At 42.9% G+C, this 127,868-nt stretch overlaps 2 protein-coding genes, 1 long non-coding RNA gene and 1 other non-coding gene across 4 annotated transcripts; 2 read left to right on the forward strand and 2 right to left on the reverse strand.

The window, feature by feature from the left end:
- The first annotated feature begins 3,855 nt into the window (after positions 1-3,855).
- Positions 3,856-11,670, forward strand: LOC137164142 (phospholipase B1, membrane-associated-like). Its single transcript, XM_067564753.1, has 5 exons — positions 3,856-3,861; positions 5,395-5,463; positions 6,551-6,631; positions 9,082-9,148; positions 11,594-11,670. Exons 1-5 carry the CDS (start codon positions 3,856-3,858, stop codon positions 11,668-11,670), a joined length of 300 nt encoding a protein of 99 aa, XP_067420854.1.
- Positions 11,671-17,736: 6,066 nt separating this feature from the next.
- Positions 17,737-83,318, forward strand: PLB1 (phospholipase B1). The gene is made up of 37 exons (XM_067564798.1): positions 17,737-17,751; positions 19,045-19,125; positions 20,682-20,747; positions 21,391-21,491; positions 23,529-23,610; positions 24,436-24,540; positions 25,004-25,099; positions 25,598-25,669; positions 26,467-26,589; positions 30,926-30,986; positions 31,741-31,799; positions 33,145-33,212; positions 34,867-34,910; positions 38,019-38,127; positions 43,530-43,581; positions 43,723-43,803; positions 44,726-44,791; positions 45,151-45,251; positions 46,544-46,625; positions 47,364-47,468; positions 50,072-50,167; positions 51,187-51,258; positions 55,710-55,787; positions 58,679-58,739; positions 60,067-60,125; positions 61,662-61,729; positions 62,363-62,406; positions 63,503-63,602; positions 64,728-64,779; positions 66,804-66,884; positions 68,428-68,493; positions 70,933-71,027; positions 75,241-75,322; positions 76,518-76,622; positions 77,866-77,961; positions 80,530-80,604; positions 81,123-83,318. Exons 1-37 carry the CDS (start codon positions 17,737-17,739, stop codon positions 81,342-81,344), a joined length of 3,021 nt encoding a protein of 1,006 aa, XP_067420899.1. The 3' UTR covers positions 81,345-83,318.
- Positions 67,316-67,386, reverse strand: TRNAG-GCC (transfer RNA glycine (anticodon GCC)). Its single transcript has one exon. It is a non-coding gene; the product is annotated as a tRNA-Gly (tRNA).
- Positions 83,319-84,216: 898 nt separating the features above from the next.
- Positions 84,217-93,254, reverse strand: LOC137164171 (uncharacterized). Its single transcript, XR_010922961.1, has 4 exons — positions 93,134-93,254; positions 92,672-92,757; positions 89,048-89,098; positions 84,217-84,626 (listed from the first exon to the last, which is right to left on the reverse strand). It is a non-coding gene; the product is annotated as an uncharacterized lncRNA (long non-coding RNA).
- Between the last annotated feature and the right edge of the window lie 34,614 nt (positions 93,255-127,868).

Below are 127,868 nucleotides of genomic sequence, written 5' to 3' on the forward strand. Positions count from 1 at the left end.
TCGCTGAGTCTCCATGTAAATTCATATCTCTTCCGAATACATATCCTTTATTTGGCTCCATTGGCTACACCTCTTAACATTCCCCTCGTATATACTTTATTCTTGTCACTTTAATTCTGGAGACATTTTGGGAAAATCATGTGGGTGGCAGATGCTAAGCAAAATGAAGTTGTACTTTTTCAGGATTTGCAGTAGGCTTCTTATATTTTTGGAGAAGCCATTGGAGTCAAGGAACTGACCTGAGGGAAAAGCACTTAATTCAGTTTTGCTTTGGCTTTTATTTTGCGTGCTTCCCTATCTGTACTTCTCCATGCCTCTCCTCTTTCAACATTGAAATCTCTTAGTAAAGCTGGAGGTTCTCAGAAAGGCATCTCTCGCGGTAGACTTTCTTATCTGCAGTCCCTTTGATGGTTGCCTACAATTTCATAAGACTAGATAACATGTAAGATACTTTGGAGTTTAAAAGGCATGGAAGATTTCTTTATCTGACCAGCATCTCTGACCAGGGGAAACTCTTACTTTCATCAGAATAACATCCAGTGATATCTGCTAATTGTAAAAAAAAAACAAAAAACCAAGCCCACTGCAGCAAGAGCTGATATTAAATATAGATCAGGGCCAGTGTGGCAGTAAATACTCAGCAGAGTAGGAAGAAGCCCCTTTTTGTCTCCAAAATACTTTGCTCCTTCCACTTGATGTGTGAATTCCAGGTGGTTGCTGAATGTCAGGACTTCTTTGTATTTGCTTTTATAGCTTTGAAGCCTGAAACCCCTTTCCTTGTCAGATGACAACTCACCCAATGACCAATGGAAAACCTTAAAGATACCAGTAGCAATCAACAAGCAGCATTAAACATCTGTCTGATTGGATGGAAGATGCATTGGCAGGCACTGAAGGCTAGTTTTAGAGCTACCTAGATGCTTTATAAAACGTTTAATTGCTGGCTGGGAGCAAGGTTGCCACAAACTTTATATATTGCAGAAAGCGATTTGTTAAAAATCAGCAGGTGGTTGGGAAAAGCAGTGAGTAGTTATGTGTATCTGTAGTCCACCATCACATCACCACACTGATATTCACCACGGATAGTTTGATTAATTTGGATAAATGCTTGCAACATTATCTCTGGAAATATATCCAAGAGCTCAGTGTCTTTCATCTGTATTAAAGACAAGAAGCTTTTGCTCTTGTCTTCAGCTACCATTCATGTTAACAAAATAGACCATGAAAAGTACAGCCCTACATGATAGGGAAAAACAAAAGTCAGTAAGACAAGAACCCTAACCAAATAGCGACCACAGGGGGATTTGTACTAGGCATCATCTTCTATATACTCATTAAATGTTTTAGATTTGTTTGGGGAACACAGGAGTTGCCAAACTGGATCAGACTAGGATCAGATCATTTAGTGCAGTATCCTGTATTTGACAGTGACCAGTAACAGAAAGTTCAGGGGAAGGTGAAGAATTCTGTAGTAGACCAAATTGAATAATTTACCCTTGGGATAAATATCTTCCTATCACCCATTAGTTGGGGGTTGGCTTATGTCCTAAGTGTGAAGGCTTATAGCCTTTCTAATATTTTAAAAAATCTTGTTTAATTCTTCTCATTATCCATACAAATGTTTAGTTCTTTCTTGAAATCTATTAATAGTCTTGGCCACAAGACTGTTTTACACAGGCTGCGCTTGTGTAAAAATAATATTTCTTTTTATCAGTTTATTTAAATGGCCACTTGCTTTTGCTTATGAGATAGTGAAATGGGAGCTCCCAAATTACGTTCTCTCTACCACTCATGATTTTGTATATTTCAGTCATGTCCTTCCTATTCCTCTCCTCTCTAAACTACACAGTCCTAATCTTTCTGAATGCTTCTTCAACAGAAATCTCTAAGCATTTACATCATTTATCTTTGAACCTTTTGTCTTATTTCCTTTTATATGGAATGAGCAAAACTGCACATTTCAGGCAAGAATGTAACAATGTGTTATATAACGGCATTATAATATTTTCAATGTCTTCTATCCCATTCCTTGTGTGCCCTTGCTTTTCTGACCACGGTTGCACACTGAGCAAAGATTTTCATTGAGTGAGCTACAATGGTGCCCAACTTTATTTATTGAGTGTTTACAGTTAATTTAGAACCCGACAAGGAGTAAGAGTAGTCCAATTATTCTTTCCAATATTTGTCTTGCATTTGTCAATATTCAGTTTCACAAGCTGCCGTAATGATGCATTAATAGCTGTCCCATCTTGTGGGAAGAGAAGCAAGGGATGGTAAAAGAACAATCCTGGATCCAGACTTGAGGTGCATCACCTAGTGCTTTTGTAACACGCTGTGGCTGCACATATAAAAAATGGGAATAAAAATCAGTGCCATCAAAAGCACAAGCCCCCTGTTATTTGAGGTAAAGGAGAAAATCCATTAGCTGTGATAATAGCTAGGTTTTAATTTTGTGGGCTTTGTTCTCCAGAAGGATGGTGCATGTGTACTAAGGCATTGTGTTCCATTTCCGTGACTTTTTTACAAAGTAGGGAGTGATTAAAAATAACAAACAAGCCAAAATGAAAGAATCATGGTGGTGCCATTACTACATCAGAGTTAAGATTGCCTTCAGTTTTGTATTTAAAGTGGAGTGTTCAAGCTCTTTTTTCTTTTTTACATGGAAAAACTCAGTGTATCTGCCCAAATTTTCAGCACATAATCTCTAATCTCTAATTTTCTGAGGAGTTTCAAGAAAATCAGTTAATTAGTCTGAGTTCTAATCAATTAAAAACTGGCCCCTCAACGAGGTTCACATTTTGAGTCTTGTGATTTTCTGGGCTTGTGATGGGGTGAGGGGTTAGAAGAGGGAGAGGTATCAGGCCTTTTCTGCATTGACACACTTGCCCAACAGAAAAGTGTCACTTTGGAAAAAGGGACGGTGAGCTAACACCTCGGAGCAGTGCCTAGAAAAGCCACTCTGGTTCTGCTACTGGTGGAATAAACAAACTTAGTTCTGCAGGGGCTAAAAGAGGAGAGAGGAGGTAGTAGCCAATCAGGACCTACTAGATGAAATAAGGAGGCTGGCTTGCTTCTTCTGAGGCTGAGTCCTGGGTAGAGCTGGGATAAGAGAAGAGCTCCCTGGTCCTAACCCAAAGCACCCAGGCCTGCGTCAGGGCCAACTGAAGCTGCAATTAAAGTGGGCAATAAACTGGTGGTGATGGTGGTTGTTTTTGAGTTTGAAAACCCAAGGGACCATTTGAGTTGAATTTCAATTAATTGATATATGACTAGCAAGGGATGCATGACAAGGGAGGCCTTGCACTTGATGAACTGTGATGCGGCCCCTTAAAAACTATTAACTGTAGAAAGCCAAAAACTTGTACAGCTTCCAGCTCCGCCCTCCCTAAATATGAATGTGTGATATTTTCAGAATTCTGCAGAATAGACAGGTGAAGGTGGATCCTGGGGATGTATGGCTGTTAATGGTAGTGGGGAGTTTGGGGGAGGAGGCTGGCATCCCAGTGGGGCAGAGTTAAGCTGGTGGTGTTAGCTCTAGGGGGGAGGTATGCATCTCCTGGTGGAGGAGTAAAGGATTAGTCATGTGAGATGCCTTAGCTTTTCATTTCCTTGCTTTTGTGGTTTTATGTTATGTATAGAGGCACCTTAAGTCACACACAACACAGTGCTTTTGTGTACTAGTATATGTTAGAGATGGGCCTGAAGTAAAACTTTAGCACCTAACACACCTGCACTACTGGTGCAGCTGTTACCAGATTTGCCTGCCACCTTGGGGTACGCTCATTTATTAGGGTTACTTTCCTGGAAGGAGGTGTGTGGTTCTATTAATGTACTGCTGGTGTTACCTGTGTTTATATGGCTGTAAGTCCCCACCCAATAGAGCTATCCTGCAGGACCTAAGGTTTTCAGGGCTGGGTTCCTCCAGCCCCAGATTCAAATAAACCCCCCCCCCCCCAGATACACACACACATTCCAGATTAACCGAGTGCCTCTGAGTGGACCGGGCTATCAGCATTCTCAGATGACCCCTTATATGTCCCTGAACTCAGCAGGCTGGGTGACACAGCACTTTCAACAGCCACTCTTATATGCCCCTTTGCACTGCACCAGAATAGAGCACACTTCTGAGCAGGCTGGGTCCAAACAGCACTTTTCAGCTGCCCTCCTTATTTGCCCCTGGACTCCGCAGGCAAGGCAGAGCAGCATTTCTCAGCTGCCTCCCCCCTCACTCTACAATTGTCCTAGTAGTAATGAGCAAACCCCATAGGATTTTTGGGCACTCCGGGGATCTTTGGCTTAGGTAAAAGAAGCGTTGCTGCAGAGCAAGATAGGGAAGCCAAGAACACAAAGCAATAAATGAAGTTTGGAGAGAGAAACTGGCAACCAGCTTGATTATAAGTTATTTTATTGCCAGGTATATAAAACTTATGATACTAATAGTAATAACCTTGCAAGGAGAGAAAAGCAATCAAACACTTACAATACTATACAATTTCAGTTGGGTATTGGAGAAAGCTAACCCAGGTTTGATTACAAAAGTAGAAAGTTATACCTGGACTAAAAGAGAGAGAGAGAGAGTGTTGGGGGAAGATGGGTGGGGTCTCACCACTCCGTGCAGCTCAAAGGTTCCCAGGAGACAGGCTGTTCAGCTTAGGGTTCGGAGCGCTTGAGACAGGCAGAGCCCCCAACACGATCAGTCAGGAAAAGGGGAAGTCCCAGTGGAGCTGATGCAGAATTTGAATCCAGGCATCAGAACCAGAGGTTTGAACTTGGGTAAGGGTTTTTGTAGGGAAAAAACAATGGTTCAAGGGAGAACACTAGGTTTGTTTATGGGTAGACATTGACTCAAGGGAATATACCAGAGTGGTTTTCTTTATGCTGGACAATAGGAGCTGATCATTCCTGGCTATGGGCAGTGTTCCTTCGAGGGAGCTCACAATGCAATCAGGCAGATTCAGTGTTTTGGATACCAATAACTAGAATGGTCTAATAACTGTGGAGCTGGGTGTGTCCAGGTGTGGGTTCATTAACATCAGGAGTAGAGATCTCCCATCATGCCGTGTGTCCCTGTTTCGCCAATCCCAGAGTTCAGTGCGGTTCCTGCTTTGGAACTTGGTTCTCCATTCAGTATGCTAATTCTTGCTCCATCTTCGATGTAGATGAGGCTAGGGGAGTTGCCTTAATCCTATCACCCTTGTTTGGTAGGGTTTAGGTGTGTCTCCCACTGCCTTTTCATTGCTTTTGGTTTCTGGTTCAAGCAGAGGCTAGGAAGGGGGTGGGATTCAGGTGAGCCAGAGAGAGTCGAGGTTTTGCGCCCTGGTTCCCCAAGAACACAGAACTGACAGGTAACACAGCTCCTCGAGTATAAGACACTTGTGTTCTGTCCTCTTCTAGATGGAACCTGTGGGACAAAAGGAGCACTATCATTACACAGAGATGCTTAAGGCCCGGTCCCCGTCACAGGTAAGAGGGCTTTCTTTTCAATGTCAGATTTTAACTGCTGCTTACAGAATTTCCAAGTCATCTAATTGCTTGTGTAGACATGTCTTTTTTCAAAGACTGCTGCCCATTCCCAAATATGCAGGGATGCTCACTTCCTGAGAGAGTCTACTCACAAATATTTAGATACAAGTGGCCTCTGAGCCTCTTTGACTATTTTGTCTTCTTAAAATGCGGAACCACTGAGAATGTTTGCCTGAAAACTGGACTTCTTGGCAGTGTGTAGTTAAACCACCTTGCCACATTGGATCTTTCATACTGGTTCAGATGCTGGGTGCATCTAATCTGAAATATTCTTTAAAGGGAGAGAATTGTCTGTTTTTGGATCAATTTCGGCAGTAAAACCGAGTCCTAGACAGAGTGAAGAACTTGGACCAGCGGCGACGTGAATCAATCTTTTGTCTGTTCTGAAAGCGTCATCTCTACTACTTGAATCCTAATAGCTGTCAGTAGCAGTGGTGATAGCTTTACCCTCTGCTCAGGCCTCCAACCACTACAGAGCAAGATCATACCACATCATTCACTCTTTACCTGATTTTCCATCTCAGGGAGTCATGACTCCTTTTTGAATTTTCTAAACTCATTCCATGCATTTATGGGAGTCTAAGAAGTGTAAGAGGAGTGGAGACTGGATGGTTCTGGGGCTTGGTAATTGGCTATTGGGCCTTTTGCATCCATGCTGCCAATTTCAATGCAGCCTCAGCTGATAGTGACTAAAAGTTCTTCCTGAAAGGTTTTCAATGGATACTGATTGAAAGTGTCATAGAGGCTGAACTATCCTGTATCTCTTGACGTAGACTATGAGGTTAAGGATGAGTCAGAAGGTAGCATCAGGCAACTTTCCCTACCACTGTCTGAGCCATGCCGGTGTGGTAGACAAATAGGAATTCAGTCTCCAGGCCCATCAACCTGGCATGTTTTACTAGCACTATGTTCCCTAAATAATGGTAGTTCATAATGACTTTCTCCTTTTGAAAAATCTGTTTAGCTGTCTTTAGCAGAAGCTGATTGTCTTTCTGTTACTGCCATTAACTATATCTTATTTCCACAGGCGTATCCATATTTGTTCACATACAGAAATAGTAACTATTCATCCTCCCCTGGGACATCACAGCCTAAAGCCCTGTCTCAGGTACAGAAAACCTTGCCATAGCGTATAAATTAATACATGTCTACACTGGATGGGTGGGAGTTGGCATAAGAGTGTTGTTGTCTCCTGAACATTATTACATGGGAACAATTGTGAATCCAAAGCCTGAGACTCTTTGCTTTTATGCTGTGAATGGTTGAGGACTAAAAAAGTTATATTGGTGCCATATCCTCATCTAGTTGGATTTTGTGTAGCACAGGGCCAAAGGTTAATTGTCTTTAGTCAGTCTGAGTGAGGCCTTGTCTTTGCTGCTAAAAAGAGTGTGTTTTTTATCTCAGGGTAACTAATTTGAGTGAGCTATCTTGAGGTAAAAAGACAGTGAAGGCAAGGCAATTTAGTTTTACTGCAAAGTAAAGCAGACAAAGTCAACCCCAGGCTAACCTGAGTGAGTTTACATTGTGATCAAACTGAGTTGCCTTGTCTTACCTTATTTTACCTCAGGATAGCTCACTCGTATTAGTTATCCTGAAGTTAAAAACCCTTTCTGGCCATGAGGACACGGCCTAAGTGCAGGGATATTGGGTAGCATTACTACAGTGCTGAGCATTGCAAAGGTGATATTATCAGTGTCCTGAGCAAGAGTTCAGTGTGCATCATGGACCAGCATCCCTGGTGGCACCCATGGTATGTGGGCGCTGGTACTGTATGCTTTGGGTCTGATTCTCATCTCATTGACTTTAGTGTAACTCCATGAATTTCATTAGTTACTCCTGACTTACACCGGCATAAGGGGCAACAGTATCGAGCCAGTCACTTTTCAGGGATGGCTACGGTGTGAGGAGATGAGAAGGAACAGTATGGCATGACGAAAACGAGATCTAGAATAGAAGGATAGGGCAAGTCATAAGGCCAAAGCTCTCCCACTCAAACCAGATAACTCCCCACTTGATCACTGTATAGGAGAGCTATAGGGCACATCCATGCTGGATTCTTATCCCAAGGGATACTTACACTTGGATGCCAAGGGTCAATCTGGATGTAACAGGGTGTTCTGCATATATTAAAAAATGAGGATAAAAATCAGTGGGGATTAAATTTAGGACTGTCACCATCAAAAGCACAAGCCTCGGCTACCATGTGAGATAAAAGAGCAACTCCATTGGCTATGATTAAGTAGCAGGCTTTTAATTTTTTGGGTGGTGCACACCTACTAAGGCATTATATAACACTTCTGTGTCTCTGTGTCATTAAGTAGGATTACAGTGAAAGAGTGAATACAAATAACAAACAAGACAAAATGAAAAAATCATGGTTGTACTACTGCACCATCAAAGTTAAGGTTGCATTCAATTTTGCACTTACAGGGGGAGTTCTAGCTCTCTCTCTGTCTCTCTTTTTTTGTATGAAAAATGTAGCAACAGCATAGCTTGGAAATATTTCTGTCAATGGCCTGAATTCTCTCCTAGATGGAGGCCCAGCCTTGCTAGAAGAGGCTGTCACAGGGCCAGTTCAGGGCCCTGTGCTTGAATGGGTACCTCTGTCCTTCCAGGGAGTTTAGTTAAGAAGGAACAGGACCCAGGAAAGGGTTAATGAAATTGAGATGGTCTTATCTAGCAAGGCTTTAAAACACCTGGGAAAGGTGTCTGGTGCTAATTGGGATTGCTTTGGTACACCTGGGAAAAGGGAGTTTTCTGTGAGGACAGGCCTATAAAGAAGGAAGCCCTCCGAGTAACGGGAGACTTGCTGTGAGGGAGCGAGGTGAGAAGCAGAGGCTTGGGTGGTGGATGGCTGGTACTCCTGATTAAGTAGGGTGGCAGATTGGGAAGCCTGAGAGCAACCTTGGGCTGAGTCTGAAAGACATAGTAAGGGACTGAATGACTTGCTTTGAGGATCCTGTGATAGGGCCCTGTAAGGGATTATGGCTGGAACAGGACTCTGGTGGGGAATTAAAGAGGGAAATACTTGAGTTAGTATTGATTGAGTAGCTTACATTGTGGGGACTGCAAGGGACAACCTGAGGACTCTGCGTCAAGAAAGGAGGGCCTGACAATAGTGTGAGTGTGGGTGTTGATTATCTATGTTGGGTGAAGGTTTCTGATACCCTGAGAGAGGAATTGGTGGTACATGATCTGGCTGGAGGGCCAAGCCTTCATAAGAGAATGGGGACCCCTGGACATCCAGAGGAAGCAATTGAGAGGTGGAAACTTGGCTTAGTCATGCCCAAGAGTTAGGGGGTGATCTAACCAGTGGATCATCCCCTGTCAGAAGCAAATCAGTTTTGAAGAGAGCCCAGTATATAACTTGCTGAAAGCATAAGCCACCAGGTATGCCCATTTATGTGCAATAATTAAATTGTGTGGAATTCAGTTTCACACTAGGAAATTCAGGAAGATCTCAGTTTGTTTTTATATATATAAATCTGTAGGGACACCAAACATTTATCACCATCAGTCCATAAAAGGTCTCATGTAATATACTGTGTGTACTTTCAGGAAAGGAGCTATGGGACAAACCTTCCCTGTTTAGACCGAAATCCCTCCAATACAGTTCCTGTTTCAGGTAAAGATTTTTTTAATCTTTATTGGAGAACTGTTTCAATTGATCTTAAGGGGACACTGTCAACTAGTTTTACGCACAAAATTTAACTTTTTTTTTTTAAGTATTAAATTATTTCATTAATTTAAAAAAGACTTCAATAATAAAAGCAGCAGCTTTAAGTGGCTATTTAAAACTTCCCCTGTGATGTTTCTGAAGTCCATGTACACAGAATTGACCTTAAGTATAGGTGAACTACAAAGTGAAATTGGCAAAAGGCAGAAAGTGAAGCTAACTAGTCTAGATTTTCTGTCCAAGTAGCATTATATGAAATAATAGTAAATCTGTACATGTTTATAGCCACTTTCAGTTAATGATCTCAAAGTTCTCTATGAACTGCAATAATTTAAGTCTCCTGATGCGCCACTGAGTCAGTGAACTCTGGTGATCCCTATTGGACACATGGGGAAACTGAGGCACAGATAGCAGACATGTCACACAGGATGTTGAAGTGAAGAAGCATCTACATCTCCAACCATCCAATCTGGTGTCTTGCCCACAAATGCTGCCACCTTCTCCAAAAACTAAAAAAACAAACAGTATAAATGATGAAAAAAATTGATATTTAACATTATTTCAGTTTAAACTGCCTAAGATCAAGGAAACATGTTTGAAACATTTTTTTTTAATGTTGGACATATCCCTTTACTTACAAGTGGTTTTCTCAGAGGTAGATGTGAAATACTGACAGAGAAGCTTCTGTAACCACAGGTTTCTCTGATGTTCACCTTTAATGTGTTCTCGAGAGTCCTGCAGACACAGGACAGAAACGGATCATTGCAGACTCCTAGTAAGGTTCCTACTCTGCCACAGTGGGAGTTCTTTAGGGACGCGTCTGTTTCTGGGTTGTTCTTGTTACATATAAGATGTCTTCTGTTCACGGGCTAAATCTCATGGGGTTTTCTTCATGACAGCCAAAGATATTTTGCTTTTCATATGCAGATAAATCTTCAGATAAGATTGAAAGACTCTTCAGTTGAGTTCTGGTTAAATTCTCTGATTGGCTTAATATCAACCAGCTTTTATCTAATTTGGATGTATTCTTTCCAACCAAGTTACAGTTAACTAATCACTCTAAAACTGAATTGTCCATTCTGTAAAATAGCTTGGAGTCATCTGCCTGGATATAATTGCAGATGGCAGTGTTATCTAACAGTTAGTTCTGCTGACCAAGGGGGAAGGGGCAAAGAAGCGGGGGTTTAATTTCCCCTATGTTCAGAAACAAACAGTGCATTCAGGAGCTTATGATGTTATACTGCAATTCAGAATTTACTGCTGTGATCAGTTTTGTTCCTTTGGAAATTAAAATTTTGTGTGTTCTTTTTTCTGTATAATATTTTATAGTCGAGAGCTTTTCTACATAAAGGTTCATTACCAAAGAACCTAATTCAAAAGAGGCCAGTTATAGACCAAGAATATAGACACATTCTTAAGAAGTAAAGAAATAAATCAGATGAAGGGAAAACAAACATTGTGCAAATAGAACCTATTTAACACAGCAAGGTCAAAATATTTTTCTTCAGATTTATTTGTCTCAAATCACAAATTGAAATATAGGTAGGCGTGGCAAAATTAGATTTTTATTTTATTATTTTAGACAGATATTAACAGATAACTGTTGACATCACATATCAAAATGTACAAAGTAAATATACTTAACTCAAACTCTAAATTCTCAAGCTCCTTTTTTTACTTTGTCTATCTGTAAATTTCAATCATTATTGATGAAAATATTTTCTTTTGTAAATTTGTATGTGTACAGTGAAATTGATGTTCACCAACATTTACCAATAAAAATCTAATCCTTCCAAGCCTAAATGTAGGCCAGATTTTCAAAAGTGCTCAGCACCTACCATGCTGAACGCTTGAAAATCTTCCCACTTATTATTTTGATGCCTAAACAGAAGAATAGCTTGCTTGAAAACCTGGCTCATAACGATCAGTTAAATGATAACCAGACAACAGGGGAAAATATGGGATAGCCTTGCAAATCCAGTCTGTGTTTCTCTTTCCCAGATGGATTTTGGTTTCCTTTTAAAAGCTCTAGCAATACCAAGCACCATTGCTGTCACTGGAGCTGTGCCTGTCATCAGCCCATTTCTTGTGGCTTAATAAAAATCTTACTTTGGAGAGATGTGGAGGGAAATCCCCTGGTTTTCTCATGTAATTGGTTTGCAGCAATGGGATCAAGACTCAGCCTGAAGACTGCCCTCCTAACTGCTGGGTGTTCTTATAAAAGGACAAGTACTGGCATGGATCATTCCAACTACCTGGGGTCATGATTACCTGGCTTAACATGAATATTGAACTGGAGTCTCTAGAATGCTTTATACTTATCCAAAAGAAAAGTTCTTCCAGTACACAGCGTGATTTGACACATCCCTTCTCCTCTCAATCTTTTTTTTTTAGTTCATAATTTGAGGCCAGCAGACATTAAGGTGATTGGTGCACTGGGAGACTCACTCACAGTAAGTGCAGATCACTGAATAACCATCGCTGAACTGAATATGAGGACAGATGTGAATTATAATGAAAGAGAGCAGTACAAATACTGTTATGCTTTGTTTGGCTAATTGTGTTCTCCATGCTATGTTGTATCATGGTCCCAACTATGACTATTAATCACCTTACAAGTATAATCTTTCTATGTGCAGAACTTCCATTTAAGTCAACAGGCACGCTGCACACAGAGGACTAGTGGATTAGGCTCCACACCAGATAAAAACTGCCAGGGTGAATTTGCTATAATTGCATATGTTTTACAGATCGGAGCTAAAATCCCTATCTATTTGTCTTGCTAACAATAAGCAGCATAAACAAAATGTGCCAGTTCTCCAGGTGATATAAATTGGCAGAGTGCCACTGGAGTCTATGAAGCTCCTCCCATTTGCACCATCTCAGTGTCTGACTCAATAACTGAAGAGCCAAATTAACATAGATCAGATGTTGGGTATACTGCACCTCCATGGAACAATAAGCAGGCTTCTTGTTCAGGCAGATCGTGACTGTCACAGTTCAAGACAACTGTATTTCTCCATCCATGGTCCAGTAAGGGCATCCTAGGCTCCCAGCTTGTCAGCTGTCTCCTCTCTTGGGTGGAGACCCGTGAATCTCTACCTCTTGACTGGTGTTTTGCCGGGCTGCACAGTTCCCTGCATAGATTGTGAGTTCCCCAGCAAGCAGACTATGTAAGCAGGCCACTTTGCTTTCTCCTCAGAGGCTATAAACAGTGTAATTGTTCACAGTTAGAAGGTACTACACTGCCCTTTCTAAGCAAGCAGAGTTATTCTTAAGGTGAAAGAATTACAGATAAAACATACTAAAAACAATACAAGGACCTGCACGTATGCTAATAGACTTTCTGAGATCACCTACCAGAGCCTTTATTGAGCTGGGAGTGATGAGTCTTTCAAAACCCACCAAGCACTTGCTCTGTGGTTACAAGTTCATAACAGCTGTCAGGTGAACTTGTTCTGAGCTATGCATAAGTTAGCCTTTTCCTTATATAGCTGGGGTCTTTAATATTCAGAGATCACGAGTAGGTAATCAGTAGCCAGTGGTTCTCTCCTTAGGATATAGCATCAAAAACTTGGGTCTAGAGGTGGGAATTTGCATTTACCTCCCTCAGGTGTTTCCTAGGAAACCCATTCAACTTTGTTTGCCCCAAGAGTTCCTTCTTGTCAGGCGTATTGTTTAAAATTGATGCTTGTAACAATTCCAATGATTTACACTGGCCATGTCTCCATCCTAGAGAAATTACATACAATCTCACAATAATCCATAATCTTTGCCTTTCTAATACAATGGACTACAAACCTTTTTAAACTTAATTAAATAAGATCTCCCAAAGATACTGCAGGAAATTGCCATATCTGTGACAATGACCTTTGCTTTGCACCATAAACACTTATCACATTGCCGCAGTTAGTCTTATGCCAGCTGTGACTCCCTCATCAGTGAGCACCATTTCACTGTTATATCACAGTTTAATGCTTTCCATGTCTGTGCTGTATTAATTACTATATGAAACCCTTTTTCTGTTGATGAGTAACATGACAAAGGATTCATACAGTACCACTGTATTTATTTAAGGTAATAGGAATAAACTTCAAACTCTTTTGAAAAATATCAAAATTTTTCAACAAAAAGGGACAAATTGTCCCTGAAAAAGGTCCCATTCACTTTTTCTCTCTTTCTTTCTTCCCCCGTCTCTTCTTTTGATACCAGGCGGGTAATGGGGCAGGGTCGAAACCAAACGATGTTCTCGATGTTCTGACTCAATACCGAGGTCTTTCCTGGAGGTGAGTGCCCTAAAATTCTATCCAACCTAAATGTTGGTTTTTGTCATTGGGAAAACTGTCCTGGTCTCTGAACTCTGGGCCCCAGGGCTGCTGAGAGACACTTCTTGTCCAGCATAAGAATCTTTCTAGGCTGGCTACTATTAAAAACACTTGAGAGAGTCTGTTATAACAGGCTGACAATATCTTTGATCTTGCTAGGAAATAGTTAAGTGGGTTTTCCTGACTCAGGTCAGATAAGTCACCTGCCTCTGAATATAAAGGAAGTGCTCTCCTGAGAGGATATAAGGTGTGGGCTGAGCATTCCCAATCAGCATCCCAGCCTGGAGAGAAGCCTTGAGCTAAACTTTGTTCATATCCATTTCTTTGTTAATAAAGCCAAAGCCAATGAAGAGAGTGAGTTTGGCTTCACTCTTTGTGTGGACTTTGATTTAGAGCAGGCTGGCTCCTGTTCACATCTGTATTCATGATAGGGAGTAAATTTTAATTGATTTGAACAAACTTCAGCCCTCATTCCAAAGCTCCAGTCTTACATCTGCACACCTCCCAGTTGAAATCAAGGGGAGTTCTATCTGCAAATGGACTGCAGAACTGGGTCCTCATTACCTCTCTCACTCCACACAAGGTCAATATTACTCCTGGCTCTTTCTCCACACTAGTTACATTATTCAATGCAGCCATTAGTTACAATCAGAACAGGCCTAGACTTTTACATCTGGCACTGATATTTACTACCCAGTTCAATAGTGCCATATTGAGAATAACAGTGTTCTCTCTTTTTTTTTGTAACTATGAAACCCTTTGTGATTTAACTTCTAATCTCAGCATGTTTTTTCCATCATTTCTCACTCATGTGCATTTGTAATTAGAAATGCCAACTATGCAATGTATTAAAATACCTTCATTCAAAATTAAAGGAACACTGTAAAAGTAATGTAGGCCCAACAATTAAAGCTTTGTTTTTTAAAGAGGAATTCCAAAAGGAAATCTTTACAAAAGTCTAATAAGAACAAATGGATATTCATGGTTTTTTCAGTACAAACACTTTTTAATAATGTAACATTCCATCTTCATTATGAGAAGCAGAATTACTGGAGCATTACTAGTGTTAGGTGAAAGTTTAAGCGTATGTAAACAGAAAGTGAAACTGGTCAATCTACTTTCTTTCTTCAAACTGAGTGAAATGCAAAAATATATATAATGATCACCCTTAAATCTTTTCAATTGTACCTATTTCCTAACATTACTAATATACAGGGCACAATGTGAATATTATAGTCATGATAATTATGCTCAAGGGGATAATTGTATAGATTTTAAAGGGGAACACTATAGCAAAAATGGTTGAAACTACATTAAATCTTTAAAATTCTCTCATTTCTTTCACTTCAAATATTTTGACATTGTCTCTTTAAATTTTACCTTTGATTTTCTTGTGGCAAAAGTGCAATGCGAGGTATGCACAGAGTCTGTCTTGAATGAATTTTATAAACAACAATAAGGAAGAGCATCCTATAGTTTGTGGTGTGTGTGTGTGTGTGTGTGCGTGCGTGCGTGCGTGCGTGCGTGCATGTACACACACAACACTGTTAGAGGAAGCTCTATTACTTATTCCAATACCTTACAAAGTAAATGCTATTGACTACAATTTTTGAAATATTTCTGTTTGATTATTTCCTTATAACAGTATTGGAGGAAATGAAAACATAAGCACAGTCACGACATTAGCAAGTAAGTGCCTATTTCCCTAAACTTGGCATATTTTTGAGCTGTTTAATAATTTAAAGAACAGACATGAAGAAATGTTTGCAATTTGCAGCATGGCACACTCAGTCTCTTTGCATTCAGTATTCAATGCTGAATAAACTTTGCTTAACAGCCATTACAGTAATTTGCTGTGCATGACTTAACAGTGTGTTTTGTAATTTCCTAGGATTTTGGATGGTTCAATATTATTCTTGGTATATTATTCTGTCTGAGGTACTTTTGGAATGGATGAATCAAATGTCTCAGTCCTTAGACTACAGAAACTATTTATTTATTTTCTGTAATGTGTAAAGGAGAAAATATATTTTATATTTTATATTTTAAATGGAGCCATGCTACAAGATTTGGATTTTGTATGCCTCAGTGTTCAGGAGTAACTGGGTCTGCACGGTTTTCAGCCCACTATAAAAGATAAAATCCATTTATAAAATTCAGATCCAGATGAGCACTTTGGTTTTTAACAACCCCAAAGATCTGGGAAGTTTGGACAGAGGAATTTGATCCAAGCTCATTTTTAATTTTACTGTGAATATGTAAGAGTTTGATTAATGTCACACAGTCTCATGTTACTCAGCAAACGGATCAAAATGACATTGCTGGCCATACTGCCCATGTTGTGGCACCAGTTGAACTAGACATCTGAATTCATTAAGATAAGTAATCTGGAAGCAAAATGACAATTTTATAGTAAAAGTTGTATACCCATGGTATATTAGTGGTTACCTTCACATTATTCACTGGGATCTGATGAAGTCCTTCTGCGGCAAATTCTGCTTTTAGAATCCAGCTCATTACCCATTGAATTAAGTTGTATTTCATGGATCTCTCTTCTTTTCCAGATATTCTTCGTGAGTTTAATCCTTTCCTTCAAGGGTACTCCATTGGCACTGGGAAACAGGACTCATCTAATGCCTTTCTGAACCAAGCCGTGGCAGGAGATCGCAGTGAGTAAGTGAAGACAAATAAATATTGTTTTTTAATGGGGAGTAGATTTTTTTAAAGTTCCAGTTAGAGACATGCCAAACCTGGAACGTTCATACAAGTATATGAACTCCCCAAATGTCAGTAAGTTTTGACATAAAATGGAATTTATTCACCCCTAATTTTTTATTTTTCAAACTTGGCCAATAAAGATGTGTCCTCCTCCTTACTTCATCTCTAGCCTGACAGCTAAGAAATTGGCAAGAGCCAATCAATGTGGCTTTCCTAACCGTAGTAAAGGAAATCTTAACATTAACAATATCATATTTCGTCCTTCTCTAGCACTTCCATCCAAGGAGCTCAAAGTGCTTTACAAACACTGACTAATGAAGCCTCGCAGCCCTGTTGTGAAATAAATATAATTGTCCTCGCTTGACAGAGGAAAGGGGAGGAGGGGGGATGAAATCATGGCCCCACTGAAGTCTGAGATCATGGCAAAGCTCCCACTATGGGGCCAAAATTTTATCCAGGGATGCTAAGGGACCAAGAGGGTAGTCAGCTGCCTGAGGTCAGGCCGTGGCAGAATCTGGAATAGAATCCAGTTAGGCTACATTCAGTCTTCTCTGAAATGTATGTCAACCCTTTCTCTTCTGACTGTGTTTCAGCGTGTGCTGTACAGTTGGTGCCATATAATTTATTAGAATGGTAATCTAACAGGGATAGATAACTCCCAGTAAGTGAGAAATCTCTATGGCTGCTATCGCTCTGAGATTACCCCGCTCAGGCAAATCCTTCCAGTTGTCTGTAGGTGGAAACAAAATAAAATTGAAGTATGAAGTGGGGATTTTTTGAAAGGTGTAACCAAGAAACAAAAGCACTGCTTCTGAATGGGATCTACTGGGAGGCCCATTTTTTAATTCCCTTAAAACTGTACTGCAGTGACCCTTCACCCCCATTGGAAAGGGCTGAATTTCTCTCTCTCTGTCACAGCTCATTGTCACTCTACCAGCACTGGTCATAAGCAGTGATGGTGCAAGGCAATCTCTCAGTGAAGCGCCAGCCACTGATAGTCCAGGGAGGGTAGAACTGAGCTCTAGTTCTAAACTCATACACCCTGCTATTTGAGGTCCTTTGGCTTGTGTAACCTTCTGACTGACCAGGAACCATCTTCTTCAAACTAAAACCTCCAAATCCACTGAATTACAATAGGTCAACCCCACCCTAAAATAGCAAATAGATTCTAATGTATTTCCCCCTTCAATCCGTGATGCTGCACCATGAAGCTTTCATACAGCACCCACAGTGCCAGATGCCTGATGGATGCTAAATGTTTCTTCACTGTTTCTCCAGCTCCAGATGTGGCATATTTCTGCAACTGTATATTTAGTTCAATAAAAGCTGAAACTGGAGCCTTCAGCTCAGTACCAGGTTATTTGAATGGGTTGTCACCGACTCTGCTCATTCACCTGCTTTTCTCATTGCCCTGTTCACCATGAAGTGTTCATCAATCTTTCTTTTTTAATATTTAGGAATGTCCCTTCACAGGCTAGGAGACTGGTGGATCTGATGAAGAATGATACTGTGAGTTTTGGCTGGCATGAATGTCTTTAAGTAGGTTGCAACTGCCTTGGGCCATTTGTCTCAAACAGCATAGCAGATCAGCAGTAGATGTCAGGCAGAAATCTATAGGTAGGGAAGTGATAAAGTGGACAGCATGCAACATTGCTCAGTGCAGAGTGTGCTTCAGCATATCATCAGCTAGGGTTTTTTTGTCTTACTTACATAAAAAGGTGTTTTTTACAGTAAGATAACTAATGCATGCTAGTTACTTTGCTGTAAAATCCTAGTGGAGACAAGTTCCCTATAGTTTTTACCATTAAGTAGCTAGGCAAGGTCTATATGATAAACCTGCTGGTGGTTGACTTTGTATATCTTAATTCACAATACAACTACAGCGCCTTGTCTTCACTGGAATTTTACTGCAGGATAGCTAACATGTTAGTTATCCTGGGGTTAAAAACCCCCACTTTTTTGCAGTGAAAATATAGTCTGACTTCCCACAGCACTTACCTCCAGCCATCACCTTTCTTGGAGCATACTCCTGTTGTTCTCTCCCTCCAGACTGGGGCCTTAAACTGCAGGCCTTTTCAATTCACTGTGATCACCTCAGCAGACCTGACCTGCAGTTGTGTCCCCTGAGAGAATGACAGGATTATCCAGTGACCAGCCAGTTTTCAAAGTTGATTTTACTCAGAACAAAAGCGTTTCAGAGAAAGCATATCTTAAAAACAACAGATAACTTACACACAGGCCTAGCTAACCAAGTGGTCACCCATCTTCCAGACGGAGACCCTAGAGATCTAAAAATACTGACAAATACTTTTGCAGGGCCTGTTTCTGTTGGTCACAGTCTTAAGCCTGTCAGTTCTTGACTGTGTCTGATTCGCCCCAGGTCAGGGCTGTCATTTGTGTTTTGAAACAGGTCACACCAGTGCTGTGTCTTGTCTTCAGGGGGGTAGATATAACTGGCTTTTCACCTGTATTGTTTCTATTGTGGATTTGTAGTAGTTACCCTCCGCTGTTTTTAACAATCACTAAGCCCATAAAGATACATAACACTTTTATAAAATTGAAACAGTAGTCTTTGAATATTCCATGATTCCATCCCATCACATCACATCAGTTACACTAGTGCTCCAAGCCCCTCAGCCATGACCAAAACTCCATTGTTCTAGATGCTGTACAGATACATAGAAGAACATAGTTCATGCCCGAAAGATAAACTTAATTCCTCTTAGCTTGTTGCAGGGCAATTTTTTCCTCTTATCTTATCTTTTATTTTATTTTATTCCCCTCCTCCCCTGGCGAATGCAGAGAATAAATTTCCAGGAAGACTGGAAGCTCATAACACTCTTTATAGGAGGAAATGACCTATGCAGATTCTGCGAAGATCCAGTAAGTCACTAGTGTTCTTATATATGTCTGTAATGTGAACTTGAAATGGCATTGTTGTTTGGTACATTTTGGGAGTGGAATAGTGGAGCGTGGCTGGGTAGACTTAATGGACCAAAACTAGCTAGGCCGCACATGGGCAGCTATCAGCATTTCTCTGAGATCTGGTCGTCATTCAACCTAAGATTGAGATAAAGTAAAGTAATACTGTTTAGAACTGCTATTGATTATTTGATTGTAGCTCCTTTATTTTGCTACAAACGAAGATAACTTTCTGTTGATTCAGTTAGTTCTTTTCATATGTAGATAAGATAATAAACTGTCAAGGATTTTCTCCATTTCATCTTACCAGTATGCTGAATCTATTTTCCCATCTTATGCTGCCAGCATCCAACATGATGTGTCTACCACCAGATACAAGGACATGGGAGTTGTTCTATCCACAGTTCATACCAACCTCCTGATTAATGCCCAACCTCCTATATCCACAGTGGTGGGACCTTGCTGTTTTCCCAATATACACTAAGAGCACAATGTACTTTCCATTCTAGCTGACTGATTTCAGATAAAGAAAAATAACAAAGAGACTGCAAAGAAAGAAAGCAAACACAATGGTTCACCTACATTCTGCATCTGAACTGAAACACAAGATGGCAGTGGTCTGAGCAAGAGGGTGGGAGCCTCCTCTTACATTCAAAGATCAGTGTGTTGTCTCCTTTATGTTACAAACCAGAATGTGGTGTGGTAAGCAGAGAAGCAGGAAATACATAAAGGAAAAGAGTGTGGTGTCTGGGTTTATAGAGTGGACTAAGGGAGTGTAAATAGGTACAATGGGATGGAATTGAGCCAAGGAGAATTAAGGATGAATATCCTGGGGTGGGGAAACACTTTTAACAATAAGGTCTATTAGACTATTCCATAGTTTCATAAGAGAAGGAGTAAAAGCCCAATTACTTGATATAATTAACAGAACTATTCAAATGTATTGTAAGGGAAAATGTTGTCCTGAGAGAGGGAAATGGACATGGTGACCTAACAGACTTTATCCCACACTAATTTCTCTGTTTGTCTGGTACACTATTCTGCATGGGATGTAGCTGTGCAACTGAGCTTTCATGGGACGCAAGGACTAAATGGGAGGCAAGTTGCTAATAGCCCACGCACCTGACTTAGAAAATACTTTGATATTTTACATTATATGAGAAGAATGTTTCTTCAGACTGGTCTCCATTGATGACAGTCTGAGTGATGGGACAACTGTGCTTCTGATACTAGCCGATGGTGAGAGTGGAGGAAGTTGTGACATCTCAGTATTAAGCCCAGTGGAATTAGCTCAGTGAATGGCCTCTGATGGTTGCCAGATCCTTCTTTCCTTTGATGACACACAAGGATGGAGCTGGTGAACCAGAGATGCTCCAGAGCTACGTGTGGTGTCAACATACCCTGAACCAAGAGTGAACAGTCCAATCACTGTCGTCTGAGACTCCATTAGTAGCTACTGTAGCTGCCTGAGGAAACCATGATGCCCAGAATTAAAATCATCCATTTTGTTTCAACAGATACGTTTTTCTCCTGAGAACTTCACCAGCAATATAAAAACAGCTTTGGACATACTTCACAGAGAGGTAAAAAGCCATCTTTACTACTAACCAGAGGGGGGATTAGTTTCATACAGTAATCTCTGATCTGTTGGAAGAATTTAAGGAAGTAGTTTACAGAAAGAAGGATGATTAGATGGCCTGGAATTCCAGCTGATGTGTTGGAGTCAGGTAGTGTAAATATATGGACAAATATATGGTATTTAATGAAAAGCATGTGACTATACCTAGCAGTAGCATATCTGCCTGCTCATTATACAGCATAGCCCCTATTAATTAATTTATTATTATTATTATTATTATTATTATTAAGGGACATATTTTGATAGCCTTTTTCTTGTTGAAGCCAATGGGACTTCTCCTGGAGTACGGAGCTCTTCAGCAAGAGTGAGGGTATCAGACTCTTGCCCTAATAGACAGGCAGTTTTGGAATCTTGAGCCTCAGTGGCTGCACTGCTGTATTTAAGGTAGAGCAAACCCACTGTAGGATTTCCTGTTGAGATTATGCACTCAGCCACCACACTGAGAACTTCTGCTGTAGATAATGAAGGTTGTTTGGATCAGCAGATTAATGTGCATGTTATATTATCAACAGGATAATCTGACCAGTCCCGTGCCTGCTTGGCTGTTCTCTGTTAGCTTGCTTTGACTTAATCTGTTCTCTTGGCAGGTTCCTCGGACATTTGTGAATCTGGTGACAGTACTTCATATAGTAACCCTGCGGGAGTTGTACCAGAACAAGAATGCTAGCTGCCCTAGGATAATCATGAGGTTTGAAAGGCTTATGTTCCAGCTCTCCCCCCTTGTTCTGGAAAACCTGTAAGGCCTCCAGTGGAAACCTTCCCCTTAAAGAAAAAGGGTTGCAATATTTGAGATAGCTAAGTGTGATTTTTCTCTGTGTATAAAATATATACACAGCATAGATTATAATTTCAAATTTCAAAGCAGTGTTTAACAATACCTGTCTGTCTCTTGAAAAAGGCAGCAAATTTCCAAAATTATTAAAATGAGTGTGTAAAACTGATTAGATTAATCCAGTTTTCCTTGAATTCTAGAATTTACCTTTCATAAGCTTTAAAAGTTTCCTGCTTTCACATATGTTCCAACAGCGAGCAACATCCTTTGAGCCCTAACCTACGTCAGCTGTCTCACCAACTGGGGGTTGTTAGCTGGATTGTTAATTAGTCTTTCAATTAGATTTGTGGGGTGTTTAGTCTGTTGCTTCCAGCCATGAGGAGAGTAGGAAATCTCCCTCTACCCATACACATATATTGAGCAATCAGGAGATATGGGAAGAGAAAGAAGATTCTTTCTCTGTAATGTAGTTAGTAGCCATTTCCATTAGGGGCCAGGTCAGGGCCTAGGGAGGTCCTGTGTAGGGATAGTAGGCAGCAGCAGCAGCACAAGCTGTGACAGTCTGGGAGCTAAAGAACTAGGGAGAACCATAGAGTCTGTCTGTGCTCAGCTCTCTCGGTAAAAATCCCGATTACATTCATTACGGCTGAGCCCATGAGGGACATCACTCTGACAGCAGCAAAGGATAGGGTAATGGGGAAGATCGGAAGGGCCCTGTAGATTGGCGTTTCACAGAAGGAACGTTATGATGCAACCTTTTGCTGTGATTTAGTGGCTCTCTGATGCCTGCCAAAGCAGCTCTTAAAGACTGAGTGCTGTCGGTTTAGAATATCTTCTATATTTTGCTGCAGGTTCCCTTTAACAAAGTATAAGCTTATCACAAGATCCTAATCACCAGACAAGGGTAGGGTGTGAGCCTGTGTTACAAGAGCTGAGTTTCTCTGATCCCTTAGAAATATATGTGTAATCTTCCCATGCTTCCCAAATGTCCTGCTGTTATAGATTTGTGTCTCTATGGCAGCAAGGGGATTTATAGGTCTGGCAGTGAGTCAGGTGCACAGAGATTTAAACAGGCACTGTATAGCAGGCTCATGAATGGCATGTTACTGACATACATTCCAAAATTCATTACAACTTTGTTCTACCTCTTTCATACAAAGTGTATCCCGGAATGTCCTGTTAGAGGTAATTCATTTATCTCTGCCTTGGCTGCTCTCCATTAAGACATATAGGCAGAAGAAGGGCTTGGGGAAGGTTCTAGGTAGATGCTCTAGTGAAGCATTATTATTTTATTATAATTATAAACGGAGAGAGAGAGAGAGAGAAGATGAAGGGATTATATCATTTTCCTTTTACTACTAAATTTCCTTTTCCAGTGTTAGAGTAAGCTGCTCTTTCTGAGGTTCTTCACCATGGTGACATGATGATAGAGGGAGAAGAGATGTTTTCTGCTGCGATTTGTAATGAAATGGGGGAATAGAAGTGTTTCCAGGTGATAGGAACTGCAGAAGGAGAAAATTCTCTCCTCAGCAGGGGTGAGATTGTAAGGAGTGACTGACAGGGCCAGCACTAGATGAGAGGAGATAGAAAAGGTAAGAGGGAAACAAGCCTATGGAAATTCTGCTCTTAATTATATCTGTGTGATTGCCTCTGAAGTGAATGGGGCTGCACAGATGTAGAGAATAGAATTTGGCCTGCAGTGGCATATCTGGCACACGAACAGTTCCCTCACTTTACACTAATTAATCTATCCCTAATAAATGTGCTTAGACTTCAGAGTGTCCATGTTTATTGGGAAGACATGGATATTGAAATCAATATTATCATAGAGGAGCCTTTCAGAAAAATCCACCTTTGGAGGAGTCTGTTATCCTCTGGGCTCTTGTACGTGTTTTCAGGGGAAAAGCCCAGTACATTGCAACACAAAAATAAAATGTCACTTTCTTCCTGCAGGGAGCTGTGTCCTTGCGTATTGAACTATGCTGATAATTCCACTGAAACTGAGATGCTAAAGTCCTTTAATAGAAGGTATCAGGTAAGGCAGAGGGAAGTATTAAGAGATTTAGCAAAGAATTGCTTAATAATCCTTCTGTTCTTCTTTTCTAGGCGTAGTCTCCCTTTGTTCTTCTGGGAATAATAAACAAATGGATCTAACAATGATACTGCTTGAAGTGGCTGACTAAGGGACCAGTCAAAGTCTAATATTTAATAGAGTGGAGGACAAACTGTGCTCACATTAGTCATATGTAGATTCATAGAAGTCATTCTGAATTGGGCTGGAGGGGCCAAGAGAGGATCAGGCAAGGAATAGGGGGATATATGCTGCTCAAGATCTTTAAAGTCTGATTCAGTAAGGCACTAAAACAGCATGACTCTTTCAGACCTATCAGAAAGTCAATTGAAGCAGCAGTTCTGGGTACCTCTCTTGCTGGGAAATAGAATTAAACTGAGGATCCCTGATAGTTCAGGAAAGAACACCTGTGCTGGAGGTCAGCTGAACTGAAAGTATTTCAGTGGTTCAAGAAAAACCTGTGGTACCTCTCATGATGGGAAATCCAATTAAACTAAAGTGAGGGCTCTCCCGAGATCATTCAGCTGGCTTTTAAGCAGTAGGTTCATCTGCAGCCTCTCTGATGCCTTTCCGATATGGAAAATGAAATGAGTAGTTTTCTAATCTGGGTTTTTGCAAGCCAAAGTATGAAGAAGCTCATGCACTCATTGCCTTGTACAGGATGGGAGTCACTCTTGGTTTTAGGTTGTGTGTATAAGGATGAAGAGACTTCTGCAGGAGGGTCGACGTGGGGGCCAATGAGCAGAATGCAAGAAAAGGAGCAGCGAGTGATTATTCTTCCTTCTTTAGGAGGAAACCCACAGATTAGTTGAAAGTGGAAGGTATGACACAAAGGAAGATTTCACAGTGGTCGTGCAGCCATTTATGGAGAAAGTAACCATTCCAAAGACTGAGGTAAAAAACAATGAGCCAGATTCAGACCTGGTGCAACTCCTTTGAATCATTAGAATTGCACTCCCTATACCAACTCTAAATTTGGCCCTCAGTGCTCTGCTTTGCTAGTTTGTTCAGTTCAAGTGAACTGAGATTCAAAGCAGCAGGAAAATATTTTTGGAGGGGATAGAGATTGTGGGTTATACTGCTGAGTGTCCCTGTAACCTTGGCACCTCAATTAAAGCAATTTGCCATGGCAACGTTTGTGAATCATATTTGTAAAAGTGCTACAGAACTCTTAAGTTCTCAGCTTGATCTGGCCCAGGATGGCATCTGTCTTGTTCTCAGGGGCCCTCATGTCTACTTTCAAGTTCTGGGGTAACTAGGAGTTTTTGTTGGAAGATGAATGTGATAATGCATCATATGCTGGCATTTTTGGTCAGATGCTTACCCCTCTTGTAACAGTATCTGTCTCTTTCCCCAGGAGGGGTTGCCTGACAGCTCATATTTTGCCCCAGACTGTTTCCACTTTCACCAGAAGACTCATTCCCAGGGTGCTCGTGCCTTGTGGAACAACATGGTAAGGCTGCAGAAGATCTCAATCTCTGCCTCTGTCTTCTCCATCCTGGCCTTTGGCAGCAAAGCACAATAACCCACCATGTAGCTGCTGAGCCGCCCTCCCTCTGGTGAGAGCAGAATTATGTTTACTACAGCTGGGCACTGTTCCTTTGGTCTTGTAAAGTCACCTGGACACAAACTGGCTCTGCAAAGAATATATCCTGTGGTATGTTCTGCTAAAGGCTAAGCACATATGACTCTGCACCAAGAGATTATCAGTGTGGGATATTACATCATGTATGCCACATACCTAATATGAAAAGTAACGTTAAAATATGTTTTAAAGACAACAAAATCCTTGGGCAGTGAGTTTTGCAGGTTGAGATGCTATTTCAACATAGGCACAGAACATCGCAATTTTTTGTTGTGGTTCTACTTGTTTTCATAGGCTGATAATATGCTCTTCCATAGTGGTTCTCATTTTATTTCTTCTCTCCCATGTTTTCTTTCCGGCATGCAGTTGGAACCCCTTGGGGAGAAGACAGATGCACATTTTCTTGAAATGGTGATAACTATCAAATGTCCGAGTCAGGTATGTTGAAAAAAATTCATGCATGTATGACATGCTGCATTGCTCATTTGTGAAGCACTCTGAGCTTTGTGTGAGGGATCTGTGTAGTGCATGCCAGAGCGGCAGCTCCACCAGCGTGGAGAGGATTTCTGGATGCTTTCTGTCCTCTCTCTCCCTCTCCTTTCCTTCTTTTGGGTAGTTAGCACCTGTAGAGACGTATATGCTTTCCAATGAGATAGGATTGCCAAATGGAGGAAAACTCCCTGCACCCAGGCCCGCAAGGGCTGGCGCAAAGACAGCAGCATTGTGTTAGTGAATGAGAGTTGGAATTCAAACCCGAGTAAACAGACCAGTCTAACTTCATCCAAGCTAAGTGTTTATTTTTCACACTTCAAACAGCATCAAGGGGGAAAGTAAAGTGGAGGGTCAGAACCTCAGTTGGTGTCAATCAGCATAGTCCCACTGTCAGTAGAGCCACCCTGACACCAGCTGAGGATCTAGCCCAGAATATTTAACACCCTTTGATATAATAATCAGATGTTATTAGTCAAACCAGTCAGGGCACTGAGAGTGTCCAAGAGTGAGAGAGTGTTTAGTTAACATAGCATTACCCATATATTTCAGATGTTTCCTTATTTCTATGTCTCATAAACATATCTGCAAAACTAGTGGCAAGGTCCTTTTCAATTGCTGAGAATAAGAATATGCAGTAATTTTAATGGTCTTCTACAGACATCTTTGAATTGGTGGCTAGGGAACAGAAATCTCCATATATTCTTTTGCAGCTTTATGTTGACTCAGATTTCCTTATTTCATAGGCTCAGTCATTCCTCAGGACATACAGGAACAGCAATTATACATATCCCAACCAAACTACCCCAAACATAACAACACCGCCACCATCATCTGCCACAGCGACCCCAGCAAAGGAACCAGATCAGGTAGAGTCTGCACAAGATATGAAATTGATTACTGGAGGAGTTTCAGATGTAAGGGTACAGTACAGAAAGGATGCGCAAAATGCCTGCATAACCAACTACAGTTGCACATCTTCAAATCCCACATTAATCAGCCAGGGCTGCTTTTCCAGTCTGAATAAAACTAAAGGCTTGTCTACATTTGAAATGTATTGTTGCTTAACTTGAGTTATCTCACACTGAAGTGTCTTGCATCCACACACACAATATTTTGTTATGAATCAGCTGCCATTTTTAACACATGTTAATGAACCCACTTTAGAAGTAGGTTTACTGAGACACAGAATGAGTTTACCCACAACAAAATAGGCGTAGATACCTCTCCATCCCGAAACAGCTGTTGCACGTCTACCATGTCTATTACTGGTATCCCGCACGGCTTTGCCAGCTACCTGTCTTGGTCTGTCTAGTCATCTGTGTGCCCTCTACTGTTCAGGGATCATCCTGAATGTCCCTTTTTAATCCTGGCATTCAGCTAGGGGCCAGCCTTGGCAATTCCAGCTTATGTGGAGTTCACATACCTGTGTCATACTGCTGATTATTCATCAGTCAGGCTTCATGCTTCACCATGGACCCATGCTAAGATCCTGGACTTCATTGGAGAAGTGTGATCAGGCTTATCTGAAAGGCAGTCACTCAGCATAGGTCTACAAGCAGGAATCAAGACAAATGCAAAAGAGGGTCGTTCTCCAGTACCGTAGTCAGTAAGTCAGATGAGCTGTGGCTGGTCTATAGGAATGCTACGTGCAACAAGACCCCAGGGAGAACTAGCATGGTCTGCTGGATCTATAAGGAGCTGGACCACATGTTTTCTGAGCTACCACCACTCAACTCTGCATTCTGTGGACTCCCTGACTGATCCATGGACCCCAAGACAGACAGTGATGGATATCCAGGACGTCTCCCCGCACGAATCACAGCCAGAGGATCAACCTGAACCATAAACTGGGGAGGGGACCATTTCCAGTAAGTATTGAATGATGTATTAAAATACAACTGTACAGAGGGGGAGTTAGATAACTTAGCTCTGGATACTGTAAGGGCACTGCCAGGTTGATCTACCTTCTCTCTGCCTCCTGGGTTTTTAATCCCCTCCCATTTGCCACTTGAAATGGCAGCCCTACCAGAGACGATACAAACTCTCCATGCCTTTTTACCGACAAATATGCAAATACACACATCACTTAATCTTGCTGTCTCCCGCTGCACCCCACCAACCACAGTGCTTATTGGCATCTTCCACCTGCTGCTCACCCCCAACGGTTAATCCACGCACTGCCTCCAGGACACTCTCTGGAGGGAAGGCATTTTTATTGTAGCAGCACATACAGAGAAAATCAAAAGTTATATTTTTGGCTCACAGTGTCACTGATGCCTTCAGCCTTGAGCCCACGTGAGGTAGGAGGTAAATAGCCTAAATCACACTACAGACATTTTCCAAAAGGTAAGAAAGTGCCTTACATTCTGAAGTTCACCACTCCACTCACCCCCAGGTCAGGGTAGAATTCTGTGAATTCTGCAGGGTATTGTATGCTCAACTGTAGCTCTTAAAAACAAGACATTTAAAAATAGAGCACTCTTTGGCTTGGCCTGGAGATTGCACAGCAATGCAGCTCTCTCGGAACTGTCCATATAATTTGTGGCTTCCTTCCACTCCTGCACCAACCTGGCAAACAGCACCCTGGCATATCTTTCTTCTTTACCCATTGTCTTTTTGAACAGAATCCTTCTCTGCCTTTTGGGGACATGCTCTGGGTAGGATCCTCCCCAGTAAGGATAGCCTGCAGACATGCACATGCAATTACTGGCCTACCTCTGTTGCATCCTGTTTTAGCTAACCACCTCGCACAACCCACCTCGCATTTATTAACCCTTTCCCAACGTTTCCACACATATACACCACCATCTTCTACCACCATATGCCCGGATGTCCTGCACAAACCTGGAAGATTGTGAAAACTTCTTACCACTTCCAAGCTCAGCCAACACTGGGAAGAGCCTATCGGAATAAAATTCCAAAAGCAAGGAAAAAGCAACATTTTATCACTCTTAGAATGGAGACTACAATTTGGACAGTTACTTGTTCTTTTTCTCTTTCCTTATAGCACTAGCCTGAGGAAGGGGGATAAGAAAGGTCAGGCAAATGGCTAGCACATCAGACACATCTGCTGTGGATGAAGAAGAGGCAATCAAACCTCCTGGAGCACATGGCCTAGAAACCATCTAATTTTGCACAGCTTTATGAATGTTCACTAAAGTTCAACTTGCTGTATTCATTGCTATTGATTAAATAGAATTGAAAATGTCTTTACATTCATAGTTGGAGTCTTGAATCATTCACTGAAATGTCCAGCATCACTGTCATAAAATCCACAGGCATAATAACATCAAAACAAGTACTATCTTACAAGCCACACACAGAATGAACTAAAAACACCCATAAACTGCTGTACACACAAGTATAATTAAATCCTTCTACCAGTACACATACAGAAGACATGCACAGTAATCCTGATAAATGCCTTATACAAAAGCATGTACATTCTTTACAAATGGTCCCTAAACTCAAAGTAGGCGCACAATGTGTCCCCCGCTCTGTGCCCGTGAATAGCTGCGTCATTTTGTGGAGGTCTCTTATCTGACCAAAATGTTTTCTAAGTCAGCCCACCTCCCGCTCCCATCCAAGTGCAAGGCTCTCTTCCTTGCTCTCAAAGGTTGTGCAAAACCCAGCAAGGAGCTATTGTACCAGACGGAGGTTTCCCATCAGCCTCAATATCAGGATCCTCCATCTACCTTTCAATCTTCCAAATGCACATTCCGCTGTCATTCTGCAGCTGCCCCGGATATGGTTAAACAATTCCTTTCACCTAACTAAGTATCTAGTAAAAGATATCGCAAGCCAGGGAAGCAGTGGGTAAGCTGGATCTCCCTGAATGAGGAGAAAAATGGCAACACTAGGAGATCATGGGAGCAGAAGCTCCATTTCTCACTGCAGAAAACAGGCTAGAGTTTCTAAAGGTCCTGGCATCATTGACCTTTCCAGACCACTCTACGCTTATATTGGTGAACCTTCCATGGTGACCAACCAGGTTTGTAGCACCATGGAGAAATATCTTTTTCTGTTGGTGAACTCTGAGGCCTGATGTGGGGGAGTGGGGCAAAAAAATAGGCACATGGGTGCCAACTGTGCAAACCCATTAATAACCTTCTCTGCATTGCCCAGTCTTGTGACACAGAGGAGCAAATCCTTCTTGATAGCAGCTTACACCTCCATTACAAAAGCACCAACAGTTGATTTACCTACATCAAACTGGTTAGAGACTGACTGGTATCCTGAAGTTCTGATGGGCATCCCACGACTATCCTGCCCCACCAGTCAAAGCTAATTGGCCAAGCCCTGAAGTGGTACTCCACTAGTTGAAGCTACTCCAGGAAAAAAAGAAGAATTGTCTGCTTGATTTCAGCTGTCACTGCTTCCAGTGCCCTGGTTCTGAAGTCATTGCACAGCTTTGGATATGCTTACAGCAATCTGCTTATGATTACCGCCATATGGATCACAGTGCTCACCAATGTTTCTCTACGCTGTCTGGCAGTGCTCTGAAAATGGAAAATGCTGGCTCTCAAAAACCAGTTGAATGATGGGATGAAACAAGAAGGAATTATGGTTTATGTAGTTTGACCTCAAGCCCCAGGATTCCATTGCCTTCCAGTAGGTATTGCACAAACCACAGCACAAAAGAATGTGAGAATGTGTACAGCACAGCAACAGAGCAATGCACCATGGGATATCTAACCACAACGCTGAGCCCTTATTTTGAAACACTGCTGTACTGTGCAGCTGCAATATTACCAGGCAAAACTACCTTAACTGTAGCTTAAAAAGTGGTATGTATGCACTGCTCAGACTATAGCAGGGGTTCTCAAACTGGGGTCCTGAGGTTATTATGGGGGGGTTCATGAGCTGTCAGCCCTCACACATGCCAGTAAGGGTGGCATGGCATGGGGGAGGTCATCACTTTTTTGGTGGGGGTCGTCAGCCTGAAATATTTGCAAAGGGGGTCCCAGCAAAAAGAGTTTGAGAACCCCTGGACTATAGTTATTGCCAGCCACTTAATAGATACACAAAACCACAACGACTTTCAAGTTTAGACATGCCCTGAATGTGACCAATTTAATTCAGTAACCAACGTCTGGCTGTTTAATTACAGACTAATAGGGATATGAATTATTATGTTGGTTGATACTATGTTTTGTGGTCTAACACTATGCAATTCCTTTTGTCTATTTTCTTTTCCCTTAGAATTATGGGAGCCAGCTGTTGTGTGAGGACAGGGCTCCATCCAGCTCTTCTCCAGTTTCAGGTAACCTGGCCTGCTTGGGGTAGGAGACTGTTTCTTTCAATAGTGTTTCAGGATTGTTTTATTTAATTATGCTTAAATAATTATTGGACTGTGAAAAATTACGTCCATTATGTTCTATAGCTTGTTAAGAGGCCTGATGCCAAGCCATCCTTGTAGGCACTAGTCAGACTAAGTGGTTGCAATTAACTTATATACAGCTGATAATTCCTGAACAGTCCAAAACTTAAGTGCCGACACATCCTATAAATGGTGCAGTCTAGTGCTTTGGGCAGTGGATTTGGAGTCTGGATTCCATAGCTTGTGGTCCGGTATATGGTAGTATTCAACTTGTTAATGAGCATAGGGCCTGTTTTCATACCCTATTCTGCCTCGTTGCAGCAGTTACTATCAACACTGCCACTCTGTAATACTGAATCACCCATCCTCATTCTAGTCTCCCTAACTCTGGAGGTTGGTTGCCTAATTCCAGCAATGGAGAGTGACTTGCTCCTTGCTTTCCCCTCTTTTGTCAGTGGTCTTAAGCAGAAAGAACTTGCTGCTAACTCCATGTGGCTGCTCAACCCTGGTAAGATGAGCCGGAGAAGTCTCGTGGTTCATTACCTGAGCCTTGCGTGCGCGCGTGCACACACACACACACACACGCAAAATGCTGTCAGATTCAGAAATACATTGTGGAATAATTTACATCTAGCAGTGATGGAAAAGCATAGTCCTGTTTCCTGTTCAGGCTTAACTGCATCTCTTTGCCTTACAGTGCATGCCCTCAAACCAGCTGATGTGCAAGTTATAGCAGCTCTGGGGGATTCTTTGACTGTAAGAAGCTTTATGCTTTTATTCTTTTGGTTTTTTTTGTTTTGGTGGAACAACAGAATGTTTTGCCTGCTCAGGCTCGGGGGCATTGAACTCTTGGGCTGGGTAGTGAGATACTCATTCATAGGGGACAGAGACCTAGAGGCTAGAGCAGGAGACAAAGTGTCAGATCTCCTGGATTCTATTTCTAATATTGCTCCTGAATTGTATGAATTTAGGCAAATCACTTAAACACATGCTTAAATGCTTTGCTGGGTCTGGGGTCAGAGGATAACTCGCATTGAAATCAGTGGGGCTTAAGCACATGTTCTATCACATGGTTAAGTGCTTTGCTGAATAGGATGGACTGCTGAATCTGTGTCTCAGTTTGTTCTTTAGTAAAAATGTGACTGATAATTAGCTATTGCCTTCTCTTGTGTTGGTTTTTTTGCTAGTTAAGTAAAATGCCTTTTGCCTGTTTGGAGATGAGTATGAAAGAAAAGGGAATCAAAATATTCACTCTTCATTGTGCTTGATTAACTGATAACTAGTTTCTTTATCAAACTCACCATGGACTTAATCCTCAGTGAGGATGATCTCCTTTCATGTGTTTAGTAGGAATTCCACTTCCAAATAATGAAGTCATAAGAATGTTTGGGCATGCACACCATCCAACTTTCTGGCGGGTATGGTGTGGCAGATTTCTGCATACATGAGCTCATTAAAATCAGCACAAACATTTGAATAAATACATACTGTGTTGATCAATATAGCCAGGATTTTTACAGTTGCCACACGCTAGTATCTGAGATATATCTGTAGTTTCCACTATTTTGGTATCTGATTCTTTTGTGTAGGAACTGTGGATAAATTTTGTCTTTGGAGAAATAGCAGTTGCACACACATCTGAGAGCAGAATTTGGCTCATTGCATGGCTGTTTTAATGTTCAGTCTCCTATTGTGTGACAGCACTCATATTCAAGGAAAATATGTGATGGTGTGGTGCACTCAAGGTTTTATTGGCCAGAGTTCGAAATGGCTTCATTAGTTATGAATAGTGAAGCCTGGAATGAATTATACAACTCATCCACACTCATACCAATACAACCTTTATATACTGTGTTATGCAATTATATATTTTGTTTATGCCACGTGTACAGGAATACTATGTAAAGAATTTTTTTTAAATGTATTGGTACTATTTTTCATAAAACTCTTCCTGAAAAGCCAGCTACCTAAGTATAACAAACCCAAATATAACAGACTTTTAAGGAGAGACTGTTTATGAAATAAATAATGAAGATCACAAAAATATATGAATGACCAAAATGTTAATAGTTCAGTCTTTGTCTTGGTTTAATATTTTTAGGCTGGTAATGGAATTGATGCTAACACTATCTTGGATACGAACACAGAATATCGGGGGCTGGCTTGGAGGTAAGTCATCAGTCAAAGAAGTGAGGAAATATATTTTGTTTCTCATGACAAAGATTTTAGTTTTTCTTCTGGTTTTTTTTTTTTCCCCAGTTGTCAAAAGCTGGAAAATATTCATTTGTCTTGTTTGGCATTTCTTTTTAAAATTTGTGTTTTGTCATAAATGCAATTGTCGTTTAGAAAAAATCAGCAATAAGTTTTCAACCAACTCCAGTCACTAGCCTTTTGATTTCTCATACACGGAGGGTTTCACACGTCAGTTTGATTTATATGTGTGTGTAGGTTGGTAGATATCTCTCCTCAAAGCCAGTGAAAAATCTTCAGGCCAAACAAATCACAGATGCTGTCATTCGAGAGGGCTGCTCACAAGGTTTGCTCTTTCTAAGCTTTTGTTAACAAAGAGAAGAAAAGATCCTGTATGAAAATCACTTCTTTGCTGTTGCTATTTGGCTGGAGTACTTCCCTCCTCTCTTCAAAACCCTCATAGAGATAAAGGGCCAGATTTCCTGGTATAACTGAGCTGTGCTCAGAGCAAGACCAGAGACAAAGCCAAGGAAGCTTTGTACTGTGCTGGTCTCTTAGTACAAGTTAGAGCAGCTGTGTGCTCAAAGCCACAAGAAGCCATTCGGTAGCTGGAACAACCGGGGTGTAAGAATGCTCCAAACATACCCTCTTCTCCCTGGACACACTGGTGCCAGGTAGGGATGAATAGGAGTCACTCCAGCAGCTATCTGCCACTCAGGAAAATCCATAGGGGGCTGGTTGAATTGGTTTTAGTGTTTTGTACTGCTGGAATTGAGGTTGGTCCTTTCAACATGTAACTCTTGCTACCATGAATAGTCCCATTGTCCTGTAGTTTTTTCAGGGTCAGGCTGCTAGGTAGAACCACTCAATGGAAAACTGTCAAGATATAAATATTATATATATTATATATATTATGTTTAAATCCAAAAATACCCTTAATGTGTTCATTGAATTATTAACAATAGTCTGGAAACATAATCATATGAGTTGGTAAAACGTTTTTTAATAAAACCTACATTTTGGGCCAGATTTTTATAGATATTTAGATACCTAAAGTTGTCCAGTGGGATTTTCAGAAGGACCCAGGTGCCTAGCTTCCATTGAGTTCAATTGAAATTAGATATATGGGGCCTAACTTCCATTGATTTTGATGGAATACCTAAGGATCTTTTGAGGATCTGGGCCCTAGGAATGTTTGAAAGTCCCACTAGGCACCTGTCCGTATATTTAAGCATCTAAATACTTTTTTAAATCTGGCCCTTTGAGCCTAAACAAGTTAACAGTTACTGAAACCACCTACAGTTTCTCCCCTCCTTGAAAAAGTGACTTGATTCCAACCAACTTCCCAGCAGCTAGATGCTCCTGCATTCCCACAACTAATGACTTGACCTTACACTCTCAGCTGCAAAACCCACACATGAATCTTTCTGACAGCAGCAGTGCTACCAAAATCTCACTCAAGCTCTTAAACAAGCATCTTATACCCTGATCCCTCCACACAGTGTCATGGATCCGTCATGTTTTCCAGGCAAAGAGAGGAAATCTGTCTGAGGTGTTTGTCACCTATCACCTTATTGTCTAAGCACAGCTAAAAGATTAATGACTTAGTCTTTGCTTTTCTTTCCAACTGCAGTATTGGAGGAGATGCTTCATTAAAGAATGTAACAACCCTGCCTAGTAAGTAGACACTTTGTTGTTTATATCCAGTTGCCAAGATTCAAGGGAGAGACTGGATTGATTGATACATGATGACTCTGATGTGGGCAGTAACTTACCATGAATGTCTCTTAAACATTCTAAAAACTATGTGGGGGTAATTCACAAGACTGGGCATTCAGGGAAATTATCCATAGTTTCATTGGTTCCTGGGCTGCCTCATCAGTGAAACTGGGTGGAAACTGCAAAAGAAAAGCCTCCATGAATATTAATTAAGAGTTTTAAATAAGCTTGCTGTGACTGTTTTGTGCCCTGTTTGTCTTAGCTTTCTTCTAATGCTCTAGTGCATTCCTTTCCAGACAGGAATGTTTGTCGAGACCAGATATTTTAAGTGAATATTGATGAATATTTGTATGTCTACACTGCTGGGAATTGTGAAACTTCCCTGTCAACCAGCCTTACAATTATTCTCAAAACTCAGATAGGTGGTTTGATACCTACTACATCTGGCTGTAAAGTTTCAGCATATTTTTTGAATTACACTTAATATTAAGGTTCCATTTATAAAGGGCTAATACACGTTATAAGCATATTACAGAATTTTACATATTTAGAAAAGCTGGACATGCACAAGTCCATGGGGCCAGATGCAATGCATCTGAGGGTGCAGAGGGAGTTGACTGATGTGATTGCAGAGTCATTCGCCATCATCTTTGAAAACTCGTGGCAATTAGTGGAAGTCCCGGACGATTAGAAAAAGGCAAATATAGTGCCCATCTTCAAAAAAGGGAAGAAGGAGGTGCTGGGAAATTACAGACCAGTCAGCCTCACCTCAGTCCCCAGAAAAGTCATGGAGCAAGTCCTCAAGGAATCCATTTTGAAGCACTTGGAAGAGAGGAAGGTGATCAGGAACAGTCAGCATGGATTCACCAAGGGCAAGTCATGCCTTACCAACCTGATTGCCTTCTATGATGAGATAACTGGCTCTGTGGATGTGGGGAAAGCAGTGGACATGATGTATCTTGGCTTTAGCAAAGCTTTTGATATGGTCTCCCATAGTATTCTTGTCAGCAAGTTAAAGAAGTATGGGTTGGGTGAATAGACTATAAGATGGATAGAAAGCTGGTTTAGATCATCGGACTCAACGGGTAGTGATCCATGGCTCCATGTCTAGTTGGCAGCCGGTAACAAGCGGAGTGCCCCAGGGGTCAATGCTGGGGCTGGTTTTGTTCAACAACTTCATTAATGATCTGGAGGATGGGGTGGATTGCACCCTCAGCGAGTTTGCAAATGACACTAAGCTGGGGGGAATGATAGATACGCTGAAGGGTAGGGATAGGATACAGAGTGACCTAGATAAATTGGAGGATTTGACCAAAAGAAATCTGAGGTTCGACAAAGACCAGTTCAGAATCCTGCACTTAGGACAGAAGAATCCCATGCATTGCTACAGACTGGGGACCGACTGGCTAAACAGCAGTTTGGCAGAAAAGGACCTGGGGGTTACAGTGGACAAGAAGCTGGATATGAGTCAACAGTGTGCCCTTATTGCCAAGAAGGCTAACAGCATATTGGGCTGCATTAGTAGGAGCATTGCCAGCAGATTGAGGGAAGTGATTATTTCCCTCTATTTGGCACTGGTGAGGCCACTTTTGGAGTATTGTGTGTCCAGTTTTGGGCCCCACGCTACAAAAAGGATGTGGACAAAGTGGAGAGAGTCCAGTGGAGGGCAACAAAAATTATTAGGGGATTGGAGCACACGATTTATGAGGCGAGGTTGAGGGAACTAGGCTCGTTTAGTCTGCAGAAGAGAAGAATGAGGGGGGATTTGATAGCAGTCTTAAACTACCTGAAAGGGGGTTCCAAGGAGGATGCAACCAGGCTGTTTTCAGTGGTAGTAGATTACAGAACTAGGAGCAATAGTCTCAAGTTGCAGTCGGGGAGGTCTAGGTTAGATATTAGGAAAAACATTTTCACTAGTAGGGTGGTGAAGCACTGGAATGGGTTACCTAGGAAGGTGGTGGAATTTCCATCCTTAGAGCTTTTTAAGGCCTGGCTTGACAAAGTCCTGGCTGGGATGATTTAGTTGCGGTTGGTCCTGCTTTGATCACGGGGTTGGACTACATTATTTCCTGAGGTCACTTCCAACTCTAATCTATGATTCTATACAGACATTTGTAGCATTTATTATAGATGGTTATAAACATATCAATAGAAGGAATTATAAAAGTAATTAACCAGGGTTATAAACAATCTAATGATTTATGGTGCACTAAAATCAATTAACCATTTATTAAAACTTTCTATTAATGCCTTTAAAACTATTTAAAATGGAGCCATTTATTTATCCTTTATAAATAGTTTATAAATGGCATCTTAATATAATTGTGGCTTTGTTTTGACTAGCAACACATTCTCTACTCCCACAGACATGGAGCTGTTTGTCTTTTTTTAGCAACCATACTAGCAGAATGAACAGAGGAGGGCTGTGAATAATTCACTGCCTAGCATCTAAGCATTTAATGCACAGGTCTGTGACCAGTGCGTGATGTTGCATACCTATAAAGATATGCACAAAGGAACTTCCAGCTAAGAGAAGCTTATCACAGAAGATCTGGAAGGATCTGTGATAAGCTTCTCCAAGCTAAAAGTTCTTTTGCGCATATCTTCCAGATCAGCCAGGCCGAGGGCTCCTTCTGGCTCCCCTGACAGAATCACTGCCTGTTGACCAGGGCATTTCTCATTCAAGCTTTAGCCATGGTAATATGCAGGATGGCCACATACAATGGGCCTGTATGTACTCTGTCCCTCTTGCTCCCACCACCCCGTGTCTGCACTTGGTGTCAGTGGAATTGCACAAGCTATGAGTTAGGAGAGACCGTAACCAAATGCATTCACCTGATGTCTGAGAATTTACACTAAGTGGTTGAGCCTCTGGAATCACTTGACTGACACAGAACTGTCCAATATGCTGCTTCCCCTGGGCACAGGAAGGTAAGTGGAGAACAAGCAGCAGCCTTCACCTAACAGAAACCAAGAATCCAGGGGTGCGTGGTGCATGCTTGTCTTCTCCCCTCGGTGATGAGCAAATGGAGTCACTCCCTTTTCATTATCCTCTTCCTTCTTCAGATATCCTTCGGCAGTTCAACCTGAACCTCACTGGTTATTCAACTGGCATAGGGGGAGCAAGTGAGTCGAATGCCTTTCTCAATCAGGCTGTCCCTGGAGCAGAGGCTGAGTAAGCTATTTCTTCCCCTTTTGGGATGCATGCAGGGATGTGGCTACTTCATATAACTTCCTTTGAGGTGTCTCGTGCTGTTATAACTTGCTCTTAATAGCGAACAAACCCAGTCTAGTGGGTGCTTGAAGTTGGTGGCTGGCCCATGCTCCTGAGCTTCTGCTGTATTGAACTTAAACTGAATGGCTCACTTGATTTTATAATGAAGCATGTGCCAGGTCCCCTTGAATCACAACAATGGTAAGTGCATCAGTGGAAATACCTGGACCCAAAAGAGAGCTTCATTGTATGATGAAAGGAGGAGTACCACCGGGGATACGGACTGGAGGGAACAGTGGGTTAGTGCATTAGCCTTTGACTTTTGGAGACCTAGGATCACCACTCACTAGCAAAAGTGAGTATGCTGACCTTACCTTAGTCCACAGGAGCTGTTGCACCATTCAGCACGTGAGGGCAGCAGTCCTCCTGGGGACATGGCTTTGTTGGAGAAGCCATTACAGGAACTGAACCATTGTCTAGTTGTGGTATGTGCCTGAGGAGCAAGGAAGTGCAGAAATTGTTTAGTCTTGTGTAAGTTAACTGTTGGGGCATGAGGGCCTTTAGGAAATGGCCTGTGTGTGGTAGAAAATGAAAGTGTGTTGAATTTGCAAAGAGCAGCTGGGAGAGAGACTGCATGAAATCTTCCATGATTAAGGCCTCCTAGGTCTGGAAGGGTTGGGAAGGAGTGGCTGAGAGAGACAGCAAAAAAACCCAAGCCACCACTTAGACTGATAGAGTCTTATGGAGAGATGAAGATAGTTGGCAGCTAGGCACAGGCTTTAGGCCAATTTCAGACCTGGTATAAGTGGCTGCAATTCCTTTGACTTAAATGTAGCAGCAACCTCTTGCACTGGGTTTGAATATGGCCCTTTGCTTTCAGCCATACTTGAGAGAAGCAGCCTAATGGAAGTAGCATAGTTAATCCCTGGTGTGATCCTTTCTAGGAAGAGACTCCACGGTCTCATTTTAAAAGCCCCAGCGCTTTGCTGGGAGATAACAGGGCAGGATGAGAGGGTTAATACTGAATTTAAAAAATATAGCAGCTGGCTGCTACGTGAGACAGAGCCACTGTTTGGGCAGGGTTTCTGACTGATTGTGCTTGTATTTGAAATTGGTGACTGGTAGTGCTAAAAAGATTCTTGTTTCAATCTCTCCCATTTAAAAAAAAATCCTCTGTTTCCCCAACAGCTCCATTTGGCAGCTGAATCTGGAACCTCCTGCATTTGCTCTGCCTAAGTGATAACAGTTAAGGTTTTATCAGTGATCAAGAGATCGTTTTAATGTTTCAGGAATGATTTCTCCTGCAGGTTTCAAGAATGATTTCTGACTCATTCTAACGAAATGGGAGTCATTTGGAAGATGTTGTGAAATATCACCCTTGGCCCCCCCCTCCACCTCCTCGGCCCCCAAAAGTAGGGATTTTCATTCTGTAGTGCGTTTGTGTGTATTTCCAAATGAATTGACTCCATGCATGAACAGTGAAATTCCTGAAGGGATCTATTATCCTGGGCTGATCTAGTCTTACACTGAATCTCATCCAGGAGCACAATACATTATTGACCTTGTATTAACTTCAGTTGTTGCCTGTTACAGCATAAGAATCAGATAGCAATTAAACCAGCTGTCTCTACCTTATTTGGTCTAAAAGATCCATCAGGTTGGCTGATTACCATAGGGGATTTCAAACAGGATAACAGAGCCTTTCAATTCTATGTCACTGGTATGACTATAACTCAGGTCAGCAGCAATCATATCATTTCCATCAGGTGTTTGTTTGGTAGCTCATATGTATTGAGCTGATATGTATCAGTCTAGTACCTACGGGACAGCTGTTCCGATGACAAAAGTCATCAGCATAGCTGGTGCTAATTGGACCCTCGTGGGAAGTCTCAGTTAGGATGCCAAGATTGCCAGAGGCATGGAATATGAGCTACCTTCTCTTTGGATGTGCGGTCTCTTCAGGTCATGGCTGAGACAAACTGTTGAAGCCTGCATTGCCAGTGCAGTAACTGTTGTGTGGATGAATGAAGAACTTCATTTTCCAGGGCTCTCAATCTAGAACCTTTCATGGGATATGCTGTGGATTGTTAAATAGTTTTTCAGACATCTACATCTGATGTTAATGATAATCTCTAGCTTTCTGTGAAATTCAAAATGGTGGCAAATTGGAATAAGCTACAGACACTGCTTGATTTGAAAGTTCAATTCGCAGCTAAGTATCTGACCCAGATTCAGACCTGGTACAAGAGAATGCAACTTAATAGTCACTGAAGACAGTTGAGCTGCATTCTCTTACACTAGGTCCAAATTAGGTCCACACTGTAAAATCAGGTACCCAGATGGAGAAACTGAACAGTTCCTAGGTACTTCCCATGTACTTATACTGAAAAATGCAAACTCTTATACAAATTTGGAGAAACCAGTGAGTTCTTGTACGGTCACTGGTATGAGGAGGTGAACTTCTCCTTTCCTCCTGCCACAGGAGAGGACCTAGATTGGGCAGACAGAGGAAGTGGAGCAGCTCAGCTTTCCTCAGCAATATTTTTACTTTGTAAATGTTCATTTGAGGAAAGAAAGCAACTCTCACGGACTCCTTCTACTTACCCCAGTGTCCAGCCCTGCCCACTAGTCCTTGACCTTTCCCATCCTCCTTTTATGTGGAAGGATTATGACAGTGAAGGAAAGCAGTCAGTGAGTTTGTTTTCTGTATAAACGGATACTATGGTTATGTCCCTGAACTCTCAGTGGCACCCTTATTAGAGTTTATTTCCATCTCCTGTATTTATAGCCTTATCTGAAGAGATAAGTTTATCTTCATGTAGTTTTTTGATTTCCTGGCATTGGACACAGGAATCATTTCTCCTAGTTCAAATATTTCTAATGCTGATAAAGGTTCATTCTTTGAGCCAAAGAGATCCCTTTTCCTGTCATCCAGAGGTAAAAAGATGGTCTGTAAATGAAAACTAAGGCCAAGAGTTTCACAGTGGAATTATTTGGTGTGCCTTAATTTTTGGGTGCCCATCTTAGACCTGTTTTCCAGAGCTGCTGAGCCACCTGCTGATATCAAGTGGAGTTGTGGGCACTCATCAGTTCTGAAAATCTGGCTCAAAGTTTTCTCTGTCTGGGTGACTAAAAATAAGCGGTCACTTCTGAAAGGGCCAGTTTTAATGAACTTGTTGGTTATGGGTAGGTGTGGAAAGATTAGACTCTGCCGGTAAACACTGATTTCACTGCACAAGCACAAAGCAATGAAAAAATATTTCCATTGATGTTGATTGACACTTCAGGAAGGCAAAGTAAGAAAAAAAAATGTATCTTGAGAACTTATTAGTGTTTCATTTAAGCATATTTACTTTGTATATTTTGACATGATGTTGACAATTTGTGTGTTAAATTTATAAAGCTATGATTTTTTTGTCTCTCAGTATCTACTGTATTTTAATGAATTATTGTCTGATTTTCTCCCTCCAATCTCCCATAACTGTGAACATTTAAATAGATGAAATATAAAAAAATGCTTAAACCCCATAATTTTGCACAACTGTGAAAATTTAAATAGATAAAAATCAAAAAATTCTTTAAAATAAACATTGATATTGTCTGTTGAAAATATAAAAAAACTAAAAATTGAATTCTGCCAAGCTTAGATATGTGGGAGGGGAGATACCATCTTAGGTGCTGATTAGGCAAAATCAATTAAGCATATGCTTAAGTCCAGCCAATACACTGAAGCATGTGTCTTATGTTAAGCGTATGCCTACGTACTTTGCTGAATTGAAGCCTTACAAGACAGCTCAAATTTTACTTGAAAAATGAAACTAAAAGTTTAAGAAGAAGAAGGGGAGACATGGAAGAGGGGGAATAAGTGAAGTAATGACTTAATACACCTCCCCTACCTCCAGCCCATCTCTGAACATCCAGATTTAAATTGGACCTAGTCCCAAGTGTGGAAGTCCCTGTAGCCATATTTTCTGCAGTAGTGATCTTGTCATTTTATCAGCTAGGCTGGGTCAGTACTTGAAAGGTAGAGATGGTACTCCATGGTAAATCCAGACTGCTTCAGAAAGGACATTGGGGATTCAAAAGGTGATGTTTTCTCCTTTGAGTCAACACTGAATCCTGTCTTAATGATGGGGGGTGCAGGCGGTGCTGTGTGAATGGACGTGCCATCTTCCAGAATGAGATGTAAAAGGGAGGTCTTGACTCCCAACCACTTGTGGTTGGTTGACGGGGGTACTTCAATGCACACTGTGGAACATTTAGTCTGCAGTAGCGGTGTCCACATGTTCAGTTAGTGCGTGGCAAGCTGCTGCTTTACTCTGGTTTGCCATGTACTAATTCGCTGTGTAGACAAGCCCTTAGTGAGAGCTGTGTGTCATATCAGGATGAGGGGAAATACCTTTTGCTCCTATGATACATGCCGTAAAGCAAAGTTCCAATTGCCATATAAATCATATGCATGTCAGGCTCATTAGTGTCTGCAGATGTATGTCATGAAATGATGTACAGTCAGTAAAATATTTCTAACAATGGCCCAGAGGGAAATGCAGCTCATTCCAAAACCAGGGAGCTGCCTGGAAGGCCAAAGCTCTCCATTCAGAGGATCAATATGATTGAATTAAATGAGGTCCAGCAGTTTAGCCTAGGTAACCTATGGCAAAGCTTTTTATAGATCTAGCGTGACTATTACAAGACTGTCTTGTTAGCTACCTCCTGAGTATCCTGGATACATGCTTCCATTATCATCAGGGCCAAAAAAGCTCTGGAAGAATTGCTTTGCACATAATAGAGTCTGAAGTGCTGACTCTGTGCTGTGACCTCCAGGTACATAAGAGGTTTGTTTCAATAGTTACTGTGCACATTTCCTTAGAGACAGTTTAGGTTTTAAAATATTCACCGCACACACCAATGTCAATGCAGGAGATTTTTCGAAGCCTTTGATTTGGTGCTCCCTTGCAGGTTTAGTCAATAAGAAATAAATTGACCCCACAATTCTAATGGTGCTGTCAGCTGACAAGGGTTTTGCTGTATCTGGCGTCCTAAAAGCTGTGGATTTTATTTCTCAGTTGATCTAGGGGCCAAACAAAGTGAAGGAAGGATGGTCTTGAGGTTAAAACACTGAACTGGACTGAGATCTGGATTCAATTCCTCTCTGACATAGACTTCCATGTGAATTTGGACAAGTCACTTAGTCTTTGTGTCTCAGTTCCCCGTCTATAAATTGGGGAGAATGCTACCTCCCAAGAATAGTCTGAGGATATGTTTGGGTTTGAGATACTCTGCGGCCATGTAGAGATCTAGATAGATATTCTTCCTATGGATGCTGGTCTCTTTTAAGGATCATTAATTGTCCTTCTCCACAGGAAATTACCAGACCAAGCAAGAACCCTAGTGAGACTAATGAAAAGTGATCCGGTGAGTTGACTGGAATGCAGCATATTTGATCTCACAGCATGAAAAGGAAGAGATATTGCTTCATGGAATAGATCTGCCTCCAAAGATACAGTGTGCACATTTGGGAACATAATTAACTTAAACTTTTATTTCTTTATACAGAGAATTAATTTCAACACTGACTGGAAGATCATCACTCTGTTAATTGGAGCCAATGATCTGTGCAACTACTGCAAAGACCCTGTAAGTAGCAGGACTGACTAGCTGTCATTGCAGCAGGGCTCTGATGTGGAAGTAAAAACATCAGTATAAGGAAAGCTGGCCTAATGTGTCCCATGAAATCCAAGGTTGCAGGTAGGAGAAAGGAAGTCTCTGACTTATGAGGGTCACCCAATATGCAGGACAAACCTGAATTTTGTGTAGTACTCTGGGGTCTGTGTGGAGTGATAGATACTCTGCTGGCGGTGCCTAGTCTTAAACAGAGTTAGCAGCAGCAGACTAAGGTGTGTGTGCGTGCGTGCGTGCTGCTTCAGACCATGGCTGCCATAAGGAGAGTTTGGGACCTCTCATCCCCTGCGCTCCCAGTTCTAAATCCGGCTCTGCGTCTAAGGTGGTGTCTCTTACACACAGTCCTCTTCACTGCCACAAGCACACTGAGATCCTCCACCCCCAGGGTGCAACAGAGTGGGGGCTCCTTGAGGCTAGAGAGGCCTAGCCAAGCTTCTCTGCTGCTGCCAGATGTTTATGGCTCATGTGTCCTAGCCTGCTAATGCTTTCAATGGATAGCAGTAGAATGACACACACTGAAAACATCTGTGCCTCTGTTCTATCTTCGTTGATTGACCCCATTAGAGCGCACTTACCACTTGGTTCTTTCCCTCAGTCGTAGATGAGGGGCCTATTGGACACTGACTCAGTCTGCTGCTGCTCAACAGGGGGCTATAGAAAAGCCAAAGTTGTACTCAGCCCATCTACATTTGAGGGGGAGTAATGGTATAATAGAGCCACTTGGTTTCTGGAAGGGAGCAAGAACCTTCCACTGATGGCAGCTTAGCATGGTAGAAGAAGGGGATAGGAATGAATGTACAATGCTATATCTTTTTGTTTTCTCAAGCCTTTTGTGAGCCATCTTTGGTGGTAATTCTTTCTCTTCTTTTTCTACGAGAATTACTATTCAGCTGTAAATTTCACCAGCCGCATTCAAGAAGCCCTCGACATTCTGCATGCAGAAGTAAGTGGTGTTTAGTAACTCACTGGTCAGCATTGCTTGTTCCTTCCTCAATTCTAGCAGCTGTAGGATAGCCCAGGAATGCCCTTGAACCAAATATATCCCAATGAGTTCTATAATGCAGCCTGTGCTGCCTTCATCTCTATGCTGAGATGTGGCCTGACACAACAGACAACCAGGACAGGAAGAGGGAGGGTTCAATCAAATGAGTTGGAGGGGAAAGATCAGCAGTTGGAAGGAATGGTTGGATAGTTAACAAGGACAGGAAAGGGGAGCTGAACTTATGCTCTGTGTGTTGAAATAAAGGTATTGCAATTTGCAAGACCAGCTCCATCTAAGCAAAGCTTTGACTTTCCTTGCAGGTTCCCAGGGCCCTGGTCAATCTGGTTGAAGTAATGGACCTCCTACCCCTGAGGAAGATGTTTCTGGATAATCCAGTACAGTGCCCCGCACATCTTGCTGTGTAAGAATGCTTTTGCCTACTCAGGCATCTGTGCTGACTCTCAGTGGGGAAAAGACAAAATTTTATTCCCTATGGAGAAAACCTGGCATCCATTGACCACAATGAACTCCTGTAGACATCCTGTTCTGTGCTGTCCTCATGCTCTCCTGCCTGATACATGTTGGGCACAGATGAGGTTACAGAGGGTGGTGCTTCCCTGAGGAGGGTTCGCGTTCCATGCTGTAGGGTCCCGTGGTGAAGGTTAGGGTAATAATAGGTATGCCTCCCTGGGCGAGGATTAGAGTTACAGAGGGTAGGGCTCCTTGGGTGAGGGTAGAAAAATAATGGGTAGAGCTCCCATGGCAATGGGTTAGGGTAATAATGGGTATGGCTCCTCCAGCTGCAGCTAGGGTTCAAGAGGCTAGGACTCCCTGTGCTAGCGCTCAGGGCTCCCAGGTCTAGGGCTAACGTTCCATAGAGTAGGGCTCCCTGCGGGAGGGTTAGGGGAACAATTGGAAGAGCTTTTCAGGCAAGGGTAGGGTTCGAGATGGCAGCACTGCCCAGTTTTGGGTTAGGATTGCACAAGAGTACGGCTCTCCCAGAGAGGGTTAGGGTTGGCTTCCCAGTATGTCACTGCAGAGAGTGGGGGTCCCCATCTGTAGCTAGTGTTCAAGCTGGTAGGGTTCCCTGGATTTGATATGGGTTTTAGCAGTAGGGTTCTTTGGCTGGTGGTGTCATTGGAGTCGGTTGGGCTCCCTGGGGTAGGGCTAGGGTTATAGAGGATTGGACTCCGCTCGTCTGCACTGCAGCTGGGAGGCGTCATTCCCAGCTCAGATTGATACCTGCACTAGCTTTGCTTGAGCCAGCAAGCTATAAATAGCAAGGCGGCTGCTTCTGTGGCCACGCTGCTATTCTTAGTGGGCTATCCCAGGAACAGCTAGCACACGTACATCCACCCACGCAGGAAATGACATGTCCAAGCTGCAGATCAGCCAGACCCTTCGGTGCCCAGAGATAGATAATGGGACATAGCGTGACACAGTGCAGTGCATGTCCTCTTGATATGCTTAGAGGTAGCCAAACTGATATGTGAGCTGCACCACTCATGCAGGGTAAAAGGGCAGCTAAAACTGTGGCTTGAGATTGTGCAAGATGGCAAGGGCCATCTGGCACCCTTATAGAAAGGGTAGTGTATAGACATCCAGCACTGCTCCCAGGTGGTGTGAAAGCTGAATGGCAATGGATGTCTCTAGTGAATCTACAGTCTTTGCTCTAATGCTGCATTCCTCTCACTACTGTAACCTCTTCTGCAGAGATCTGTGTAGTTGTGTTCTCCCAGTGACAGAAGGGTCACAAGAGCTAGCGATGGTGAAGGAAGCTACCAGAGCCTACCAGGTACAGCTGCCAGGATCAGTGCAGTCGCTTTGCCTACATCTGAGGCAGGACACAGGGTTATCCAATAATCCATCTGTTGCAATTTATAACAACGGATATGAATATGTGGATCCGCAGCCACAGAAATAAACTTTTACCTGACCCGCAATCCATCCTCCCTGTTTTAGATTTACCCGTATCTGCGCCTGCACATCAGCTGTTTTGCAGCCAGCAGTCCTCCATCAGCTGTTGAGTCCCTGCCACCTCAAACAGCTGATGAACCTTGACCACCCAACAGCTGATCAGCCCAGCTGCCCCTCCCACCCAACAGCTGATCAGCCCAGCTGCCCCTCCCACCCAACAGCTGTTCACTGCCAGCAGCCTATCAGCCCTGCCAGCAGCCTATCAGCTGTTCACTGCACCCCTGGCTGGCAGCTGCTCCAGAAGTCATAGAGGTCCCAACCTCTGTGACCATCTGACTGCAATCCACAAAAAATGGTCCGTAGATATCCTGCAGATATAAAATGGATATTGGCAGATTTGCAGGGCTCTACCCCTCTCCTACTACTTTGTTATTATTCAGAACACCAGTGTGATAAAACCAGCAGGAAAACTCTATCCCTAACACAAACCCATAAGTAGGACTTTCCTCACCCAACTTTCATCCCTCATAAACAATCACTCCCATCATGCTCTACACACCACTAAGGGTGACAAAGTGGTTGGTGGATAGATAATGGTCTTTTTTGTCTCTTACAGAACAGCACTCGGAAGCTAGTGGAGTCTGGCAGGTATGACACCCAGGAGAATTTCACGGTGGTACTGCAGCCTTTCTTCCGAAATACCAAGATTCCTCTTCTTCAGGTAGGGCCAGAGGTCACTGTCAGTATTTGGGTGGCTAAGTGCAGGCATCTAACATATCTAGAATATATGAAAGTATCAGGGTTTGCCAGATATTCCTGAAGTCCTCATGTTCCCCCATATGGATATAATTCAGGGGTTCTCAAACTTTTTTTCCCTAGAATCCCTTTGAAAATATTTCAGATTGTGACAACCTTCCTCCCGCCAAAAAATGACGACCCCTCCCATGCCATCCCAGTCTCCCCTCCTCCCTGTCCCCCCCATGCCATGACACCCTTACTTCTGTGCTGCTGCTGGGCGCGGTGCTGCCTTCAGAGCACCCAGCCAGCAGCTGATGCTCTCTGACCGCCCAGCTCTGAAAGGCTCTGGCTGTCAGCCATGCACACAGCCAAGGCATGAATGGGGGCTGACAGTTTGCGACCCCCCCCCCCCCCATAATAACCTCATGATCCCTTGAGGGGTCCCAACCCCCAGTTTGAGAACCCCTGTTATAATTGTTTTTGACATATTATGCTGTTGGAATTCCTGAACGATTCCCAATACTTGCATTTACATACTTTATTTTTATATGAATTACCGTTTTAACCTTTGAAAAATGATTTAAAGATTAAATTAAAAATTAAATTACAAGATATATTTATGCATACTTGTTCAGCAAGGGCCTGTGTTAATATAATACTAATAATAATAATACTATTAGCTCTTATATAGTGCTTTTCATCAGTAGATCTCAAAGCACTTTGCAAGGAAATTAGTATCATTATCCCCATTTAAAGATGGGGAAACTGATTAATCAAGCTGCATACTCAAATACACAGAGTCCTGGCAGGGCCCAAGCATAACTTTTTCTGGCTCAGTACAAAGTTGTAACACGGGCTTCCCCTACCCCCCACACACATACTCATGGGGGTTGCAGCCTAAGCTGGGCCCCCCAGGGCCTCTGGGCCCCAGTAAAGTGTACCCTTTCCTGCCCTCCCCCACCCCCATGTGGGGGCTCTGAGTCTTGGCAGTTACGTTAGAGCTTTTAAAGCTGCCTGGCAATAACCCTCACTATTAACTAACAAGTCATCATTTCTTTCTGACCCATGATCTTGCTCTTCTATGCCTGTGCAGAGGGAGGGATCTACATAGTAATCAGTACAAAATGTAGTCTTATGCAATCAGCCATTTTCCCCATCTTTGGCAGGAGGAGGCGGTTCCAGTGCCTGAGTGGTGTGTTAAGCAAGCTAGTAAATCTAAGAACTGACACAAACCTTTTCCAAAGCTTGAAAACCATTCACAGATTTTTTTCACACACATCTGCACTTCTGATTTCAGCTGGAACTGGAAGTAGATGTGGTAAAATTCCAAACAGGAGGTGCTGTGATATTAGTGGGCCAGAGGGAACCAGAAAATGCCAGAAATAACTGGTGACAAGTTGCAAAAGTTCAGCTTCTTCTCCTAATCTTTTGAGTCTGCAAAATTAAGCTGAAAATCTCACAAAAACATTAGCTTTGATTTCTGGTCAGGCCAGCTTTTGTGAAAATCCCTGTCTGTGGGTTTTGACACTGGCTAGAAACATGGAAATGAAAAATAATAGACGCAATTGGTTTCTAAAAAATGTTTAGACCTCAGAAAGAATTTTCTTCTAGTCTTGCAAGAAATCAGATTTTTTGGTATTATATCCAAACTTTAAATGGGCCTGACCCAAAATCCTGGCTACAAACTTGGTGGAAGATCAGATACAGATCCACAATTTGGCTGCAGGTCCTTACTTCTCTAATGAGCCAACCCAAAATTCTTGATCCAAACAGCCCCAAACTGAGGAAGTTCAGTTCTGGATCCAAACTTTGTGGCCTTAGTCCATCTAATCCAAACTGTTTTACTCACCCCTAAAATCTCATGAGAAAACCAAGCTTTTAAAACTTCCAAACCCAAGCGGTTTCATCTATTACCAAATCAATAATAAACTGGAGTTCTGCTCTGAAAAGTGACTGCTTGGGTGTATTCAGTCATGTCTGCTAACTTCAGTGAGAAACAACACTTACTGTTTTTTACCCGTTAGCCCTACAGAACTGACACAGCTGCAAAAGAGGGAGCTATGAAAGAAGGAGTTTCTTCTTCTGTTCCTTCCTGTGTATCATCAGTGGACTTGTTTACTAACTTCCACTAAGCTATACCTGAGCAAACCCACTGAGGAGTGTAATGTGGTTTGCAGAACCCTTATTCCTGGTGGTGATCCTTGAGAAGGAAAAAGCCCAGCTTGACTCTCAGATCCCAGCTGAGTTTGCAGCTGTGGCACTGGAGATCCTAGAGAGACTAAACACAGAACCCAACAAATGCCATTTTTGGAGTTACTTCTCAGGGTAGAACAGCACATTCACACATATGAACTTTTGGGTATTTATCCTTTTTTTTGGCTGTCCCATCACTAGTACTTGGTGACCCTGCCTGGTAGTACCCCACTTCATCTCCCCAGATGGCCAGTAGGCCTTCCACATGGGAGTGTATACTGCAAATGCCATACTGCTATTCCCAATAGCCTCTGTTCCAATCTTGCTGAATCAAACTAACAAAGTACTAAAGAACTTCTTGCACTCAGATGTCCTTTACACTTTCCTTTTCAGGATGGGCATGCAGATATCTCTTTCCTTGCACCAGACTGTTTCCATCTGAGTCAGAAATCCCATTCTCAGCTCTCCAGGGCTCTCTGGAACACCATGGTAGGTTGGCATGGACTTGTATATAAGGTTCATCAACCAGAACTGATTCAAAGTGTCTTTAAAATCATCTCCTTTGTGTAATAATTGTTGCATTGGGGGACTGGGTGGCTCAGGCCACTGTTGAATGGTTCTGGGTCCCATTGTCTTTCGTTCACCTATTCAAATCCAGCCCAGGCCAGTGCTGATTAAAGGTCTCTTCCCTCTGTTGGCCATGAGTTTGGTGGACTCAGTGCACACCCTATTGGAGAGGTGTCCACATTACCAAGAATGAAATCCCCTGGAATGCACTAGCTGGCAGTCTTATGAGAGAAGTTAAAGTCTGCATGGGCCATGGAGACTGACTGACCTATTCTTTTCACCTTCCAGATTAGGGGGTGGCAGCATAGGTGATGCTTGCACGGCTGCATCCTCTGCTGTACCTGTTCTGTGGAGAAACAGAGGACGGTAGTCTCCATGGTTGTCCACCCAGAACCTTTCACCTATTCTAAATTCACTTTTTAAATGGGTTGTAGCCGGGAAGATCTCAAGTTTTTACCCAGGAACCCCTGCAGTGGTGCTCAGCTTTCCTTTCACCCACTGCCACGAGATAAGAAAAGGAAGATTCATCCACATTGCCTGTGGCTCTTTATGGGTGATGCCATGTTTCAACTGAGACATAGAACAGACAAGAGAAGAGGCCTTAGCCCTGGCATTCAGGTCAAATTCCAATACAGCTACTTCTGCCTCCCTGAGTCCCCCAGTAATTTCAAGTGGTTACAATATGCAGCTACCTTCTGTGCTAAACTACTGGCTAGTGTTACTGTACTCTGTAAAACAGTTGCCATGTTCCACCCAAGAAATGGCTGCGTTTCAATCACAGGCAGATCAAGAGCTATGCAATTATTCAACTTCAATTTATATAGCACATTTGGATTCTTTGGGTTTAAAATTGCTATCGAAATGTAAGATGAGAGGACACAGCTACAAAATTAATCCTCCCTCCCCTACCCAACCCCCGTTTTTTTTCTTTCTTTCTCTAGCTTCAGCCTCTAGGGGAGAAAACAGACTTCTTTGACCTTATGGCTAACATTACCCTGAGCTGCCCAACTCTGGTAAGTACTGTGCCATTGTGGAAGCCTGGGGTTGGGGTAGGTGGATTCATGCTCTCTTCTTGGGAAGGATCCAGTATTTTTTGAACAAGTCTGCTAAAATTCTGCTTCTCTGTTAATTGTATGTGAATATTTTCTTGCATGATTGCTGCTTCACCGTTTCTGGGTCTTACACTGTCTTACAAAAACTGACCGATAACATGGCTGATATGTGTGTTTAGACCTTTGACCAGATTTTTATAGATATTTAGGTGCCTAAAGATGCTAACAGGCACCTAATGGAATTTTCAAAAGGATTCAGAATGGATTTTCCCTTTGAACTCATTAGGAATAGGTGCCTAGATACCCTTGGAAATCCCAGTAGGCACCTACTTGCATCTTTAAATGCCTTTAAAAATTTGGCCCCTAGTGACTAATACTGAAGAGGTGCATGTATGCTGTACAGTTTATTCTCTAGTAGTTTCCCCCATTGAGTGTGTGGATCTAGGGAGTTTCATGTGGCTATCAATCTCCAACACATGCATTTGTCATTCCATACCAATGTAGCAGTTTCTTCTTCTGACAATTGGGCAGCTGCTTCACTTTATCTTCTGCCCTTTTTCTAACTTCTTAAAAACTGGTGATGTGTAAATTCTGCATTGTGGTAAGTTTCAGAACATCAGTGTATTCATGTACTTTTGAGCTTCTATATGACCATAGTGGGAGATGCTACTAGTATCTTCCATCCTTGCCCTGTACAGCAGTTACCCATTTACAAATTTCTAACGTGCCCATCACTATCATCTGTGTCTGACTGTCTCTCTTACCTACATGAGTTTCAGCCTCCAGTCACTAAATAGGAGTAAAATCCTAGAGAGATCACAAACATAGCCAATTGTTTGGAACATAACAGGAACTGCTTTAACAGATCAGACCATCTGTCCCACCTAGTCCAATATCATACCTTGGGTCATGACGAATAGCCGATGCTTCAGAGGAAGAAGGAAATACCTCATAACACATTTGGCCAGTTGTGCAATGAGAGAGGGTTTGGAAAATTCTTTCCTGACCTCTGAAGAGATGAGTATGTCTTGGAGCATTAAAGTTGGTGATTACCGTTATCTTACCAAATATAACTATAAATGCTGTGGGTCAAAACTTAAATGCTGTGAGTCAGTCACCAACCAAAGAGAGAAATTCTTTCTTTTTTTTTTTAAAGCCAGCTCTGCTTTTTGTCTTCACCCTTGTCAACACCTTCTCAGGGTTTCTAGGATTGTGAGTCACCTTGTAATGCCCCTGCCTCAGTGAGAGAGAGACTTGCTGGTGCTTAACTGGGTGTCAGCTCCCTGACACCACCAGTCTGTTGGACACCCAAACAATCTCCTCAGGGCTCTGCCAGCCCTTATTTTGCCTTGCAGGTTAACTATAGGTGCACCCCAGTCCTTGAGCCCCTTCAAAGCATCTCCTGCAGTGTTGGTCCTTAACCATGGGACAATCACAGAAATTACCAGGTAAACTGTCCCCAAAGGAGCAGTGCACACACTAGCTTGTTTGAGTCAACTGAGGATCAGCTCCAATATAACATCACAGCACCGAGATAGATTTGTAGTGAAAATAATCCTATGTTTATGATCAAAGGCTAAGATTTAAGGGATAGTTAATAAGGCTGAGAATGGAAACAGAAATGGTTACATGTCAAACAAAAAGTGTAACACGCTTATTTGAATCTAAAGTTACTTGAACAGGTTAACCCTTCATCTAAAGTTCTGATAGGTGAGAGAAACTCTCTCCTGACATCTTCAGCCAACATGTCTGAGATCCCCCTTACATGAACACAAAAAGCACTATCCTTTTTGCTTCCTCTCTGAGATAACAAAATATCTCCTTGCATTCTTTTTATATTCTTAAAATAGAATCATAGAATCACAGAGTTGGAAGGGACCTCAGGAGTCATCTAGTCCAACCCCCTGCTCAAAGCAGGACTAATCTCAGCTAAATAATCCCAGTGAGGGTTTTGTCAAGCCGCAGTTTAAAAACACTGAAGATGGAGATTCCACCACCTCCCTAGGTAACCCATTCCACTGCTTCACCACTCTCCTAGTGAAAAACTTTTTCCCAATGTCCAACCTAGACCTCCCCCCCTGCAACTTGAGACCATTGCTCCTTGTTCTGTCATCTGCCACCACTGAGAACAGCCTAGCTCCATCCTCCCTGGAACCCCCATTTTAGGTATTTAAAGGCTGCTATCAAATCACCCCTCATTCTTCTCTTCTGTAGACTGAACAAGCCTAGTTCCTTCAGCCTCTCCTCGTAAGTCTTGTGCTCCATCCCCCTAATCATTTTTGTTGCCCTACGCTGGACTCTCTCTAACTTCTCCACATCCTTGTTGTAGTGGGGGGCCCAAAACTGGACACAATACTCCAAATGCGGCCTCACCAATGCCGAATAGAGGGGAATGATCACTTCCCGTGATCTGCTGGCAATGCTCCTACTAATGCAGCCCAATATGCTATTAGCCTTCTTGGCAACCAGGGCACACTGCTGACTCATATCCAGCTTCTTATCCACTGTTACCCCCAGGTCCTTTTCTGCAAAAGCTCATTGTCTGCCCCCAGAGACAGGAATTTGTTTGTCCCCAACTCCTTGTTGATTTAGTCTCTGGTGTCTTCCCATCCCCTTGTTGACTTCATATATAAGTCGAGCTCCTATTATATTGGCTTACAATGCTTAATTTACAGAGATAGACAGGTGAAAATACACCCTAACTCCTCTCTGGAAAAATCTTTTTTTTTCTCTTTGGTTGGTGAGAGACTTTAAAACACATTTCAGTACATATACACAATTACTTAAATATCCTCTCTACGTACATGATGCAATGATTGAGGATCAGTATGACATAAGCTTTTATTAAAGATTTCACATGATATTTTTCATGGATAAATACTATGAAAGCAGTGTGCTAGGTGTAGTGAGTTTGTCAGGCCTCCTAAGAGTTGGTGTTACAGAATGGTAGACACTTGGCCAGTTGACATGAATGGGTTTCTGAGTCACACCTCTCAGGCAGTGGGCTCCACAGACTCACTGTAGACTGTGGGAGGTGCTTCCTTTTCATCAGATCCAAGTTTACTTGCTATTAATTTAATAAGGTGACCAGTTACTCTCCTTTTGTGGTAGGAGTGAAAATGAATGTTGGATTAGTTTTTTCCCTGCATCCTTCACAATCTGACATTCAAAACTCCTTGGAAACTGTGTTGCCTTTCTCAGTGTAGTTCCTAGAGCACAGTTGTCCAGATCACAAATGACCATTGGCACCTTAGAAGAGATGCCAAGAACTTGGACAGACAGCAAAGACCGAGCTCCAGGCTCATCTCTAGAGCTGGTCTCTTTGATTCAGAATTGAGGCCTGGGTGCGGGACCCTTGCACTCTTGCTGTCTGTTCTGGACCTATTCTGTGGATAAACAGGGTTTGAAATGAGGCTTTAACACGGCAAGTCTATACTTTGGGGAAGCTGTTGATACATGCTCACAGTGGCACTTTCCCTACGGAGGCAGCTCTGTTGTGAAGGCTTCCCAGTTGCAGTACAGTAGCGAAGTTACACTAGAGACTGCTTTTGGAGGGTTCCATCTGTCATTTAGTGTATGTTATTACATAAAATGACTTCAGATTCTGACATCCAGGGGCTCCATCTGTTCTGTCCCTTTGTTTCGCTGTTTCAACACAATTCCAGACACAAATGGTGTGTGTAAAATTGTCACATATGTCAGGCAATAGGGACCAAAGGTCCATAGCAAACCATTTATAAACATAATGGGCTAATTTAAAGGATAACAAAAATCTGCACATGAGAAGGCAGGGGATTTCTGATCAAATGACACACATTTCTGATTTAAACTATTTGGAATTATTCTGCTCTTCCAGTCTTTGACCCTGCGCCTTCAGAGCGGTTCTGTGTTACAAGCTTAGGGACAATTGTGTGATTCTTATTAGGGAGCAGCAAGCTTCCTGATAGGGATCTTTAATCTACATGAGTCCATGTTTCCTGGGGTAAAACCACATACAGCCATAGTGGGAAAAGGGTGAGCCATACATGCCAGGCTCCTCCCTGCTGAGGCAGGTAGTGCTGCCAAGACTTTCCCACTCCCTTTGAAACACCACGGATCTGATAGCCTTGAACACTCTTTGAAGGGATCTGACACATGTGGATGGGATGGAGGGGAGGTGTTAGAATTCATAGCTGGATCTGCATTTCCCAGCTGACCCTTATCTCAATAATGTTCTGAACCGAACCCCCCAGTTTTGAATACCCCTAAATTTTAGGGAAGGGTGTATTTTCAAAATCCAGCTCCACTTTGTAGCTCAGGCCATCTCGAGTTATATTATCTTTTGGCAGCAGATATCCTGATCTCACGTGCTGTCTTGTCACTTGTTTGCTGCCTGATCTGAATTTCTCTCCCTTTCTTTCCTCCCTCATCAGCAAAAACCCTTCCTGGGAACATACAGGAACAGCAACTACACGTACCCCACTCTGGAATCTACTAACAAGCCAATTCAGGTAATTGCCTGTATCGTTTACTGTACATTACACATACCCACACGGATGCAAAATCACTCCTGTCTAGTGGGTGTTCTCACATCATTTGCAATTTGTAAACAGGGTAATTTCTTACCAGGCTTTGAACACACAGGCCCCTCCTGCATCACATCTCTTCCTACGTCAACAGGTGTTTAAACTCTTCTTTTTTCAAGTGGTTTTTTTTTTTTTGCAAACACAATTGCACCAGCCAGTGCGGATTGGGAATAATTTTACTAAAACTGTTCTCAACACTAAGTCATGACAGTCACAAATCCAGAGAGGGGACGTTACTGTAAGTCAGCTGCTCCAGATGTACACTGTACGGGGGAGAGAACCTTGGATTTGTCAGCCCCAAAACTGCAGGCCTAGGTCACTCATTTTAAAGGAGGGTGTATCCACTAGAGGCAATGCATTTCCATGCACTTGGGCAGCCCTGCCCAGTAGAGGGCAGGGATGAGAACATCAGTCAGAATGTTACATGTACTTGCAATATGTGTCAAATTCAGATCCACTGGCTCTTAAATAAAGACTTTACATTGTACCATAGCAGACAAATTACAGCAGAGGGGTTAACATCATTTGTACAGAGCTAATTCCATGTAGGAACTGAAGAAATGAGGTGGTAACCTGTGCTTGCCAGGTGGCTGAAGTCATGCAGGCCTCCTAAAATAGCCATAGTGAAAAGTTCCAGAGGGGTAGCTGTGTTAGTCTGTATACAGCAAAAACAACGAGAGTTCTGTAGCACCTTAAAGACTGAAAAATTTCTGCAGGCATAAGCTTTCGTGGGCTGCAACCCACTTCGTCAGATGCTACAGGACTCCCGTTGTTTTTCAGTCTGTTGGTGTGAGTATGGCTGGGGAAAATGACTGTCCAAAGCCATGTTCTGAGTGGCTAGTTGGACCTTTTTAATGAGGTCACTGCTGTTGTCTAGCTCCAAGCTCGACTTAATTTCCAAACAAAATAGTGGGAATCCCTGTATCCATGATGGTTTACAAAGAACAACAGGTGGCACTAGCGAGTAAGGAAACCACCATTTCCCCCTCCCAGCCCCACCACAGTGCACAGCAGCACCAGCCTTGCTTCTAGAAAGCCGACGGGAGAGCTGGAGTGAGGCTTCTGGTTCATGATGCTTACACTGCAACGGGCAAATTGGAAGGATCCCATGGAAGGAGGCAAGTGAGAGGCAGTAGAAAGAAAAGAAGGGAGCGGAACGTGCTTCTTCCCTCCTCCAAAAATTAACTCATCTGACCTTTCCTGGACCTTTGTAACACCCTGTAAGTGGACTGTAGTCTCTGTGAGCCGCGCCACTGTGTTTAAGATGAGGGCAGCTACATTTGTCTTGATTTTTATCCCCTTGCAAATAAGGGGAGGCTCTCAAGCTCTCTCACAGCCACTAGTTGACATGGTCTTTATCTGGGCAAAGAGTGGACACCTGTGCTCTAATGGGAATTGCCCACGGTAACAATCTCTCTTCCTCACTGGCACATCTCTGCTTCTCAGAACACACTGTCGCTGATGTTGAGCAGTATGGGTAGAGAAATGAGCACAGGATAGTGACTCAAGTATTCCTAAGTTCAGTTCCTGGCTGTGCTATTGAATTACATGCTATGTCAGTAGTTCTCAACCAGGAGTACACATACCCCTGGGGATACGCACAGGTCTTCAAGGGGGTACATCAGCTCATCTAGATATTTGCCTAGTTTTATAACAGGCTACATAAAAAGCACTAGCGAAGTCAGTACAAACTAAAGTTTCATACAGACAATACCTTGTTTATACTGCTCTATATGCTAGGCACTGAAATGTAAGTACACGATTTATATTCCGATCATTTTATTTTATAATTATATGGTAACAATGAGAAAGTAAGTAATTTTGCAGTAATGGTGCTCTGTGACACTTTTGTATCTTTATGTCTGATTTTGTAAGCAAGTAGTTTTTAAGTGAGGTGAAACTTGGGGTACTCAAGACAAATCAGACTCCTGAAAGGGGTACAGTAGTCTGGAAAGGTTGAGAACCACTGTGCTGTGTGACCTCTGACTGACTACCCATCTGTGAAATTTCAGAAACTAACACCTGTTCTTCCTCACTGTACTGTGAGCATGAATGAATAGAGTTCACCCGAGGATGACAATTCCATTTCATATAGATGAGTTCCACAGGGAACATATAGAGTCACCAGATAGTAAGTGTGAAAAATCAGGACGGGGTGGGGGATGACAGGTACCTATAGGAGAAAAAGTCCCAAATATCAGGACTGTCCCTATCAAATTAGGACATCTGGTCACCCTAATTTCATGGCAACTTTTAAGGTTGCAGAATTTGGTTTCATTCTGCATTGGAATGAAAACAAAGCCTTTCAAATTTTTTTGCAAAAATGATAGGGCACTGGCCGGGGAGACCAGGTTCAATTCCCTGCTCTGCCTCATTCAGGCCAGACTTTTTCATTCTAGACCACTCTCAATCAGGTAGAGCAAGGACTCAAACCTGGCTCTCCCACTTTCTGCACCATTGCCCGAACTTAAAGGCTATAAAGTGTGAGAAGCTTTTTTTCCCTCCCCCCTCTCTCTCTTCCCAAAGTAAACTTCATAGAAATCAACACAGCTCTGTGAAAAGTTGGCCTCAATAAAACAGGGTGTTTGGGTGAAATTTCATTTCCAAATTTTATTTCACCAAAACTATTCCAACCAGCTCAATTAATTAATGCTTGGACAGTGTTTCAGGATGAAAGGCAAGACCTGTCGAGCTAGCAGGCAACTAGCTGGGAACTATTCTTTACTGGATTTTGATTTGTTTGTAATATTGGTTCAGTGTGTTCCAAAGTATACTAATATCTCCTAACCACATGGCTGTTTGTTTTGTTGTTTAAGAATTGGGGCAGTAACCTGTTATGTCCTGAACAGACTCCAACCAAAAGTGTCCCAACATCAGGTGAGAGGACTTGTTTTGGGCTGAATCACAGAGAAGAGTCATTATCTATGATTTTAAAACCAAAATCTTGAAACTGTATCACTGCACATGTCCTGTGAAAGGAGAAAAACAAGTTAGGCACGGTGGGTCCAGTGCATCACAAGGGCATTCTACTTTGCCAAACCCAGGATGTTCACCAGCACAGCAGCTGCATTCTACAAGGGCGGACAACTGCATGGCCTGCTTAACCTAGCCGGATGTGCTTGGTACTCTTGCAGCAAAGCAGCTTTGATCAACCTAGGGGTACCTGTTTGATCAGTAGTACTGGTGCATTGTGCCTGGACATAACTGGAATACTTTACATCTAAGCAGTTAATAGGAAACATAGATCTAGAATTATAGAAGATTAGGGTTGGAAGGGATCTCAGGAGGTCATCTAGTCCAACCCCCTGCTCAATGTAGGACCAACCCCACCTAAACCATCCCAGCCAGGGCTTTGTCAAGCTGCACCTAATAAACCTCTAAGAATGGAGATTCCACCAGCTCCCTAGGTAACCCATTCCAGTGCTTCACCACCCTCCTAGTGAAAAACTTTTTCCTAATATCCAACCTAGACCTCCCCCACTGCAACTTGAGACCATTGCTCCTAGTTCTGTCATCTGCCACCACTGAAAACAGCCTGGTTGCATCCTCCCTGGAACCCCATTTCAGGGAATTTAAGGCTGCTATCAAATCCCCCCTCATTCTTCTCTTCTGCAGACTAAACAACACTAGTTCCCTCAACCTTGCCTCATAAATCGTGTGCTCCATCCCCCTAATCATTTTTGTTGCCCTCCACTGGACTCTTTCCAACTTCTCCACATCCTTTTTGTAGTGGGGGGCCCAAAACTGGACACAATACTCCAAATGCAGTCTCACCAATGCCGAATAGAGGGGAATAATCACTTCCCTTGATCTGCTGGCAATGCTCCTACTAATGCAATCTAGACTTAATCTAGACTTAAAGCCAATTGAAAACGGAACAGAATAAATACATGCAATTTTAAATCTATCTAACCTATTTCCAGTTTTTCTAAGGTGACATGAAAGGCTGTGTTAAGCTCTGTTTACTTTCCTATTACTCAAGCACCTGATATGGAGCAAGCCAGGAGGCAGACGTGAATTGCAAGAGCTTATTCCTCAGACTAGTTGATGACTGAGTTTGTGCTGAACTCTGGGCCCACTCCCCCTGAAGTCAGAAAAGATTTTGCCATTGTCTGCAATGGAAGCAAGACCAGGCCCTTAATCTAGGATAAGTTTTTCCGGTGATCACTGGTAACCCTGCTTTTTTCTTTGTTCTCCTATCTAGTACATAAGCTACGGCCAATAGACATCAGAGTCGTAGCAGCACTTGGAGATTCCTTGACTGTGAGTACTGGTGCTTCCCCTGAGTATAGAATGGGAAGGGCAATTCTGGTCTCCCTGGATGTTAGGGTGTCAGACACCATCAGCTGGTGAGAGCAAATTGCTGTGTCCATTTACAACAGCAATATCTTAGAGTTATGAGTGAATCTGGCCATTGTGAAACTGAGGAATGACTAGCCCGGACTAAAGCCAGAGGTGAGACCCAATTCTGTCAGGTGCAGAGCTGCCTCAACTCTAACTGACTTCAGTAGGAGTTGAGAGGATAGAGCAACTCAAAGGATCAGGCTCATACTGCAGACAAAGTTGTACATGCTTCACTCCTTTGAGAGCTCTGTCAATCCATTTCAGTCTTGACCTCTAGTAACCCTTGCTACTCCTATGCTGGGCCTTGAGCTTTCCTCAGAGGACCTCAGTCCTGATCTGCAGCACTCCATGCTATTCCAGCCCCAAGCCCCTGAACAGTGACCTGCTTGCATTTTCCCAGGAAATCTTCATTTTGTTATTTTTATTCTCTTGATTCCTGAAATGTTTCAGAGAGTTCTAACTGTAGTGGTCACAGGCATTGATGTTCTGGGGGCATGATAGCAACAGCCTGAGTGTGACTTGTTCATTTCTTCCCCTCCAGTGACATCCTTTGGCAATACTCATTTTCACTTCTGCTGCCATCTCTAGCTGCCATTGCATTTGTCTGCAGTGTCACCAGGATTTGTGTTAATGAATGTAGTGCTAGTGAATCACTAATGGAGGTGTCATGTCTCTTACTCCTCTATTGACTTACTCAAAACTAAAGCATGCTGGGAATTTTCCATCAAAATGATTTTTGATGGAAAATGTGATTTTTCCTCAAGAAAATGACGATTTTATTAAAATTTTTTTTCCATTGGGAAAATTTGTTTAAAATCTGATCCACATTAACCTACATCCCCCTGAGCTGCCACAGTACCTTAAGGAATTGTAGTTCTGGAGCTTTGTGTCCATATTCTCACCTATAGGCTTACTCCCCAGGTGGGCTACATCTCCCATGGTGCACCACATCGCCTTCTGGCTGAGCTACCACAGTACATCATGGGAGTCTCATGACCACAGTGCATAATGGGAGATACAGTCCTGCCAGGGAATTTGGTGCTTAGGGGACAATGGGAGCATAAGGCATCCCACTACAGTTCACATGAGCCATTGCAGCAGCTCAGATGGATGTAGAATAATGTCGAACTGACGCAAACCAAAATGTTTTAACATTTCAAAATGAATTTTTCTGAAGTTTTTGTTGCACAAAAAGATTAGATATTTTGACTTTGCTTTCTGATTCAGGACTAAACCAAATGTCAACATATGCAAATTTCCTGTGGGACAGAAATTCTGATTTTTCAGCCAATTTTACTCAGTACATTTCAACTGACCCTTTTAATGACCCATTCCGTAGCAGCAGCGTGGGCCAGTAGAGCTCAGCCCACTGAAGTGCAAAGTCATTCCTGCTTCATGCAAGTTCCTTTGCTTGTCATCCTGCCATTTCATAAATGATTCTTACTATCGTTACAGACTGCTGTAGGAGCCCAAACAACCAGCCTGAATGACCTGCAAACAGCCTGGAGAGGACTTTCCTGGAGGTAAAATACACACTTCTACCCAGAAATGCTGTGCATATGAGAGAATGGGAGTTTGCCTGGAATGAGCACGTGTGTGCGTGTGCTGCAGTGGCGTGTGGGGATGGGGCTGCTTATGGATGAGCATGGCTGTGCATGTAAACATGTTATGAATGACAGATGAAGAGGCATTTTTCTACAATCCAAATAACAGAATCCCTGATACCGGGTTGGCAGGCATCAGTGCAATCTGTGCACCTTGAACAGCTGCTCACAAATACAGTAGATATGAGCAAGGTTAGATTGAGCAGCTCTGATGGGGCAGTGTGTGGCATGCCTTGTTATGACGGGCAGCATCAGAGTGACTGGCATGGAAAATAAGTGCCCTGTAGTGCTCTCTTGGTAGCCTATAAGACTGTGCAATGTCTTAGCTGCAGCCCTGTTTGACTAGATCTGAAATCTCCCTTTCGATCCTTTCCCTGAATTCACACTTGGCCCGTGGTTTATCCCTTATTCCTAGTTGAGTATTTTTTTTTTTTTTTTTTTTTTCCCCCAAGCTGGTCCAGCAGCAACCTATGGTGACCATACAACAGAAGGTAAGAGCTGACAGCATTAACCCTGCTGACTGGTTGATTCTGCTCTTTCTCCCCCCTATAGCATTGGAGGTGATGGAACCCTGGAGACTCACACGACTTTACCCAGTGAGTATTTTGAAAATCACCAAAGTGGGGAAAGGAAAGAGCAATCTGTGCTCCAAGACTGGGCCAGGCAAATGCTGGAAAGTTTGTGCTGGCTTTCCACCTTCCTTAGACATGGCACAGGATGCACATCTGTTGGGGATCTGAGCGATTTATTCAAACCCCAGGTTAACATTGGGGACAACTCCTCTGCTAAAGGTTTGAGTCATTTCCTCCATTTGACAGGTCTGGATGGGGCTGTAACATCAGCTCAGCTGAACTGATGAGGGACAGATTAAAGGATGCAATGACTAAAGTGACACCAGTCCAAGGCTCTTCCTTTATTTCTTTCTGTAGCCTCCAGTGACAAGGTGGAAGCTGTGGGCTACTGATGGGCTACAGAGCAATTGGTGGTCCATGGGGTGCTGGGTGGTCACATGATGATGGCTCATACTTATTTCCAGCTGCTAAATTGTTCTGAAAGAAGCTAATAGTAATTTAAATATTTACTGAGCACTAGTATTATTCCATGTAAGCAATTGTTGTAGTTGCCATGGAGATTACAAACAGATGGGAAAATGGTTCTTATGACCATGAACTGATGGGAGGTTGGTCCATGACAAGTCCTCTGTTAACATGTGATCCATACTCTGGAACAGTTTAACAGTGCCTGACAATGTGTAGGATTTTATTTCAATCCTCTTGTGTCTGTGCCATGGTCATCACTGGGTTTTAAAGAAAAATAGGAGTCTGTTTTATACTGTGTGAAGTATTGTAAATGTCCTGCTAACTATAAAGAGGCTTCAAACTCCACCTACCAGATTATAGCCACAGTAACAATAGTACTATATACCGCCTTTCAGCTGAGGATCTGAATGAATTCTATAATCATTAATTAAAGCATTAATTAAACCTCTGTGAGAGAGGTGTCAGTACCTCCACAGTGTAGATGGAGAAACCGAGGCACATACAGGTTCAGTGTCCAAAGTCACAGTGAAAATGTCTTGACATTTAGTCCCATGCCTCAACCACCTGGCTGGCCTGTGGGCTCTGTAGGAAGTTATGCTGACCCTTGCTCGCAGTACACCGGGTGACCAGCATGTCTTCTCCTGTCTTTAAGATATTCTGAAAAAGTTTAATCCAGAACTCTTCGGCTTCTCCACTGGCACCATAAAGGAAACAGCCGGGTTCAACTTAGCAGTGGGAGGCGCCAAAGCAAAGTAAGCATAATCACACCCAGTCCTAGTCCGGGAGATTGTGGGATGAGGAGCTGATGGACTGGCAGGTGAAGACTGAACTGCTCCCCAAGGCTGAGGTCACTCTTGAGTTAATACTAATTGTCAAACCAGTTGTTCTTTAATGGCTGAGTCTATCTATTTATACTGTGCATGTCTCCATGGCATAATATTCTTTCTTCTGAATATTTGGAGGGTGTGTTTTTGTTTGTGATTTCTTCCACATGGGAGAGAGCTCATCTTTTGACTAGACCTTCCAATCCTGTATCTCCTGAGTCCAAGACCAGTGCTTTAACCACAAGACACTCCTTATTCCCACAGTGAATTTTCCCATAAGCCTTTTATATGTAGGTCACTGGTTCAATGTCAGATCAGGGCTGTAAAGACCTGAAAGCCATTGCCATCTCCCAGCTGCTCAGTGACGTCTGGGCAATGAGATGGTGTGTCTCAGTGCACCAGAACCCACTGCCACCATTCTTAGCATTGAAAGCTCGCCTGATGGCAGCACTAGTAGAGCAGCAGAGGATCGAATGCGCTATGGAGAGTGAACTCCCCTCTCCTTCCTTCTGAATGACTCCTTCAGAGCCAATAGCAAAACGTGCAGGCAGCCTTTATTATCGCTGCACCCAATCCATGGATACACAGAGCACTGCAGTCTCCAGGACCGTTGATCCAGTACCTTTCAACAGCACTAAATTTACTTAAAAGCGAGTTGCACGTTAGCCGGCAAAGCTCGTGAGGCAGTGAAACACCTTGTAGTCTCCAAGAGCAGGTTCGGGAATTGAATGTTTTCCTCCAAACACAATCCATTTGAAGCAGTCCTTCAAGAAGAACAACTTACCTCCACTGTCCTGCTGCTTGGCAGCCATCCTGGCTGGAGCCCTTGCAGCTCAGATTCTCCACCTGTGCAGCTGCTGCCTTGCGGAGTTTCCCTTTGATTGTTTTCACACATGAGCCGTCGCTTTCCCTGCATGGCCCTGCTGGTCCTGAAGTTCCATAAAATGAGGAGGGGAGAGCAAGGGGGAGAAACTGCAGCCTTCCCAACTTGTGTCCATTCTGCTCATCATTTCAGAACAAGCATGTGAATGCTCATCTTTCCTCTCTCCACAGCAATATGTCAACCCAGGCACGTGAACTGGTGGAGCTAATGAGAGGCAGCTCGGTAAGTGCATAGCTTCTTTAACCCGTCTATAATCCATGTCGCATGTTTGGGTACTGGGGAGAGGGGTTGGCAAAAGGATCAAGCCATTTGTGACTGGTGACTTGGAAATGTTTGTTTCAAGGTGTGTGTGCAGAAGGTGGCTCAAGGCAGCCAGGAGATTGTTATTTAGTTATCTATATTAACCCTGATCAGGCCTGGGTTCCCATTGCACTAGGTGCTGAACAAACATGTAGGAAGATATAGTCCCTGCCCTGTAGAGCTAAAAATGTAATTTAAGACAAGGTGCACCGAATAAGTGTAACAAAGAATAGGGATGGGTGCTGGGCCAGGGCTACAGAGGTGAACAATGGGCATAACTTAATGGTTCTGAACCACTGGAAAGTTGAAGTGAGGAAGATGGGAGGATACACAGGTAGGTTGGAGAAAGGGAAGGGACTGGGAGACCAGTATGAATGGTGGTCAGGGGATTGGAATGGGGGAGTGAGAGGAGAGAAGAAAGGACAGAGGCAAAGATGGAAGTAGGTGGCCTGGTGAGGTTGTGGAGACAAAAACAAGTGAATTAAAACTGGCAGCAGCAGTGAGTCAAGTGTCTCACGTAGAGGGATAGGTGGGCCTGCCGCTCACCCCCAGAGTCCCTGCCCCAAGGAGGTTGCAGTGATGCTTTGCTGGTGAGGGAATGGCTGTAGCCTCCCCCGGAGGTCAGGCCATCTGAAGCTATGGCCCTGGCCAGATGAGGGGGAAGGGGAATCAGGAGATATGAGGTGACCTGCTGCTTACTCCAGAGTGCTGCTTTTTCTGGTGTGTGTGAGAGAAGACACCTGGTCTCCCTCCTCAAGGTGTTGGTGGGGCCTAGCTGGGATGATGGGTGTTTGAGAGAGTGGGAGTGCCCAGTGCTCCCTGGCCCCTGCTGGATGATGGGTAGGAGTATTGAAAAGGCAGGGCTCTCCAAAGCATGTGTCGCTGTGTAGCCACGCACTGGACAGATGCCTTGGGCTGACGTTACAGCTAGTTATTCTGCATTATTAATTTTTTGGCAGGGTGCAGGAAAAAAGAGTCTGTCTCTGAGAGGAAAAAGTGGCATTTGAGTAAAAGACTAAATTGCTCTTTGGTTTAGCAGAGCATGTTTCCTTTCCTTCACCCCTTTAAAAACAGTGGGCAGGACTCTGTCCTGCCTTGCACCCCCTGGAGGGCAAGGGGGAAGGAATGAGATGAGAATTCAGCCCTTTGGTGATTCCCAGGCCCTTCCTCTATTTGTGAGATAGATTCACAGGCTTTAGTTATGTAAACTCTCTGCCCTAAAAATAGATGGCTTCCATTCCTGTCTTTGTACTGCATGTTACAGAATGTTTTCCACTGAGTTCCAGCTCTCAGCAGCCGCTATTGTTGGCTGGTGGTGACGTGGATTTAGCAGCTGCCCTGATGAGCCCAGTGAAGTCACCAGCCTCCTAGACTCTTCTGTTTTAATCCAAATGTCTACCCCCCAGGGCATGCCTCTCTCCTTTTCAGCATTCCTGCTGGTACTCACTCAGCTGGCAGGGATTCCCAGTGACTCACATTCCACTGAAGCAGCATTAATGCATCGTTGTCTAATCTTTTCCCCCTCCCCTGCTTACTGCGACACTGCACCCAGCATTTGGCCCTAACCCGTAGATCTCTCCACCCCTGCTACCAAAATCCATTTGGAACCGTGGTCTCTCAGTAAACAGAACATTGTACAGCTACCCTGACACCCTACTAGGCAGCTGCTAATTCCCTTTTCTGAAGGGAATTTCATAACAAAAGCCAGGATGTATTCCACACTGCCTCCCCGCGCTGCCTCCCTCCACCCCCTCATTTCCCCTCAGGCACACACACACAGTTTTCTGACTTCACTTTTCCCATTGTTAATTCAGAATGGCTCATTTTCATTGTTTTGACATTCTTGATATACTCCATTTAACTATATTTGTAAATGTTGCCTCCACATCCCTAACCAATTTTGAGCTGTTAGAACATTGCACTCTATTCTTTTTATGTGTCACTAGAAAATTAACTTCAAGGAGGACTGGAAACTGATCACTCTCTTTGTTGGAGGCAATGACCTGTGTCATTACTGCTTGGACAGGGTATGTATCTAGGAACTGGGCACATAGCTCTGGGTGCTTGGCAGATGAACAAGGTTCATTTCCCCTTAGTCAGACAGCCAATGCCCTTGTACCTCAAAAAAGCAATGAGAACTTGTTTATTTCATACCTCCCTTATCTGAAATGAGTGTGCTACTTTTACAGTCTGATATTGTAGCTCTTGATCAGGTCTTCCTTAGTAGGAGTCATTATTTAAGAGCTAAAGATCTATCCAGCACTGTACAACACACAAAAGAAGATACAGTCCCTGCCTTGAGGAGATTGCAATCAAAATAGATCAAACAATCCAAATGTGATATAGAATAATAGAATATTAGAGTTGGAAGGGACCTCAGGAGGTCACATCTAGTCTAACCCCCTCCCCTGCTCAAAGCAGGACCAACCTCAGCTATATCATCCAAAAAGCACTCAACTGCATTGGCCGGGAATCGAACCCGGGCCTCCCGCGTGGCAGGCGAGAATTCTACCACTGAACCACCAATGCAACTGTATGATGAGCCTTCATGTATTCTTACTGAGAGATTGAAGTGTCATCGTGTTCTGGAAAGTGACTCCATAAAAATGCCAGAAGGGGGTTCTATGTTTCTGGTCTCTCTCAGTTAGGGTTGTTACCCTTCCAGGATTGTCCTGATTAATCTTTAATTAAAGATTATGTCATGTGATGAAACCCCCAGGAATATGTCCAAACAAAACTGGCAACCCTATTGGCACCAGAGCAAATACAATCACTTTACAAGTAGAAAAGTCTTTTCCTAACGACTAGCCCTACATGCTCACCATACTGATCTGAGAGTCAACCTGGGTTCTTTCCTTCTCACACATCATCCCCAGTAATAAAGGTTTGGCAGGACAAATTATGGGACTGCACCAGCACACATTGATATCAATAGGAGTCTTTTCATTGACTTTTTGTCGATGCTAGATTAGGGCCTATGTCCCCCATAACACTCTTGCAACTCCATGTGCAAAGTGGGGTTGCATAGGTATCACTTAGTGCCTAATTTGGCCTGCAGAACCATTTATTACTGGAGATTATGTACTGGAGGAAAGAACCCTGCTTGATTCTCAGATCCCAGGTTTAATTTCCAAGGCTGGCAGTTAGGAAAACAAATCTGTTTGTAAATGGCACAAACTTGGTCTGGAGTCAGTAAAACACATTAAACATGATTTATTCAGTCATTCTTCAGAGTAGAAATGCACCTTAAAAGAAAGCTGTCTAGAATTGTTATAAAACAAGAGGGTTTGGACTGGGATTAAAGGCATGTATTAGTCACATGGAAATGCCACGATTACTAGACAAGCTGCACATATGTCACAATAGAAACAGAACTCAGTAGCTATCTGCTCAAAAAATACAGGCTTGTGTTATTGGAGATAAAAAGGAGCATTTGGTCAGTAGCAGAAAATCTATCCTGTTGCAGGCCTCACCAGGGCCTAGAGGTTATAGAATGGACTCATTGGTATTTTTCAGCTACGGTTTCTTGCACACTGGAGAAATGACTGATCTAATTTTCCTTTTATACAGAAGACCTATTCAGTAGAAAATTACGTAAAACACCTTCAGGACGCTCTTGATATCCTTTACAAGGAGGTAAGATTTTAAGATACTCTAGTAGGCTGAATTCTTGGCAATCACACTTAGATATTTCTCACATCTGACAGTGTCCATGATCATGTTTCATTCAAGGCCTTCCTCCAAATAGCTAGAGTAGTAATGTTAACACTGACTAATAGTCCAATGACCTTGCTAGGTAAAGGGTAGGAAAGCGCTGGGCTGCTGTTTTGGGAAAACTACCGCATAGGGTTCCCTGCTATGGTCATTTGGTACCAGGAGTCATTTCCCCATGTGAATGGCATGAGCTAGGAAAAACCAAAAAACTAGAGCGAACAAAAATCTTCCATCAAATCACGGACTACATAGCTCAGTTGAATTTAGGAGATGTTTTCTGAGCAGTCAAACTTCCCTGAATGTCGGATAGTGCCTCCTGCACCTCTACAGAAAAAAAGCAGAAGAGCAGAGGAAGAACTGACTGTTCTTGATTTTCACACTTCAATTGGGGCGGGGAGCGGGAAGGATACAAATCCACTGCAAAAGCTGAACAATGTAATCATGAGCCCTATGCATTCTGCAATCATGCAGCCTCAGAACTTTTTACAGAATCCTCCTCTTGCCTACTCCTCAACTTGGCATTTTGCTACAGAATCTAAATATTCTTTTAGGTTTTTTTAAAAATTGCATTTCTAGCCCTTGTGGCTGTGAAAATAACATAAGAGGACAAAAGAAGAGGAAGGATGATCAGTGGTTAGGGCACTAGCCTAGGACTTGGGAGACTTGGGTTCAATTTCCTGCTCCATCCCAGGCTTCCTGTGTGACCTTGGGCAAGTCACATACCCTCGTGCCTCAGTTTCCCATCTATAAAATGAGAATAATAGCTCTGCCCTGCCTCATAGTGCAGTGGGGACTTCTGAGGATACTTTAAAGACTGGAGTGATCAGATACTATGATCAGGGAACCATGTAAGTACCAAAAGATGTATAATTTGTTTAAGGGTATATATGTTCCCTGAAAAATATTTTGACTTAAAGGCAGGGCACGCATACACAAGCATATAATGCATGCACATACATATGCACACTGATCCCTACACATTCCGCCATGAATGCACCTATACCCCTATATTCTCACACACACGTGCCCACACATAATGTTGCAGCGTCTAACGGATAGCATCAGAACTGACTGTAACACAGTGGCTCTGCTACAAAGAGCAAGAGGTGACCATATGTCACAGCTGTACCATTCCTGCAGGTTTTATTCCAAGAAAACACTAATTAGCTACTTAATCTTTTGGCTAACTCCCATGAGAGTGGAGTCAAGTAGCTGCAGCTAGCCATGTGAGACTAGCCACATTCTTCATCATCAACACGAGGATGAAACTTTGCCTTCTGAATCTGCTATAGGCTTAATGCTTCGGAGTCAGTGGGTCTGGACTGAAACGCCTAATGCTAGCAGTGGTGCAGAATGCCGTGTTGGCAAGTAGCAAGGACAAATTCTGAATACCACAGCCAATGGGTTAATAGCGTCAATGAACCATATATAGGCCCAGATTGTGTTCCTATTTACATCTGTTTTACGTGGGTATGATTCTGTGGACATCAGCAGGGTGACTGCTGATTTTCAGTGATGTGACTGAGAGCAGGATCCGGCTTGTCACTTTGTCCCTTAGCACCAGTCCTGGCCAGGCAGGTGATGAGCGATAGTTTCAATCCCACTATGCCTGGAGCACTGAGCTGCGTGTGGTCTTGGTGGAAATGTGGGTCTGTGCACTGAGCGTTTCTTCTCTGAGCTTACTCCAACTTACCTTATAAATTATGTTAAAGTGGTTTTCTCCATCTAGCCCCCAAGAGAAACTTGTTCACATCATAAATCTGGTACCACTGGGTGATAGCCCAGGATCAGCATAGGAAGTGGTGTTGCTGGTCAGGATGGAGGTGCCCTGGCAAAGCCACGTAGTGGCACAGGGCAGGAGTGGCAAGGAATGCTGCAAATCAAGACTTAGTTGTATTGGCTTGAGATTTACATAGATTCTGTTTGTATTCAAGTTTGTATCTGAGACCGATATTTGTTTCCTGAGTATTTCTGCTCCCCTCTCCTCTCTCCGATCCCACATCCTTGCCTTCTCCAGATCACAAATTCACATGCTTTTGCAGTGAAACCAAGTACACAGCACAGCCCCACTTATCACTCTGATTGCTAAACAAAGTGTGCAAGCCTCCATTTACTCTAGACCAAACAGAAATGCTCCAGTGAGTGAGGCTGCATTTCAGCTAACTCCTAGTGGCAGCCAGTGAGTTTGTTGATTCATGTTCACTGTACATCTTCCTCCCTCCTATACACTGCCCTTGTATGCCGCTAATTACTCTGAGTGCAGCATGTACTCACTCTTTCCTATGAGTAGCCTCCCTATATTGTTATGTGACTGTGTCATGCTATGTGCATTAATGCATCTGCTTTCTTTGAACCCTGCAGCTCCCTCGAGCCTTTGTCAACCTGGTGGAGATAATGGAGATCACTGAACTGCGTCAGATAGAAAGGGAAACTTCGGGGTGTGCCATTCCAGGGATGTAAGTGCATAAATCAAATCTCCATCTCTAATGGATGCTATTTTTAGGAATAATCAATATCACTGTGTGACGAGGTCCCGGGGATGTAACCTGGACTGTGAGAATCTGGGCTGTCTCTCACACTGTGATGCTGTTGGCAAGCTACAAACCTCTGACAGGCACCATACTTACACAGCCATCCACAGGCAGGAACACACACAACTGAGCTACATGAATGATCTCCCAGCCACTCATGAACTCTGTGAAGTGGGGGATCAGGCAGTCCCCATTAGTCAAGCAGCTTCCACTGCATACGTGCTCTCTCTGAGAAGTCTCTTGCTAGAGGATTCTTTACTTGATGGGTGTTGATGAGCCATATCTTGACTTTAGCAAAGCTCTTCATACGGTCTCCCACAGTATTCTTGCCAGCAAGTTAAAGAAGTATGGGTTGGATGAATGGACCATAGGATGGATAGAAAGCTGGCTAGATCACCGGGCTCAATGGGAGTGATCAATGGCTTGATGTTTCGTAGGCAGCCGCTAACAAGCGAAGTGCCGCAGGGCTCGGTCCTGGGGCCAGTTTTTTGTTCAACATCTTCATTAATGATCTGGAGAACGAAGTGGATTGCATCCTTCACAAGTTTGCAGATGACACTAAACTGAAGGGATCAGTAAATACGTAGGAGAGTAGGGACAGGATACAGAATGACCTAGACAAATTAGAGGATTGGGCCAAAAGAAATCTGATGAGGTTCAACAAAGACAAGTGTGGAGTCCTGCACTTAGGATGAAGAATCCCATGCACTGCTACAGACTGGGGACGGACTGGCTAGGCAGCAGTTCTGCAGAAAAGCACCTGGGGGTTACAGTGGATAAGAAGATGGATATGAGTCAAGAAGGCTAATTGCATATTGGGCTGCATTAGTAGGAGCATTGCCAGCAGATTGAGGGAAGCGATTATTCTCCTCTATTCAGCATTGGTGAGGCCTCATTTGGAGTACTGTGTCCGTTTTGGGTCCCCCACTACAGGAAGGATGTGGACAAATTGGACAGATTCCAGCGGAGGGCAACGAAAATGATTAGGGGGCTGGAGCACATGACTTATGAGGCGAGGCTGAGGGAATTAGGCTTGTTTAGCTCGCAGAAGAGAAGAGTGAGGGGGGATTTGATAATGGTCTTCAACTACCTGAAGGAGGGTTCCAGGGAGGATGGAGCTAGGCTGTTCTCAGTGGTGGCAAATGACAGAACAAGGAGAAATGGTCTTAAGTGAAGTGGGTAGGTCTACGTTGGATATTAGGAAAAACTTTTTCACTAGTAGGGTGGTGAAGCACTGGAATGGGTTACCTAAGGAGTTGGTTGAATCTCCATCCTTCGAGGTTTTTAAGGCCTGGCTTGACAAAGCCCTGGCTGGGATGATTTAGTGGAGGCTGGTCCTGCTTTGGGCAGGGGGTTGGACTAGATGACCTCCTGAGGTCCCTTCCAAACCTAATCTTCTATGATTCTAACACTCTCCATTGTTGTACCTGAAAAGCTGGTTGTGGCTGTTTGCAACCTCACAACATATTTCAGTGACACATATAGGGATGCTTCATAACTTCACATACAATGATAGCACGAACAGTCCAACAGGATATTAATGTTCAACAGATCAACACTTTTTAAATGATACCTCACAAGACATGCATTGTACCAAACGTATCATCATTCTCTAACCTTGGTGAATATCAGGGTTCCAGGGTGCTACTTTGAGGTACGGAGTGCCACATACTGGTATTAGTAAGGCAACCACACATACTTAACAGCCTCTATCCTCTTGGATGCTATTGAACCTAGGAACGATGATATAGCAGATAGTATAGTCATAATGATGATATTGAGTCCAATTTTTCCCTTACCTACATGGATGCAACTTCTGTTGACTTCAGCAAAAGTTGCATCCTCTTAAACGGGGGCAGCATTGAGGTTACTAAATTCTTGTTTATTCAACTATCAAGTTAGCGTTGGGCTGAAGCCGCAGAGAATGAAACTGGATCTGAATGTCACCAACATCCAGGAACATTTGGAACTGGAGTTCTGGCTCTGTTCCATCTCTATATAAAATCTTATTTTGACAGCAACTAGATCCAGCAAAGCACTTAAATCACAATGTTCCTGACCTTAAGCATGTGAGTAGGTCCAATGATGTCAGTAGAACTTCTGTGCTTAAAGTTAAGCACGTGCTATGCTGGCTCAGGGCCCTATGGAGGAAGGTTTGCCAGCAGTTCTATGACAGTTTTATTCCTTCACAAATACTTTATCTAACCAGGGATGTTGACTCAAGATCACTGAACTAGTCAGCATGGGAACACTAAAGGCTAAAATAAATCTAGGCCCACAGAAACTTACCTAACTGCTAAAAAGCTTCTGCACTCTGGTGAACACCAGCCAAAAACCATCATCTTTCTCTCCAATACTCATTGGTCACTGAGGCTGGGCATCATGCCACATATCACAGTATAATTTTCATAATGCTGAATTTCAAAACCCTTTTTACCTGCCCCGATCCCACATCAGGGTTCGACAACAGTAAATGGCATCCCCAATGCCTGAACCCCTACTCAGCTCCATTCCTTACCCGGCTGGTAGGACCAACCGCTATAGTGCAAACCCTGGAACTCAAGTCTTTGCAGGCAAGTAAATGAGGAACTGCCTTTCAGATCAAAAAGAGCTTATCAAAAAGAAAGGTGACTTGATATATGTATATCAAATATATAAGTATTAGTACTTTCATGGGAAGAAAATACCTGGTACTGAAGTGCCCTTTAATCTAATGGAGAAAGGCATAACAAGGACCAATGGCTGGTGCTGTCAGCAGGTGGGCGTGCTGGTGTGAGTTTCCCTCTGGATGCCGTCTCAGCTTCTGCAGCTAGCTGAATCAGCAGACCTCATTAGCACTGCCCGTGAATAACCGCAGACTTGGTTCAATGGCGAAGGCACTTGGCCAGGTTTATTGTCAAGTGAAGCATGGTGCTAGCACCCCATATGACCTACAGGTACACTAGGACATGTAGGCTTATTACAATGGACTGGCTCAGTTAACAGCGGGAGTTTCCTTATCCTCTAGGTCAGACAAAGATGCCCCTGCTAGGGCCCTCGTCTTATACCCTAATACAAATGAGTATCAACTTGCATCTCTGACGCCAGCTATTGTTCCATACCTTGCCTCCAAATCAATCACAACATCTTCATCCGTCCTCCTGTTTTTACTATTTCAAGGTCGGGGTGTCTCTGTACAATCTTTCATGATTGTGTTCATGCACTACTGAACCTTGGGGAGAGCTTGTACTGGCTCCCTGTATTGTACTGCTGTGAGGGGAGTAGTTGGACTGTCTCCCAGGATTATGTTTCTGCAGTTACCGGGGGAGTTGTGGAATGCTAGTACTTTATTTCTGCTACTGCCTCTTAAAAATGCCAATACGTTAACAGTGCTGTGTTTCTGCCAAGTTCCTGTATCAGTCAGTGAACTTGTAAGAAGGCAAGCAGTTGCAGTTTCCTAAAGCTTGACTTTGGTTCAGGCCTCAGATCTTGCATCAAGCCCAATATTTGGAAGCTTTTCTCTTACTACTACAGCTGGAAGATGAAACGAGACAGATTCAGATTAGGAATTAGGTATTAATTAACTGTGAGGGTGATTAACGGCAGGGAAAAAACCACCAAGGTAAGTGGTAGAGTCTCCATCACTTGATGTCATCATGGATGCTTTTCTGGAAGATATGTTTTAGTCAAACACAAGTTACTGGGTTCAATACAGGGATAACTTGGTGAAATTTACTGGCGTGTGATATACAGGAGGTCCGATTAGATGATCTAATGGTGTCTTCTGACCTTACTTTAAGAATCTATGGAATCCTGCCTTAAAACTTATTTGTAGCTTTTTAAAGTCTAACATACGTGGTCTGCTACAGCTATGTCATGTTAAACAGTTTGGACCTGATTTTCAAAAGAGCTGAGCACCTGCAACTCCTATTGCCTTCAAGTGGAAGTTGTGGGTGTTCAGCACCTCTATAAACAGATGATTCATTGGGGGGAGGGGAGGGTCCCTAAAGCTTTTCTATCCACCTTGAAACTAGTCTGGTGATTTAGCTTCTGCATTTAATATCTTAAGCCGGCTTGATCATCTTTGAACTAAACCATGTTGTTAACGAATACAGACTGTCTTGGGTTGGGGTTGATTTTGGTATTTTTTTCTTTCAAGGAGTGTCTGCCCATGTTTCTTAACCCCCCAGGAAAACTCTCCTGAACTACAAGAAATGAAAAGAATTAACAGAGAGTTTCAGGTAACACCTGGATTCTATTTTCTTAATTGTTCATTTGTGCCTCCATCTCCCCTTTTTGTCATTTCTCTCATCTTCCCCATAGAACTCTAGCGTATTTTAAGAGGTGATGGCGAAAGACACCATTCTGATGTATGTGTAGAGAGAAAACCCAACTACTGTCTGGGCAGTAGTGGTGCAAATTTCCCCATGCTTCACTACCATTGTATTTCAATGAGGAAAGACCATGGCCCTTTTGCTTGGACTGCCAACAATGGCTAATTATTGCCAGTTGTGGTGTTTATTTTGGGTTATGTATATTTGTCTGTTATTAACTTAACTAAGATCTATTCAGATTTCACACAGGCCTCCACATAGCTATTAGATGAGAGGAATTGTCCGTTGTTGTTATGAAAATAGGAATCACCATATCAGATCAGACCCAAGCTCCAACTAGTCCAGTATCATGTCTCCAACAGTGGGGACAGTATCAGATGCTTCTGAGGAAGGTGAACAAATCCCCATACTGAACAATTATTAAATAACCCACCTGTAGGGGACAGTTCTCCCTAACCCCAGGAGTGGGGTATGGTATGGTTAATATGTGACTGGAAGCATGAGGATTTGTAACCATAAACTATTCTCACTTTCCATATGAGCATCTATGGCCAAAAGGTTCAGAAGTGACTACTGATTTTGGGTGCCCTGATTTTTGGGTGCCCAAACTGACACCTTTATAGGGCCTGATTTTTTAAAAAAATACTGAGCACCCACCCTCTGAAAACCAGGTATCTTTAAGATGTGTCAGTTGAGGCACCTAGACTCACTAATCACTTTTGAAAATTTTGGCCCTATTCCTTTTTTAGAATCCTAAGCTTTAGACTTCACTGATGTCATATGGCACTGAGCTGCACAAGTTAATTTGTGCATTGTGTTTATTTTATATATATACACACACACACACATACAATTTCCTTTTATTCACTTTAAATGTGCATAGATAAATTATTCTAATCTAGTCACACTCTCCTCCTAGGGAAGTCTCTCCACACATTCAATAGTTTTCTTGGTCATTTTCTGAACCCTTTTATGCCATCTAGGCTGAATTTATACTATTGATCTAGAGAGGTGGAAGGCTCATATTTTATTATCCTTGTTTGATGGGGAAGATACATTTTGTAAATGACCTTTTTGTTTTGCAACTTGCCATCCCACACAGATCTACAGCATGCTGATGGCCAGCAGTAGTCGCTATGCACAGCGTGAAGATTTTACTGTTGTGGTGCAGCCATTTTTCCGAAGTACCTTCTTCCCACTAGACAGCGTGAGTCCTGTTTTATTACCTACAGCTTTGAGGCCAACATCAAGATTTATTTTGGACCTTAACATCTGTGGGGCAGGGAACATGTCTTCTTTTATGTTTGCACAGTCTCTAGCATATTATGGGCACTGCAAAAAAAATAAAAATAAAAAATAAAAGATAAAAGTAGAAAAAAGAGTATTTCTTGTGAATCTGCTGGAGACATCAGGTGACTTCAGAAAATATGTGAGCTGGGAATGCACTGACTGAAACCTCTCTTAAAAAGCCATAGACAAGCTCTCCTCCCCTTCTCTAGCACTTGTAGTTGTAGTTAGAAATGCAAAAATTCAACATGAAACTCAGCCAAAACCAACCAGTTTTGCATAGTATCTACCCTTCTGCCATATCCTCACAGAACTCCAGCACATTTTAAGAAGTGAATTTGGATTCTGCTGAAAGGTGCCATATTGACACTTGGAGACCAAAGACCAGCTACCATATTGGCAGTAGTAGGGCAAACTTGCCCCACAAAACCTTTGTGCTTCAACTGTATTGACCCACAGTCTTGGGTGTTCACCTGAAAAGCAACCCAAATTCGTCTGAAAGGATTAGGAACCTGAAGCCGAGCTTCAAAAATTCAACGAACAATAATTAACCACATTCTTTCAAACCTGAACTTCATTCAGGATTTGGGTTGATACTGCAGCCACTGGTGTTCCTATGAGATCCTCAGTAGTTAGATAATTTAACCAAGGTGTGATGCAGAAATAACTGGATGAAATTCTCTGGGCTGTGTTATACACCATGTTATGTTATGACTAGATCTTTGGCTCTCGAGATGCTGTCCATAGGCTGCGATGAGGTGGCAGTCCAGGCTGGTTTATAGTAACAGAACAAGAATGCATTATCTGCACACTGATTAGAATCATGAAGTTGGTTTGCCAAGTATTTTTGGCTTTTAAATGTGATATGCTGGGCCTCAAAGTCCGAGGAACCACTGGGGTCATTTATCATAATGAGCCCTTCTGGCTTTAAAATCTATGGATGTTATGCAAATAAGCACTGCCTCTTGATTGGTAGAAATTGTAGATGCTGCTTTATATTGAATAATCATGTGGACTATTGGCCCTGGGAGGTGGAATCAAGAGGCGAGTTTGACCCAACAGCAGAAGGAAAGGAGCCAAGGAGGCTGAAATAGCAGTCTTGTTCACAAGATGGAAAGGATCCTCTGAAGCTGGGCTGAATTCTTACTTTTTTTGAATTGCAGAACGGGAAGCCAGACCTGAGTTTCTTTTCCGTGGATTGCTTTCATTTCACTGAGAGAGGCTATGCTGAGATGGCTGCAGCTCTCTGGAATAATATGGTAAGAGGTCATAGAACAGATCCATATGTATTTACAGATGTACCCTGAAGATGCATGTGAGAAGATGCTCTGATACCACAAGGATAAGTGAGCTATAAATGGATAGATCAATAAGAAGGGAAATGTTTAACTTTGTTAATGACCAGGACCCTCTTCTGCCTTTCCTGGCCTGCAATTGCCTGGGATAAAGCCACCTCATCCTAGCAGGTGATCCTTCTTCACTTTTCCAGAGGAAAATGAGAGATCCTTATAGTCCTGCTGATATGCCCTGAAAGAAAACGTCTTCCCAGTTGGGCAGCCAGGGTTCGTTAAAGTAACATAGGTAAACATTTGGCTCTGTATATCTGCTAAGATTCTGTTTGTCTTTAACACGATTCCCTTCTTAATGAATCTGAACAAAACCTCTTTAGCATCCCCGCAGCCTGAGACCTGCTTTCTGTAATAATGTGAACATGCTCCGCCACACATTGCAGAGTTTATGCTCCAGCATCCTAGATACTGTCTGCTGCTATCCTGCTAGTCACTACTTCCTGCAACTGTGGAAGTTCAAAATTCACTTCCCTGCACCACAGGGTATTCACCGATAGGGGAAGCACGGGATATTTCTTCTTCTACCCTCCATTAGAGTTTTGCTGGGGGAATGGCAGATTTAGAATTCTGCCGGAGTCCTGTCAGTAGACACTGCAGAGGGAATGTGCTGAATCAGTACATTCCCAGCTGCCCATCACATTTGGGCCAGTGCTGTTCCCCATGGGCCCTGTGATGGAAAGAAGGCACTTTATTGTTTTTTCTATTCTGCTTTGCCCAGCCCTGTCCTGTTCCCTGAAAGAGCTCAGCACACTGCAGGCTGGTGGCCAGATGAGAGGAGTTCTCCTCAGTACACATAAAGGGCCAGATTGTGTCTAGCCATCGTGTGGGTATGCCGGGATGGGGTGGGCACAAGGAGCCTGTTCCCCGGCCCTTGTGTTCTCTGTCCCTCCTGCTCTGTGCAAGGGCCAAACACAGTCCTAGTCCCCGTGGTCATGGGAGAAATACACAGGGGACTGCTCCTTTGCAGGGAGTTGTAGGAGCCGTTGTCCTAGCCCCCCTCACCTCCACCAGCACACTGAGCTGGCCAGTGGCGTGGCAGACAGCAGGCTGCTATTCAGAGGGTTAGTTTGGTGTGTGCATGCTGAGGAACTCGGTGGGAAGTGTGCCTCTCCCTTCCAGAGCGCACCTGTAATCAGGCCCCAAGTTAGCAGGCTGGAGTTCCCATTTCACATTGAGTTACAAGTGGGGTATGAATGAAGTGATCTGCTTGCTGCAGATCTCAGCATGTGATCAGCCCATATTCTTGACTCCAAGCCAGATTCCTTCCCCTCCTGGCACAGGAAGTACCAGGTGCACAGATAACCAGAGGACCATAGACAGAGCAGCCCAGCACACATATCATATAGGTTACAGGGACCTCCCCCCTCAGGATGCTTGCTGCCCTCCCCTAAGGTACAGCAAAAATAACGTATGCTCACACCACAGCATGCACCAGTAGGCAGGCCAGAGGGTTTAGACTCTTGTGTGATGTTGGCCTTTACACAGCAGCACAATTCCATGACAGTCAGCAAATCTTTGAATTCCATTGGTTCGCTTCACATCATCTCCGCAGGTGTTTTTTTCATGTAGCTTTCTCCCTTGCTACACTTATTGTTAACACATAAGGCACCATCTCCTGCATCTCACATGTTCCTTGGCTCATCTCTTTCATGTTTCCTTCAATTTCTACTTTTACTTTTTTACAAGACCATAGAGCCAGCAAGTACTCCTAGCATTAACATAAGTGAATCTCATTACTGGAGTCCCTTTCCCTGTCTCACCTCTGGAGTTGTTATGATATTATGCCTGTCTACCATTGGTACTTTCTTCCCTTCCCCCTCTCTCCTCACTTGAGGTCTGGAGAGGCAGTAGTAGATAGTTAAAGGGAGTGGCACACTCCCCCGGTGCTGATTTTTATTCTCTCCAAAAACTGCTGCAAGAGAAAGTTTGGCCTCCCTCTATGGACCAAAACCTACAATTGTTATTTAGACAAAATTCCTGGTGTATTCCTTGTATGAGTGAAGATTGCAGAGATTAATCTATTCTATGCCACCACTATCACCTTGGTATCTGAGCACCTTCCAATAGTGCCTTAAATGAGGTAATTGCCATCTATGGTTCATTCGCTCTCATCCTCTGCCTTGGGGGGTAATTGCATCTGAAGTGAAGTGTTTTGTTTTGGTAGAGCACTCTGTATTTATGGCAGAAAAGGCAACATCAAGGAAGCATACTTTCCACTTGGAGCAGAAGGTGGGGAGGCTTGTGATGGGTCTGTCCTTCCTGGGGAGTTTGTTCCACAGATAGGATAGCAGTTCCCAATCCTTTTGGTCCTGGACTTCCAAAATGGCTGAAAAATTGTCCTGTGACCCATCACATCCAGAACCCCTTGCAGGTGCAAAGGAGTATGTGATTTGATAGAATAGTGTAACCCACCCAAATCAGGAGAGTTTGGGAGGAAAACATCACTGATACGTTTGCTGTGCCTCTTTTCTCCTTCAGCTGGAGCCAGTTGGTCGAAAGCAGAGCTACAATAACTTCACCCATGATAGATCGAAACTCAAGTGTCCAACCTCAGTAAGTAAACACCGCACTATAGCCTCACCCATGGGCGCCCTTTGTTTTCTCTTTCCTTCTTGCCAGCAATATAATGCAAGCTGGTTAAAAGATTGCATTCTTTTGTGGGTTTTAAATAGCACAAAAATTCTCTGGTTTTGCGACAAAAAACCGGAAGTTTTCAGGAAGGTCTGCTCGTTGGGATTTAGTAAAAAAATGCATCATTGCCCCAGTGAGAATCTCTCATTTCAACCAGTTTTATTTTTTGCATTTGGTTATCTGCAATAAATGGGTTCAGATGGCCAAATGCTGCTGGGATCTGAAATGTATAAAAAGGAACACTTGGGGAGGAAAAATCAGGTCATGACTTAAAAATCTGTTGGGCTAGGGGAGCTTTCACAAGAGACAGAATGCAGAAATGGTCAATATTATTGCTAAAGAGATAACTGTCCTGTCTCAATAGGAGTGGGTGACATATAGACTGAATGCTGATCGGAAATGTTCTGTGGCCAGTAAAATCCTCTCTCCTTCCTCTGTAGGAGAATCCCTTTTTTTTCACATCCAGAAACAGTGGATTGCAAACTACAGTTCCAGTAGTGAGAGCAGATCAGGTACCATCAGTGCCTTACTGGGGTGTGATTTTGGCAGCGGTAACTGGAGTCCTGGCAAGTTCTGTACTCACTGGGGTTTTGATGGCAAGAAGACTCAAGAAACATCAGCCTGAGAAAGTCATGGCAAAAGTGAAAGTAACAGTTCTGTAAACCAGACGCCTGTGGGGAACTTACATCTGCCTCCACTGGGACTGGGGTGATGGGGAGAGCAAGGGAAGAGCAGCTTTTGATTTCTAACTTTTTTTTTTTTTTTTTAACTAATCAAACTTGCCCATTTAAAAATGGAGGTATAGGCATTGGACAATGATTCTCCACCCAGTCACCTTGCTCAAAGAGGAAAATACAACATTTGCTTTACCTGGCAGTGTCTGCTGCACGTTGGCCATGCCTAGGAAGGAAACACACATTTCTTAACCCATGATGTCTTCCTCCTTCTGGATGCACTAATTCTCTGTATGATGGAAATTGCCCAGGATGCCAGTTCTGAGAAATGAGAAAACCATTCATGTATGCTGTAGCCTTATGAAATACATGCCCACCTGTTTTTTTGGAGGAGGCGGGTGGGACACTGGGTAGAAGATAATGACTGGGGATCATTGTTATGGACTATTAACCATTCCCCCTGAAAAGGTATGAAAAGCAAAAAGAAAAGCAGCAATATCCTGTGTTGGAGTCAAATGTGGAGCCTGAGTGAATACAAGAAGACTCGGTATTAAGAAAAAAGAAGTTTTATTTTTAGGCTGCTCTCAAAGCTTGTTATTGGCAGTAGGTTTTGTGTGTCTCCTTGCTAGGAATTTCAGCTTTATGGAGAACCCTTTTCCTGCTTTGAAGCTATATAGTGTCCATGCATTTGAGACATAGAATAGAAGTGGTCGTGCCTCCCTTGAATGAAACACACAAAAGGTGTAAGTGATCAATCAGTTCCGCATTACCCCCTATCCTCACGCTTGGTCACCAGTGGTCTGTCTGGTCCATTATCTCATCTCTGTCAGGGTTTATTGTGTTCTGCAGAGAAAAGCAACCCGCAGCCCACAATGCAGGTAACAAGTTGGGCACTGTACCATCCCCTGAGGGAAGCTTTCTTCCTGTCCCTTGTTAATGGTGAGCTTCTGCCCTCTCACCACTAGACGATGTCCCTGTGGTTCAGGGCTGAGTCACATCAGGAAGGTGAGGGTGGGGTAAATAGAAATATGAGTCTCTGCAGAATGTTTCACCAGTGCTGAGTATTTCAAAGTAATTCTCAAAACCAGGCTCTGGTCAGTGCTGATTCACATCTCCTAAGAGGGCAAATAAATCTACAACACTAATAAGTGCTACTAGGGATTGCAGTTTCTCAAACCAGACTCTCTCCCCTGCCCATAGCTGTATGTCTAGATCAGTGGTTCTCAACCTGCGGCCCAATCAGCACACAGCTGCAGCCCATGTGACATCCTCAGGGCCATACAGATAGTATATATATATTGTGTGGATGTGGCCCACATAACACATAGAGAGCTGCATTGGCAGCCCACAATGGAAAATAGGTTGAGAACCACTGATCTAAATATATCTATCTCGGGGTTTCATACTGCCACACATCACCATAGTATCTGACCATCTGGGCAAGGGCCCTCACTCACGTATTGACTTATGGCTGGATTCTGTACTGCATCTTTTGAGAGGTGCAGCACAGATGAAAAGGGAGGGACAAAACTGGCTCACAGGGCTGAAATAGCTGCTGTCTGGCAGCCTAGGCAGCCTCCCCAGCTACAGCAGCCCAGCCTCCCAGTAGTGCCCAGCAATACAGGAATGCCCCCAGCCTGCTCTTCAGCTGTTGGGACTTAGGGGAGCATGAGAGGACAACAGAAATTGGCTTACATGGGCCTCCTACTGTTCTTCAAGGGGGGGGGGAGGCTCCCCATCTTCTTGCAGCTCCTACATAGCCCCTATCCATTGACACAATGGTATATAATGACTCGATCAGGGCCAAAATGGGGCTCTTAACTTCTGTTTGGTAGAAATATCTTCTTGCAGATTTCCCATGTGGACTGAAATAAATGCAGAGCTCCACCGACATTTAAAAATCCAAAGCTCATGTGGTTTGCAGCTGTTTCATGTGCAAAATCGTGTCACTGAAAATCTGAATGTAGAGCATTCTCTCTGTGCTTGTTAAGCGGCGGTAACATTAAACTGGAATGAATGACACCACTGCCTTCTATTGGATAAAACATGTGATCTGCTCATGCGTTTATCAGTTGGTGATAGTTCCACCCTTTGGTGGCTGGAGGCCTGAAAAGACATTAGACACATCTGTCCCTAAACAACCAAGGGATAATACCCATCCCCTCAGGAAGACAGCTTAGCTCCCCCTCAGACTAGTAGGGATGATGGAATGCAATTTACACAGCTCTTGTGAGGCAGTATGGTCCAATGGTTGAGCCACCAGGCTGGCAGTCCAGAGACCTCGGTTCTGTTCCCACATTGTCTTTGACACGGGAGTGTGGCAGCTGTTTAACATCTCACAGCAAAACACACCACAGTGTAGGATAGGAAGTAAAGAAAAATACTGTATCTACTTGAAACTGCAGGGGGATTTTAAATCAGCAGAATTTTAGCCCTAGTCCCCCCGCATCTACAGCGAGGGACAATGGAGGCCCTAAAACAGTGTGAGAGGGTAAAATATGGAAAGAGCAAGAGGGCGATCAGCCATCCGCAAGGATCAAACCCAACATAAGCCCCTAACACTTGAGCAAAAGGAGTAACTATTTGGTGTGAATAATGAGCTGACTTTCTTTGCTGGAGCCAGCCACTAGAGGAAGACATGCTCACACACTGAGCTGCTGTATTCTATATGGACTCACCTAGATGGATTCCGTGGCCACGGCCAACCTCAGACACAACCAAGGCAAGTGTCCATTTGGGGCTGTGCGCGTGAAGGCGTAATGGGCCAGTGCAAATGCGGCAGCAATTCATGAGTCAGCACTCCGTTTGCCTCCCAACCTGCTGCCAGAGAGGGAGAAACTGCCACCAGACTCCCTCCCACACAGAGATAGAGACCCCACTTGTTTGAGGGCCCTATGGGCACTTGAAGACCTGCAAAGCTCAAGGCTGGTCTTGCATGTTGTCTCCTTCCTATCCACAATGTTATCAAGCATACGACTCCTCCTCCACTCCTCCCTCCAGTCCCCAGGAGAGCAGCTGCCATGTCCTTCCAGGTGGAAGGCATGTGCTTAGCATGATCGGGCGGAGGGTCTAAAAGCCTAGGAACCGTCTCTCGCTCACACGCATGAGTGCTATGAACCATCTCTCTCTCTGTCTCTCTGGATGTCTCTTCACATTTGCCCTGTGGCGTGGGCTGAATGGTTTCTGCTGCTCCTGCTGCACCAGTTAAACAACCTGTTCACCTCTTGCCCAGCCTGAGCTTTCTTCTCTGTATAGCTGCCAATAATCTGTCTTGCAAAGTACATAAATACATCAGTCTGTTAATTAGAACATGTAGCCAAATCACATTCCCTGAGCTACCGCTTGTTTACGCTCAACAATGACATATTCAGCCTTTCTCTAAGGCCTTTGTCTGAGAATCCCAAAGCACTTTACAATCAGTAACATTTGCAATTATGCATCCCAACGCCCCTCTGAGTGACTATTACTACATTCATTTTACCAGTGATGAAATGTATGCATAGACAGGTGAAGTGACTTGCCCAAGCTTACACAGTGAGTCAGTGCCAAAGCAGAAATCAGAACCCAGCAGTCCTGGTTCCCCATGTGTACAGCCCAACTTCCTGCTGTGTAACTATTGCACAACTTGAGTGACTAAACTAGGAAAGGTACCGGTTTTAAGCATGTTTGTCTCTTAGCTGTTTAATGTAAATACAGCAGAACATCCCTAATCAGCAGCAGTAGAGAATGAAACAGGCATTTGCACGCTAGGAAGCTGGAAGATGACTGAGAATCAAAGCAGTGCTGATGTCACATTCCCCATGGGGAAGCATTCAGCAGTGCTTTGGCAGAGGTCCAGCCCAATTACAATTATTATAGGGTGGAGAGGAGAAGCACAGAGAAATTCTGTGGCCGCTGTCATGTTCCCACTTGCTTTACCCACACCCCAGCAGTTACTCTGCCAGCAGCAGCCTCCTGTCAGCCAGAATGCAAAACTGCAACTGGCATCCTCTTGGAGCTTACTTACTCAGAGCTGGAGGGAGTGTGGACTAGGGTTTAGAACAAAGATTTGGGAGTCAGGAACTAGCAGGGTCTCCTCTTAGGTCTCACTGTGAGGCTAGGGCTGGTTGAAATCTTTACAGGAAAAAAATTGCTAGTGGAAAATGTAGGCTATTGTAATTTCCTATTGGAAAAATGTCAATTTGTATTTTTTTTTTTCAGTTTTCCAGTACAGAGAGTCAAAATGAAAAAAGTCACATCAAAAATAATCTTTTGAAACCAAACCTTTTGTTTAGAAGTGCAAAACGTTCTGACGTGTTGACTTGCTTGGTTTTGACAGAAAATATTTTTAAAAGGGTTTTGATATTGTCAATTTGACATTCATATTTTGAGTTTCTGTGCCATTTTCAAATGGAAAATGATTTTTGAATGTCAACATTGCCCATGTGAAGAAAATTCCCTTTTCTGAAAAGTGCTTCTAAATTCATTCAAGTGTGTGAAGTGCTTTGGGTGCATCCTTAGTGTGGCATTAACTTGAGTGATTTATATTTGAGTTACTTCTTTTGTGTTAGTCTAGTGTGAGTGAGAGTTGCTGTGAGGGCCTGCAGCCACACTGGTGGTGCACTCACTGGTGTGGGCACAAAGACTTCTGGGGGCATATCCCATGGTTCTAAGTGCTGCTCTTAGCTAAGCCGCTCTATTAATTTTTTCCCAATGTGTTGTGGGAACACTTGTCTTTCCTTTCTGGGTGCGTGGATGGAGGTGGTGTTAGCTTGACAACTCACTAAAATCAAGCCGTTTCAGCTCTGAATGCTCCAGATTTCTGTCCATGGCCTTTGTTCCAATCAGTGGCAAAGCATGGATCCTAGTCTGAGCAATGGCCTATGCCGAATGTTGGCATTCTAATTTTAAATCTAATTTAAATCTAATTTTGGAAAGAGGAGACAGATACAGGGCTGTGAAGTATGGAAGAGACAAAGGTTAGCTGTAGTAGGGGTATTGCCCTTTCGTGGACCCAATTTCCCCACTTCCAGCCAGGTTCCTGTTGCTGTTTTGCAGATCTCATATGTTTCCAACACTAAATTATATTTAACCATCCCCAACAACGAGCCTCATAGTGTAATCACTGTATCATTTATAGTATGTGTTCATGTGGGTGGGTGAAACGGTGCTAAACATTTCACCGTGTGTCTCAGCTGCAGCCCAGAACAAATAAAGATGCCTTTCCGTATAAGGCTGAGTCCTAGCGCCTATCTCATCAGGGAGCACCTGATCTCCCAGCTCACACCTTCTGACAAGCCTGCCCACTTGACCTAGTTAGCAGAGCCATCCTCAGACTTTCCTCCTGCATTAGGGAAGCAGGGAATGTGAGGCACGCTGGTTGCTGATCTGTTCAGGGGAAGGGAGGTCTGCTTTAATTGTTACCATAATGCTGTCCCTGACCAGCCTTTGACCGGAGCACTGAGGCTCAGTCAGGGAGTTGCTCCTGTGCTTCCTCTAATCCCCCTCCTCCAGTGTGTTTGGCTGAAACCTAACACTCGCATGGAAGACTTTTATTTTGTTAGATCAGACTTTAAAGGAGAGCACTCATGAGATGAAGGGGATCTGGGTGACTGGGGGCCATGCCTATCTCTATAAATTATTGAGTCCTAAGCTTTTGTTATGCATCCATGTCCTTTCATGCAATCATCTTTGGAGATTTAACACATTCCCCTGCATTATTACATTCTAATTATAGTTTAGCTTGGCTACTAGCAGAAGCGGCCTTTGGTTTCTTTTTTTAATTGAACTGGGTAATTGAAAGTTAGGTCATTCTGGAATCTTTCCCTGCATAAAGCCAGAGGAGTCCAGAAACCTATTGCAAATGCATTAGCTCCCTCCCTCTCTCTCTCTCTCCTCGCCCCCTCCCCCATTGGAGCCTATCCAGATGGAACACAAACAAGGAGAGGACAAATGAGCAGCTCTCTGCCTCCTTGAAAGCCTGCGCTGATGTCAGCTCCCATAAAGTGGCACTTTAATCAGCACACAGGGAATGGTTCTCTCTCTCTCTAGCTGCCCCAAGCAATTCTCGTACAGAAACATTGGAGTTCATGGGAGAGAGGGTTTGTTTTCTTTATTACTTAAAAAAACAAAGTAGCAACTTTGTTAGTGCTTTTGTGAAGGGCTAGCCTGGCAGCCCTGGAGACTGAATTTTATGCACAGAGTTGGTACAGCATGGGCAGCAGTAGGGCAAGCTCCTACCACATAGGCTCTGCCAATACATTTTTACCCTGATCTGAGAATCCAACTTCAGTCACCCTGGGCCATAAAGCCTTAGTGTCTGGACAAAGCACTCAAAATACAGTGCAGGGTACACTCCTGCCTTGGCCGGGAGGTGGATGGACTAGCTGACTTAATAAATCCTAATAAGATAGGAAGGTAGTAGGAGGACTGGGAGTCATTGGACCTGAGTTCTGTTCCTGTCTAAGTAACTTAACCTCTCTCTGCCTCAGTTTCCCCATATGTAAAATGGGGCTAAAATTGCTTACCTACCTCATATGGCTGGATTGGAAACACTTAATTCATTCATGTGATTTTGGGATGAAGACTACTATAGAAGAACTTGTTTTGTTGTTGTTATATAGTTTTCCATTTAGATTTAATCTAGACTCTTTCCTTCACAATATTTCAAAATGTCTTTAGTTTTTACATTTCCCCAGTGCAGTGAGAGCTCTTGGGAAGCAGTTGTATGATGCATCTAGCATCTCCTGGCTGTCTGCCCACAGGTGTGCCTGCAGGTAAACTTCCCTACTGTTTGCCAAGCTTAATGGCTGTGGTAATGGATGAGCTAGGACAAATCTCAATGGTGCAATTTAAAGACAAATTTTAGTCTCCATGGTGCAAGGAGATTACCTCATTCCAGACATTCAGAAGCACACCAGAAAAAAAAAAAAAACCAAAACCCAGTTATATTAACAGGCTAGTGTCAGTGTAAAAGCAGTCAGCTGGCCTCCATCAGCTGTTTTTATTGGGCAGCCTGCTTCACAGTTAAGTGGTTTCCTAATTACAGTCTATGCTGTATTCCCCGGACTGCACAGCAATGCATCATCAGGTGCTGCTGCTTCCTTTATGGCTGCTGAGGCCCATTGCACCATGGCACTGCCTTAGAATTAACGCTTTGCTCACCAGTGCAATTAAAGGAGGATTAGAGGCGGATTGGTGGTAGCTACATTCTTAACTTTCTCATGCCAGCTGTGTCTGGCTGCTCACAGGTCTCTTCTCACAAAGCCTGAAGGTGGCTAAGAGCCTTGTGCAGCTTTTTAAAAATAGCTCAGTGATGGATGCATTTCATAAATACCTGCAAACTATTACTCTGGGGGGGAGAGAGCTCCCAAAGCCTAAGGGGGTTTAAGGCTCAACTAGGATCAACCCAAATCTCCCCCTCCCCCCAAAAAAGAGAAAAACATTGGGATCCCTTGAACAGATTGGTTTTCCCCCGCTCAGTCATCACCTCCTCTTCCCTTTACTTCTTGCCAGCATAGACTTCCCTTCTCAGCCCCCTCAGTCTCATTCCCAAATGAGGAAATCTAGCTCAGGCAAGCTGCCAGGAGCATTCAGCTGCAGTATTGCCAACTCCAGGCATTCAAAAATCCTGAGTCAGGCCCCCCAAAATCATGAGATTTAAAATAATAATAATAATAAATATAAAAATGTTGGGGGTTCTTCTTGTTTACCTTCTGGTTTTGGAGTCTTTGGGGTTCACGTTTGCAAGCGTTTCTCCACAGCTGTAAGGGATAGAAACATTTTTATTTTTTAAACAAAAGCAGACATGCTCAGCAAATCACAAGACTCCAGGAGCTGAGGCTTTAACACCAAATATTGCAAGACATGATAAAATTGTGAGAGTTGGCAACACTACAGCTGTCAGCTCACAGCTTCATCTTTGCCTCTTCTGATAATGGGCCCAAGTTCTGGCTTCATCTGCTGAAAACTGCTCAGCACATCCCTAATAAGTAAGACCTAGGCTGCACTAGAAAAGCTTTGCTGGCATAGCTCGGCCAGTATAGTGATACTGGCAAAACCTTCTTAGTGTAGATGCAGCTTATGCCAGTTGTCCAAGCAAAATAAGTTCTGCCAGCCAAAGTACTTTTTGCTGGTATAATTACATCTATACAAGGGCTTTTGCCAATATAGCATGTCATTAAAAAAATCACACCCCTTACTAATATCACCATATTGACCAGAGCTATTGGAACTATTCTCCATTGGGAAATGTAGTTGAGTCAAACTCTAAATGCTTCACAAAATTGAATCTATTTCACCAAAATTTCATTGCAGAGACATGGGAGGGGAGGAGTTCTGCAAATGTCAAAACATTCCACATTTTGACATGTTTTGAAACAATTTTTTGGGTCCAATTTTTAAAATTGTGTATTGTACCGTATGTTATAATATAAAAGTTTAAACAGTTGAAGTTGAAATTAAATGATTTTGTCAAAACAAAACATTTTAATTGACCCCAAAATGATGATTTTTTTTTTTTAATTTTCCTTCATGGAGATATTACAAAATTTTCAAGTTTCATTCTGATTTAAAACCAAGACAGATTTTGAAATCCTTCATGAAACAGAATTGTCATTCTGCAGCCAACTCTCTTACTGCCAGTGCAAGGATGAGTGGAAATGTAGAGAAAAGAGTAGCAAAAGTCTATTTCAATTGCCCATAAATGTTTGGGGTCCAAGTTTTGGACACAGGTTTGTGATTGGGTTTCCTTCCTAAGGCTCTCAACGTGTTGAAATTCACAATTGGGGTGTTTCCTTCATGCGCCCCTCCCTCCAAATTCCTTTAGTCATCAAGGACTGGCGGCATTGGCCAGAAATTGAAGGCGAACAGTTGAAATGTCCTAGTCAGGCTAGGTTCAGGACTCTCCTAATCCGTGCCTTCAGCCACTCCTCCTGCTCTGCTCTCTGCTTGCCCAGACCTTGGCCATTAGCAGAGAAGATTCCTCATCTGAGTCTGGCTCCCACTTCCCTGAACGTCTGAGGAGATGAGTGAAGTGACACAGAGCTAAAAACAGTGCAAGGGAAGATTACCCATGCGGTACCTGTTGTGTGGATACAGCTGGCTGCACTCTTCCCTGCACCTCTTCTTCTACACATTCCCTATTCATGGCCTCCCCATCAGCCTCCTCCAGGCACTGGTCAAGGTGGCCATCCATCAGTCCAGGAGGAGGAAGCTGGATGAGTGGGAGGAGTTTCTTTGCAACTATGGGCCTTTTTCCAGTCCCTTGTCTGTGCGCATATTGGGGCTGAGTTCCTCTGGGCAGCATCCACTAATCCTTAGATTCCTTCTCAGAGCAATAGATATTGTCCAGATTTCTCTGCTTAACTCTCTCTCTGGATCCCTTGTTTCGACAGAGTGGCCTAAACTCCTGTCCCTGTTTTTCATTCTTTGTCCCCTGCAATCATTTATCTTCTGGATCCTTTGGCCTCTTCTGATGCGCCTTTTGTTGTTGATGTTCTAGTGGGTACTGCCCATCATTCCAGAATTTAAATAGGCTGGTCTTCTTCTTTATCAAACAACGACAAGAGGAAACCAAAACTGAAGCTAATGCCCATCTAGGCGTCTCTGCAGAGCCTGAATACCTTAATCCCTCTATGATCTTTTCTAATTGGATCAGTTTATAAAAAAGATTGAGACTTGACTTTCTGTAGTGGATCCCACACAAAAAGCACGTCACAGACACTGTGGTGTTTTATCTTATTCCACCTCAGTAGGGTAGCTGTGCAGGAAATAAACAGCAGCATTTCTATGCCCTGCTGTACAGTCCCATAGCTAGACCCTGGAATATAGTGCCACTGCTATAATAAAACTTAGCCCATAATGTGCTTCTTATCTTCAAAATGTCTTACAAATGTTACTTGCCCTTCACAAACATCACCGATGCATTTGTAATGTTATTTTGCAGATTGGGAAACTCAGACCTGGTGCCTATCTCTTTTTTGCATTGTTGACATGATATATTTTCCTCACAGCCCTGCGATAAAACCTTTTTGCCTATTTCACTTGATAATCTTTTGCTAAAATCGACTCCATTTTAAAAACTCTTCATCTCTTTGTATACAACCATATAAGAATGAGAAAACGATCATCTTTTTAAAACATTTACGAATTGACATATGTCCTCCATCTCCGTCTCCCCAGGTCTGTTGCTATATAGGGTTACACCACTGCTAGTCTCCATTAGATGTGCAATGACTGTCTGGCTAAGAGCAAAGGGTTTGTATGTGAAGCTGCACTTCTACAACCACACTGCAGCTGCTGCACGAAGTGCCACCACATCAGAAATAAAAACCTCTGACTATGGCTCTGTAGGGTCTGTAGTTCACATATGTTTTGCATTACAGCCTGTAAACTTTCTTCTAGCTGAAGCAGAACAAAGGGATCCCAGCTGTGACCAATTATGGTCAGAGATGCATTTAGGTTAGAGTTCAAAAGGGGTGTAAGGTTTCAGGCTCTCACTCTAGCTCAGTGAAGTAGCTAAATGATAATCCCTGCTTGGATTATACCAGGTTTGAATACTTTGGGCCTGATTCTGATTTCACATTCATTGTCTTTATCCTACTGTCACAGCATTGACTGTAGTGGACCTATTCCTGATTTAAATGGATGAGGTTATTATCAGGCCCAGTCAGTACAATATACCAAGGTAATCTGAAGGGACTGGAGCTCACTTAACAATGCCCCTCTGTAGTAGCAGATGCAAGTGGCAAGACTTGAATCTGGATCCAGATCCAGCCCTCCTGAACTATGGGGAAGTATTCAAATCCAAGGACTTGGGTCAGGTCCTCCTCATCATCATTTTTCAGAGCCTATACAGCGGTGTGAACATCACATCTCTCTTTAATGTGCTTTATGAGCTGTAGAAATAATGGTTCCCAAAATGTATTTTAATTGCACAATAGATTGTTTAACATGCCATTTTCGAAGGGACTTTTATCCAGCCTCTATATCTAGGTCCTGATCCTGCAAGTACTTACTAGCAAGCAGAGTTCTTACAATCACAAATTGCCCCACTGAAGTCAATTGAATGCGCCTCAAGGCAGGGACCACAAATTCAATTAGCAAAGGATTTGAAAAGCACCCACATCTCCAAGAGGTCTTTTGTGGGAGTTGCTGAGCTGGTTTTGTCCCTTCCCACCCTGGAGAAAGGCTTGGTACAGGGGGGCATTCTGGGGCAAGCAGGAGAATGTGTCAGGGGGTGGGTGAGGGATTGCCTGGGGCATTCTTATGGTGTTATATATAACACAATTAGTAATAGTGTGTGTGTGTGTGTGTGTGTGTGTACACGTGTGTACCTTTTTCAGACCAAAATGTGAGTTTTTCAAGCTGTATGTGTCCTCAAGAGTTTGCTCTGATGTATTTCTTCAATATACAACAAACACTGAAAAGCAAGGACATCATAAATTAGAGTGACATTCACACCCAACACAATCCCAATCTCCAAGCATTAGCTCACCACCATCACACTGCTCAACCTCATCAGCTCACTAAGGGCTCACTCCTGTAAGGTGCTGAGGACCCTGAATTTATCAAGCAAAGTACTTGAGCGCATGTTTAATCTTAAACACATGAATAGTCATAGATTTTACCATCAGAAGACATCCTTATGATCATGTAGCCTGACTTCCTGCATAACACCAGCCATTGAACAGTACTGAAGTCAATGAGACTTCATGCTTAAGAGCTTTGTTGGATCAGGGCCAGGATGCTCAATATGTTACAAAATCAAGCCCCAATACCTACTGTAACACACTCACCTTCATTTCAACAATGCTGTCACCCTCATGGCACGCAATCAAAGAACTGGCTGGGCGCTAGTGGCCAAGGGAGTTTGCCACACTCTTCAGCAGGATCAGTGGAGAAGCTTTCCCCGCCATGGATGTCCCAAGATACAGATTTGGGGAACAGGTCCCTTCTTATAGCCTTAGAGCTTGTGGCCTTCTCTCTCAGCTTCCCCTGGCATATGTGAAAACAGCTGTGTTGAGTAACAGGCATAGCTCTTTTCTTTTTTGATGATAGTTTTTTTTTTTAATTACCCTCGGTAAGAGATCTCATGAGAAGTGGTAATAAATGTGTAAAATTTGACATCTGTGTTGTGTGCCTTATGCTATAGGAATCTGAAAACATGTTAAAAAAGAAGTGATTTTTAAATGTGTAGATTAGGAAAAAGATTGATTCATTTATTATAATTGTATAGATAATTGAGTGCAGTTCTGCTGAGTAATTCCTGTGTTTGTAGATGAAATGTGTTAAAGTAAGATTTGAATTCCTTTATTTTCCATTAAAATTAAGAGAAAAGGTCAATACAAGAAGTGATTTCTCCATAATACATTTGTAGCTACAATTGTACTGACCATTATATGACATCAGTGAGGGCAAGATCAGCATGTAACAAATAAGAAGAGTCTGCATATATATCAAACACGCAGGTCCTGCTCCTGGAACTCTTACTCAGATGATTTGTTCTCCTGTGAATGGTCTCATTGAAGTTAATGGAATTAATCATGTGAGTAAGGACACCTTGTGTAAGGATTGTAAGATTGGTCCACATTTAATTATTTTGTTTGCTGCACATTTTGGCACATTTATCAATGGAATTACACTGTGGATAAATTTGGTCCATGATGATTTTTATTTTAATTTATTCCAGATATGTAAAACAGATGCTTAAAGTAGTTTGTCTCGTGTATTTCTAAACCATCAATAGTATAATATTTGCACTATTTTGATAGTTAACCTTGGAATCCTATGCTCTTGCTTTTTCTCCTGGAAGAAGCCTTTGGCTGCTGCCTGCAGTATTTTTAGCAAACTACTTATCATTTGAAACATGCACCGGTTTACTTACGTGCCTGTGTCTCTGAAAGGATGGAATATCGATGTCCTACTCTGCCTGTGCATTGCAGACAAAACCAAGCTCATTAAGGCTAAACGGATATTAAATAATCATTTAGAAAGCAAACAAACCAACCTGGCATGCTACTCATGTAATGTTATGTTGCTAAGATATGTGTTGTATTCATTAAACGCCCTTATGAAGTCAATCTATTGGGCCATATTGTGCAAGAGAAGCACAGAAAACGTACTAATCAAGGAATCCATTTTAAGGCACTTGGAAGAGAGGAAGGTGATCAGGAACAGTCAACATGGATTCACCAAGGGCAAGTCATGCCTGACCAACCTGATTGCCTTCTATGAAGAGGTGACGGGCTCTGTGGATGTAGGGAAAGCGGTGGACGTGATATACCTTGATTTTAGCAAAGCTTTTGATACAGTCTCCCACAGTATTCTTATCAGCAAGTTAAAGAAGTATGGGTTGGATGAATGGACTATAAAATGGATAGACAGCTGGCTAGATCATCAGGCTCAACAGGTACTAATCAATGGCTCCATGTCTAGTTGGCAGTGGGTAACAAGCAGAGTGCCCCAGGGATCGGTCCTGGAACCAGTTTTGTTCAACATCTTCATTAATGATCTGGAGGATGGGGTAGATTGCACCCTCAGCAAGTTTGCAGATTACACTAAGCGAGGGGGGAGTGGTAGATACCCTGGAAGGTAGGGATAGGATACAGAGGATTGGGCCAAAAGAAATCTGATGAGGTTCAACAAGGACAAGTGCAGAGTCTTCCACTTAAGACAGAAGAATCCCATGCACTGCTACAGACTGGGGACCAACAAGCTAGGCAGCAATTCTGTAGAAAAGAACCTGGGGGTTACAGTGGATAAAAAGCTGGATATGAGTCAGCAGTGTGCCCTTGTTGCCAAGAAGGCTAATAGCATATTGGGCTGCATTAGTAGGAGCATTGTCAGCAGATCGAGGGAAGTGATTATTCCCCTCTATTCAGCATTGGTGAGGCCGCATTTGGAGTATTGTGTCCCCAGTTTTGGGGCCCCCACTACAAAAAGGGATGTGGACAAGCTGGAGAGAGTCCGGTGGAGGGCAACAAAAATGATTAGGGGGTGGAGCACACGATTTATGAGGAGAGGCTGAGGGAACTAGGCTTGTTTAGTTTACAAAAGAGAAGAATGAGGGGGGATTTGATAGTAGCCTTTAATTACCTGAAAAGGGGTTCCCGGGAGGATGGAGCTAGGCTGTTCTCAATGGTAGTAGATGACAGAACAAGGAGCCATGATCTCAAGTTGCAGTGGGGGAGGTCTAGGTTGGACATTAGGAAAAAGTTTTGTACTAGAAGGGTGGTGAAGCACTGGAATGGGTTACTTAGGGAGGTGGTGGAATCTCCTTCTTTAGAGGTTTTTAAGCTGCAGTTTGACAAAGCTCTGGCTGGGATGATTTAGCTGATGTTAGTCCTGCTTTGAGCAGGGGGTTGGACTAGATGACCTCCTGAGGTCCCTTCCAACTCTAATATTCTATGATTTTATGATTCTAAGAGACCATGGAGTTTAATGGACTAATGAGGAGGCAAGAATATAATGCTTTTATATAGTACTTTTATAAAGTGCTTTTATATAGTACTCTTTGTCCCTAGATCTCAAAAGATGGTAAGTCATCATATCCCCATTTTACAGATGGGGAAACTAAACCACACAGAGATGAAGGGATTTGCCAAAGCTCATACAGCAGGTCAGTGACAGAGCTAAGAATAGCACTTAGGTCTCCTGAGACCCATAGTAGTGCTCTATGCACTGGGCAATACTGACTCCAGCTGAATTGTTGGCCCAGCTCTGACAAGGGCTTCTTCTGTGTCTTTTTCCTGCATCTGCAAAATAGAGATAATATTTTCTGTACTTACTGCCCACCTCCTTCTCAGGGGTACTATGGGAATGAACTCGTCAATGTCCAAAATGTTTAAAAGATCTAAAGCCCAGCATAAATGCTGAGTATTATTAAATATGTTGACAAGGCATTTGTAAGCCTTACGTATATTTGGTATGTATAATTAATGACTGCATGACAGGTTGAAAATATAAAGGAGAATTTGCTTTTATACAGCAGTTTTTATAGTCAGAATAGCTCAGTTCACATTTATGGAGGTTGTGTCAGATTCTGTGGTCTGCTAAGGTCACTTTGCAATACATAAGTAACCCAAACTAGCCTGAAAGAATCTGGGGTTGGTTAAGAGACACATTTCCCTGTGCTGGTTAACACTCTACCCATAGAATGTTGGTGGAAATGGTTCTCTCCTCTGCTATATCAGCCACCTCACAGGCTTGGTGTAAACAAAGAGTGGGGGTAATGGTTCCCAGGGATCTGTGGGAAATGGGTATTAGCTCCCTAATACCAGCAGCCTATTAGTCACTCAGGCACTCTCCCCTGGGCTAAGACAGACTAGTCCTTGCCTTGCAGGTTAACAAGCTGTGCACCCCAGTCACCAAGTCCCTTTGAAACATTCCCTTGTGATTCCCAGCCCCTGACACTGGCTACCCACAGAAATCCCAGATCCTCTGTCCCAAAGGAACAGGATGCACAGTTTACCAATTTTACCTTAAATCACCCTGCTGTATAACATACAGCATCTGTAATGAAACAAAAGAAGGCTTATTTAAGAAAGCATAGTGATTCCACTAGAAACGAGAGAGAGTGATGGAAATAAATGGTTACAATGCAAAACAAAATCCGAAAATACGAACTAGGGCCTACACTTATTAATAGTTACCTTTCCTGCCTAATACAGTAGGCTTTCTCCGCAAAATTCAGTCTGTTGCAGAGCTGGCTAGTTTCACAGGAACCGGGATCCGAACATTCATGATGTCTCCTTGGTGAATGGATCCAGCGTGCCTCTCTGCATTCTATGTTGTACTGAATCAGTCGTTTATCTCTGTTCCTAGGCAGGGTGATCCCCAGTCTGTTGTAATGGTCCTTTTTTAACTGCAGGTGGCTTGGACTGTTTGCAGTTGTCTTTGATGGTTTTCCATTGACTCTTCTGGGTCAGGGCAATGGCAGACAACTAAACCTGGCTTTATCTCACCAGCTAACCAGGGAGAGGTGGCAACTCCCTGAACAGACTGTCATGAACAGACTGTCACCAAGTAATATCACTGGTGACACCTTTCAACCTTCAGACTGTAAGGGCATACACTTCAGTACAGTTACATTATTCCTTACATACCACCTGTACACGTGTCACACCATGATTATGAACGTCGATAAGTTGCAAGCTTTCAACGGAGACCTTAGATGTTACCTTTTGTGGATAAATACCCTGTGTGATGCTGTCTGGATTAGGGGGACTGTTAATGATATTATTTAACATCAGTATTTCAAAATTACAATAATTCATGTGAGACAGGTCATGTTAGGTACAGTTAGAAAGGTTATAATTTGCTAAGTATGAGTATATTGTTTATGTGCCAGATTTGCATTGTAAGTTACAGATATGTTTGATGTATCTGTATTTCAACTTGTGCTGTGTTTTTGGGTGACACCCCAGCAGGATGGCAGCAGCGATAAGCCTGCTTAATGGTCCATTAAGGGAACTCAAAGGTACAATGAACCCAGGGAAAGAACCCAGGGGCTGCACCTTATGAGTCACCAGGACTTGTCCAGGTGACCCATCTTATTTCTGTAAATTTCCACAAGCAGCATGGCAAAGGGACATAAAAGGCAGCTGCACCACATCCATGTTGTCTTCAGTCTTCATTCTTGTCTCCTACCTCTGGACCAACCCATCTGCAACTGAAGCTGTGAAACAAAGGACTGAGACCCATCCAGGCGCTGGATGTACATCAGGGGGACTGTACAAACCTGCAAACTCCACAATTCTACTGAAAACCTGATATGAACTTTCAAGCCATAAAAGCATAGTGGTAGAAGGTAGGAAAGACCAAGATCTACCAACTCCACTCCCACTGTAACTGCTCACAACAGGAGGAATTGAGCTCTCGTGTCTGAGAGGAATGTGGGTGTGGGGGAAGGGTGTGTGTATGTGGGGGACGGTAGAGATGAAGGGGAACGGAGGGAGTGAGGGATGGCGTGTGCATATGGAAGTGGAGGAAGAGGGGTGGGGAGATGGGAGTGCAGGGTAGGAAAATAGGGGAAGTGTCATAGAGGAAGGAAGGACTTGTGTCTACATCGGGGATAGAAGTAGGACCTGGTGGAGTAGTGGGGGGAAGGAGAAGCTATATTTGTGTAGGAGATTGGGAGAGCAATGAGGCAGTTCACCCTACATATACTGGGCACGGGAGCTTGAGAGACCCAATTTACCCGCCTGCTTGAACCTGGAGGGTGGGCCAGGCCTAATTAGAAATAAAGCCCAGCTGCGGGAGAGCAGGGCTTGGTTCCAAAAAGGGCTCGGTGAGGTAGCTTGGGAAAGGAGACCTAGGGTAGGTCTACACTAGAAACATAAGTTAACCTATGTTAGGTCGACTTACAGCCACCGCAGTAATTACTGCAGTGGTTCATGTCCACACTCCTCTCTGTGGGAAAGCCCAGTCTCTCAACTCTGCTGGCAGCTCCCTGCTGGGATCCCGGCTGCTCCACAGGCTCCCGGTGGGCTGCCCTCCTCCCCATTCCCTGCTGGGAGCAGGGGAAGCTGCCCGGGGCTTCTCGCCTCCCTGTCCCACACTGGGAGTGGGGTGGAAACCAGCCAGGACTTCTTGCCTCCAGGGAGCAGGGTCCAGCTGGGAGCGGTGGGGGTCCATCTGCCCAGGCTTCTCGCCCTGGCATCTAGCAGGGAGTGGGGTCCATTTTTGCCCTGAGACCCAGCCGGGAGCAGGGTCCAGCTGCCCAGCTCTCCAGGGGAGCGCGGGGTACTGTGCTCTAGCTGCCTGGCTTTCATATCAATTTCATGGCTCCTAACTACACGGACATAAGCCCTATGCCTCTCGTGGAGGTGGAGTTATGATGCACTTACATCGGCGGGAGGAAGGCTGTAGTGTAGACACTGACATAAGTAGGTTGATGTAAGCTGCCTTATGTCAACCTAACCCTGTAGTGTAGACCAGCCCCTAGTGGAGAGTTTCCTCTTTTTAAGAAACAGCTGGAAAGAAGGCTGAGAAGGACAGCCCAGCAGCCAATCTGCTCCAGGTCGGGACCCTGAGTGGAGGCAGAAGTAGCCCTGAGGAGGAGTGTGCCAGCCCCAAATTGTGGGGTTGATGGAAGTGTAGAAGCCTGTGGTTAGACAGGAGGACATTCCAGAGCAACAGAGGTATGCCTATGAGGAGGTTGCTGCTAGCTGAGCCAGTTTGGTTTGTACATTGTTCTGTTTGGGCTGTGGGTAAAGGACTCTTGGCACCAGAGGAGGCAGGACTTTGACTGGAAGTACTGGGGTCTCTAATGGCTGCAGTAGGTCAAAGGATAGTAGGGGAAACTGAGGCAAAAGTTGCTGCAATGCTACAGTCAGCTGGGTGTGGGGGTGTTGGGGCAGCAACCTGTCCACTGGGAGACACCTCTTCATCTCAGCTGCTTCTGTCTCTAACTAGTGCTTACTGTGTGCCTTTCAAAATCACTTCAAGCACATGAGTGATCTTAGCCCGATGCATTTTACTGTTCTTCGTGTGCCCAATGAGGTCCTTCAAAAATAACTTTTCTTTTTAATAAAAGACAGAGTGGTAAGTAAGTGTTGCTAAAAGAAATTACACGGGTGGGTAGGTATATCAGTTGGTGGTATAGAGATAAGCATCCTGAGAAGCCTACAGACAGGCAGTTTGATCAGCGCTGGTTTGCAGACTAGAGTAGAGATATGTAATTAGGCCCTGATCCTACAAACCCATAATCCCATGTGTAAATTTACTCATGTGAGTAGTCTGACTTCAGTGGGATTAATCACATGCAGGGCTGGCCCTAAACAAAATGGCACCTCCAACGAGGAGTGTCTTCATCGCCCCCCACACCCTCCATCCATTTTTTAAACTTTTGAATATCTTATTTTTTATTGTATTTGTAGCCCATTTCATGACTTTGCTGCAGTAATGGTCCATAGCCTTTTTTACAGACTACTCGACGTAGGTGCTCACACATGACATCACTGTATTTCCCGAGGAGCTCTACTAAATCGAGAAAATTACCATTATGTTCAGTGAACAACTTATCCGACAAGCCCCAGAAAGCCAAATTATTCTTTGCAAGGAAGAGGGTAATTGAGATCAGACGCTTGGTATGTTCCTCCAATGCTGGGTTTCTACATTAATAAATGTGCTGGTTTTCTGCATCTGTGCATTTATTCAGCTTGAGCCTGCACTTGACCTCCATCCAGTTGGAGTAGGCTTTAATATGGCGGGGTGACTTTTCATGTTGCTTTAGAACATCAGCTAAGTTATGCCAGTAATAGTACCTGGAAAGTGCAACCAATGATTTGACATTCTTGTCAGATATTTTGCAACAAAAACAGAACAATTAGTCAGTTGATTTCGAATAAACTAGCTAAAACTGATTCAGTTTCTCACCATTCTCAAGCAGCCTTTCACATTGTGACTTTGAGAAGTGTCACTTCTATTCATTTACTAGAAACATCATATCCTCGATTTTGCCCAACCCATTCAAAATTGTATGATCAATATCGGCAGAGTTTAGGATAGCCAGCCATAAAGCAGGATCTGATGTATTGAACTGTATGCAGTTTTGTTTCTGTCATGAGAGGCTGATTTTTCTTTACTGTTTCTCTCCTTTACATGTAAACCAGATTTTTCTTTGTCATTGCTCTCCTTTTCATGTGAGTCACATTCTTCTTTATCATCCCTCTCCTTTATGACACCAGGAAAACTGGATGATTCTCCATCACTTTCCTCACATTTCCATTCCTTATCTGCAGGTAAATATGCTAATTCCTTAGTAATAGGACTTCCATCATTTACGCTTTGCTCCTCAATTTCTTCTGCACTGGAATGATCATTACTGTCTAAAGCCCATTCTGTGTTGTTCTGTTTCAGGTATTTTCCCATCAAATTTGCCCCATGCTGTAAACTAGAGTGCAAGTTAACTTTTTGCTTTCTATACTGAGCTCCTGAAGGTTTCTTCGGGGGCATCTTTTATTTTCTATGGGGGCAAACAGGCAGCATTAGTGAGAGCAAAAATCTACGTCCTGCAATCTTAGCAAGTCATCAAACATTATGTGTTAAGCACAGCAAAAGAAGTAGCAATATTTCTTTTATATTGTTCCGTAGACAGGGGTTCGACAGATATCTCTGGTATCTCATTAAATATGTCTTTTATTAGCCACTACTTACAATCTTCGAGTCTAAAAACAAAAGTGCACGGTCACAATTACACAATCAAACAAGGTTCATAATATCACAGCTTCTGGCCCCAGCGCCCGGCACCTGGCCAGGGCTCCCAGCTGCGGTCTCGGCTCCCAGCCCAGCCCCCTCACCGCAGCCCCTGGCCCGGCCACAGCCCTCAGGGCCCCGCAGCCACTGGGGCTCCTGTCCGCCTCGGCTGGCCATGATGCCCAGTCTCTGGCCCCCACCCCTCTCCCAGCCTTGGTCCTAACCCTGACCTTGGCCCTGTTCCCAGCCCCAGCTGGAGAGGAGCGGAAGGGAGAGTGGAGGGTTAAGGGGTGGACAGGGTTAAGGGGTGGACAGGGTTAAGGGGTGGGCACCAAAGCAGCCATCCCCAATTGCACGTTTTAATGTTTTCAGTGAAATGTGAACACTTCAAAGTTGATGGTAATTCCAAGGTCACTTGTATTTTGCATCTAACCCTGTGTGATGACTCACTTTCTATTCTTTTTACCACTGATGAATCTATCTTTGTTAGGATTTTATTCTCTCTGGAGCTTTCTGGAAGCTGGACCCCGGGTAATTGATTTTTATTAGGACAATAAATTAAAAAGGATGGGCCATGTCATTCTTGTTTTGGCAACGTTTCTTCCAGAAATGACAGAGCCATCACTTATAGGCATATGGCAAATTCTTAAATGTAATCAGTGGACTTGCTGTGCTGGGAAGACAGAACAATAATATTGGTGCTAATAGATTCAGTCAGTGAAGTAGCATGCAAGCTTTAGCAAGCCCTTAAATCAATACTATGTGCTGTATATTGGATAGCCATTTGGACCTAGGATCTCACACTGAAACCATAAGAGACTTCGGAAATGGTCAGCTGCTCTGTGCACTATTGAAAAGTATCTCTCCTCATATATTAACATATTTAAAGAAGATATGATTTGCGCTACTGGATTGGCCCATTAGTCTATCAAGACTAGTATCTTGACTGGAATACTAGTCAATTATGGTAAATGAAACAAAAATAAGCAAACAAAAAACCTCACCAACAATCTATAATTCCTCTACTAGCTGTGGAGTGTTGTATGTGGGCAGGAAACATTCCCTCCTGATCTCTCTGGTGATCGCCCTGAAGCATGAGATTTGATAATCCTTTCTTTAGTTTATATACAACTGCAGATGTCGCTGGTAATATTATCTAGCCCCTCTTTTTTCTGTCTGTCTAGACACCTCTAGCCACCCACCCCAATGTATCAAAATAGCATAATTTCTATTTTACCTTCCATCAGAGATGCTCAAAGGATTTAGAGATTAACAAAAGTAGCCTCATAACATTCATCTACTTCACAGAAGTGTTACTTATTTGCTCATTTTCTCAGACTTAGAAACTTTGAGATAAGCATAGATTCAAATTATTATTTTTTTATTTTTAATTTTTTAAGGCCAGAAGGGACCATGATTGTCCTCTAGTTTGATTCACGTATAGCACAGGCCAGAAAATTTCACCTGGTAATTGCTGCATCAAGCCCCATAGCTGGAAGCTGAACAAGAACATATATGTATATTTATGACAGCCAATCTTGATTTAACCATTTCAGGGAATAAAGAATCCTCCCCAAACCCTGGTAAATTGTTCCAGTGGTTAATTATCCTCACTACTAGAAATGTGGAAGAAATGAAGTGGTTTACCTGAGGTCACATGGTGAGTCATTAGCAGAACTAGGAACAGAACCCACTCCAGTTCTGTTTCTTATGTACAAGACTAGCCTTTCCCTTTAGACTCAGCCATAGCATTCATAGAAGGTGTGCCTACGCTGCAATTAAAAACCTGCAGCTGGCCCATGCCAGCTGACAGCGGCTCACAGGGCTTGGGCTAAGGAGCTGGTTAATTGGGGTGTAGACGTTTGGGCTCAACCTGCAGCTGAGCTCTGGAACCCTTTGCCCTTTCAGGGTCCTAGAGCCCAGGCTTCAGCCTCAGACCAAATGTCTATACCTCAATTAAACAGCCCCTTAGCCCAATCCCCGCAAGCCTGAGTCAGCTGGCATGGACCAGCCGTGGGTTTCTAACTGCAGTGTAGACATACCCTCAGTTGTAGTGAATGACAAAGGTTCTTTTTGTTTGTTCTAAAAAATTCTATTCATTTCATCAAGTGATCCCTTTCTTCTCCGATTATGTGACATTTGCATTGTGATATTTTGAAGCATGATGACCGCATCACATTCAATCATATTGCTGTTGCAAATAGACATGTGGTGATGTTGTTTTAACCAAGAGATGGTTCTTGTAAGACACTTTAAATCAATAAGCCATTGGGAACACGAGACAGCCTTATCAAAGATCAAGACACTCCTTGCAAAACAGGGACCAGTGCCAACCCCATATTAGTTAGTTGGGGAGGGCAGGGGTGCTGTGAGGCTCTTGTTAGCCGGGACTGAAATCTAGTATGCATAGCTGCTCTCCAGAAAACCAGTACCCAAATGCAGAGGCACAAGATGAAAGTTGCTCCCCTATTTTGTCTCCTTACAAAACTGGTGCAGAGGCTGATTCACAGGCATCCATGACGGGAGGCTTTCTAGACATGATTTGTATGTTTATATGTGTGCAACCTCTAATTAGGCCCCTAAACACAAACCCCCATCCCCATATAGACTATTTGCGTTCCTGGCACTAATATCCACATAAAGCAGTGTTTCTCAACCTTTTAAGTAGCAAGTACCCCAACACTCAATTTGCCACTCTGAGAAATACAATCTTTTTCTCTTTACCGCTGGACGACTGTATTTCTCGTAAAGCAGGAGAGTTCTGAGTTCTGCAGTGCTGTGTGGCTGTGGCAGATCACAAAACCCCCTGCTGTTTCTCCCCTCCTTCCTCCTCCCCTTCCTCCATATAGGAGCAAAGGACAATGCCAGCCAATCACTATGGCCTGATGGCAGGGTCAGGTGGTGTTCTCACACAGGTGGGAACTTATGAGGTATGAGCAGGCACTAGCAGCCCACCAGAGTGGATAGCAACGCTCCCCATGGCCATCCTTCGGGGGTGTGGGCCTGGGGCAAATCACACTGTGTGGGCCCTTCTTAACATTTTATACTGGTAAAATCTGGGGCTGTCATAGCTCAGCTAGAGCAATGACATTGACAAGTAAGCCGGTGGTTCCAGGCCTGGGCAAGCTGCTAGGCTCTCTACCTGGCTTTCTGGGAACCGGGCTTTGAGCCAAGGAGGGGAGCTGCCACCTGGGCAAGTTGCAGGCGGCTACCGTCTGGCTGCCAGCCTGGGAGGTGGGTGACTACCACCTGCTCCAAGCTGAGGCAGAGGAGGCTTCTGTGCAGGTTGGGACACGGGGATGTGGGCAGGCAGCTGCTGCCCGTCTTCAACTGGGGCATGGGAGGCTGTCTCTCGGCTCAGAGTCAAGGCACAGGTGGCTCAGCAAGGCTCAGAAGGCTGCCACTGGGCTCCCACCTGGGAGCTGGGACCAGGCAGGACCGGGAGGCTGCCACCCGGCATCCCAAAACGACAGCAGCTGCCGCTCAGCTTCCCAGGACTGTGGCGGCTTCTGTCTACCTCCCAGCTGGGACTGGGCGGGAAGCAGGCGGCTGCATCCTGGCTTCCCCAGAAGTCAGTAGCTGCCACTCATCTTCCTTCACTGGATTTTTCGCCGCGTACCCCCTGTCTGTGTCTCACGTACCCCCAGGGGTACGCATACCACAGGTTGATAAACTATGACATAGAGGATGCTGCATGCATGGCAGATGCTGGCCAGAAAACAGGAAAGCATTTAGCTACATCCTCATCCTTTTGTTCTTACTCAGGCACAACTCCCATTGATTCAGGATTTAGCCCATTAACACTGCTTTTGGAGCACACGCACTGTACCTGCCTATTTTAAGGGCCATTATGTGGTGTTCCAGAATTTGGGCCATAGGCTTTAAGGAGAAAAGCTGCTTAGTGGCTTAAATTATTATTAAAGCTATTAGTAAATGTATAGAGAGAGAAAGTATGACAGATGTGCACACATGCCAATGGGTGAACTGGTACAGACACCGAAGAATCGTCGATCACTGTCACATATTCTCTAGTTCACATGACTCACGTGGCTTTTTTCGCAATATCCTTGAGACTCCTAGGGTCAGAGTTTTCTTACTGAGATGCTCCTAGTTTTACTCTTTCCTTGGCTGCTGTTGCAGTCTTCCTTTTACTGGTGCTGTGTTTAACTATCTGCCACACGGCCATGGTAAGGCACCACAGAACGAGTCACTTTCTTCTAACAAGGAACTTTGATGGAATCAGGAAAGCGACATATTTCCTAAAGATGTGTTCGTGCTCTCCCTCTCTCTGCTTTACTGCAAAGCTTTTAAAACAGTAGTTATCAAATTTCCATGCCCAGACCTCCTTTTCAATGCTGTGAATCCCCCCGACCCACAGCAGGGCTCTAGCTAACATCTCCCCCTTCCCACTTAGTTATATGGGAAAGTAGGGCGGGCACAGCTGGTTATGACCTTCCAAAGGGGTTGCGGCCTCCTGTTTGCGAACCCATGATTTAGAATCTTCTCAGGCCCCCTACTGCCTGGCTGCCTGCTGCGGAGTTAAAGAAACAGCATACTTGTCATTTCATTGGAGTTGTGGGTGCTCAGCACCTCTGAAAATCAGGCCTCTAGATGTCAAAAGTTGGGCACCCAAAATTAGATGCAACCTTTGAAAATGTTGACCTACGTGTTTAGACAGAAGGATCAGAAATTCTGCTCTAAACTAAACTGAGGCTGAGGCCAGAGCCTGCTTGGAGCTGGGGGATGTGGAAAGGGATGAGAATCTGGCCCTTTGAGTAAGATACCACTTTCACTTTCTGACTGTAAGTTTTGCTTTAAGGGCCAAATGTTCAAATTTGGCATAATAAGTGGTGTACCAATGAGGGGCTTTCATGGGCCCTTATTTTCAACCTTCCGTAGAATTAAGAGTTAATTTATGGGACCAAATCCTGCATTCATTGTGTGCCCAAAAGGAATCCAAGATTGGCCCCACTAGAATATTACATGCAGACACTGCAGAGTGGGCTAAGCAGTATTATATAGTCTTAGCTTTTTCCAGTAGCAAAACAATGACACAGTTAGAGAGCTAGCGGCACCTCTGTCCCCTTTATGACCTCTCTCTCATGCGCCCCATCAGCTATCAGGTCAGGTGCCTTAACTTACCCAGGATGGAATTCCACAATTCCTCCACTCTGAGTCCAGCGCTGGACTGTGGTACGCTGTATATTAACCAGGATTACCCGGAAAGTCTGCGTTCAGGTACACCCAGTTCTTCCTTTCAGGAGTTGTGATGAGCGATTACAGAGTGACCAGACAGCCTCTATACACCAAAACACTGTTGATTTTGCAGTAGGAACAAAGACTCCAAAGAACAGGATTTTAAGACAGTCTGCATGCTGATCTATCTTACCCAAAAGCATACCATCTCCTTACAGTAATCTAGTCAGACCTCACTCCTTCCGACACCCCAGTGAGTGCTTCAGCCTTATTCCCTTAACAGCTACCTTCTCTCTGGAGAGAGTGTTCCTTCTCGAAACTGCCACGATTCTTTGGATATCCTGTGTTTGTGGGCCTCTTCCTGTCCTAGTTCAAATTGTTTAGTAGGTTAGATAGAAAGAAGACAAAATCTTCAAAGTTAATACTCCTGGCATTGTCCCTTAAATACCCTCTGAGGGGAGGCTTACCCTGAGCCATTCTTTCTTCCTTCTGCTTGTTCCTCCCTACCCCCCACCATCTCTTATTATACTAAACCAATATATTTATACAATAAACATCCCAGTAACCAGGGCAACATACAGTATTCACAACTTATTAAACAGCAACTCCAAATCCATCACAGCAAGATATGTGTCCCAGAGGCAGCGTCCCAGAGAGAGTAAAGAATTCACTGTTCTTCCTGAACTTACTAGTTCCTCTAGGAACACACAGTTAGTCGTACTCTGTGGTATGACTATCTGACAATATAAAAAACTGTGCTCAGAGGAAACCGGCATTCTAAAGAGCTGAGGTCTGGTGATTTTTCTGGCATGAATGGAATATCAGCCCTTCACTCTTTTCTCATTTCACTTGAAGCAGAAAAATATGGGATAATGATTGTGAAAGAAGTAAATTAGAAAGTTTGACGAAATACAGTTAGAGCTTGAGCCAGAGCCCATTGAAGTCAATGGGAAGATCCACTGATTTCAAGAGAGTTTGGATATAATAAGAAAAGGCAGAAAGGGAAGAGAACAAGTGGAGAGGCTGATCAGACTCACTGTTCTCAATGTAGTAGATAACAGAACAAGGAGCAATGGTCTCAAGTTGCAGTGGGTGAGGTCTAGGTTGGATATTAGGAAAACTTTTTCACTAGGAGGGTGGTGAAGCACTGGAATGGGTTACCTAGGGAGGTGGTGGAATCTCCATCTGTAGAGGTTTTTAAGGTGCAGCTTGACAAAGTCCTGGCTGGGATGATTTAGCTGAGGTTAGTCCTGCTTTGAGCAGAGGGTTAAACTAGATGACCTCCTGAGGTCCCTTCTAATGCTAATCTTCTATGATTCTATGATACTTCAGTTTTCACTCCTCCTTTACTATATCTATTCCCCCTTATTAGAATGATTTGTACTGAAGTAACACCTAGGAGCTCTGGTCATAGACCAGGACCCCATTATGGTAGGTATCGAACAGACTCTGGAAAAACAAGATGGTCCTTACCCTAATGAGTTTACAGTCTAAGTGTTGTGCTCTCCTGTTCACAAATGTGTAGCATCTTACAAGAGGTGAGATGAAATCTCCCTACCTCAGATCTCCTCTGCACCATTACAAGTGCCCCTTATCTCAGACCTGCTGGGCAGTATTACAGGTGCTTCTCAGATCTGTGCTACTGTGTTACTGTCACTTCCTCATGCCTTTCTTCCCGTTATGAATACTATAGTACCTCAGAAATACAACCAGCCAACAGCAGTGCTTTTTCCTGAAGATTCAGGGCTAAATTGGGACATAATCCATTTGTATAAACAAATTAATTTATTTTGGCTAAGACTGGATAAAAGGCTCCTTTATTTCCTTAGGCCTTGTCTACACAAGCACTTATGATGACAAAACTTTTGTTGCTCGGGGTGTGAAAAAACACTCCCCTGAGAGACATAAGTTTTGCCAGCATAAGCACTTGTGTTGACAGCGCTGTGTGGCCTAAGGATGCTCTCCCACTGACATAGGTACTGCCGCTTATTTAGGTGGTTTTATTATGTCGGCAGGAGAGATCTCTCCCGTCGACAAAATGTGGCTATACAAGCGCTTATGTCTGCAAAACTTATGTCACTTGGGGTGTGTTTTTTTCACATCCCTGAGTGACAAAAGTTTTGGTGGCATGAGTGCTAGTGTAGACAAGGACTTATTTATGCAAACACTTATCTGCTGGAGCCGCTTTCTTTGGCACAGAATATGTCACATTTTCCTTACTGCAAACTGAAATTTGGTCCAGGCGAAAATGTACCCTCTTCTCTGTTTTGATCACCAAGTTTTTTAGCTGAATGATCTAAACTGTTTTCTTCCTTGAGGCCAAAGTCCATTCTGTGTTTTACCTGATTTCCTCCATAGTTTTAGGAGCACTGAAGCTTGCTAACGTGGATAATTGCATATTTCCACACTCTGCTGCCAGTGTAGCTAGTGAATATGGAGTCTCAATCATGAAGATGTGTATTTGCAAAGAAAATGCTGCTTGAAAGAGTTGCACTTTACTTCAGTAAATCAGTCACTGGGAGCCCTCGTTGCTAAGCTACCGGAAAAGTAGGGCAGTCAGCGATAAAGGAGATTTTGGGAGGTTAGTGTGATCCATCAGATTACTTGACATTAAAGTCAATTAGATCAGTGGGCGCTCCCCCAAGAGAGAAACATTTTTTTGCTGAAGAAACGGCTGTAAGTGACATTAAACCATTTAACACTGTGGATCAGATGAGCTGCTTTGCGTTTTTTACGTCTTGTTTGTTAAAGACTCTGAGCAGATAAAAAACTACCTAGTACCACGTTAATATTAATGGGAGTTGCAGAAATGTAAAAGGGAACCTTAAGTTTCTTGCCCAAGGATGCAAAAAAGGCACGTGGTTATTGTTTACTACTCTGACTTGTGTTCTCATTTGTTTAAAATACTGATAATGGAGACTAACAGGTTATCCTTGAATTGTAGGATATTAGTTCTTCTGTTTTTCCTCCTGTGTGGAGGAGGGACCCTCCCTTTGGAATGGTTATCTCATTACAAGAAGTAATTGTCACTGTTCAAACATTCTCACCTTCTAATCAATGGTTGTGAATAGGCCTCATCTACTCTAACTGAATGGACTGTGCTAACACCTACCCTCCCTGTTGTTGTTCCTTACCCTTAGATGTATATATATACCCCCATCTGATTTCTATTTCTTGCATCTGATGAAGTGGGTTGCAGCCCATGAAACCTTATGCCTGCAGAAATTAAATTTGTTAATCTTTAAAGTGCTACAGGACTCTCGTTATTTTTACCCACATTATCTCCCCTCATCCCTCTTCAGATATGCTGCTGCACTAGAAGCTCCTACTCACTCCTTCTAGTTGGCTTCAGTGAAATCATGCAAGCACATAATTTGCCTCCAACTGCTGTCGCACCCAGGTTTCATGTTTCCTCCCTCACCCGCAACTCAAGCTATTGGAGAATTGTACCCTTTATGAAGCTGAGTAGATCAAGCACCTTAAAGGGAAGGGGAGATTAGGGAAACACTGAGTATTATTCAAGTTTAGATCAGTTTTTTAACCCAAGAAAAACTGTGAATCTACAAAGTATATATAAACCAGATCCTACTAATTATGTATTATAACTTTTAATTACATTTCATTATTTACAATAATCTGTTGCTTTGTGGTATTAAAAAAAGAACTGCTGTGACTAACTGAATGATGAAGCAGGACTTGAGAAGGTTTAATTAGTTAATTTCATTAATCACAAAAAAACTATTTATTGTGTGTGAAGAACAAAAGAGTGTTTTTCAACAAGATTGCAATACTTTTTCTTTCCTTGAGAAGGTTAGAAAATGATGTCCTCCATGTATTTCGTATTCTATAGTGGCATATACGGCTTTTCTTTAGGCTTTTAGCTGACAATGTAGTATAATATAGTTCAATATCCAGCAATCATCTCATAGGGAACTATATCCTACACTTCCAGTAAAATGGACTGCATGATCTTTCTAATAGGTCTCCTTCATCTATAAATGGGAAATACATAGGATTTTAATTGTAAGATTGTGAATAGTGTAATACATTCTTTTCATAGCTACAAAAGGGTGAAAAGTACGAAAAATTAACAGGTTTTGTCCCTGGATTTATGGACACATGCACACCAAGAGTAAAACTTTAAAAGCATTAATCTAGCAAAACTGACATAAAATCTAAAATATAATACAAATTACTAAATCCATATACTAGTTCAAACACATGAAAATCTGAGCAAATATCTGAATTTGAGATATGGCATAGCATCAAAGTGGGAAAAGACATTACATTCAGTCATTTTGGGGACTTTTAAAATTATTTTATGTAAATTCACTTTAAAAATATTATATTTAAGAAATATATGGAGCACTCATGAAAATCCTCAAACTGACACTCCACACATTGGCACTGTGTGGCAAATTCCCCAGCTAGTGCAAATTGTCTGAGGTCTGCTGAAATCAGTGAAGTTATGACAACTTATGCCAGCTGAGGATCTGTCCCTGTCTTTTTATCCATAGAACAATCTGTGGGAGGGCAAGCTTTGCCATTACGTCTCAACCCTTACCCAAAGTGATTACCTCTAGGACAAGGTTGCAAGAGGTGTTCGCTTTCCATAGCACATTCAGTCCTTGGCACCTCTGCTGATATTGACAGCAAGGGGTCCTTTATAGCTGATTAAAGTGGCAATTTTCTGATGTTGTCATCTGTCCATTAGAAACTACAGTGAGATCACCAATTATCTTTATCTAGGCCCTCTATCAGTTATCAGATAACCATCAGCCATTACTGGCCTGGCCTGGATTCAAACATTACTGATCTGGCCTGGAGAGGAGAAATTTGGAATCACATGACTAAACACATGAGTTCCCTGAAAAATATATTGTTTAAAAATAGTCACCAAAATTATAGTGTTCTTTTAACATAAGATTTATGTCTGTTCACATTCTTAATTCTTGTTATGTCTCCTTTTAGAAAACAAATATTCTATCATTGCTATGATTATTATTAATTATCTCTGCTGGGAAATCAATTTATGCTGCAGCTGAAGGCACTCAAGTGAAAACTGACAGCAAAAGAGAAGGTTCTTGTCTTATGGTGATATTGACCGGCACTGGTAAGTGGTAAGTACTAGTCAGTGACATCCCCATAGTTGCCTTTCAGGAATGACAGTAAGCAACTGTGCAGCTCTTTATATTATTTGCACTTCAGTCTGCTACCAAAGCAGAAGCAGTTGGGTGCAATAGGAATGTAGGATATTCGCTGGAGTTAGTTGCATTAGCACCACTTCTGGTTGTTTTCATAAAAATGCTCTTGGGTCTGCTTGCTCAAGTAGTGAAATAAGTATTTCATTATTTAGTATCAGAGGGGTAGCCGTGTTACTCTGTATACAGCAAAAACAACGAGAGTCCTGTAGCACTTTAAAGACTAACACATTTAATTTCTGCAGGCATAAGCTTTTGTGGGCTGCAACCCACTTCGTCAGATGCAGCCCATGAAAGCTTATGCCTGCAGAAATTAAATGTGTTAGTCTTTAAAGTGCTACAGGATTCTCGTTGTTTTTATTATTTAGTATGAGACCCTAAGTGTTGAAGGAGGATACTAATATCAGCATCTCCTGTACTGTTCCCTGTGGCAGAAAGGAACAATACTAAAATATGCCAGTGCATCTGCACTCCCCTTTCCTGGCAAGCCCATCTACTGTGTTTAGCATATATCCCATAATCTATGGGATATGCTAACGTTCCATTGTAAATCTGGTCAGTACTTGGACTGCAGGCCTCCAAGGAAAGCCTAAATTGCTGTGAGAAATGGAATTGATGATTCAGGAAGTGGCACTCTTCCCTCCAAGTGATTCTGAATCCATGTCCTCCTCACTGTGACAGTTCTGGCAATATCCTGAATAAACCTCATTAAATTAAGTAGTTTAGGAATTCATTGCATTAAAAATGCAAATATTTTATATATTGTGGGATTGCGTGGAATTTCTTTAGGAGGACGATAGGATTAATTATTAAGATTTGGAAGTGCTGTGGGCTTCCAAAGACGGTGTTGAACAATGTAATCAACACAAATCACCTTTTGGGACTATACATGTGAAGTGGAATTCCTAGAAAGTACTTGGGAAGAAGAGATTGTAAACTCCTGCTTGCGGAGTCAGCCTTTGAAGCTTCACCCTGAGGCATGGGCAGCAGCTATAAGAGGTTTGGGGAGGCAAACAGACACCACTGCCAGAAGCTCCTGCTCCGCCTCTTCCTGCCCCCACTCCACCTCCTGCCCGCACTGCTCGCTTCTCTCGGCCCTGCTGCTCTCGCTCCACTTCTTCCCGCCTCTGCTCTGCCTCCTCCTGCAACCTCCCCTTGCAGCTTTAAAGGACTGTTCAGCAGCCAGAGCCTTTGTTGGAGCTGGGGTGCTCGCTGGTAAGCATATTAGCAGGCATGTAGGTTCTCTTATTGTTTTTAATACGTTTTCTCTGTAATGTTTTTACCTTAAGAATAAATGTGCTTGCTTAGGAAGAGCTGTGTGGTGGGCAAACTGGCGATTGCTCTGCATACCATCCCTGAGGAGAAAAATAAAGCCAGCCTGACTTTGCTGCGGAGATCACCATATAAGCAAGGAGCTGTGCAGTCTGGAAATACCTGATTAGGAGGTAGAGAGACTTGTGTCTCTGCCCAAGAGAGTGACTGCTGAGGAGCCTAGAGGGGGTAACTGCATTGTGACACTGGCATTATTTGGAAGCCTTCCATACTGCTGGAAGTACCATCTTTCAGGTCATTATTTTCTTCATTATTTGTACTGAGGCAGAACATAGAGGTCACAATCAATATCAGTGCCCAATTGTGCTAGGTGCTGTACAAACACATAGTGACAACACCTGCCACCAAATGAGGCACAAAACCAAGACACTGACCAGTTTGTGGCTCAGATCCCATAACACTCTTCTACAACATTAAGTGTGTGATTCTATGTCCTGTCTTAAATCCAGTTTGGGTAGTTACATTTTGCCCATCCATATTCTCTAGTAGTTTCAACAGTACTCAGCAGCAGTCTTCTTCATTTACTGCTCTTACTGGTGCTGAACAGCTCTTAAACAGTGCTTAAATATTCACCAATTGTGATACCTATTATAGAAATACCTAAAAATAGATAGATTTGATTAAACAGCTGTTGCCTTCCATCCAGAACTCACTACAATTCAGTGATAGATGGTGATTTCTATATTTATATTTAGAGATCCTGATTCTACTGCCTTTGAAGTCAATGCCAAACTCCTGGAAGCAGGTTCTAATCCATAGTTATTAAAGAAGAGCATTGTGTTCCTTGTCGATGAGAGATGCTTTTATTTTTATGCAGTACAAAATAACAATATATTCTAATGTAAACTTTACTGAGATGGCAACAAAAATTAGATACAATAGGCCAAGTTTGGAGTGAGTCCAAGGCCTGGTCTAAACCTAAAGCTTAAGTTGACCTACTAAGTCACTCAGGGATGTGAAAAACTCACACCCCTGAGAGATATAGTTAAATCAACCTAATCCCGGTATAAATACAGCTAGGTCAATGGAAGAATTATCAGTTGACCTAGCTTCTGCCATGGAGGCTGGTGGGGCACAACAGAAAAACCTACAGGAATGGAATAACCTCTTCCAACACTGTAGCAAGTGTCTACACTACCGCTGCAGTTATGAGGCTGTTGTGCTTGTAATGTAGACATTCTCTAAGTGAATCTAGGCTAAGATAAAGTAATTTGCACCTTTTTAGTTCTCTGCATATGGTTTATTTTATACCAGCTTAATTTTTCCATCTACAATACAAAATTTGACTGTTTAACATGACTATGAAAAATCAAGTTAGATGACAGTTGTTGTCAGTTATTGGCTGCGTGTGTGTTCCCCGAGTATGTATGCTGTCCCAGTTCTGCACAGATAATGAGACAGCAAGCCACGACTGGATTATCCAATAAGACCAGAGATCTGCTTCAGTAATGAAGGCTCCAGCCCAGGTTTATTGTAGACAAAACACAATCCAAGTATCCCACAGACTCTACAGGACCACGAACACATGTATGCTTGTTACAATGGACTAGCATACTGAATGGCAGGACTTTCCGTTTCCCCCTCAGCTGGAAAGACACTCCCTTTGAGACCCTCTTGTATACACTGATACAAACAAGTTGCGTATTGCCCCTCTGACGTGTAGTTGCCACACGCTGACGTGTGTAGTTGTCACCCTCTGATGTGGTAAGATACCACCTTTTACCTTGTACTAGATGGTTCGGCCAAAACATCTCTATCCATCATATTGTCATTCTGAGGTGTCAGTAAGCCCTCATTAACTTTGGGGTATTGGAATGTTCTGGTATCTTTCTTGAATATGCTTGTGTAAAGTGTACTGTACCTAGTGCTTCTTTAGGAATGTGTGTGCTTGCCAGTTTCTGTGAACTTAAAGGCAGGCTCACAGCTTGACTCCCGCTAACTTTGCTTTCTAACTGCAGGACTTTACTATTACTTTAGCTCAGGATTCATACCTGACCTCTTATACTAGGCCTCATGTCTCAGGCTCTCACTTTCTACTACAACAGTGATTATATGAATGGTAGCATGATGCTGAATGTGACTTATCCTGGTCTGTCAATGTCCCCCAGGCCAATGGCTCATCAGGCTGACAAAAGGGAATGATTGTAGCCAGCATGAAAAGTTCCAGACGGGTAGCTGTGTTAGTCTGTATACAGCAAAAACAACAAGAGTTCTGTAGCACTTTAAAGACTCCCACGAAAGCTTATGCCTGCAGAAATTAAATTTGTTAGTCTTTAAAGTGCTACAGGACTCTTGTTGTTTTTGCTGTAGCCAGCATGACATCCAACTGCTTTTGACTGCCCTAATCCTTGTATATGCGTTCTGCCTTAGGCTCACAGTAGCTTGCATTTAGATGTAAATATTGCTACATACAGAATTTAAAACAATTAATAATACTGTTGTGTGGCTCCTCCACAGGAAAGCCAGTCATGGTATTAGATTTGATAGACAACTTGTTGAGAAAACATAAGAACCAACCTGAATTTTAGCCTTTCTCAATAAAGTAATCCCCAAACTCTTTAACGTTTCAAATTCAGATAACTTCCTTAGCTACATACTAGCAATGGAGTGAGAAGGGAAATGTCAAATTTTGGATGTGTGCGCAAGCAAATCAGGTAATTACATGACATGGAAATGGCACTGAGGCCTGGTCTACACTGGAAAAATAGGTCAATTTAACTACATCGAGTAAGGGTGTGAGAAATCCATCCTCGTGAGAGGATAGTTAATCCAACTTAAGTCCCCATGTAGACAGCGCTTGGTCAACAGAAGAATTCTTCCATCCGCCTAGCTACTGCCTCTCAGGGAGGTGGATTACCAACAGAAGAATCCCTCCCGCCAGCATAAGTAGGGTCTACATTGAAGCACTACAGTGATGCAGCTGTGCTGCTTGTAGCATTTTAATTGTGGATATTCCCTGACCTCTGTGGGAGATGGGCTGAGCACCTAGTTGGGAGATGTGGCCTTGGATGTTGTTTTGTGCTAGTCTGTGTCAACATCCACATGGCAGGGAAGGTGGGATATGAAGTGTAAATGAAAATCTAATGTTAAAAAGTGTGTAAATTACCCATGGAATAACTATGATTATCTTTAGCAAAACTTGATTAAAAAAAAACTTCTGTATCTCTGTAAAGACATAGGTTTTATCTAAACACATAAATTACACTAGTTTGTTTAACTAAAGGAGTGATTTTGCACCAGTTTAGTCAAACCAGTGCAACTCTGTCTGGGAGGAGACACTGTTAGGTTGGTTTAGCTTGTCTCTGTTAAATATGGTCCATCTTAAAGAATTATGGAGTTTGGTAAGGGTTCTGAGTGCAATGGTTTAGCGTGAGCCTCTTCTCTTCTGGAGCCCTAAGGTCAAATCCTGACAAGTAGCAGTGTATTGGGTGGTCTCATCCTAGTCCCCTTCTGTGCATATTGCACAAGTCAATTTCATTGACAAGTCTCTTATTTCTGAGTGGGACAGGATAACTAAAGTCCGATTTAAACTCCACTAGCAGAGCTGTGCAGTGGAGCTTGCACAGTATCTGACTGCACTATTCTTGGCTTTAGCCACTGCTATTTGATGAGCTTTACATTCAGTTATACGTGTGTGTGCACATGTGTATGGAGTGAGGGGTGGAATACAACCCAGACATGGAAATATCTTTTTTTGTGCTTCTTCCATGCTACCACGTAGACAATTGGGCTAAAGCAGGCAAGAAAAAGGATGTATCTTTGAGATGATATGGTGATGGGCATAATAGAAATGCACAGATTAAATGAGAGGGAAGATTGATTTGATCAGTAGTAGTAGCCTGCAAATCATCTGAAGAATGTAAACAAAAAATCCTTTATAAAGTCTCAAGTAAAGACATACAATAATCAAAATTTGAGGCAGAAAATTAACAAGGGAAAAATAAGTCTCTGATCTTCTTACTAACACAAATCATGTGTAACCAGTTGCTTCCAGGGTGGACAAGGAAACTCTAAATTCCTTAAATATGGAACTGCTTTTAAAAGACATTGGTAATGGTGTAGTGATGGGCATGCATGAGGATAGAAAGTGTGCAAGCTTTTTATTGAGGGGTAAGACTATGCCCCCTGTTTGCTAGCTGTGATTAAAAGGTTTGCATAGCAAAGTTTAATCTCTCAGGTGAGAGAGAGCTGATTGTGATCTGAGGATATCTTTTTCCTGCATTTGTATTTTGTTCTTTAATTCTGTGTACAGCAAAAAGGAAGGCATTAGTAATGTAATTGTTTGCTTCTGTTTGTCTTCAGTGAGATCCAGACTTTGCATCAAACTTTGCTCTGTGAAAGCTGTGACTAAATTTGGAACAATTTTGCATTTCTTTATTTTTAACAGCATATTCCAATTTAGTGCTTGACCCCTCCTTCTGCCTTATCTGTTGCCATTCTGAATCAGACAATAAAAATCTGCTGGAATGGAGATTTCTCACTGTCCAAGGTTTCCCTAAAGAACCATCCAGCAATATTAGCAATTGTTTTTTTAATTGTCTATATAATGCTAATATACAGACACCAAATGCAGTGTATTTCTTTAACAAGCTCTGTGATGTTTATTTAAATGCCTCTTATTGGATTTTTGTATATCCCAAGGCATGTTTTATCAAAATACGCCTCTCCTCAGGGCAAGTCAAAACCAAGAAACTTCTCACAACCACACTGCTGAGCAGCATCTGGGAATGGAGCCTCATTCACTAATACTAAGTCTATGTCTACACTACAGCCTATGTTTGCAAAACTTATGTCACTCAAGGGTGTGAATATTCCACCCCCTTGAGCACCATAAGTTACACCGACATAAGCCCTCATGTGCACAGCAGGAGAGCTTCTCCCACCAACATAATTTGTGCCGCTCACGGAGGAGGATTTTTTTATGCTGATGGGAGACCTCTCTCCCATCGGCACAGAGCGTCTTCACCAGATGCGCTGCAACGGCGCAGCTGTCTCGGTACAGTTTTAAAGTATCATCTCCCTAGATGTGTTTTGAAAGGTGTTTGCTCCCAGTAACCTCGCTTGACGGTACGACGCTGACCTTAGGTAGAGCGAGTGGAGTGCCTATCATGGAAGTCAGAACTGCTGAGCATATGTATGAGTTCTGCCATGAAAGAGCCTCTGGTAACATCTCTCTGGGAGAGAGAAGAGATTGTCCTTCCCACTTTGGCAGACAGAGAGTCAGCTAAGCTCTCTGCCTCTCAATGGTAACGACAATGCTAGGCCTTGCCACTGATGCTGCAGTAGTGTATATGACACCCATGAAATAGTTAATCAGCTCACTAGTTGCAAGCTAACAGTGTCCTGTTCTCAGGATCACTGTCAGCTAATCGAACGGCTTTCTTTTGATGATGTAATGCTTGTATTTTCCCTTTCAATGAATGAATGGGGTGCGTGTGGGGAGGGAGGGGGGTGTTAGGGAGAGCTCTGATGGATATTTATAATTGGACAAAACCATCACTAGCTGTTTCCTGTTCATGTAGTTGAATTAAGCTACTTAATAAAGCAGTTAATTTTCAAGATTCTTAACTCCTACACCAAAAACAACTTCCCCCCTCTATTTCAACCTTTATGAAAATCCTGGAAATGTGTTACAATCAGATTTCACAGTCTCTGTTAATTGGCTGTCTGTTCTAGATAGATCTATAAACTCTATCCCACTAAAGATGTGTTCCTAAATGTTAAATTTAGGCTAATTGGAGGCCCTATCCTTTAATTTAGGAAACTGAAGTTACTAATACAGATGGAGAGAGAAAAATTAGCAGTGGAGGAGATGAATACGGAGCTGATGAATACTAAGTGATAGCATAACCTATAATTATTCAAGTTCTACTAATGGTGAATAATTCAAGTCTTAAGAGATTTCAATAGTCTAAGGGGCTGTAGATATTTCCAATTTACCTTATCGTTGTCAAGAAACCAGCTATATAATGTAGCAGCAGAAAACTAGTGTTTGAAGTTGTCAATAGGGATTCAAAATACAAAATTTAAATTAGAAAGTGTCCAACACAGAGATACTGAAGCTAATTGAACATTGATAATTGTCTCTCTTAAATACCACACAGGTTCTATCATATGATAAGTTCAAAATACTTTACAAACATTAATTAAGGCTCATAACATTCCTCTGAGGTATCTAACTATTATCTCTGATTTCTAGAGGGGGGAGGGAGGAGGGACTGAGGCACAGATACCTTAAGTGGCTTTCTTAAGATGAGACAATGAGTAAGAAAAGCTACATCTACACTGACAGTGGCAAAGTAGCCGCCGTCGATCCAGAAATTGACATACTAAGCCCACCTTCACAAGTGGCGTAGCGCTGCGTAGACGGGAATGTGGTTCCCGTTGGCGCAGTGCAGTGAAGACAGCGTACAGAAGAGGAGCAGAGAAGTCGACGGGAGTTACGCAAGTTTTTTGCATAGCTTGCATAACTCCCGTAGACTGCTGCCGAATCTCGGAGGTAAGTGTAGACAGGGTCTAAAACTCAGGAGTCCTGCCCTAGCCACTGACTAGACTACACTCACTCACATCCTTAATGGGAGTTAGGCACCTAAAATACCTTTAAGGATCTGCATCTCAGTTACTGCAGACAGGCTTAACTATAGCAATGCACGTAAACTCATGCTCAGCTTTAAGCATGTGAGTAGTCCTGATGAGTCAATAGACCTACTCACATGCTTGAAGTTGAGTACATGCTTAGATATTTGCTGATGTGGGGCTTGTATGACAGGTATCAATCTTTAACAGTCAAAGGAATATGGTAGATCCCAACTTCTGCTCTTTTGTCCCCTGCAGCTTTATGCTATAGAAAAATGCCCTGTTTTAGATGCATTTAGCTTAAATTAGATTAACTGATAATGAAATCAGTAGGTAAATACATAGGAATGACCCGCACATATTAATGATCTGTTTCATCTCTACAGATATCAAATTATATGATGCATTGTGACTTTTAATTTTGGATGTTATTTTCTTGTGATTCTTCTAGTGTGCCTTGAATATACATGAAAACACTTCTTCTGATGAGTAGATTTAAATGCTAAAATATTATTTCATCTAAAAAACTAGGTGACATATCTAATCTTCTTTGTTCCATTGATTAATTTTACTTTGTCTACATTCAATCTCAAACTCCTCAAGTATCATTTCGATTTTTTGAATCTAAAGTAGATTTTTTTCTAAACAGACTAAAAACACAGTGATCTCTTGATTTCAATAGCTAAAGGGATTGTAGCCTGCACATTAATAAACCAAAGCAGGATCAAGAGATATGGGTAATAATTTATTTTCTTTGTTTTATATAATGTTTAGAAAAAAATATTTGTCTGTGCTTTCTCCCCACTTCCTTTTTATGGGAAATAACATATTATATTTGACACTGAAATACATCAATCTTGTAAGTAAATATTTGCTGGTTAATGTAAGAACCAATAGCAATATTCCCTACAAACTCTGTATATGTTCTCCAGATTATCATTATGTAACTGTATACAATAGAAAGCTGTAATTCAGCCTCTTAAAATACAGATCATGAAGAAGCTAGACCGTTTCAGTAAAAGTACCTTAAAGTTTTGCTCTGTCTTCCAAAGTTTTATATAAATCTTGTATTCTTTACAGAATACCTAACTTTTCTCCACAAACTGAAAATGTATTTCTAATGGTTGCTGGCCTGGGTTGCTTCTGGATTATTATTGTTCACGACAACATCCAAAAGTGTGCTGGGCAGCTTTTGAATAGAGGCTTTCACTGAAAAGAGAAGAAATAGAATTCTTCCCTCAAACCCCATTTGTATCTAGCAAAGAGGGCTGGGGTTCAGTATTCTTGGATTTGATTCCCAACTCTGATGATTTGCACTGTGTGACCTTGCCAAGTCACATTCCTCTCTGAGATTTTTTTATAATGCAGCAGCAGGTGTCCTTTATTTCTGATAACTGGTGGGCAGAGGACAAGTTGGCAGAGGAACTGAGATTGTATCATAGTCTAATAAAAAAACCCATCACAGTTTTAAGTAGTTCTGACATTGACAGCTGAAGTAGTCTCTAACACGTGTAGTTGTGCATGCCTTACATGTGAGCTTTTCACTGTTTTTGTACGGGACTCCTGTAAGGCTTCTATCATCCCTTCAGGGTTATGAGGACCCTGCCCAATCTATATAGGTACTTGGGAAATACTGGCATAAGGCCAGAGCAAATGCTTGATTCAGTCATTGGCCTTTTCAAAGCAAGACTTACAGATATGTTGCTTAGGATGTGAAACTCCTATTCTACCTTTTTTACTCTTTCATCTATGGTCCTTGATGGCTATTGTCATTCTGCAAATGTTCCATAGCAATTAACGGAATGTCTAGACATATCTGGTATTATTGAAACCAAAATACATGGTACATGCAGTAGGAATAAAGGGGTGAGGATACATCCCTCTATGGCAGCTAACATTGTGACTCCTGTTGTGGGAATCATGAATACTTGCCTTTTGTCTGAGGATCTCTGTTTTAAATATAATAGGAGATGCCAATGATAGGGGTGTGTCCTAAACCCCAAACTTCTCATGGCATTAGATTCCTAACCCTGGACTGCAGGGAGGCACTTCTTTCTGGTAGGAATCCTCTCCTGGAGTCAGGTTAAGTGGCTTAGGTGTCTAAGGCCTTGTCTGCACTATAAAGCTTTGTTCACAAAAGTCAGCTTTTGTTGACAAAACCGTGGAGGCATACATATTGCAATGCTACTCCCACCAACAAAACTCTCTTGCTTTGCCAATAAAATAAAACCACCTTGACGAGAGGTGTAGAGCTTTTTGCAGCAAAGTTAGATTGACAAAGTGTCAGTGTAGACACTGCACTTGGTTTTGTCACTGTAAATGGTCTCCAGAAGATGTCCACAATATGTATCCTGATCGCTCTGGTCAGCAGTTTGAACTCCGCTTCCCTGCACCTAGGTACATAGGCATCCATACCTCCCCTCCTTTAAAAGGTAGGGAGATATTCCTTTCAACCAAGCATTTTCTGTGTGTTTAGTGCTATTTAATAAAAAAATACTCTCTGATGGACAATCTTTATTTTTTTTCTATGCATGGTGGTTGCTGCTGGACTTAATACACAGTGGCAATTGGCACATTTGCATACTACAAATCATGGTCAGTATGCAGTCATCAAAATTTACATGCAAGGCAGAAAGTTAACAAAGCATGGCATAATGCTTTATAGAAAGACACATTACTGGTCCTCATTATCAAAATGCTTCCTCAAAGCCTCCCTGCTTCGACTAGCCCCAGGCTGTGCCCCTCAAATAGCTCTGGTATCTGGCTGCTCAAAATCAGTCACCAAGCAATCCGCCTCCACGCTCCACTCCCAGGGAAGCTTTTCACCATTAGCCTCACAAATATTATGCAGCACATAGCACACTGCTATGACCATGGGAATATTTCCCTCATTTAGCTCTAACCTGCCATAAAGGCAGATCTTTTAATCTGCCAAATGCACATTCAATGGTCATTCTGCACCTGCTCAGCCGAATGTTGAAGTGCTCTTTGCCGCTTTCCAGGTTTCCTGTGTAAGCCTTCATGAACCATGAGGGTAAGGAGAATGCTGGGTCTCCCAGGATCAGTATGGGCATTTCAACATCCCCCCTTGGAATCTTGTGGTCTGGAAAGAAAGTCCCTGCTTGCAGTTTTCTGTACAGGCCAGTGTTCCTGAAGGTGCATGTTCCCTGACCACGCCACACTGATATCAGTGAGATGACCCTGGTGATCCACATCACAGAGAAGTACCCCTTTCTATTGATGTACTGTGTCACAAGATGGTCCGAGGTCAAAATGGAGATATGTGTGCCATCTATCGCCCTTCTGCAGTTAGGGAATCCCATTGCTGCAAAGCCATCCACTAGTTCACACACATTTCCAAGTGTCACAGTCCTTCATGGTAGGATGTGATTAATGGCCCTGCATATTTGTGTTAATGCAACCCCAACAGTGGACTTCCCAACTCCAAATTGATTCACGACTGACCAGTAGCAGACTGGAGTTGCCAGCTTCACACAGTGATCGCCTTGCATATCTCCACCGAGAGAGCTGCTCTCATTTTGTGTCCTTGCACCACAGTGCAGGGGCGAGCTCCACACACAGTTTCAGGAAAGTGGATTTGCGCAGCCACTGCTTGTCATCCCACAAATGCATCACAATGCGATCCCACCACTTGTTTTCCGAGCCCAGTACTGATGGTCCACTGTGGCAAGCTGTTCTGTGAATGCCAAAAGTACTCTGTACATGTGGATAATAGAAGTATAAAATGTAGGTAGAATACTTAGTTTATTATCTTATAGTAGTTTAATAGACTGACACTAAATTCTTGAAAAAATACTGACATTAGCTGGGCATCTATAATCTCATGTAAAGTGTGTTTTCAGACTGATGTAGGGTATTCTGCAGTGCACCAGAACAACACCAGAGCAGCTCTCTACTAATAAAAACAGACTGAGGAGAAGTATTGCAGGAGGTTGGGGGAAAGATGGGAGTGGGAATACAGCTTGGTGAGTGGAGGGGGTTGGGAAAGGAGCAATGCTTTAGAGGAACTCAAGTTTCAGGTGGTATCCCTTAGTTTAAAATAAAATAATGCTAGGGCAAAAGGTGCTAATGGTCACTGATGTATGAGCACCACCAAGGATTAAATGCTCCATAAAAGGAGTTAAAGATGCGGCATGTAGTAACTGCAGTCTGATAGTTGTTAAGCATAATATGTGGGTTAAAGCACGGTTTTTTGCTTTGTCTACACTAGCATTTTTGTCAGTAAAACTTTTGTTTCACCAACAAAAGCACCAGTGTGAATAGCACTATGCCAGCAGGAGACGCTTTCCTGCCGACATATCTACTGCCCGCTCATTGGGGGTGGTTTAATTATGCCGGCAGGAGAGCTCTCTTCCATCCGCGTAGAGCAGCTACACGGGAGATATTACAGCAGTGCAGCTGAAGTTGTACAGATGTGCCTCTGTAAGGTCTGTAGTATAGACATAGCCAGAGTATTGGCCTTTAGCTTCTGAGCTTCCTTTCTGCTGCAGAGCAGATACACAAAAAGATTAATGGCCAGAGGGCACCTTTCCCAATCATTTGGCCTGAGCAGGAGACTTGGACTAGGCGTATCCCAGATACAGAGTACAGGGGCAGACGGGAGGAAAAGGAGGAGGGTGAGTGGATGGCTGTGGGGTAAACAGTTGGATTTGTTCTCAGATTTGTGTTAATCCTGAACAGAGCCAGAAACACAAAACAGGTGTTTCATTCTTGGGCAGGGGGGAATGGTGCTTTATCTGAGGTTTCTGCAAAAGGCACTGCCTGTGTGCAGTTTGTTACCTCCTCTGTTCAAAGAAACAGGACTTGTGTACATAGTGTAATTTATTTATTTACAAAAAGAAAATAACTGACTCTGCATCACTGATTTGTGCTCCAAATAGGAAAATGACATACAAGGTCCCCAAAATCTCCTTTGGCTCAGCAAAGGGGAAACAATTCATTAGAGATGCACCATCTTGTAGAATGCTTATAAGGCAGATGATAACAAACAGAGTAAGGAAAACAATGCAGCTGGAGCTATTGCTTCTCAAATAGTAACTGAGATGGCTGAGTAAATACCCTTAGAGAACTTGATCTTGGGGTGATTAATAATGGTTGTGTCAATGAGACAGTGACTGACTGAGTGGGCCAGTGTAATGTTATTGTGAATGACTAGAAGTAGTTTGAGGGGTGGAAACAATGTTGTGAGGATGGGAAATGAGGTCAAGTTCATGCTATTCACAATAATGTGGAAGCTTGCCTGTGCTGGGGACAACATTATCAAGGAGCACCATCTCCCACTGTACCCTCTTTTGTCCATCTCCTTTAAAATTTGAGTCCTTCATGAGCTCATAAATTCCCGAGTGCATCCTGGCAAAACTATATGACACTATAGTGGAACTTGCTGACTGGAATGGAGAATCAGAAAAAAAGGGTGTTTAGGGTCAATGGCAACGAAACTGAGAAGGGGAAAGTAAGGAAGTGTGGGCTCAGCAGAGGAAATTTCAAAATAAGAGAAAGAATATGAACAAAGGAGAGAAAGTTTAATAGGAATTTATCAGATGCATCAGTACATATTCAGCTTTTCCTTGCACCCACAACACTAGTAAGATATTCCTGCTCTGCATCCATGCCTGGAAAAAGTGTATAAGCACATCTCCTTGATCAATGAGAGTTAGTGTTGCATTGAGTTCAAATGCAATGCTTCCTTCTGTATCATGGGAGAAAGTGAGCCTAATTCTCTACTTTAACTCTGCTGATTTCAATGGAATTACATCAGTATAAAAAGGTGTAAGGGAGTAGAGAATCAAGTCCAATGTGTTGAGCTGAGCTATTCATCCACCCAGATTAAATTAACCTTGTTAACACTTGCCCTCCTCACTGTGATGTAACTCACCCATCCTTGCATGTGTATATATACCTACCTAACTGAAGTTTCCACTTCATGCATCTGACCAAGTGGGTTTCTGTCCACAAAAGCTTATGCCCAAATAAATTTGTTAGTCTTTAAGGTGCCAAAGACTCTTGTTATTTTGGTGTGTCTCCAACAAGGGATATAAAGTCAAACTTTGAGCCTTTCTATGGTCTCTTCTTTTCTTTAAGTAAATCCAAGGAAACTTTATTATCACCCCATGAGTTTTGAAAGAGCTTGTTCTCACCTTCATTGCCGGGCCCTCTAACATAGACTCACGCATATTTGTCATTGCTGATCCTTCGAGATCAAGGATAATCTCTTTCACAGGTTTTATTTTATAAGGTCCTATGTTGACTGAAGAGTCCAATCCTTTAGCTGCAGACTCATTGGCAGATGTTGCAGGTCGTGTTGGAAGACAGGTAGGGCTTCATAATTGCTGCATGACAGTTGTCTGTCCTTTTTTTTCTGGTACTTTTCTGTGACCAGGGCACGGTGATTTTCCTCAAAAGTGGTTGTTCCATCTCTGACAAGTCTTCACCAGTTAGCTTGTCTTAGGCTACTGTCTCCCAATGATGGATAATCAGGGCCTCCTCAACACTGAAGACGTTGGCCTCTGTGAGGATACTAACATTAGTGCAGCGATCCTCTGACTTTATATTGAGGATCTTTCAGAGAAAGTGCTGGTGCTAGCGTTCCAGGTTTTTCAGGTGTTTTCTGTAGGTCACCCAAGTCTCACAGTGATAGAAGAGTTGGGATTACCACTATTTTATAAACTAAAAGTCTAGTACATGTTCTGATGTCTGGCGAGACAGTCTGCTGAAGGCCAGGCTGGCACAGTGGATTCTGTGATGAATTTCAACATCTATATTTGCCCTCTGTGAGAGATGGCTGCCAAGATAGGCAAAGTGTTTTACATTTTCCAGTTCCTTTCTGTCAAAACAGATCTTCCTTGCTGGATCTGATGATTGACTGTGAGCAGGCTGGTGAGAACTTTTGTTTTGTCGATGTTCAGGGTTAGCCCTAGGCTTTTGTAAGCTTCAGGGAAGCAGTTAAGGGCTGTTTGTAGATCCTCCTTTGAGTGTGCAACTTTATTAATAGCTATTTATTTGGGTCTTATTTTTAAAAGCTGAATAATTACCTTTATTAACTTGACAAAAAACAAATATTTCTAAGTGCCACATTCATAGCATCGTTTAAGAACTTTTAAAGTTTTGTTCATACTAGTTTTTCCTAGATCATGATATGAAAATGAGTTATTGAAAATCATGTGAGGTTACATGGTCTGTATGGACGTAGGCAAAAATTCAGACGTGGGCTCCTAGAGCTAGGAATCTAAATCTGCATCTATATTTAGGCATCTAACTAAGTGGCCTGATTTTGCTAGAGCAGCTGCAGCTTGCTCAGCACCAGTGGCAATCAGCTACTTTTTAGCAGCCTGCATAGTTTAACATGTTGGCCCTGCTCTTGGGAATTTTTAACAGTTGCTTTCAAAAGCATTTTATGTCCATACAGGTAGGCACCTGTTGGCAAAACCCTATACAGTGAACTGGTCAAGAAGTAATGTTGAAAAATATGTCAGGAATGAGAAAAATATAGTGTGAAAGATACCCTCCACCCTGGCTAGCTAGAAAAATTATGCCTGACAACTGTGTTAGAATATGGGTGTAAAGAGCACAATTTGGCATTTCAGAGCTGGCACTTTAAATAAATTGTGACCTTTGACAAGTGTGGTTTCAACAGGAGGGCTGATGGGAGGCCTGGTCAGCCTAGTGGGCTTCCTCTTTTCTCCAGGCATGCTGGCTAGACACTTATTGTTAATGAAAGCACAGCTTCTCAAACATGTTTCCAGGAGCTGGGCCTTCCAGTGAAAAATAAACTAGTGACACATGAACAATTCACAAGATTTACTAACGTTGTTTGTAGTGGCACTGATTGACACTGCCCTACCCCCAGCAGTGGCAGCAGTGGGGTTAGGGGCCCGGCTAGCATCCCACTCTCTAAAAAACTAATCTAATTAACCTCCCCAAGAGTAAGCCTGGAGGATGTGATCATGTGAGTTACAGTAGGGACTCCAGCTGTGAAAGTGTGGGGATGTCTGGCAGACTCCCACCTGCC

The sequence above is a fragment of the Emydura macquarii genome, unplaced genomic scaffold, assembly GCF_026122565.2.
Source record: "Emydura macquarii macquarii isolate MOO-44397 ecotype Brisbane River unplaced genomic scaffold, CSIRO-AGI_Emac_v2 contig_2676, whole genome shotgun sequence".
NCBI lineage: Eukaryota > Metazoa > Chordata > Testudines > Chelidae > Emydura > Emydura macquarii.

Excerpts from the sequence above, each read along its gene's own strand:
- PLB1 (XM_067564798.1), top strand. Across the intron at positions 25,670-26,466 it reads CTATCAAATGTCCGAGTCAG|GCTCAGTCATTCCTCAGGAC; the intron begins GTATGTTGAAAA and ends CTTATTTCATAG. Across the intron at positions 44,792-45,150 it reads TCGACATTCTGCATGCAGAA|GTTCCCAGGGCCCTGGTCAA; the intron begins GTAAGTGGTGTT and ends CTTTCCTTGCAG.
- LOC137164142 (XM_067564753.1), top strand. Across the intron at positions 6,632-9,081 it reads AGCCTAAAGCCCTGTCTCAG|GAAAGGAGCTATGGGACAAA; the intron begins GTACAGAAAACC and ends GTGTACTTTCAG. Across the intron at positions 9,149-11,593 it reads CAATACAGTTCCTGTTTCAG|TTCATAATTTGAGGCCAGCA; the intron begins GTAAAGATTTTT and ends TTTTTTTTTTAG.